Source organism: Poecile atricapillus, chromosome 2 (genome assembly GCF_030490865.1).
Source record: "Poecile atricapillus isolate bPoeAtr1 chromosome 2, bPoeAtr1.hap1, whole genome shotgun sequence".
Lineage (NCBI taxonomy): Eukaryota > Metazoa > Chordata > Aves > Passeriformes > Paridae > Poecile > Poecile atricapillus.
In genome coordinates this window covers 122375155-122519333 of record NC_081250.1, presented here as the reverse complement: position 1 = coordinate 122519333, position 144179 = coordinate 122375155, and the positions used below count along the sequence as shown (strand labels likewise).

The 144179-nt window shown below is 38.4% G+C and overlaps 2 protein-coding genes across 7 annotated transcripts; one reads left to right on the top strand and one right to left on the bottom strand.

Moving 5' to 3' along the window:
• Nucleotides 1-19313: 19313 nt before the first annotated feature.
• Nucleotides 19314-38289, bottom strand: GDAP1 (ganglioside induced differentiation associated protein 1). 2 transcript variants are annotated; one of them, XM_058833503.1, is made up of 7 exons: nt 37867-38289; nt 30656-31060; nt 30175-30367; nt 28768-28941; nt 26335-26429; nt 25726-25840; nt 19314-21665 (listed from the first exon to the last, which is right to left on the bottom strand). In XM_058833503.1, the coding sequence occupies exons 2-7, from the start codon at nt 30704-30706 to the stop codon at nt 21283-21285; spliced, it is 1011 nt and encodes a 336-aa protein (XP_058689486.1). In that variant the 5' UTR covers nt 30707-31060; nt 37867-38289; the 3' UTR covers nt 19314-21282. The 2 variants fall into 2 exon arrangements, with proteins under 2 accessions (XP_058689486.1, XP_058689487.1); XM_058833504.1 differs by lacking the exons at nt 30656-31060; nt 37867-38289 and adding an exon at nt 31119-32890.
• Nucleotides 38290-49376: 11087 nt separating this feature from the next.
• Nucleotides 49377-134850, top strand: JPH1 (junctophilin 1). 5 transcript variants are annotated; one of them, XM_058830734.1, is made up of 6 exons: nt 49377-49937; nt 56297-57053; nt 104941-105059; nt 121869-122530; nt 130033-130128; nt 134701-134850. In XM_058830734.1, the coding sequence occupies exons 1-5, from the start codon at nt 49559-49561 to the stop codon at nt 130111-130113; spliced, it is 1998 nt and encodes a 665-aa protein (XP_058686717.1). In that variant the 5' UTR covers nt 49377-49558; the 3' UTR covers nt 130114-130128; nt 134701-134850. The 5 variants fall into 5 exon arrangements, with proteins under 5 accessions (XP_058686717.1, XP_058686715.1, XP_058686716.1 ...); XM_058830732.1 differs by lacking the exon at nt 134701-134850 and adding an exon at nt 131995-132178; XM_058830733.1 differs by lacking the exon at nt 134701-134850 and adding an exon at nt 130684-132178.
• The last annotated feature ends 9329 nt before the right edge of the window (nt 134851-144179 follow it).

The following is a 144179-nucleotide window of genomic DNA, read 5'->3' as shown; positions in this document are numbered from 1 at the left end:
TGACAACCATTTTGCTTAATAACATAATACCTTATCTAAACCTACCTGGCACAACTTTACACCATTTCGTCCCATCCTCTCACTTCTTACCTGGGATCCCCACCTGGCTAAAACCTCCTTTCAGGTAGTTGTAGAGAGTGATAGGCCTCCTTTTCTCCAGACTAAACAATCCCAGCTTTCTCAACCACCCCTTGTAAGACTTGTGCTCCAGACCCTCCACCAGCATTGTTTCCCTTCTCTGGACACTCTCCAGGGCCTCAAAGTCTTTTTTTTTTGTAGTGAGGGACCCAGAACTGAGCATAGTTCTTGAGGAGTAGCCTCACTGTGCTGACACAGGCCAGGATGCCATGGGCCTTCTTGTCCACCTGGGCACAGCTGGGTCATGTTCATCTGCTGTTGACCAGCAACACCAGGTCTTTTTCTTCTTGGCAGCTTTTCAGCCACTCTGTCCCCAGCCTGTAGTGCCGCCTTGGGTTGTTGTGACACAGCACTTAACCTTGTTGACCCTCTTACAATTTGCCTTGGCCCATTGATCTAGCCCATCTAGACCCTTCTCACCCTCCAGCAGATACACATTCTCATCAAAATTCAAGTGGATATTAACTCCATTCACCACCACCCTCTGGACCCAGATATCCAGCCAGATTTTTAATCCAGAAAACAGTGTACCTTTCCAAGCCATGAGCTGCCATTTTTTCTAGGAAAATGTTCTGGAAGATGATGTCAAACGCTTTCCTAAAGTCCATGTGACAACACCCACAGCCTTTCCTTCACTCACTTGTCATAGAAGCAGATCAGGTTGGTCAAGTAGGACCTGCCCTTCAGAAGCCTTCATAAACCCAGGCTGACTGATCCCAACCCCCTTGTCCTGTGTGTGTTGTGTGACGACACTCACTACAATTTGCTCTTTCATCTTCCTTAGCACTAAGGTCAGACTGCCCTGGATCTTCATTCCAGCTCTTATAGATGAGCTTTACATTAGCTAACTTTCTGTCACCTGGGATCTCACCACTTAGCCAAGACTGATGACAAATGATTGCTTTTTATGAAAATTTTTCCTCAGTAGAGGGACATTAAACAAATCAATTTACAGCAGACTGATTTTGAGGGAAGGATTAAATTTTTTCACAGGTTTTTAACTTCCTTAAATATTCTACCTAAGCAAGCCAAGACATCTCACAACAAAACAGCTAAATGTCAGATTTCAGGCTATTGTGTATCACCTGTACTACGCAAACCTTTAACTGCCTGCTCAGGGCCACATCCAAGATTTCAGGGATAAGGTTTAAAGGATGTGTACAGGGCCAAAAAAAAGGTTTTATTGTTCACAGTTGTATTGTTCACAACAGTACGAATGTGGGGCCTACCTGGGATTCTCATACTCTTATGTAACACTGGATAGAAGGTATACTTGTATTGCCCTTCCTTCTTCATCAAATTAAAAATTCCAGCCTCTACCACTCCATGAAGTCACTTTACTAATTTTTCAGGTAATGAAATCATGCATTACATCCATTGTATCCATATTCATGTTCCCTTTGATCTTAGGATACAAAATTAACAGGTTTATCAGAGAATAGGCAACAACTTGAATTAACCACCAACATACAACAGAATGAAATTCAAAGCTGTTACAAATAAGCCAAATAATATAAAATATAAAATATCACACAACAAGTTAACATCATGCACAAGTAAATAAGGAACCATCTTCAACTGTCCACAAGTGTGATCATCAGAAAAAGGACAACAGCCATGTTATGGGTGAGTTCAAATGAATGTTTATATGTGTCCTGTAAAACAATGTTCTTTAGGAGAATTCACACGCATGAACCACAAAAAGATTGATCTAAGTGCAGTGATGGTACATCCAAATTGCATTTCCTCCTGGGAGACTGCAGTCTGACCATCTATTGAGAAAATCTGCCATCGTCAGCATGGTAGTTTCATCAAAGGACAGGACACAAAGGGACATGCAGTACTGCAGAACATTTCATTAAATGAAATAATAACAGAAGTCTTAAGGCATTCTGAAAAGGAAAAATAAGTGGGAATTCTGATGAAAACACTGTGTGGATTGACAAATGCACTAGTCAAAGACATCCTCAGCTCACCCCTCATCATATTAGGTACTATGGTTTGACAAGTAAGAAAGTCTGTTGGGGAAACAGCTGGACTGTTTTTACTCCATGTGATTCTCACTTTCTTTATCATAAGACTCCAACACCAGGTTCAGTTACCACATTTCAGTGAAATAAAGTGCCTCAAATGAGCTGTAGGAACAGGCCAGGAACAACTTTCAAACTCTATCTTAATTGTGTTCATTTGAACATCTTTTACAGAGCATTCTGAGTTGAAAGGGACCCACAAGGACCATCTCTTAAGTAAATGGCCTATACAAGAATTGAGCCCACAGCCTTGGCACTATTAGCACATTAGCACCATGCTCTGACCAACTGAGCAGATTTTCATCACAGTTTGGGGGAATTTTTCAGTTTGCTTTTGAGATGGGCTGAGAACATTCCCCCAAATGGCTACTGCCTTTCAGCTGATGCGATAAACAAGCACTGTAATTCATCTTGAGTCCTGGAAGGTCTAGGACATGACCATCACTTAGGTGGTTGCAAAAACTCCAGCAAACAGTGATTACTGAACTCAAAGATTTTAGGAAAAGAAGAGTATTAATGAAAAGCAAAAACAGAGGAAATCTCAATGTGTATGTAAAGCAAGAGTACTACAAGCAAAAAAAAACCAGTGTATTTAGACCATTTATTTTTTGTACAGCAGCATCCCAAGGACATTCCCACTTCCACATCTCAGATTAAGGATGCTCAACTACTTGCAACACTGGGAAAATAGAGAATAAAAAGACTACTTTTCTCAGGGGTAAAGTAAGCCTTCTGTGCAGTAGATGCATATTTTAAACTAAACAATGAGGCCTTAGACAGGATTATAATGACCTAGGTGCAAAAAAGGCTGAGTTACACATTAGCCCTTCTAGAGAGAGATTTTAAGAAACTGAAACCTCCAGCACACAGTCCCTTAGTCAGTATGTATGTAGGTATGAACTAAAAACATGTCAACAATGAATTAAGAAATTGACTAAGAAAATCCCCCATCTGTTGTTTCTTTTTTTCTTCACCGTTGTTTCCTTACATGCTGCAAGATTATAAAGTTGCAAGTCCTTTGCTGTAAGGAATTTAATTAAAATGCTGGTTTGAAATCATTCAGCTGCATTATCATCATCTTGGAATTACTCTCTTTAATCCTTACTATGTTAACTAACCACAGATGTTTCCCTTGGCTCATCAGTGATTCTTGCTGAACTTATGTTCCTTTTCAGAGGAGTTGAACCCTTCCTGGAAGACAGTGCAGGATTTTCATTTATCATTTTTCTCTCCAAGAAAGTGTTGCTGTTGATAAGTATCAGAGAACTTGACTGCTTTCAAACACCACATGTTCCTGCTCTTTGCTCTGAAATTATGGTTTTCCAAACCAAAGCTTGGTTTCATTGATGATAACTTCAATTCAAAAAGATGATCTAAACTGGAAAAGATTGTATGGCAAAGATAAGTATTTTATAGTTTTTTGTGGCATTTTTCAGGTCAGGATCTAAGACCTCAGAACATTTACGCTTACTTAAACTTTACCCTTCTGTAAGGGAACATCTTTAAGATGAATGAGTCCTTTAGATGAATAAGACATTTACTGTCCATGGGATATGTGCAGATTGAAAAGAGAAACAGTGAGATCGTGACAATTTGAGGGAAAAATATATCTTTTTAAATGTGTAATCCTGACCTTGCAGCATTTAGGAAGACTATTTAATTTCTAACATGATATTTTCTTTTAATCACACACTGGTGTCAACCCATAAATAGTCAACACCCATCTTGAGAAAAGGATTTCTTAAAAAGCATTCTTGAAATGCACCACTTGCAGTCTCACTTGTTTGCCTCATTCTTTGGTTTATCAGAGGAAGACAGCATTCTTCAGACTAAAAAGGGAAAAAATGGAAGAAAAAAGGTTGAAGAATTCTTTGCATTCACCTACATCAATTCTAAACTGGCTTTTTCCCATGTCACCTTAGATTTTTGATATATTGATATATTGCATATAAATTTGCATATCCCCACAAAAGGTACAGAAAGTACAAGTGAAGTAATTTTTCAATTTAACAGCAAGATGCAATCATTAATGAGCCTTATCCTTATGAGCAGTCAAGTCTATCAATAACTATCTCCAAGGATATAAAAGTACTTAGTTTGTTGCCAGCTGTTGGTGTTACTTGCTATCAAGTTGACTAATGAGAATCAAGTACAAATAAATTTACCCCAGCATTGGAAGAGAACAAGAACTATATTTTTCTTTTTCCTTTAAATAAGATATATCAATGAGAAAAAGAAAACAAAATATTCGTATCTTCCATTTGAGAAAGGGAGAAAAGTTTGAAGTATAAACCAGTGTTATTCTCACATACCATGGCAGAAATAATTACTACAGCACTACAATTATATTTTCTTATACCAGGGTACAGTGGGAGAGCATGTTGACAGTTAGTGACAGGGTATACATTTTTAAATTTCTGCTTAAAATCCAAATTTCACTCCATTCATAAACACTAGCAGAAAATGGGATAAAGGAAATACATGCTGACAAAACAACATCATACCACACTAGTGTATTTTCCAAAGCAGGGAGGGAGTTGTACCTTATAATAAAGCATATCTTGGCTTTTGTTAGTTATTTTTTAGTTATAATGTTAACATTCAGGCATGGAGAAATATAATACAGTGAAATTATTATAGGTTACATTAACTTCAATTTAACTCAAGCTGTCATGGGAAAATAGAACATGTATGGGTTTGTTTGCAAGGACTTAAGGGATCACCCACAAAATAAAGAAGGAACCATTTCCTTATAAACAGCATAGGACTTGATTGCTTCAGCTAGTAGCTGCAGGTGGGAGAGAGAATTAGAGAGAGTTAGAGAGAATTTAGTCCCAAACTAGTGTAAAGGAATGTCAGATCTTAACTGAGAAGTTGTAGCCACTGTTGGAACACCTGCTAGTCAGCCTTTTAAATGATTCTGTCATTTGCAAAGAGCTCTTAGAAAATCCTGTCTCTGGTGAAAGAGTAAGATGAGGTGATGCCTTGACACTAGATTAAAAGAATGTGAGTGAATTCAACTGGCCATATCAATTCAGTTTTCCTAGTGAAAATCTGGGCTAACTTCACTGAGTTTTGGAAAGTTATACTCACATACTTCATTGCTAATATTAATGTGAATTTTGTTTTTATCTACAAGTGATGATCTAATAATAAGGGTTCATTAAAGAACCCATTTTCAACTTTCTCCAGTCCAAATGCTTCTTAGAAGAATGGTCCTCAAAGCTTCTGTCTCTTCAGGGTCTCTCAAGGGGTATATCTTTATGTACCATGTACCAGGTTTTACTGCTCCTGAAAAAGGAATTTGCAGTTTTGTGATGAGTAGCCCAAATTCCAGGTATATATATATATAAAGGCCTACCTATAAATAGGACTCACTTGATACAAAACTTGCAATTCTGTCTTTTGGCTGAGTATCTGCTTAGAGCCTGAAGGCCCTCAAAATGACAGAAATTCTTCTTTGAAGTAATTTTCAGTGTTTGAAGTTGCTGTCAACAGATGTTGAAGTATTTTTTCACTGCTTTTTCCCTAGCAAGTGTGAAGGGCCTTTAAGCCATCAAGTGGAAGACCCAAAACAAACAAAAAGAGTTTATGCATAAAATGTGTAAGTTACAAAACTCCTTGACACAGGATAGTGACAGTCAGAAGCGTACATAGGTGTAGTAAGACACTGACACGTACATTGACAAGAAATTTCTGCCTCAGGAAGTCCCTGTGCCACAAGCCATTGTCAGCTGTGACTTTTCTCAGAGCAATTTTCATTGTATCATTCCTCTAACCTTTTTTTCCTAGACATTTGCTTGAGACAATTCTTCAAGACAAGTGACCTAATACAGCCTCTGTTCTCTGATGTTCATTGGCTTGTTTTCATATGCAAAGCATAAAATGGGCTTTAAAACAACAAATACTGGAACAGATGCTATGTCATGGCCTGGTTCTCTTCTCTTCACAAGACTTATCTGTTCTGTAGATCAAGTGAGATACCTTCTAAGCCCAGATTATTTTCAGTTCCTGAGCTTTCTTTCCATAGAAGGAGTTAAGAGGGAGCTCAAGCCCTGCCTCTCTTGGTTGTGTAAGTGTCTTTAAATGTTTACCAAGACATAGCTTATCTCTGGCAGTTTTTTTCTTCATTTGCTTTTCTTACAGCCCAGTGTTTAACTAAACAAACAGCCCAACAGTCATCCCAACGGTCATGTCAACACAGTGTATTCATTAACTATTTTTGCAGCTCCTCATCCATCACTGTGGATGTTAGAGCTTGACCTGGACATGGAAGTCATTGTTTTAAGGACAAGCATCTGTGTGGTTTCATGCTCATTCAGCTGAGTGGGTTTGAAGTGATTTTAAGCACAGCTAGGCTTATTTAAATGTGGAAGATTATAATCTAAAACACTTCAAATACATAGATTCAGATCTTCATTTTCAAGAAGTGCAATTAACTACTGGAAATGAGCTAGCCAAGGAAGTAAGGGATGGTCTGTTTCCTGGAAAATTTATGGCTAGTTAGATGAGAATGGTTTAGTTAAACATGTGAGATACAAATGTCATATGTATCACAAGAGGAAAGGGATGAAGGAGTAAGAAGATTTATGCTTTAGAACAGGTGACATTAAAATGATTAAAATGATCCATTCTGGCTTATAAAAGATATCTCAATTTCAAAATCATGTTCTAGTGGAGCAGCCATCCCTCTAGTGTTCCCATTTTAAGCCTGATGACTTGGATTATTCACACACCTTGTTAAATCTTCCATCAGATTACATAAATTGGTAAGACTAAATATGAAGTAAGAGAGAAGGTAGGGTAGTCTTTCCATTTTGCTTTTACTTATTTCTTTTGTAGTTATTTTTATGTCCTGTTAAATCACTGACCTGATAATAAATTTATCATTTAAAAAGTAGTGTCTGGTCTACCTTTTATACATGAGTCCAAAGATTTTTCTTTTTGAGCTGTCACAATCATGTTTTAAAATATTTCCTAATGATTTGTTATTTACTTACACTACAGTTCTTCACTCAAATACTGCAGTGTTTAGAAATTTTCAAGCAGCGGCTGTAGCCATACTTGATATCAGAAACAATACATGTAATTATAGATGTATTTTTACAAAAAAAAATCCCTCTTCACTACCTGTCAAGTTCAATAAAAAAACTGCAATTCTGCAGATAATTCAGCATGTGAAAATGTGAGGTTTCTAACTGTATTTTTCTTGCATTGTGAGTTGTGCATGATGGAGCAGAATGAAAAAAAGCACTTTTTTTTTTTTTAATTTTACTTAAGTGGAAACAGTGTTTGCATCTGCAACACTGCTCAATACATGATCTTTAAACTTTCCCATGGGGAGGGAGATCATCCTTCCTCAGCTAAGGGAGTGCCCCAGGTATAACCCAACTAGAACTAACTGCACTGGAGTGGGCAGGAGCGGGAACACAGCTCCATATCCCAATGTCTGGTGTCTTCCAGACACCTAGGACTGGACTGGGGAAGTGGCAAGTCATGTGCTGATTCACAGGAAAATTTGATGAGAAAGAGTTAGAAATCCACAGGGAGTAAAAAACTGAAAATGGCACCATGTACATAATAAATAAGGCATCGTGGAAATAGAGGCATAAGTTGGGTTTTAAAAGCAGGTTGTGAGATTCATTTATATGTCACTAAAATGAAATACTTTTTCCTTTTGAAGAGAAGGATTATGCATACGTTTTTTCCACAAAACAAAGAGAAAACAAAATTCACTCGTCAAAGCACAATATCCAAAGGAATCTGAACCCAGTGACTATTTTCTCACTTTCTACTGTTAAATATATTGTATTTTTTCTAAAACTCTGAAAAAACAAATATTTCACAATGTCCATAGTGGAAAATACTTAATGAGAATAGGTCCTTGAAGTGCAATCTAATTCAACGGCAGATATTCCAAAACAGTCACATATTGAAAAATATATTTATACCTACTCTGTAATGATGTACAGATAACAAATGTGTTTTACTTCTGTATTTTATTAAATCTTAAGTATTCATAGATGAAGCCATGCTGTGCAGATTTCTCATTACAAAAATACCTTTTAGGGAAAAGCATTTTTCCTTTGTACAGCCAAGAGGGAACAGCTTGGCACAGCAAAAGAACTGGAGAAGCAGTAATTTTCTATTCATCCATACACTTAACAGTGATAATTGTTTTCTGACAACGTGCTCCTTGCCAGACATGCCTCTTCTTGTGAGTCTGACCTGTGCTTCTCAACCCACTGCACTAAATTCAAACCTGAGCAAAGCTCATGGGCCCGTGAATAGACATGCTGGGGTTTGATTTGCTGACCCCCAGAATTTCTGACCCATTGGCCCAAACAACATTGGCTCTCCATCAAAGGGAGACACACAGCCCTGTGCTCTCTGGCCAGTTCCCAGCCAGCACAGGGACACCAGGGCAGTGGAGACTGGCACAAAGTGCTTGATCCTCAGCTGGTGTGTGACTGCAGCTGCTGTGCCCCTGGCATCAGAGATTCAGCATATGCATCACTGGGGACAGTGTCTGCAAGGCTGCAGAAAGAGAAACCCTGGCCAGAAACACATCTGGAGCCTTCTCCTGTAGAGCTCTGTTGTCACTCAGGAGTGTCCCTGCCCCAGTGTAGGTGGCCTGCTGCCTCAGTCCCTTAGGGGTGGGATATGCTCTATTCTGATTCCAAAACGCACCTGCTGAGGGGCCATGGGCTCCTCCAGCTGCACAGAGCTGTGGCATACAGCAGGGTGTTCATGTCCCAGAACCATCAGTGGCTGTTCACAGCCCCACAGCCTCCTACTGCCCACACCCTGCCACTCATGGCCAGCAAAGCATCTGTGAAATGGCCAAATTGAAGGGCAAAAGAAAAATGACATTTTCTGAACGCCGGGATCAAGCAAAGGAATGTGGTTGTCCCATGATCACCCAGCCCAGGGACATGGTTCTCCCATGGTCACCCAGCTCCTGCTGTGGTTTTGGAGGGACTCTCCACAGCCTGTGCTTCAAGACTCCTGAGCAGTTCAGGCTTATTCAGTGGTCCCAGCTGATGCCCCATGGCCTCAGAAAGGGTTACTGAGAAGAAGTATTAATGGTTTCTGATAATCTAGAAATTAATTACATAGTAATATAATTTATTGCTAAACTAGGACTGAAACCATTTTGTCATGGCTGGTGTACAGTACTCCAAAGCTGCCAATGTCACTGACACATGATGTCATCTTCTGGGCCAGAGAGAAGCTTTCAAAAGTAGACTCTGAAATTACAATTTTTATTTTAATAATTCATCACAGTTTTCCTCATGGTCAAGAATGCCTTTTGTGAATGATCACATTGTGGGGATAATTAGAACAATATGAAATAAATGGGATGAGTAAATGTGTTTTTCTAACAAAAATCAGAACTGAACAAGGAGAACTCTTTTGTGACTGAGTTTCTACATACAGCAAGGGTGTTTATAGCACTACGGATGGCTTGTGATTCAACCTTAATTTAAGTTTCTGGCTGGATTATACTCTGTATCAACAAGAATTATAATTTTAATACCAGTCCTGTATTTAATTCCAAAACTGGTGCAGTTGTGTGTTTGTTTACGTATTTTGATCCAAGATAAAATCCTAATGACAGTAAATAAACAGTGTCATGAAATCACTATTTATTTATCATTGCTAAGAGAATTCATTTGTGCTGAACTGTTTTTCTAAAAGGGTTTTTAAGGCTTTTGTGGGTTGGTTTTATTTTGTTTTCTGTTGGTTTCTTTTTTTTTTTCACAAGTATTTTAACTTTATTTTTTTATTTTAACCATGTTACTGAAAATGCTGGCTTTGCACTGAATACTGCTCTCACTTGTATCCTCCTGTATAACAGACTTTTAGTTAGTAAACACACTTTGAAAGTAAGGGTTCCAAGTACTGGTATTTGCTTACAATCTCACCTTTGGGGAAAATATTTATTGAGGTAGGGCATCCTGTGGAAATTTTCTTTTCTCCTGTAAAATAGATCAGTTTACTATTTTGTTCTGCTATTTTTATAGAGTAATTATTGCATATAGATACATAATGGGAATGTACACCAGGAAGGAGGAAAGCTTGCTTAAACTGTAACAACATTAGTGATACCCAAGGATAACTGGGTAGATTTGGTACAACTGAGCTATGAAATTTGGAAATAACTTAGTTTCAACAATTTAATCATCAGAAAACCAAGGTTATGCTTATTTTTGCAATAAATGATGGGGGGCAAAAAGCCAAACTTATTTTAAGACACAAACTGGCAGAAAATTTTGACAACAGATGAGTTTTATTCGAGGGGGAGGAGATATGATTTTATGTGATAAATGAAATGGGTTTCTTCCATGGTAACAGGTTTCAAACTAACCTGTGCAAAGAGCCAAGACTTTTCTGAGTATAAACTAGGAGGCCATGTTTCCAAAACCTTATATTTTCTGTCTCCACAACTAAACAAGGACTTGGGTATGGCCTTGAAATGGACTTTACAAAGGCTTGTGAAAAGGAGGGTGGAAGACATAAGTTCAATAAAGACACAAAGATGGGAATTTAAGGAAACACATTTCAGTACTTTCATAGTCCATGCTATGTTTTCCCTGGATATCAATATAGGAAAAAGAGGAGTTCAAAAGACCTGACAATGTCTTAAACATTGTGTTTACACTGCCAAATACTATGGATGTCAACTGTTGTACCGGGGAAGAAGAAAAAATGTATCAAGATCACTCCATGAAGATTAAAAGCTCTCTAATGTCTTCAAAATACAAGGAAGCATACAAATAAGGCCAAAGTGCAACCAGCATTAACTAGTAGCTTAAGGATTTAGGCCCAATTCATGGAATAAAATTTCTCTTGCTATTGTTAGTTATGTCAAAGGTTATCAGAAGATAGTTTTAGTTGAAATTATGGAGCAGAGGCTATTCATTCATCCTTCTCTGTTGTGCTGTTTCTGTTAAAGGTCTGGAAAAAATATTTTTCAGGAACCATACCTTCTCTTCCTCTGTATACACCAAATCATTCAGACTCCAGAGATTAAAGGAAAAATAGTTTATCATATATAAAAACTCCCTGTTTTAAACATGGCCATTAAGGTTCATACTCAAACAGAGGGACTACCATTTGGAAAATCACCTAGTGTTTTCTTAAAGCAACTTAGTCAAACAGTGTGGAGTCACTGACACTTGAGAAAATTATGCAAATGTCTTACCCAAACACTGTTGACCATAAGCCATGTACTTGTACTGAGCTCCTGTCGATGAAGCACAGTGACTACAGTTCATTAGCAAAAATTGAAGTGTAGACAAGTAAACTCCCTAAGCATTTGGCAGGTCTGAGCTAGAAAGGAAAATTCCACCACTTGTATTCATCTGAAATTTAGCCGTCTCACATGTAACACAAAGAAAAATAAATAGTACATGTAGGAGCTTACTGACCTTTCCTCCAGCTTGAGAAAGGAGTCACTTTATGTTGACCAAACAGCTAAATAGCTCTTCTGATGCTTTGGGTTTCTTTTTTTAATCTAGCCTTTGTTCAATATTTCTTTGCAAGTGCAGAATTGAAAATTTTTAAGATACAAACTAGAGAAGTAAGCATTTGCATTTCTGTAGAGCCTTCTACCAGGTGATGTTCTGGAACAATGGCAGAATGATTGAAATACTATTGCCAAGTACTTTAAAATACTTCCTAACCAGACCACTTGAATTAGTTGAGTAAGATCTGTGGATAAAAATATTTAGTTGATACCCAGTGAATTACCTGGCAAAGGTTTAATATTATGTTTAGATTGTCTGAACATGAGAACCGAAAGATAAATCACAAAAAACGTCAGTGCAACTTTAAAATAAATTAAATTTCCCACAAATTTTTTTTAAAGTGAAACATCTGCTTTTAGGTAAATCGTCAATCTACCGATCACTGCCATACTGTGCTCTCTCAGATATGCCCATATAGGCAATTGGTTTAAGGAATTTTACATTTGAAAATGACCTGATTCTAGACCTCACCTGCCTACATGGAGTACATTATATATCATAATGTGGGCATCAACTGTGGACTTGATCCAGATGTCCTAACTGCCCACAGTCTTACTGAGTCAGGTGAGAGCTGTAAGTTCTCACAGGTTTTGACAAGTAAACTGATTAATTCTATCAAGCATTCTCACACAGATCATTATATTACAGATGAAGTATTCATGATGTTAAATGTATCTCTGTCATTTAATGTCTGAAAAATCATCTTTTTCTTATGCAGATTGCCACAAAAAAATTTCAGTTATATTTATAAGTGGTAGAATTGGAGCCCAAAGTGTTGAAATAAGTTGAAAATATGCATATGTTTTCCTCATGGAAAGCAAGTCAGTACCAAAAGTGTCTGTTGTATCAATTACAGCTGATGCCAAGCAGCTACTATTACCAGGAACCATGCTCCAGAGCATATAAAGCTTGATAAATTCTCTGCTTTCTTGAGTTCAACAAGCAAGGTGGCCACAAAAACCAATGGCACCCTGTCCTGTATCAAAAATAGTGATGCCAGCAGGACTAGGGCAGTGATCATCCCCCTGTACCTGGCACTGGTGAGGCCACACCTTAAATACCATGAGCAGTTTGGGGTCCCTCACTACAAGAAAGGTATTGAAGTGCTAGAAGGTGTTCAGAGAAGGGCAATGAAGCTGGTGGAGGGTTTGGAGCACAAGTTATGAGGAGCAGCTGTAGTTGTTTAACCTGGAGAAAAAGAGTCTCAGGGAGGACCTGCAACTACCTGAGAGCAGGTGGTAGCAATGCAAAGTGGGGTTCAGTCTCTTCTCCCAAGTAACAAGTGATAGGACAAGAGAAAACAGCCTCAAGTTGTAGCAGGGGAGCTTCTTGGGCTATTGCAACAAACTTGAACAGACTGCCCAGGGAAGCAGCTGAGTCACCATCCCTGGGAGTATTTAAAGATGTGTAGGTGTTAAACTCGGGGACATGGCCTAGTGGTGGACTTGGCAGTTCTGGCTTAACAGTTGGACTCAATGATCTTAAAGGTCCTTTCCAACCTAAATGATTCCACGGTTCTAAGATGAAACATTACACAAAGTGCCCACAGCCAGCAGGAGCCTGGGGAACTGCAGGTTATACAACAAACAGCCCAGATTAGAACCAGTCCTGTACAAACAAACATGAGATGAAGGACTGCAGTGTAGGAGAACAAAACTACTTTTGAGGCAAGGTCGTGTGGTGAGATTAATTATGATACATGCAAAACCATAAAATTTTGTAATACCTAATAAATTGTTAATGAAGGCAAGCAGGGAAATTACTGCTATCTTGAATTAGTGTTTTCAGCTGTGACAAAAGTACAGAATCTCTCGTTAAACAGACTTATTACTGAAAGAGTCAACGAGCATGTAATAATAATGCTTGCCCCCTCACATATTTCATCCTCAGCAGAGGTGTTCAGGTAAACTCTCATGCTCAGAAAGCAAGGGCTCTACTCTTTCATCAACAGACAACATCTTGTGATTGCATTTCCCTCTCAACAGCAACACACACATCACAGTGTAGCACTTTAACAGATGTAGGTTTATTTGTTATTAAAAAGCCAGCAAACTACAAAACCAAATGAAGCATAAACCTTAGGGTATCAGCCTGTTAATATAACTTACCTTTTCAGGTCCTCTTTCTCAGTCTCCATTACTGTCTTCCCTGTCCCTTTTCTCTCCCATAACATCATGGTGCTGAAGCATGTCAATGTGAAGTGTGAGGCTAAAGACCACATTTCAGAACAAATCCTTGCTGAGAACAGGGTATGAATATGCTTGTCTTCACAAATACACCTTCAATTAATTTTCAACACAAATTTAAGCAAAACTTTTTCCTGATTACAGAACTCCGTACGTAAGTTTTCTCCAATACATTACCCCTGGACTGACAACTGGTACAGCCATTGATAATGTGTAAACACCAAGGTGTTCTCTCATTCCAAGTTAGACAAAGATGCTATGAACATATTTGGCATCTATCTGCAACCAACTTGAGGGACTTCTGACTTCAAGCACAGTCATTTCTTGCACTGGGTTTGAAGCTTGGTTTGCTTCTCCTCCCACTTGTCACAGAAGGCTGTTGGATGCCAATGAGCCTCTTTCAGTTGCTGCTGGACGTCCACTTTTTTGGGCTGCTATGGGTGTGGAACTGCAGTCTCAGCCAATGCTGCCAATCTTCTTGTTCTGCCAGCCACTTTGGGAATATTTCCATCTCTTACTTTGCATGAAAAGAGCACTGTTAATTTCTTATAACACAAGAGGCAGAACTCTTATGCAATATGCTTTACCTAAGAAAATTAAGTAAGTGCTGTTGTTTTTTGTATGTTATACATATATGTACATAAAAGAGAAATGTGTTATCTTTTTATTTGCTCGAGCTTCTTTGTCTCACAGTTACAACTGGCAGTTAACAACAGAAAAATTTAGTCAGTTATAGATTTTTGGTTCTCTTTCAAATCGAAAGAATAAAAAATTTATGATGCTGTTCTGGAATCAGTCCTAAACATACATTCTTGGACTTGTTTTAAAAGAATTCTTTATTCCAAAAATTTTGACTCAGTATATACTGCCCATCCAAAGCTTACACAGCTTTTAAAATATTAAGTTATGCATATTTCCTTTGTTTCAGAAAGGTACTGTACAGTTTTCATTGTCTCTGTAACAAATAGGTTGATTAAAACAAAACTTGTCAAGGCAAAGTTGTAAATGTGATTCATGGCATAATGACTTTAAAATTAGATTCAGATCCCATGTAAGTAGATGCACCACTGCATTTTTCATAGCAATGACTCATACCAGATCTGAATTTGGCTCTCTGTTAGAAACTGAAATCTTGATACCTCCATTACTGCAACATCAGCCAATTTTGTTTCCTCTGTAAATTTTAGTGGATTCTGTGTTTTAGAGCTGTCTTTAATTCAGTACAATAGAAGGGTGCACAAATTCTTAAGGCACAAGATTTGGACAAAAAGCATCTGTAACAGACTTCCTGTGAGATCTTTGTCCCTGGAAGTATTTCTGTTTGAAGACCTAAAAATTCAAACAATAGGTCTCTCTATTTTTACTGCCTCTGAATCTGGGGTGTAATCCAGACCTCAAATTTGAATTTTTCTAGTTTGATGTCTAGGCTTGTGTAAAGGTGTTTGAGGAGAGTTAAATGGTTCAAAACATATGCTTTCACAGTACCTGTCTGAACAGTGATCCAACTTAAATATCTGTATCAGGAAGCTGGCTTCACCATGTATTCAACAGAGACAGATATTTCTTCTTCCTTTCATTGATTTCAGTTAAATAGTTAAAGTGGGTTACAACAATATGTCCTCAGAAGCAGCAATCCAAAAGCCTCTCTCCACCTGCAGAAAAGCCACACGGAGCTGGACCACAAGTTACAGTGATGGAACTTCTCTGGACAAATTTTCTTTGGTTTCACTTAGGCTCCAGAGTCTGGAATTCCCTCCCTTCCTCCAAACCTGTGTTATGTACCTGAAGACATCCTTATCAAGAGCTTGGCATTAGCCAGCTGCTGCTGGCTTTAAAAATAGCTGGAAGAGGAAGGTGTATGGCAGGCCCTGCTCTCCATCAAGTTGCTGAGTGACTGACAGCCAGCCTCCACATGTCCAAACTACTTTCTGCCTCTGATTTCTGTAAAGACAAATATGTTTTGTGCTAAGAGGAAGCCTGACCCTACTGCATAGGGCCTGAATCTATGAGGGAGGAGTTTTTGTCTCTAGCGCTGAGTTTTACCTATTTCAATACAAAGTGGGGGAGAAGGACTCCACTTTCTGTAAGGTGAATGCCTCAGCCAGCAGGTGACAGAACCAGTGGTCCCCTCACATCTCATCTGGCCCTATGAATGCTCTGTTTTCTGCTGCTTACAGAAACACAGGCACCATCTGCTTGAACACTTGAAGTTAGAACCTTTCTGAAACAAGCCTTAAATGAGCAATTTTCAGGATGGCATCTGTTTCTCAACAGCTAAAGCTTTCTATTCAGTCCAAATGCAGTAGCATTCAGATTCTGATCCGGATGATCAGCTAACATGAAGCACCAAATATGTTTGTGTATATTCTCAAGTCCCTACAGTCATGAGGTAACCAATGTTTTCAAATACTGTTATAATGCTACCAGAGTAAATAAGGAAAGGGGAACACTGTCGCCCTGAGAATCAGGCCTTTTGATATTGTTTTCATAATTTCTAGCCACTTTCCCAGGAAAGTAATTATAACCATAAATGTTTATACATTCCATATACATTTGATAGACATGTCTCATGGCCAGTGTGGTTGGGAAGGTGGTAACCTAACTATCCAATCCCTGCTCATTGTCGAAAATCTATAAATACTGAAAAGACAGAATAAACTTTCTTCTTCTTTCATCACACTTCAAACTGTGTCTGTGTGAATCATTTCATGTCTGACAGTGACAGAACACATCTCCTCATGGCAGGGGAGTTGGAACTAGATGCTCTTTTAAGTCTCTTCCAACCCAAAACTTTGTACGATTTAATAATTATATGAAATTTTCATAATTTTTACATTTATAAATGCAAATTTATTTTATGAAGACAAGTAATACAGTAAAATACATAATTGTCAATTAGCCATTTTTAGGAAATTAAATATGAAAGGGAGAAATAGGGATGCTATTGTGTATATGTATAAAGAATATCAATATATTAGTATATATAAGGTTTACTTTTTACTTTATATTGATTTATGCAACTATGTGTTAGTTTATACAATACACTTTTGTAAAATTATTTATGAAATGAGTTCTTAAAACTGTAGTAAATACTAATGCTGATGTAAAGCACAGAAATATTCAGGCCTTCAGCTCTGCAAATTCCAACAGATTCTTCCCACAACACTAAGCTTATCCACTGCCTATTTTATGGTGAAACATTTTTAACTTCACATTAAATTAAGCACCATGATTGTAACTTAGAAAGAAAAACAGAAATAAAAAGGCTATTGAAGTATTGCATGAGTGAGTTAACAGTATTGTAAGAACTCTGGCTTCTGGAATTTCCTGAGTTTTGAGTGCCTGACTTTATGACTTGGTACTGCACCAAAACTAAAAATTTCTTTATAAAGAGGGAACAAAACCCAGCATATTTTCTTTGGGATTTTTCTACATGCTTTTGACTTCCTCAGTACATCTTATAAATAGCCTAAGCCAAACCTTACACCTCTTTGTCTAACATTGGCTAAACAGAGAGATAAGAAGGAGGCCTCAGCAAACAATGTCATACACCATAGTGCAGAGCGGTGTGCTCCAGCTAGCTAGACCCTCTACTTTTCACCTACTTCCCATCTGCTGCTCTCTCTAATCCTCATGCATTAGGGCATGCCAATCTGCTCTCTAAATCTTAGTACCTCCTTGCCCCTATAAAATTCAGACTTAAGTAAAAGATGCCTTTAAAAATGTGACATGCAAAAGTGGATGTATGTCTTTATGAATCTGGACAAGGAATTTATACTTGCTGCACTTATCTTTGTATTCTCTTTTGCCTCTTTTTTGTTTAGACATAAGCTTTCCACTGCAAGAGCTCTGTGCACACTTCTTATTAACGCTAAGGCATCAAGGCTACTTTAAAGTTGGTGCACAGACTACAGGTGTCATAATCTCCTGAAACTCAAACCCTGCCAGCTGTCTACCTGATCCTAGCAGCTTCTCTGACTTTCAAGGTCCTGAGAGACAATGCACGCAAGCCTCGTGTACTGTTATTTATTCCTCTGCTTAACAAGGAAGGAGGCCCAACACGGACTCCTACAGTGCAAGAAAAAAAAAGGGGGGCCATTTATGGGGCACACCATTTTGTCTCACCAAGGACAATGTCAGTGTGGACACAGATTATGTGCTTGTCATGCACCTTACAGAAAGCAGCCCCAGCTGCTGCAGCTCAGTGATGAGTCAGGGACACACCAGAAGCAAAGTGGGGTTGGATTTTGTTTGTTTGGTTGGTTGTTTTTATGGATTAATTAAAAGTACAAAACCTCCTTGCCCTCCTTAATTTTTTACCTTTTTTTTTTTTTTTTTACTTTATCAAATCACTTCCCTTGGACATCATACATATATATCTCAGACAACCAAAGAAAAGATCATTTTTACTGCTATTTCCATATACATGCTATTTCCATATACATATACCTTTTAAACTGGTTTAAAAGGTGTTCAAGGGCTTCTCTCCTTGAATAGCATCAGAGTCCTTGCAGCAATACAGTGTAATCCTCAAATGTGCTTTGTTTTACTGACACAGAAGACATAAATCAGACTATGAAGTGCTCTTAGAATAGATGTTTATTGTGCAGGTCACACATGAAGATATGAATTATATCTGATTCATGATATGAGAGCAAATAGGAAATGAAAACTAGAAGATTGCTTCTGTACCCAATTCAAATAGTATACAGAGCTACCAGAAAGAAAATAAGCCAGGCTGAAAAGAAACTTTACAGGCACAAAAGCTATCCTGCACAAAGAGCCAAATGCAGCATATGTGCTTCTAAATCTCATCCTATTTTGAGGAATTTAATCATGGATAAGCCTTTTGCTGCCACCTGTACAGAAATCAATGTACAGAGTACTTCAGGGCAGTGAAAATAAGAAGGATACCAAATAGTTGAACTAACGGACATGAATCAAAGCAGGGATCCAAACTTTTCCGCAGTAGAAGTTTTATCTATGCTCATTCTTGCAGATGGCATGTTTAATTGCAGTTTAATTGCTGTTCAGTAACATTCATTTTCATGTGAAATACTATTTCAACTTTGGCTTCTCGTTTACCCAGTATAAAAACAACACAAGCATTAAGTGGCAGATGTTAGAGAACAAACCTGTGGTAGAACCATGCAGTTGTTTCCAGAGCTCTGGAGAGACCGTTAGTGTGACAAGAGTGCTCACAACCCTCTTGTGCTGAGATCACAAACTTTTTCTCTGTGAAAAGTAGTGTTTTCCTGCCTTAGAGGCACGCCAGAGCAGAGTCCTGGAGAACCACTGACATCTGGTGGTCACTTCATTCTAAAGAAGGCTAAGCCATATATATTTAATTTTACTGTGACTTGGTCAAATTACATTTTACAGGTGGGCTGACAGAAATATGTGCCAAGGAAGCATTAAGTTACAGGTCTTACTTTGTGTTTATTAACTTAGTGGAATTTGATAGCTACAAGTAAATGCAGATGAACTGCAACACACTAACAACAAAATCAGTTAAAGCTGCCAGTATATTAATAGTATTGTTGGATTAAACCCACTCTAGAGATAATAAAGCTTTTCTAAATAGAGCACATTTAATTCAACAAGTTCTTGAAACCACTGGATCATAAATAGAATTATATAAAACTGTCTTTTAGACAAATAAAAAAGCACTTTTTTTCCTAGGTTAGATGTTTCTTATTACTGAAAAGGAGTAATGAGATTTGGTCTACTTTTGCTAGACAACCAGTACAATATTAAATAATAAGCAGGAGTATCCAATAATTTTATATTAATATGTGTTAGATGGTGAGAGTGCCCAGACAGAAACTGCCTTAGTTCTCTCCAACAAACTTGAGATGACATTCTTGACACTTAAATGCAATTGTACAGAGAGACAACAGCCACCAGCCCTGGACCTAAAACGTACTTGGGCCTGTTAGCACTGATTGTTGACAGGCAAACACTTAAAGTTATGCCTTATTCTTGGCAGCTATGTAAAACTTGTAAAGAAAATTCTGAGGCTTCCAAACATTCATCAAGCATACAAAAGTCTTACTAAACTGTCATGAGAATTTTCAGCCCTTCCCAAATGCTTTTCTTTGCTGAAAAATTATTCAAATTCTATCTTCAGGTAAATGTACATTTCTTGTTGAAATGGGAGCTCAGTTCAAAACTAATAAAATTCACAGCATCTGTTGAGTAGTAGGAAGTAATCAAAATATTTTATACACCTTTCTTCCATGCTACAAGACTGCAGTTTTACAAAAGATCATCAGTACAAATCGTTTCCAAACTTACTGTATTTTTCACTTACCATCAACACGACCCCTATCCATAAGTAAACAGATTGCTAAATTACAGCTTGACTTACCTTCAGTCTAGGCTACCTAACCAGACTGATAGATAGTGAACTATTTTTAATTACTTATACAAAAAGGCTCTGCATGTGTTTTCTAGTTGGCTGTGGCACATTGTGGGCAAGCATTTTGTAGAGACATGTGCAATTGCTAATGTTGCCAAGAAGTGTGCAAAAAATAGCCAGTGCTCAGAGTGAAACACAAAAGGGTACACAGGACATTCATATGGAGGCAACTGTATCAAGCCACCCCAAAGAAAGCAGCAAATGTGCACCAAGATAGTTTGATTTTATTCTGCCGGAGTTTGAGGCTGGGCACAAAAGGCTGTCAAAAGAGAAGTGTCAGGTGTTTAGCTCCCACCTGTATTTCAGCAAAATTCTAATATCTGTTGTCCAGTGATGCTTCTGGAGAACTTCCCTTGTGTGGAACACAAATGACTGATGTTCTTACCTGTTTCAGGTCTTTTCCTGTACTGCTGCATGAACATATAATGACAAAAGTGGCTTCACAAGATTACTTTTTAACACATTCTTAAAGGTCCAACTGCAAGCCAACAGACAATAATCAGTACGGAGAAACTTGCTCCTGTACACAACAGGCACAATGTTCCAATTAAATCTTACTCTGAGCATTTAAAGTAAGAGCTATTTTCAGTATTTTAACAATGCTGGTTTCTACCCAATAATGCATTTCATCTACAGTGAAAAGCTGTCACATTGCTGCGTAGCTATTAAATAAAAGCATTTAATTATGTCAGCTATTGGGTAAAGGAGACCATAATCACTTCAACAAAGCACTCTCACAGTTATAGGCCCTTGGCTGAAAAGAAAGTCTCTTCTTTCCTTTGTCATTCCCCCAACACATATTTTTGAAAAATATCTCAGAATTGCCAGCCCAATTATACAGCAGCAGGAGATGATTACTCTGTGACAATGTTCTAATTCACAGACATAACTGTTCTTCTACATTTATATTTTATTGGAGATATTTTCCTGGGGGGTAAAGATGCCCTCCACTCACCACCAGGGACAGACAAGGTCTAAAAATAACTTTGCCTGGTTCTAATCGATAGCACCATGCTGGCAAATCTCTTCCGAAGACACAGGAAAGCAAGATAACCCACCCCTGCCAGCATGCCGACCAGCAGGGTGCTGCCAAGAACCCTGGGAGCCCTTTTCTTGGCCACACGGAATGCTGTTGGCAGGACAGCCGAGATTAATATATTGTTGACGTGTCCCAAAACTTTGTGAAATGCTTTTCTCTTCACGACACGCTCATAGTAAGCTTCCAAGTTGGGCCGCTTTCCATTTCCCCAGTTTCTTCTTGCTAATCCCAGAAACTTCAGGCGATGTAATGTGACAGCAAGTGACACATCTGCCAGACTGAAGAAATCACCACAGAGCCAAGGCTGATTTCCATCTTCTAAGCAGAGATAAAACATAAAGCATTAGGAACTAATGGAATATAAGCACATTTAATTTAGTGCTACTTCAAAGTACCATCTAATAAAGACCAACAACACTTCAGCTAAAATATGACTTAAATCAATAAACATTTTACTAATCCCTGTCCACTCTTTGCACAATATTGCAAAGTCTTAGACTCAGCAGCTGGCCTACATTTTTGAAGGAAAAAAGATCCACATTCCAGGTTCATAAATTAAAACCCACGGTAAACACTTATTTTCCTGTTACATTTCTCAAATCTGGATTAAATTAAAACAGGATTGGAAAGGAGGAAGGCAGTTTAGCTTTACTGAAAAGCTACCACTTGTCTGAAGAATTTATCATCTTGCCTGTGTCACTCAGCTCTATGGCATTCACTCAAGAACTAACTCCAGCTGACTTGTTGGAGGCTTTCAAGTCAAAAAGAAATTAATCAGGTGACTGACTTGCACCAAACATATCAGCCCAGTGAGATGACAGAATTTGTCTATCTGTCCCTCTTTTGTGTCTCTTAGACCCCAAATCATGGGGGTTTTACACTGGAATGTTTGAGAAGTGACATATTCACACTGCTCACCACTAGTCAGGAGCACAGATGGAGACCCCAGGTACCCTCTCCAGTCAAAGGAAAGAGATGAATGCTCCTGGGGTGGCTCAGAGCAGGCACTGCCCAGCAGCGTCACACGTCGCTGTCAGTGATCTGAACCACCACCACCTGAAAGGGCTGACATGTACTGACTATACCAAGAGCTTTTAAAAACCAGGATATGAAACTTGATAGCCAGCACAGCTATCACAGCTGCCAGCATAAGTGCTCTGTTCTAGCCTAGATCTCAAATAGGGAGGACTATGCTGTTTCCCAGAAGGCAAAATGCTGGCACGAGCACTCAGCAGCACCCCTCTGGAACCAGAGAAATTTTGCTATCTCCTTTCCAACAAATTTTCCACCAGAGAAAAGCAACAGCTTGGCATAAAGCTGGTACCAGTCCATTTCGACTGGTTTCTCAGGTCTGGAAGAAAGGTCTCTGTATCCTAGGTTGCTGAAAGAATACCTGGGAATTCATTCAGTGTATTAAACAAGATGATGGAAAAGACCAAATAATCTATCCTGTGTGAAAGAAAGATGCCTGCAGTGGCAGCAGTAGTAGATCAGGGATTCAAGCAGTTGCAAGAGAAGCAGGAGCTCTGAGTTTGACCAGGACCTGGAGAAGTACAGATCACAAACCTCCAATATATGGGGGAATGTGGGAATACCACAGAAAAAATTCCGAGAGGCAATAGCCCAATGTTTTACAAAATCCTGTGATCCCAGCAGTTTTCATAAGCTCATCAATACTGTATCAGTTGACTCCTTGAACAGGCTACTTAGCAGAGAAAGGAAAGGGGCTGCTGGAAATGGCGGCAGATGTAGTTTGCTGAACAAAATTCTTCCATCCTTTATGAGGTAAAATATTTCCTGTGCCTCTTTCACTGTTGAGTGAAATTTAATCTAGATTTTCAACTGTTGGTTCAAACTTTTGTGATAGTAACATCAAACAGTTGTGATAGTAACCAGTAATTATTACAACAGCTATTTATAGTGCTAAATGCAAAAAGTTATTGATTTGAGCAGATGCAGTTGATATTGACTGATGCTTCACACAGTTCCCAGTGAAGTCAGGGGAAGGACTCCGATTAGCACCACTGGAAGCTGAACCATGCTGTGAATAAGCAGAAGGCTTATCCCATTTAAACAGAATTTGGGATGCTGACATGGTTAAGTGCCTGTGGCTATAGATCAGGGGGAAGGTCAGCACTGCAGATATCATTGTAGGAGCGTATTACAAACCTGCTGGCCACCATGAAGAGGCAGATGATGCATTCTACAGGAGGCTGGCAGAAGTTTCTCAATTTCCAGCCCTTGTATTTGTGGGGGACTTCAGCTTGCCAGATGCCTGCTGAAAACACAACACAGTGGAGAGGAGGCAGTCTAGGAGATTCCTGGAGTGTGTGGAAGGAAACTTACTCTCAACTGGAGAAGGACTCATGGGTGATGTGGTGGTCAGTGGCCAAGTTGGGCACAGCAAACATGAAAGGGTGGAATTTTCAGTTCTGGGTGAAGTAAGGAGAGGCACAAGCAGAATTGCCACCTTGAAACTCTGCCAGGCAGACTTTGGACTGCTTAGGAGATTGACTGACAGAGTTCCCTGGGAGTCAGTCCTAATAGGCAAAATAGTACAGGAAGGATGGGCAAGATTTAACTAGGAATTCTCAAAGGTACAGGAACAGGTTGTCCCCATATGCTGTCAGGGAAAAAGACCAGCCTGGTTAAACAGGGAATTTAGGCTGGAACTCAGGGTAAAAAGGACTGTGTCTCGCCTCTAGAAGGAGAGGGGGTAACTACAAGGATGTCATGAGGTTATGCAGGAGAAAATTAGAAAGAAAGCCAAACTGGAACTTAATTTGGGCACTGCAGTTAAAGAAAAGAAAAACAGTTTCAGTAAATACATTGGCATCAAAAGGAGGGCTAAGGAGTCTCAATCCTTTGCTGGATGAAGGGGGAAGAGGAAAAGTCTGAAGTACTTAATGCCTTCTTTGCCTCAGTCTTTAACACCAAAACCCGTGGCCCTCAGGATATCCAGTTCCTGGAGCTGGAAGTTGGTGATAGGGAGCTGAGAGAAGCCTCTGCAACCCAGAAGAAAATGATTAGTGACCTGTCATACCAGTTAGACACCCACAAGTCTATGGGTCAAGATGGGATGTGCCCAAGAGTAAGAAGGGAGCTGCCAAAAACTTGCCAGTTATTTCAATCATTTACCAGCAGTCCTGGTTAACCACAGAAGTCTCTATTGCCTGGAAATTAGCAAATGTAATACCCATCTACAAGGGTCAGAAGGAGGATCCAGGAAACTACAGACCAGTTATCCTGACCTTGGTACTGGGAAACACCATGGATCAGATCATCCTGAGTGTCACTAAATGGCATGTGCAGGACAACCAGGGCAACAGGCCCAGCCAGCATGAGTTTACAAAGGCAGGTCTTGTTTGGCCAACCTGACCTCCGTCCATGACCAGTGACCCGCTCACTGGATGAGGGAAAGGCTGTGGATATTATCTAGACATCGGTAAAGCTTTTGACCTGTCTCCCAGAGCATTCTCCTGGGTAAACTGGCTTGGGTGCATACATTCTTCACTGAGTAAAAAACTGAGTAAAAAAATGTCCAGGCCCAGGGAGTGGTGATAAATGGAGCTACATCCAGCTAGCTGGTGGCTGGTTACTAGTGGAGTTCCCCAGGGCTCAGTGTTTGGGCCCTTTCTAACAGCATGAGAGGAAATTGTGCCAGATGAGGTTCAGATTAGATATTAGAAATGTTTTTCACTGAAGGAGTGGTCAGGCAGTGGGAAAAGTTGCCCAGGGCAGCAGACAGCAGGACATAATTTAGGCGTGGTTATGACAGTGCTGGATTGACAGTCAGACTAGATCATCTTGAAAGTCTCTTTCAACATTAATGATTCTGTGATTCTGTAAAAAATTTGACTTTCATTGGGGTGGAGGCAGGTAAACAGGACTGATTTCCAAGAGGGTGAGGGAAGGGGGTTGCCTAATGATTAGAGCAAATTTTCAGATTGCTTATTCTGCATATACCACAAATATCAACACAGTATCTGCACAAGATTAAAATAAACCTGTGTTAAACATTAAGGTTGTGATCATTATAGTGAACTGAAGCCTACACCTATAACATCAGCATTCTGTAGTTATTTTTTTTCTGATTTTATTGATAAAAATACTACAACATTGTGCAGCTAATTATACTCATTTTGCTGAAAATTTGATCAAGCACTTTCATGAGACACTGAGAACTCACTGACTGGAAGAGTAAAAGTAAGTTAGTATTTAAAACAGTATCGATCCCTTCTGTGATGTATAGATCAACATATACTAAAAGTATTAAATCTGACACATTAAAAATTGTTTTATAATGGTGCTCTCAACAAGTTTACTCAATATCTTCAAACAGAAATATTAACAGGATTTAGCAAGAAAAAATCCTTACCTGGTGTTTCCTCATTTCGCCGCTGTAATTCAGTCTCAACCTGATCCAAAACTTTTTCTAGTTCATCCAGTATTTTCTTTAGGTATTTTATATTATCATGATCCAGCAGTTTAGACTAAATAGACATACAGTTTATTAAATAAATATACAGTTTATTATTGAAACATATTCAGTGTTTAAATCATCATACAGAGTTTATACTTTTATCAGAGAAGCTTATAGTTAGGATACTAGAGTGTTTATTCATAAAATGTGATTATTTTCTCCACATACTCAGCTGGATACTACAGGGATACTGGTGACAATTCAGAAAACAGAAGAAACTTTTAGAGATGCCAGATATTAAGGTTTACCTACCCCTGCAGGGTGCTCAACAGTCCAACATCCACACTGATGTGCACTTAGAAGTCAGTGGGACCTGTCCAGTACTTCAGCACACACTTGAAGTGTGTAGCTGATCTGAAGACAGACTGTTTTATAACTTGAAAGGTTAAATCACTGCATGACATTAGTGGTAATGACAGGTGAAACAAATGTTTATATTGTGACCAAAAAAATCTAACACTAACAAGATCATAATAAAGGGGCCCATGTAAAGGGGTTTCTTACCTTAAGGCGCTTCTGTTTTGCTATATAGGCATCTTGAAGGTCTGGATTTTCTTCTGCAAGTTTCTTCAACTCTGATTCTGTGTTACTTATTTGGCCTGATTAAAAAAAAAAAAAAATTAAAAGGAATGACAAATATTAGATATTCAAACATACTCATAATGCAATCCACAGGAACTGATCAATCACCTGTGTACAAATATCATACCAAAGAAATTGGAAGTGCTGCTTCAATACAGCATCTGCACCAGGTTAGGATTTAAATACATCACATTTTGGAAAACTTAAATGCTTTTTAAATTGACCCATCACACCTTCAGCTCATCAGCTTGCAATGTGAAAGTGCTGGTAGGCCCACACTGGGATTTTTTTGTCACTGTATGTCATAAGCATCGCTTTACAGCAAAAGCCTAAATGCCACTGAATATGGAGCCAAGGTGCTTTAATTTAGCTAAAATGTGATGCTAAAATCTGTGATTCTTTTAGAAATTCTCTTTAAGATCTGTGTGCATGTCCTAGAAAAACATTCATTACATGATTTAAAGAAATAATTATGTGAAAAGTTTATTTTACTGATTTTTACTACACGTGTATAGCCTTTTCCTTAAAAAGGGGCTTTGCTTGAAAATGCCATACTTATAAACCTAGAATACTAAAAGACTGTGATTTATAAATCTTCTAAAAATAAGTATTTATAATCACAAACTGAGAACAAAAGAATAATTATAGAGTATGAATCATCTCTCACTTGTACTTGATAATAAAGTTTAGTTACAATTAAGTCTGGCAAATTAAACTGATAAAAGTTCTTTCTAGAGAAAATAAAACTCACTTTTTTACATATTCATTTCAACATGACTGTAGAAGTCATCCTTCAATATGAAGAAATTGAAGAATATACTCATATAACAAAAATCTTATATATGCAATTAATTACTTACTTAGATTTGGTATGCATAAATATAATACACAACTGGCTCATGCCTTATTATATCTAGCAGGCTGAAAAAGAAAAGTATTTCAAGCTGAAAACAAAACCATCCAGGAGAAGTTTGAACATGCAAAAGAATTGTTAAGGAACATCCACAGGCTTTTCAAAGCTTCAAATAAAAAAAATGTAGGCTATGCTTTAAGCCTAAAAAGATAATAAAACATCCCAGTTTAGATGAGCAATAATGTCAGCTCTACCAGTATGAACATGTGCAAACAATGTTTTAAATGAACAATTTATACCAACTAGAAGCTAGAGCAGAAGAATGCATACAGCAAGAAAAGCAGGAGACAATGTTGTAAACTGAACTGTAATAAAAGCACTGATTACTACCATGTGAAAACAGAAAAACTATCCATAATGCCTATGAGTAAAGCACAATTGTTCAATAAACAGTTAGCATCCACATTTGGGAAAACTAAAAGCAACAAAACCACCAACCTAGACAACGCACTAATGAAACAGAGTAATTTGTGCTCTTGGACAAAGGGGAGTGGCTTTAAACTGAAGGATGTAGATTTAGGTTAGCTATGAAGAAGAAATGCTTTCTTGTCAGGGAGGTGAGGCACTGGAACAGATTTCCCAGAGAAGCTGTGGACTCCCTATCCCTGGAAGTGTCCAAGGCCAGGCTGGATGGGACTTGGAACAGCCTGGTCTAGTGGAAAGTGTTCCTGCTGTAGGTAGGGACATTGAAACTAGATGATCTTTAAGGTCCCTTCTAACCTAGGCCATCCTATGGTCTATGATCCAACAATTCTCTGTTACTTCAGTAACATCAGTCATGCAACTATATGGAAAATTAACTGCCTGCCTTCACTTCTGACAACATAAGAGTGTGACTAGTAAGAGCACTCACCAAAAATTCTACGGAGAAGAATAAGACATTTTGTTGGAAATTTGATTTCTCAAACTAACACAATATCACCTTTTATGATATCATAGACTTGCTAATAGTATAGTTGTATCACATTTCAAAGACTCTGTAGTATTTGACTTCATTCTACAGAGCACTCTAAAACATCATACAAAAAAAATTCAACGCAATATAAACCACTGATATTGAGAAAAAAATCAGAGATCTCAGAATGTAACTGTAAATAGGAAATCATCATCCAGCTGTGCTGTCAGGAGCTGATACTTGTCCTAGCACTACTTAGTTCTTTTGTAACACATAGAAGGAAACATAAAGGAATCAATTAAAAGATTGCCATGGTACAAAAATTATCTCCAAAGACACCTCAGAAACAATACTTCCTTTTTCCCATTTTCAAATCACAACAGAATACATAATCAATAAAAAGTATATACACAAATCATCAAGCACTGCAACTAAAATTCAAAAACTGTGCTCAGTATTTTGTGTTTAAGGTGGACTTGAGAAAGAAGATGAATGTAATGCAGCAACCTACTAAGTTACAGACATTCAGAGCTACACCAGTACATACTACGGATTCTGCTGGTAGCATAGGCTGGAATCATGGAGTCCACTGTTAACTCAGGGTGCAGGATGCAGCCATGTGTGTAGGCATCCATAGGCAAGGAGTCTAAAAGCTCTCTGTAGTGTTGCACCCTTGGATAATACATGCTCCCTTCTTCTGGCATTAATCTTGGTACTTCCTCTGCAAAACAAAGTTAAAAATAAAGCTAAGAGAAGAAGAATCATCTAATTGACCTAAGTTCATTCAGCTACATCCATCTGGGACAGGTGACACAGCCACAGGCAAGAAAGCTTCCCTTGTTCCCCAGCATAACTCAAAGGTATGATTGCAGATCAGAGAAATGCATATTTTTAGTTAATTTTAAGATATTTTATAATTCCTATGCAGCAACCCAAAAAACCACATATTTAAGAGGCTTTCAAATCAGAAAACCACACTCAGCTCTGTTAACATGCATCTAGGAATGGGTGACTATGACTATATAACCCTAAAATGCTTTCGCAGTTGGGCCCAGCTGAGATTCCAGGGAATGATTATGGCTGAAACGTTACTGCTCCTGCAATGATATAAACATTACAGTATAGGAATCCTATGCATCATTGGAAGTACTCCTGCACATCAATGAGTTTTACCCTGCCCTTGATCTACCTACCTACCCAACTCATTTTTTGATTAAAAGACAGCACAAATTATGTTCATTCAACAATGAAGTTTTCTTCATGCCTCAGAAATCACATCACGAAATCTCTGAAATACAAAATGCTGTCATCTTCACACCTATACAAAATGCAGCTCTGCATTTCCTTCACAAATTGAGGCAGGCTTTTTTTTTATTATTTTTTTGTTTGTTTGTTTTAGACAGTACAGGCACAAAGGACTTTAAAACCATGCACGTGATCACTTCTAAGGCTTCTCTTCCGGCTCATTTACCTCTTCCTTCTATTTTGGCTCCAAAAATAATTTGCTTATTCTACTTCCATTGTTGTACAGAAAATTATTCTGAAAATAAGCATGCTTCTTATCTCACAGACAACCTGGACCTGTTCTACAAAGGCAGTCATGCAGCACTGTTCAGCATGCTATTTTTCATGGCAGTGTCACACCAGGGTCAGTGCAGCACAGTGCTGCTGCCATTCCTGGCCTCTCCATCTTTCCTGAAGGGCTGAGGAGGATGGTGGTAGGTTTTACTTACAAAGGTTTACTCATGAAGGTGCCAGAAAGCCTTCAGTTCATTTTAGAGGGATAGGTTTTCAACCCAAACTGTTAACTATTAGGAGAGCATGCTTACTTGTAAGACTATAAACATTTTCTGCCCTGAACGAAGAGTCCTGCAGCAACACAGAGATGCCCCCAGCACTGCTGTGGCTACAGGATAAGGGGAAGAACCACATTCTGAAATGCCTGTGGGATTACCATCTACAAACGTCGCCTCAAGGTAGTCAATAATCTGCGTTGCCTCACAAATGATGTTTTCCCCATGGATCAGGACGGGTACCTCTCCAGAGGAGCTCAGGCGCATGAACCACGGCTCGTTGTGCTCGCTCAGCGGCAGGTTCACATCGTGCTCCTCGCACTTCAGCGCCTTCTCGGCTATTGCCAGCCGCACCTGGAACGGCACCGCCAGGGTCACCCGGGCAGCATCCCTGCCTGGCCGCTCTGCCCGCCCCGCCTCGGCTCACCCACGGCCGCGCCCCTCCATCCTCCATCCTCCATCCCTCCATCCTCCATCCTTCCATCCCTCCATCCTCCATCCCTCCTTCCTCCATCCCTCCATCCTTCCATCCTCTATCCCTCCTTCCTCCATCCTCCATCCCTCCCGCCCCGATGCCGCCGCGGGTGCGCAGGGGCTGTGGGCACTGCGATCCGGGGCCCCGCGTCCCCGCCCACCCCTCACCTTCTGCGAGGAGAAGGACTGCGTCCAGTGGTACAGCACCAGCGGCGCCATGCCCGGCCCGGCCCGGCCCGCGGCGCCGGGCGGGGCAGGAGGCAGCGCGGAGCGCCGATCCGCTCTTGGAAATTACCCGAAGGGGATGCCCGGGGGATGCGGGGGACACCCCCGCCTTCCCCCCACCCTCACTGCTCGGAGGACAGCCCTTCCGAAAGGGAAACCGCCGGCAAAGCCGTCTGCAGCATCCCCTAAGGAAGCGCAGGAAGATGGATGCGCCAGTAGAGAAGGTCACATGGCAGGATTTCGCCTTATATATTTATTTGTTTCGTTGTTTTTTTTTTTTTTGTTGTTGTTGGTTTTTTTTTTAAGCAGTGCTTCCAGTATGGATTCCAGAGACATCGGCAACACGAGCTTGGGACAAAAAAAAAAAGAAATTTAAAAAAAAAATAAAAAAAATAAATAAAATTACCATAAGTCGTCCTGATTTGGACCCTGTGGGCATAGATCTTCTATAGCAAAACGATCCTATATTGCATAGCAAAAAGGAACAAAGCTTTTGATTAACTTCTTTTGCCTCCAGATGTGTTCTTTCAATCTCAAGAGAGAAAGTTTCTTAATTATTATTTTTTTCTAGACAAAATTAGAAAATCTAACAGTTTTGCAGGGTTTTTTTCATTTTCCCCATGTGAAGCAAGGTCCTTTCTGAAAAGCATTTGATAACTAACAATGGCTTACATCATCAGGAAATGCCTCCTCTGTATCTTACACCGGACATAGCTTAGAAGATGTGATTGCTGATAGAACATTAGATGCTATCAGCAACATCAGGCAGATTCTAGCAAAGTAAAAAAAAATCAGTGAGATTACAGAGTATTCTCTTCATTCTGAATGCTCAATTCCCAGTAAAGGTGACTGCCTCAGGTAAGCCTGTTAACTGAGTCCCACATGCCATTTCTATATAACAGATGAACCCCAGGATCAGTATCTTGAAGACCTGAACCTAGTACGTTGAGAGCTGTATCCCAATAACAAGAACATTTAAGGGAAATTTTGACTAATGTTAAGCAAGGGAATGGATTTAAGTCACTGAGACAAGGTAATGGACAAACCTTATAAATAAAAAGGAAAGAAACAAAAAGCCAGCTTCCAGCCCTGTATTGGTCATGAGAGTGGGCACAAGAGCAGCCCCACGCCTTCCTCAGAGACCACCCCCTGCTAGAGTAACAAACCAAAATAATCTCTTCAGAAGGTCATGCATGATGAGAGGCTTCTCACAAATCCCAGCTGATAGCAATCAGGGTTACTGATGGAAAATCCCACATTTGGGAGAACTTAATTTAATTGTTATTCTTCAAAAAGCTGGAGAATGTGCTTAGAACTGACAAGAAGAATTCACTTGATGGCATTATGGCTGGATTTACTTCTCTTTAAGAAACATGTCTAAGGTAGGAGTGCTGGAATATCCTCTCATGCACAAGGGCTTTAACCTGTGACTCACCAATACATTGATATTCTCGAAATTCCCTGCATAGGCTGTTGTACAGCTGTTCCTCACAGCTAGATCTTACAGTAACTCAACTGTATTTTTAAATTTACATGAACTAGCCACTCTTTCAGGTTTCTGTTTCGCATTTTTCCCTTAATTTTGCCTTTAAATCAAAATGTTGTCATTTTGTCAATTACCACATAGACCACTACTCCGTTTCTCTTGGTACAGCTAATGAATCTAATATCACACATGGACTTCTGTGTTTGAATTACATTTTGTTGCCTGGTTTTGATACCCAGAAAGGCAAGGAAATGTATCTATCTTATAACACAATAAAGAAAGAAGGACCGGTGAGAACAGTATTTCCTTCTTCAGACTTGTTCAGACAGACCAAGCGCAACCATATACACGTGTTTCTTTCTTTCTCCCTAACCTAGTCATCCATATTGTTATGAAATACAGGACGGACACTGACTTGCTGGAGCAGGTCCAGAGGACCAGATGATTAGTGGGATGGAGCACTTCTCCTGTGAGGAAAGGCTAGGAGGATTGGCATTGCTCACCCTGGAGAAAAGAAGGTTTACAGGTTAGCATATTGTGGCCTTCAGTACCTGAAGGGAGCCTACAGGAAAGACTAAGAGAGTCTTTCTACAAGGGCATGTAGTGACAGGACAAAGGGGAATGGCTTCAGACTGAAAGACAGATGGTTTAGATTAGATACGAGGACGAGATTCTTTACTGTGACGGTAGTGAGGCACTGGAACAGGTTTGCCTAGAGAAGCTGTGGACTCCCCATCCCGAGAAATGTTTAAGGCCAGGCTGGAAGTGGCTCTGAGCAGCCTGGTCTAGTGGAAGGTGTCCCTGCCCATGGCATGGGGTGTCGGAAGGGGATGATCTTTAATGTCCCTTCCACCCTATGCCATTCCATGATCCTGTGACAAATACACCCCGGTGGCCACGTTTATAGTCCTGGTTCAGCTGAAGAAGGGAGCGCCTGCGGCTGCGATCCCTCCAGCCCGACTGGGCTGTTCCCAGCCCTGACCACACGAGGCCTCCCTTTTCCAGAACACGGTGCATAGGACCTGTCTTCTTCCAGAGAAGGGACGATTCCTCTCTCCAGGACGAGCACCTACCCATCCACCCGTGTTTGCCCCTCTACCTTCTCATACCCACAGAAAAGCAAGCGAAAGGGCCAGATTATGAAAAAGCTCATCACATCCTGGAACACCTTGATCCACAAGCATTTTCACGAGGCTTTACACAACTGAAATAAAAGTCTCTTTAAAGGCGTGTTGAATGTGTAAGTGCCATGAATACACAAGCGGCACAAATGCAAATCTGACCGGCATCTTGTGGCTTCAAGCTGACCCCTAGCTCTGTGTGATAAATCGCTTTTTTCTACCACACTGATGTTTTTGCCCTGTTTCTCTACAGGGCCTCCCTTGGGCTATTTTTAGCATCCTATACACGTTTACAAAAATATATATAAATATGCACGCCCCTCTACAAGTTTTTTTAATGCACATGTTTTTACATCATGGAAAAAAAATAACATTTACAGCTAATGCCAAAAATAACGTTTTGATAAACAGTTAATAAACTGGGTCAAAGACCGAGAAATCAGTATTCTGGTAATCAGTTTTCTTCTGTACTTCACCTTTCACTCCATATTACTAATAAGAAACACATAGGTCAGATGTGTCATTAAACTAATTGATGCAAGTTTAAAATACTATTTAAAAACTTATTTTTATTAAACTATTTATTTATTATGTATTATTATTAAACTTTTTAATAAACTATTTAAAAATATTTTTTTCTTATCATATCAATTCATTGTGAATACTGAAACCCACATTTATTAGACTAGAGGGACAAAAAAAAAAAAAAATATCTGTTCTTTCTCTTTTTTTCTATGCAGCCAGGGCTATTATAGCTGAAAATTAGCTGGATTCTGTGTACGAATCATTAACAGATGCATTGGTTCAGTTCCAAGTGCAGAACTGGCTTAACTGACAGTGTTGCAGGAGTTAATACTCAGGAAAGTAAGACAAGTTCTGTTCTGGACCTTCTGTCATCAATGGTTATTGACTAAATTCCACTGGCAGATGCTGCTTTACTGTTGATGATATGAGTCAAAACAACACAGCATTGAACTCAGGTACACAGCTGAGACAATACAGACACAAGAACTCACAAGAGCTCTCTTTAGCATGACTGAAAAAATAGATATGTAGAAAGAGTGAGAGCAGCATTATGTGTTGATAGTCACAGCTGAGGCTATCTGTGCCCTAATTTAACTGCATATAAAACCATGGAGCGATGGCAATTCTAAGATAGCTGATTCATGTTCTCAGGAAATATAATTAGTCAGTTACCATTTTACATCCAACAAAATCAACTTAGAATAGAATTTATCTAGTCACTTTCAAAGTTAGTTAACATATCATACCAGGTTTTCTTAAGGGATTTCACCACAAAATTTTGCTAAATTTTCCTTAAATGCTATAGTATTCCTGTTCCATGCAGGTGTTTCATATGTAGATACTTCAGAAATACTGATTAATAAATAATCTTTATATAAAAATCTTAGAAGTTTTCTAGTAAGCCTATTTCAAAATAGTTATTAATAATTCTGATGTAACAAAAATATTACTTCTAATGATATATAAATCTCAACAGTTTCAATGATTGGAATGAATTTTCCTGAAATATATAGGCTTTTAATATCACTTAAATATATTTTATATAAATTTATAATTTAAATATAGGCTTTTAATGCACACACAGAAAGAGATTTAATATATTTTCATAAGGGGAAAAAAGTGCAGTTACTTAGCTGTAAACCTTAAAATCCAGATATTAACATTAAAGCTTTATTCAGTCTATCCCTCCTCAAGCTTTTATATAAACAGCATCTTTACTATAAAATCTAACATATCAGCCAAATTCAAAATATTTAAAACTTTTTTTGTACTCGCCCATGTTTGTTGTCTCTGTGCACATATATAATATGCTGGCTCACAAACCTGGATCATTACCAAGCTTTTAGGAACAATTCTGTATCATCACTTCACATGCTTCATCTTCCCTCACATTAACTTAGACAAGTAACCCACAACAGTGAAAACGCTGTACCTCTGCATAATAACATCCAGGTGTTGATTTTTGTACTGGTTTTAATCTAACAGTGATGACATTTTGTTTTCACAGCATTATCTGGCACACTGGCTTTTGGTTGCCCATTAAAATTCACATATTACCACAACACAAACAATGAATGTAGGAAATAATACCTTCCAGCTACTGCCTGTGGCCAAAGCCAGAGTGCACAACTTTGACCTTGTAAAATAGATTGGACAGATGCTGAAACAAATCCACCAAAGTTAGAGGGGTGATTTGTACTGACTTCAGTGGGTCCTGTACCAGCTCTTAGGCCAGTGCAAATTCTATTACAATCACACTGCAAAATATAAATATCCAGTTGACACCTGAACAGAGAAAGCCTTAAGAAAATCTAAGGAGTTAAATACAGTTTCATAAAATGTCCTTTGAAGTCTCATGTGCTGTTTTCTTTGACTGGAAAACAGTTTTAAAAATCTTTCCTGGAAAAGTATAGAATTCCTGTGCTTTCCATCCCTGAAACAAATCCAAAGTTTAGTAATTTCCAAAAATTTCTAAAGTAATTGTTACTCTCTCTTGGAAACATGAACACTTTGACATCTTAATTTGTAAATAAGTTTAAACATTTAATCTTTTTCCAGCAAACTGCTCTGAAAAATAGCTTTAAGATGCTTTAAAGCATAATCATGTACTTCCACACCTTGTTATGGACAAAAAAATAGGGGCCACTAAGGAAGATCCATTTGTTTTAACAACATTAATCACTGGAACAACATAGAAATACAGCACTTATTTAAATAAGGAAATTCTTGTTTCTTCAGCCTTAGTTCTTGCTGTTTGCTCATTACGTTTGTGCAAGCTGGACTAAAACTAAAACAGTAACAGGCCAAATGTTTCAATTAGACTCCTTGAAATCTCACTTCATGAGATAGTCAGCCATCTGTGACAGATAGAAGTAAAAAAAAAAAAGGTGTTTTGAGAAGCTTAGGTCATCATCTGTCCCAGAGCACCCTGCACCAGCAGAGTAGCAGGGATGGAGGCTGTGCTGTCCTGGGCCACCACGGGCTCAACACCACCACAGGAAAATCATGATTCCCATCTGGGCAACCCAGCTCACAAGTGCTCATGGTGGGGTGGGAACTATGGGTGTGGGTACAATATTTGCTCTTGCTAAGACTTTTTTGCCCCCAATCTAAAGCACATAATTTATGCATCACTATTGCATTGTCTTTTAAAATTATAGTATGGCAGAAACAACAAGGAAATTGTAGTGGTCAATTATGATACATCAATTTACTGTGTATTTACTGAATTTTGAAAACAAATTAATTCTTATTGCTTGAAATCAAAGAACAGCAGACTATAAAACAGCTGATTAAATTCACTATCAAATATATGCAAACATAACATCCACCTAACTCCTCTCAATAAGCAAGACCCTGATTTGTGAAAGTGAAAATAGGACAAGATACAGTTTTGGGCAGCAATAGATCTGGGCACTGAATCACTGTCTATGTTCTTTTGGCACTGACTGAAACATGCTGGCATGATTTTTTCTCAACTGCATAACGTCACTCACAAATAGAGAACAAATACCAGAGCTACTGCTCTGAAAACACACTTCCCCTATCACATTTAAAGAAATCCCAATGAGATTTTCTTAAGAGAAACAGAGGTAGGATAGCAGTGCCTGCTGAAGGCAGGAACACTTGCTATTTAGCATTTACTGAGTTATCTGGGGGGAAGGAAAAAAAAAAAAAAGCACTATATAGAGAGAGGGGATGAATTTAAATCCCGTGTGTGTAACTGATACAAATGAAAGTATGAAGTTGTCTCTGTGCCCTGTGCGAGCTCAGGGGAGAAGTGAGGGCAGCAGGCGATGGTATGTGTCTGAAATAACAAACCCTCTCCACTAACACCCGAGCTAATGCACCGGTGCGGGGGCAAAGCCAGAGGAGAGAAGCTGCAGAAGCTGAAACGAGCTTTTCAAATTTTACAGAGACGTGCAAAGTGGTGGGGGGTGGAGGAAGACGCAGTGCCTTGGCTTAATTCCTGTAGGTCCTGTCAAGTCCATCGGGCAGAGCACAGAGGCAGAAGTTGAACCTGTATGTTACGGCCCTCAGAGCAAAATACAAACATTATAAAAGCACAGAAGTTATATTGAGTCAATAGGAACAGAGCTTTGGCACAAGGAAGTAAGAATATTCTTCTGGCCCAGGAGGATAATCTATTTTTTCAAGATGACGAAATTGACAGGGTTTAATTCTCGGCCTTGAATAATTAAAATTTCTCCTCTAACGTGCTAGATAGGCCACTGTCACAGACCTTCAGGGCTATCTTAGCTCATTTCAATATATTGCACAAAGTGAGGAATAACTGAAACTGGAAAAAAAAAAAATAATCTCAGCTTCTCTCTAATTTCACTTTCTTTTAATTCCAGTTTTGACTTTGTGTGTGACCCAAGACAGTCGAACAAAGAGCTATTTTTGAGTTTACCTTTCCTCCTCTACGAAAGCTTCATGCTTTAGCAGTTCTAAGTCACTGGAAAACATTAAACAGGAGTCTAGTAAGTATGGGTTCATATCTTAGAGCAGTGTTTTAATACCATGATTAAATTTGTATTCCCCCTAAACTGTGTTTTGTTTGAACTCCGTGGCTTGTGATCCCGTTTCCTCCCGTTCTCTTGATGTCAGCTACTTGGGCGCTGGCAGAAGATGCCTCTGAACCGCAGCTGCATTTGTAAATGTTTCATCAAAGGCCTGAACGTCTGGTAAGCAGCAGAGCCGGTGGGTGCTACGAATGTGATCTGGGTCTATCTCGGGGAGGAACAGCATGACCGTATTTACTGCCGATGCTATTCTGGGGGCTGGATGACGTGCTTCTCCCCTCTGGCTGAGCAACACTTGCCCGTTCGTCTTTCAACACTCACTCCCAGTGTGACAGGATGAAATAAAACAAAATTTACTGGTAGCAAGCGTACTTGCATATTGAAGACTTCCATTCTAACAATGTCATGCACACACATAGTCTTATTTCAATAATCATGTTAAACATTTTTTACTCTAGCTAGGTATGATTTTAGGTTCCATTTAAAAAAAAAATAAAACCATAAGAAGATAAACTATTACCTCATAAAATAATTCAAATTATTATGGGGGCACAAGCTTACTTGTCCCCATAAATGAACTCTTAACTCAGGACAGTGGCAACACAGTAGTTCCAGCTCTGCGCAACACTTCCAAATGTGGACAGCAGCTGTGTCTCCCAAAAACTGTGAAAGCAGGGGGAAAATACTGTATTTGTTAAAGCAATTGTGCATGTAGGATCACCTTGTCCAAAATCAGGAAAGTATGAACTGAAACTCGCTCAATATACAGCAGAATGAGCCAGGCACTTCCAGGCATTGATAAAACCCAACCTAGTGCAGGATCTGTGCTAGACTTAGTAAAAGAAAGGACAAAAAAGTTTTAAAAACTCAAATAAATGAAAAATCCAACAAAATTTCAGATTAAAATAACATGCACATTTTTCACACTTCAAGGGTTATAATTCTGCCAAAATTTATTTTTTTTTTAATCTAGAAATAAACCACGGATAACAAGTGGCACAGAGAAGATCACCATTTTTTTTTCATCTCTTAAGGCTATACAAATGATTTTCAGCACCAGAACTGGAGAACCACAGCGTTGCATAATGCCAGATTCATTCCCTTTCTGGTTACTGAAATTTAAGGTAGGAACATCCTTTCATCATAAATTTTCAAAGTTGGTTGACATTTTTTAAATATTCAGTTTGGCTTAGTTTTGCAAATATGCAACCAGCTGGTAAAAATAAAATCTGATTTAAAGGTTCGTTAGACAAAAACTGCAGTCTCAAACTTCCATAAAACCATATCACTTTACAAGTGAAGACAAAACTTCTAACTTTAACTTGTTAACTTAAACTTGTTAAAGTTAACAGCTTCTAACTTTAGCATGTTGTATCACAGAAACAGTCCTCCAACTCTGTTAAATTTTTGTTTTCGTGGCAGAACTTCTTATAAGCAAAAACATCAGATTGATATTGGGTGAATTAACAAAACTTTTTGTAATGTTATCACACAAAATAAGGGAATTTCAAAATCAATTTTACCTCTCAAGTCAACTGAAAAAAACCCTTTGTACATAACATAACCAAATAGCATGCAGGTTAACGACAAATTTTAAAATTAACAACCTAAAACTAAAGTGATCTCCACAATGGACTTAATAGCACAGATGATTTTAGGCCTACCTACAAGTGAACGATTCAGTGATGAATACATGCCTAACTAAACACAAATTATTATTCTGTAAGTCAATTATATTTATTATGCATTCAGACATAAGAGAACATCATATAATTGTTTTTCAAATTCAATGTATTATTAGGAAGACATACATTCCATGATTAGAGCAGACATTATCAGGGAAGAGATAGTTTTATATTCTTCAGAAAACTTACCTTAAATTCTACCATTACATACTTAATACAAAGTATAGGTGGTTTACAAAAGTTCAAATAATGGACAATTTTTCATAATGGACCTTTTGTACAAGATTATAAACTTCTACATAAACAGAATTTATTTACTATGACAACTGCAGTTTCTAAAGGAAGATACGTTGATAAAAAACACTACAAAACTTGCTTCAGACTCTACACCTAAGAAGAAAAAGAATAAAAAATTACTTTTACACATAATTTAAGGCTTAAAACTCTCCAAATCATAGTGTTTGTTTTTAGGAAAAAAATACTGCAAATACTAATTTATTCAATGTCTATCATGTACTTGCCAGAAGTACATAACACATACATTATTTATTCACATTCAGACCTGCAAACACAAATTCATGTGAATTCACCAAAACAAGAGCATAAACACTGTTCTGCACCTGCACAACACAGGGACAGACATTCAAAATTCTGCATTGTTGGTTGTGTCCTTCAAAGTGCAGAATCTAATCTTTAAGTGACGTTTCAGTGGACAAATAAAAAGCCATTTTGCAGCAATGTGGTATTACAGTAAGTGCATTTCCTAAGAAAGCCAGTTTTCAAGATGCAGAGGGGGCTGATACTGTAATCCACACAGCAAACGGGTATCTTCACCATATAAAAATATCATGACAGTGTGCTACGAGCACTGAAAAGACCAACAGAAGAGAAGCAAAAGAAGAATAAATGAAATCTCATACCAGCTGGGAGGTTTAATTCATTGGTTAGGCTGATTATGATGCACTAACCCTTGCTATGTTCTTTGATATAAACTTAAATATCAAAATACATTAAGGCGTTTGACTTGCATGGTAGCTGTGGTGAGAAAGATTTTCTTCCCCAGAACAAATATTCCTGAAGAAGCAGAAGCAACTTTTCAATAGGGTGTACTTCTCAACTCAGGCATAACAAGCATCTGTTTGTCTTTTACTGTTTTATCAAAAATCAGTTAGAGTAAGCCGCATTATCCTCACCAAAGTTTAAGCAGATTGAGGGAGTGGCTTTCTATTAATGGTCTTTGCAGCACTGCCTGCTTACTCCTATGGTAATGTCCTCTAAAGCTCAATTCCTCTATTGTAGAGTTTATTAATGGAAACATAGTCAAAAGTGACTATACTGTGCATAAAATAGTCACATTACATTCAGTATCAAACAGCAAAACTCTTAGCTTTTGCTCCTCTGGTAGCATTTGTCTTGTTTTCTCCATCATAAACTGAAAAAAAAAAAACAACCAAACCACCAAAAAACTCCAAACACTGTCATATTTAGAATGACAGTGATTTTCAATTAATTTCACAAATGGATTAACTCAGAAAAACTAATTATCTGAGGTATGAGAAGCACCAACACTAATTCACTGGTAAAATGCAACAGTTGTTAGTTCTGATCCAGTACAAGAAAACAGAAGTGTGACATCAGCCAAGGCCCTAAAAATGTCTTTTAAAATTAGAAATATCATATCTAATTGCTATTTTAACATTAATTTATCACCACTCACTAAAAAAAAAAAATAACAAACCCATTTTTATATGAAATAAAGCAAAGAAATTCACAAAACATCCCATGTTAAGATAAAATTAGGTATGAATGCAGACATATGGCCTCATGCCTATGTCTGATAAAATCAAGGCAGATCAAGGAACTGCAAGCTCCAGGGAGTAGCTGGAGAACTGTGATCCCTACAGAAGCTGGGATGGGTGCCTTCTTTGAGGTGCACTCACCACTGCAAACCTGACCTGCAGAGCTCTGGTCTCCTTTACAGGAGTCACTGAGACAGAAACACTTCAGACCTGACTGTCTGATGAAGGAATTCTCTTTACCAAAGCTCTGTGAAGGCCTGTAATCACTGGTGATGAAAATGCTAGCTAATAAAGGAGGATTTTCAATTAATAAGTGGCCTAAAGCATGGCAAAAAGCCTAGATTTCTGGGAAGATATAAGTAATATATACCTCTCAATAGAGATATTCAGAAAAATAGCACCATGGTGAGCCACTGAACTTTTTTCTCCTATGGTATTAAAGCAGCATGTATGAAAATTACTTAATTCACTAGCTAATTTACATAAAATTTACCAGAGAAAATAAGATCTCAAAAAAATGTTATTCCTACAACTTAAAAATAGCAAAGCCACAAAGTACACATCCAGGCAGAAGAGAAATGCTTTGCACATCACTGACAAATAAATATTAAACAACCCCAATTCTTACCTGATGTGAGAATTAATACAAATCCTCCAAACAATTAGAAAAGCTTCAATCAGGTTTTGGTCCTCCTCAGGCACCTAGAAAATCTGCAGGACATGTCAATGCAGGACTCAAGAGCATTGGGTGCTGCTGCTCATTCTTCAAAGCACAGAACAGGGTGAACATGGGGGACTTCAACAACCAAGGGACCAGTTGGGAAGGCACTGCAGGATCATTACAGTACAGAATCATAGAATGGCTTGGGTTGGAGGGGTCCTTAAAAGACCATCCACTTCCAACACCCCATGCCATGGGCAGGGACACCTTCCCAGCTAGACCAAGCTGCTCAGAGCTTCTTCCAGCCTGGCCTTGAACATTTCTCAGGATGGGGAGTCCACAGCTTCTCTGGGCAACCTGTTCCAGTGCCTCACCACCCTCACAGTAAAGAATTTCTTCCTGTACCTAATTCTAAACCCACTTTCTTCCAGTTTGAAGCCATTCCCTCTTTTCCTGTCACTACATACTCTCTTAGATAGTCTTCCTGTTTCTTATAGTCTTCCCTCAGGTACTGGAAGACAGTTGTGCAGGGAAAAGTTTTGTTATTGAGTAGATAAGTGAATACATCAAATCTGGAATATCTCTTCTTTTTTAATCAACAGCAGGCAAACTGACTGAAAGTGCAAGACTGAGGGCAACATGAGTGAAAGATTATGGGGGAAATGTTATTTGTAATTCCTAGAAAAAGAGAATGGAATTACAAACAAACAAGGTGAACAGTAAAGCTGCCAGCTTTTCTGTATGTTTTCAATTGCATTAGGGCAATTGTTTTCATAGGTGTTCTGCAAACAGAGCAAAGGATTCAGCTTTAAGAGCAAAATAAAAATAAATCTTTTTGCTGGATTATTTTTAAGCTGGATTGGTTTCCTGATCCAAATCACAGCTCACTGAAGAAACAGTTGTTCTGGCAGCACAGAGGGTTGGGGGCATGAGAATATCTCAAGCCAGTGTCTGCCAAGACTGCCCTGTAAAAACCACAAACTTAAGATCTGCTCTCTACTAGGTTTTATTTTATTATAAAGTCCGAAGAGAGACATCTGTAAATATAATGTGAATATAATGTGAAAATAGTGTGAAGGGCATACACACAAACTACTTCAATGAAAAGGGAAAATAAGTATCATGAGATAAACTTGACTAAATTGAGAGCTCTTCAAGGACCCTGAAACACTAGAAGGAAGCATACGCAAGTAAAATGTAGGTCAGATTACTAAAGGATGAATTTTAAGGAAGAGTGCAAGTATGTAGGGGCAAAATCAGAAAGGCCAAATCACAGAATGAGTCCACAGAATGAGGAATAGAAAAGGAAACTGAGACAGCCCTAGAGGAGGATGAGGACCGCAAAGGGAAGGGCTGTGCTGCTGCTCAGTGGGGAGAAAAAGCTTTCAGCCACACCAGAGATAAACCAAAGTGCTAAAAGCTTTTCTGTTTCAGCCTTTACTAAAAGAGATATGTATTTTGACTTCCACAAAGCTACTGACGTTTGTTAAACCCGCTCTAAATAAAGCTGTAAGAGACTACATGTTGTTTATAGTTATTAAGTAATGGTTATTAATTATTAAGTCCCAAGCCTGAAGGATGTATGAAATGCTAAATCTGTACCAAATGCTTTAATATTCAATACCTTCATAAATAACTTTGATCTTGGAAGAGTTCAGTTATCATGCAAGTGTGCAAACTGTTAAAAACCTGTGAGGAACAGCAATGTGGAATTAAAATTGAAAATCAACTTAACTTGGGAGCATAATCCCAAAGGGGGGAAAAGAGAGTGTGCTAGTGAAAGCCTGCTAAAAGAAACTCAACTTCACTAATACAAAGCAGGAAGCAACTAGTTAAACAGAATTCTATGGGAAAGGACTAGGTCTACAGCAAATCACAAACTGAAGATGTTTTTACATGTCATCTTGTTGTGTGGAGGAGAACATAATTACCATACTGCCGATTCCTGGCACCACTGTAAAAAATAATAATGTCATTTGGGAGTCACACAGAATCATGCTACTTTAATATGACACAATATTAGCCAAATAGTGTGGTTTGTATTTGAAATCAGACTTTAGAAACTAACAACATAATAAAATTAGATAAAGTCCAGACAACAGCAACTGTGACAATCATGAGGTCTACAAGAAAATAATGCATCACAGAGCTTCCTCAGGCTAAAGGAAAATGCTCAAGCAAGACTAGACAAGCCATCTTCAGAATGGGAATTTGCTCCAAAGAGGAAATCCATAAACCTTTCCCATCTTCCCCAAGGAAACAAGACTTGAACTACAGCAGTTGCACAATTCCTATCACCATGTAGGAAAAATTTACTGGGGATAAATCTGATTTTCTAGGTATCTTCCACCTATATAATCTGAATGCTAATTTAGGGTAGTCACTGATATGACACTTTTCTTCAAATCAAGAAGAAAATAAAACACATTTGGAGTTAGGTTTTTTTCTTTGTAAATGGATTATAGTGATCCACTTTTTTTTTTTTTTTTTTTATAGATATGTATTAAAAAAACCCCAAAACAACCAACAACACAACTCCAAATGTTGACAGCATACAGAAACAATATATATTTTTTCCACTATAATAAAATATTGTAATATCTTCATGCATTAAAAAAAATAATTCCAACACACTGTATAGAGAGTTCTCTTACTGTTAAAATCACTTCAGAGACAAAGGTGTTCAACATAAATGCTGCATTTCCTTAAAAAAAATAAACTGCATTTTTATTTCAAATCTAATTCAGTTGCTTGGAACAAGGCTGAAAATAGAAGCCTGGGTACAGAACATACTCGTCTTGTTTTCAAGTTAGAAGAGGATCTGTATTTTTGTTTTTTATAAGCTTTATCAGCACTTTTGCAAGGAAAATAATAACTGTATTCACTGAATAAGCACAATATCTCTGGAATTAAATACGCTGTCTTACTGGCTAAGTCCCAGCTTCAGCTGTGAGGTAGAACTGACACTGATACACCTAGGAGAGGAGATTCATAACACAGCGTTGCTCAAATATTATAGCAGAGTTTTTGAAAAAAAAATCCTCTAGAATTACTGTTTCAGTAATTGCACTAACTTATGTGGATTTACAGTGTATAAGGAAAAAGCATTATGTTCCTGTTCTAGAAGTCAGACAAAATTATTTGTGTTAAAGTTATATAGAACTATGTTTAAAAACTTTAACATAGACTCCAGACACAAAAAATAACCTGACATAAAAATTGTGGCTGTTCCTACAGAGCCAGAAAAGACCTATTTGCCTTTGACATTCTACACTGTGTGTTTTGTGCTACCTTTACTTCTGTATGTCTGCCTCCCACACAGCAGTCCTGTGTGTGAACTCCTCCAATACAACGTGTGAGGCGTGGAGCTCATCAGTGAAACATCCTGCCTCCATTCTGAAAAACACTTGCGAACAGTCTTCGGAGCTTTGCTTTATTTGAGCACAGATATCTTGCAGATGTTTAATTTAAAGCTCATGTGTAGTCCCACTGAAGTAAATGGGATTACTAAAGTACTTAAAGTAATTCCCTACTGAATCAGGCTTTTAAGAGTAAGAATAAATGTGCCTAATTTTTATTCATGCTATAGAGTGATAGTTTAAACTCAGCAGTTTTGTATTCAGTTAATATTAAATGTCTGGAGTTAGTGTATCTTCACCTGCTGCATCTACCATCCCTATAGCAAGGACCTTTTTAAATATAACCCTGCAGCACAGTTTTGCATACATACTGTGTCATCAGGCACTCATGTTTTGCATACATATAGTGTCATCAGACCTAGTGCTGTGATGACTTTCTTGTAAATAATAAAGAAACTGCACTTGCCCCTTGTATTTTTTGAGTGTTACATGCATGAAATATTTCAGAAAATAACTCTTGTGATGTAGATTAAAAAAAAAAAATAGTGGAAGTAATTCCATTTACTTTGGACAAAAGAGATATTCATATACCTGTAATTGCTTACTTCCTGCATCTATGGGGTTGTAGAATAATTTTTAACTTAATTCTGGGAAGAAGGAAAGGAAACAAAATCTGTGCATCTAAGCTATTTATCATATTTAACACATACATGCTAAAGGCTGAATATGATCATTACTTACACTGTGGCGAGAAGCAAATATGATGTGGCTTGAACTAAAGTTGAGACTTGTCAATGCAAAAATCTGTCAGAAAAAAAAAAAAGAAAGCCTAACCAAAAAACCAAATAACAAACCTACAGCCTCATCAGCAATGAGACACCTGTGGCTTCTTACATCATCAAGACCTGGCTAAACGATGCTGGGAGTTCTTTGCAAAGCACTTCTATTCTCACATCTATTAAAATTTATCCCCTGCTGACAATATAATAGGAGAAGGCTAGCAGTGATGAATTCATCTTGTCATCAAGAATCAAGTGCATTTAAATTGATTACCTTATTTGAATGAGTACACCTGGAAATATCAACCATATGCAAAATTACCACTGATTTTAGCATCATTTGCAGGTCACTAAAAAAGGAGCCATTGACACACATGTGATAACAAAAGAAAAATAATATGATCCTTCCTGAAATTTTCACAGTTCATCTCTGGCCCACGTGATCTTGTTGGTTCAGCTAATCTAGCATCAAAACCTGGAAACTTTTAATCAAGGGGGTAAAACAAAGGACTAATAGGTAGATGCCTATGTAATGTTTGCAATGGTACAAGATCTACTGTACAGATGTAAGAACTTAAGCAGCCCCAATTAGCTATAGGTTTGGGATACTGTAAGAGGCAATACATCAACAGCTTTAGGGATAAACAATTCATCACTAAGTAACAATACCAAAACACATCAGGGGTGCAATTACCCAAGCCTTTATAACAGCAAATCCAGTTATTCACCGATGCTGAAGCAAAAGTGATACCAAGCTTGGCAAAGGACTTGCACAACCATGATTATTGTCTAGGCCAGTGGGCAGAGGGACACAGCAGGTCCCTCAAAGAAGCAGCTCAGATCCACAGAGGAGCTGTGAATGGAGGAGGGTGAATCTCCCAGTCCCTCATCAGACCCACCTCTTCCACTGCTGAGCTGCAGCAGCACTGTCTGGATTTTCTAACCCTTTTTCACACCCCACCTCCGCTCTCCTCTGTGCTGGTTGTGTACTGGCTGTGCACAGGGCACAGAAGTGGTGTCTAAGGCAATTCTGGCTTTACACTTCATTTCTGCACACAGCACCCAGAAACACTATGCAAAGCAATGGTAGCCCCATAACAGACACACCCAATGCTCAGCAGCTCCAGTTCAATCATGAAAACTTAAAAAAAGTCTGCCCACAAGTCAGAATAACATACAGTTATGAACAGACAACATCAATGACTAGCTCATTGTACACCAGTATCAGCTATTATGCAAGCTGACTTCCAAGAGATAGTTCCCCACAACCATATAAAGTGTTTCAATCTTCTGTAATTCTGATCAAACATGACAGGGCTTTATCTTCTGTCAGAAGAAAAAAAATAAAAAAAAAAAAAACAGGAAAAAAATATAATAGAGTGAAAATAGTAAACTCCTCAAAGCACATGTGTTATCACCACTACTGTTTCCAGCCTTTCTTGAGGAAGATATGCAAGACATGTAGGGCATAAAATCCAGTGAGCTCAAACAACATTCAGAGAATACTGCACTGTATCTTCTTCAGCAATCCCACCCACTGCAATATTTTCAAACTTCCCCTCCATTCTCAATAACAACTTTCTAAAAATACCATATTGCAGTGAAGGTCTCAGTCCTTAACATCAGCACACTTCATAGCCTTGTCCAATGATGCATGAAATACATGTCTGTGCTACAGAAACAACATTTTTGCCTCGTTTTCTACACTCCAAAACTATGGAACAAAATTTTCTGGGCTAAAAGGGGTATCAAAAGCTTCTCCATCTTCTCATGAAAAGGCACAAGTCAAAGACTGTGTCTTTTTCTCTTTGTATGTATGTGTCCAAATGTGGGTGCTGTCTTCTCCCTCCACATGTTCAAGCAGAACTAGAAATCCTTACTGGCACAGAAAGGCGGCTTTGAAGCACACACTTCTTTTGATGACAGGAGACAACAGTACCAGTTATGATGTCCAACTAGAAAGAGCAGAAATACTTTGGCACTAAACTGTGTTAAACACGGCATAAAAATGTACACAGAAGAGTGAGTTGTGAAGCACAAAGTTTGAAAATTTATTCAAGTTACATGGGTGTGTTTAATTTGTGCAATACTTTCATTTAGGTTTAAGTCAAAACTGCTTACATTTGGGCTGAATTTGGCAGATTTCTGAAGCTTAACTGTTTCAATTTGTAATGTTTTGAATTCAAATCTTCCACTTGTAATTATATTTCTGCTTTCATTCACAAATAATGAATAATATAGCCATTGTTATTTCTCTGCTTTTCCAAATCATCTGTGTCCAGACAGTACCACGACCCATGATTAACAAATATGAATTATGCTTCTAACAAAACTCCCATCAAAGAGGAACGTTTTCTTTCATATTTTTTTCCAGTCCTGGTCTGTAACTGCGAAAGAACAAAAAGCTAGGATACTGTGACAGCAGCTTTCAATCCCTTCCCTGCTATTCTCTCTACAGTTTCTATGCTTATGTGTTTCTCCTGTCATTTGCCCTTATAATTTTTTATCTGATTATCAAATATCTGGCAAAGAAGTACTTGGCAGGATTTAGAGCTCTTCAGTCGCCTGATGCCCGCGGAGCTGATAGCATAATGAGAGGCTCCTAATGAAGTTCCCAGCAATGCTGCTCGTGAAAAGCGTCGATATCACCCACGTTCTTTTCGCCCCGTTATTTCCCCACCCGTGGAACTTGGTGGGCTCCACAGAAGATCTGGAAAAGGGACAAAACACAACTCGGCTGTGTTCTTCACTAACAATTTCGGCTTAAGCCTCGTCGTCAAGCAAGTAAGAAATAAAAAACAAAACCAAAACTAAGAATCACAAGTAGCACTCGGAAATCCTCTCTTTTTGCCCACTTGTTGCAGGCGCTAGCAGGTGTAGCAGCACCTAGGGGACCCGAGGGGCGGCGAGCACGGAACCACCTCCACCCCCCGGGCACGGCGGGGGCCGCGGCCCGGATGCGCGCTCCCGGCTCGCCCCGCCCCCGGCCAGCGGGGGGAACCTTTTCCCGGGAGCGGAGGGCACACGGAGACCTCCCCGGGGGCGAGCGGCCGAAGGCGGCTGCTCCCGGGGCACGAGCCCGCCCAGGCGCGGCGGCCGCAGCCCCAGCCCGGCCCCGGGGCGCGCACCTGCCCCGCGGCAGCGGCGCGGCCACACCGGGGGCGGGCCCGGGCGGGAGCGGAGGGGCGGGCGGGGAGGAGCGGGGGGCGGGCGCCGCTCGCCGCCGCGGGGCTGCGGCTGGGCTGGGCGCGGGCGGCCGGCCGGCGGAGCGCTCGCAGTCGCGGGGAGCGCCGGGGCTGTCGGTCGGGCGGCGGGCGGGAAGGCAGGGCGAGGCAGGCGGAGCGGGGAAGGGAGCGGAAGGCGGGCGGGAGGCGGCGGCGGCGCCGCGCTCGCCCCGCTGCCCTGGATGACGGGCGGCCGGTTCGACTTCGACGATGGCGGCACCTACTGCGGCGGCTGGGAGGACGGGAAAGCCCACGGGCACGGCATTTGCACCGGGCCCAAGGGGCAGGGCGAGTATGCCGGCTCCTGGTCCCACGGCTTCGAGGTGGCGGGCGGCTACACCTGGCCCAGCGGCAACACCTACCTGGGCTACTGGGCTCAGGGCAAGCGCCACGGGCTGGGCGTGGAGACGAAGGGCAGGTGGATGTACCGCGGCGAGTGGTCCCACGGTTTCAAGGGGCGCTACGGGGTGCGGCAGAGCCTCAGCACGCCGGCCCGCTACGAGGGCACCTGGAGCAACGGGCTGCAGGACGGATACGGCGTGGAGACCTACGGGGACGGAGGTGGGCGCCGGCGGGGGGCGCCCCGCGCGCGGCCGCGCCGGGGGGCGGGCGGGAACGGGGTGGGGGGCGCGCGTGCGTGGGCGCGCCGCGGGGAGGGCCCCTCCTTCCAGCACCCGCGCCCGTCGCCGCCCTCGCACCGGGGTCTCGCCTCCTTCCCCTGCCCGCGGCCGAGCGCCTTTCCCGGCGCCGTTCGCTCGGCGCCCCCGAGGCCCCGCTGGCGGCCGGGGAGCGCCACAGGTGCCTGGCGCCCGCCCCGCCCCACTCCGTGAGGAGCCGCCTGGCCCCTGCTGCGCTCCGAGCGCGCTGAGCTGTCCGGGCTCAGCGCTTTCTCCCGGCCAGCTGGTAGAAATCCGCATTACGGCCGCCTGCAGACGGCTTTCCTTTCTCCCCGCCGAGGCGGCTTATGGGCTCCCTGCCCGAGGTAGCGATGGCCGGGTGGCCGCGCCCGGCCCCGGGAGCCAGCGAGGCGGGCGAGCCCCGGCACCTCGCCCCCTGCGCACCGCGGTCGTGCGGGAACGGCAAGAACTTGTTATAATAGAGCCCTTGTGCCGCGCTGATGTGCAGGCAGGGGTGGCTTTGTGCGCTCGATGCGCTCGGCTTGTAAACAGGAGGCTGGAGCTGATGGAGTGGGGACGCAGCTTGCGTAAAATCAATGAAACTTGGGTCCACCCTCATATATAATAACTCCTGTTTTTACCAAAATTGTAAATGGGGATAAATAGGGATAGTTTCAAACGTCGTGCTCAGAGCACGACGTGTGCAGTGCGGTCGTACAGACGTGCCTCTCACAGCCTTCCCCACGACAAAGCCGGGGTCCCAGGGCTGAGCTCGCCGTGGGCGTGCGGAGGGGCCGCGGCCATCGCCCTCTGCTTGAAGTCGGGAGCGGTCAAGAAGTCAGGGTTCGGTGAGGTCAGTGAGGACTGGAGCTTACTTGAGTGCTCACTTGCAGTTCTTGTGCCTCTGTCACTCCATGCTCTGAGCGGTAAATACGCCTGATACTCTAATTCAGCCTTTGCTGCTGAAATGTTACTGGCCTCGGTGGAAGTGCCACCTGCAACTTCTGCAGAGTTGCTCTTCAGCTAGGAACAAGGGAGCAGGTTTGTTCTGGTGTAACAGGAGGAAAAAGGGGTCTCAGTTTTAGGACTAGAGAGTTCTGGGATTTTAAACAAATGGTGCTTGCCTCGGCGTTCAGCAGCTTGTTCAGTTACCAGGCAAGTAATAGAATTTACCGAATTCAGAGTTCACATGATATGACTAAAGGACTAACCCATGTATCAGCTCTTAACTGATAGTTTTCCTGGTTTCTTCAAGGAATTTTGTCAAGACAAACCTTCAGGAGAATGGGCATTTTTGTATTAAGCAGAACATGAGATAGTTGTAGCTGGGCTCCTCTTTTTTCTTTTTGGAAATATAAATTGTAGCAACTTGGTAAGATTCAGTTCCTTCAGACAATGAAATGCGCAGTGGGTTTTGTACCTTTCTATCCCCTTGTTTAGAGATATTTGTAGCTGTCCAAAAATTGTTTCTTGGTATGGAAAGCTCTGATATTCAAAGGCAGCTATGTGTTTGTGGATTCAACAGGAAAAAAAAAAAAAAGACAACACTACCAAAATCAAAGTATGAAAGAGATCAAAATTTCAGTTTCACTATTTCACTTTCATCATACAATGTACTTTTCAATTTTTATTATATTTGTTTTGGCTAATTACAGGCAGTAGCTTTTTTTTTCCCCTTTCCTCCCCTTCTGGAAAAGTAAATTACCATTCCAGAAAATCTTCCAGAAATTATTTTCTCTAAGTTGTTTTTATCCTTTTCTCTTTAGGCTTCTTGGGGCTTTTTTAAAACTCTAAATATAGTACTGGTTATTGGAGGTAAATTCTCTCAGTATTTAGACTTGGAACAGCGTATGAAGGTTACAGTTCACACTGTCAGCTGAAATCTGTTGTCATGACTCCAGTCTTTTGCATGTTGCAGTTCATACGAACAGAGGCTGTGAAGTCCCATTGATTTTAATGAAAGTACTCATGAATGAAGCAGAGCAGTACGTCATAGATATTTGCAGATGTGTTTTTGTTTTCATGCTCTGGGAACAATAGATGTATTTGCACACCAGAACAACATCTGAAATGGGTTTATAAGGAAACCAGATTTTCACATGTATCTTTAACATAATTTAAAACAGTTGCAGTAAAGCTCTCTCTTCATGAATATTGGAGAATACCAGTGTAGAGAAATAACTCTTTAGGCTATGTCAATTGCCAGTTTATTTTCAAACTCACTATAATCCAGGCCTCTTTGCTGCTAGCTTTTTGTTTGTTTGTTTTTAGTATATCCCCATACATTGCTTTAAAGTGTATTTGTGGTATTACGAGATATCATTGAAGGAGGGAAAAGGAAAATAAGCATTGACAGTGTTCCTCAGCTTTTGCACACAAAACTCTTCATGATATGAGTAATGTATGTCATGCTGTGTTTAGATGCTTAAAATTGTCACTCAGTCAAATCTCTGAGGAAAACACTGAATTATAAACCGTGATACTTCATTCGTTGTGTGTGATTACAGTGGGCCTTCAAGTGGCCCATCAATCTTGTCCCCTGCAGCAATCTGGATTTTTGTTCCTCCTTTAAACTCCCTATGTTTTGTTAATCTGTGTGAAGATGCAAAACCTACTGGAGGAAGTACTGTGGCACAATATGAAACTTCAGTATGTCTGAATTGGTTATTTATGGTCCTTCCAACAACTGCAAAAACCAATTGCATTTTGTCATTTCACAGAGGGAGATCAGGGGCAAAAGCACCCTGAGCAAAGGGCACATATGTTCATTGATTTCTGAGAGGTCTTCTTCCTAGGTCTGCGCTTATTTAACATTTGAGTCAGTGATGTAACAACAAATTTTTTTAAGCCACAGAATGTCCAAGTAAAGGATAAGAGTAAGTGGAGTAGTTAAATGGGTCCTTGGCCTCTCCGTTTTTTTTCACAGTGTAGTTTTAAATTTTAGCTGCAAGTGGGCAATGACATTTACAGCTGTAAGATGCAGCAAGGGTGTTTTAGAAGGAATGGAACACTGTAACTAAGGAAACAGATTATGAAATTATATCTTACAGCAACTTGCCAACAAAAAGAAAAGGAAAAAAAATATACTTTGTAATAGCTCTTGGGCTCAAAATATGAACACCTTTTCATGAGAGCAAATTAAACACCAGATGGATGGTCAGTAGTGTGGCTGAATGCTTCTTCAATTGCAAATGACAGCAAGCCTAGCTTTTGAAAACTTAGTGTGAAACAATGTTACTATTTTATGGTCAAATACAATTTTAAATTAGGTTGGCTATCACAGTGTTAATTAAAACTTTAATAAACCCTTAGAGCAACTGATTTGAGCAGTCAGCTGTGGTATAAGGTGAAACAGAATGTGGTGTGTTTGTTGATGTATCGTTCATATTCATCTCTATCTAAAGAGATGGGTAAATGCTGCATATGTTTTCATCTTCATATATGAGAAAAGCTTTTTCACCATGTCTTATACGTTGTTGTATTTAATTATATTGCAATATTAACATACCTTGTCTTGTTTAAGGATTTCTAAAATTTATTGAGTAAGGTGATGCAGTTAAAGTCTGATCTAGTCAGTCAAACTACTATACAAGGTTCTTGTATCTACATTCTGGACACTGCTCTCCATATGTTACTAAAATTCTTCTCCTTTAATATGTGAGTTGAAAAACCAAGGAAAATGAGATGGCTTTTTAGCATTTAGCATCAGAAGCCTTTCCACTGATGGATTTGTAATGATAGAAGTGATAATAGTTACCTGCTACACTGCATAAAATTCAACCTAAATATCTCATACTTTTTAAGGACAAAATGAGTATGAATCTTCCATTTTCTTTTTTACTATTTTCTCTTTAGAAGAAGGTGACGTTGATTTTTTTTTTTACCCAACAGAAAGGAAAATTGGACTAGTGGATAGCAGCACATTAATTGTTCTTTTTTTAATGCCCTTATGGGCAGCAGCAACCACTTCCCTTCTTTCTAGAGTAGTGAAAAGCACAAGTCCCACATCAATTAAGTATTTTTTAGCTTTCCATTAAAAGCATTTATTAATAAAAATATTAGTAAGAAAAAAAGGTTGGTCCTTTTTACTACTTTAAAATTCTGTACTGAAGTAAGTTGATTGTGCTTAAAGTCTGACATTGTAAGCAGCATGGAGAGCCATAATTATGAGATGCTGCTCTAATGTAATATTGTGGTATAATCAAAATTAGACTTAGATTTATTATTTTAAAATTAAATTAACTAGTGCAGAACATTAAGGGAGTTACAATATGTAGCAATAAGTGTATGTAGCCAGATTCTTAGTTCCACCATATCATTACAGATCCCAGAAATAATTAGGGACAAAATGAAGTAATTTATGCTCATAAAATATTAATGTGTTTCCGGGAATTTTCTGTTTAATGAAACAAACAAAAAAAAAGATTAGAATGTGCCTGTGTATTTGCAGTATTTACAGAACATGTCATACCAGTGCTTTGTGCTCCTGTTTCTATTTGTTCTTCCCCATATGCTGAGTTTTTTAAAATAATCATGTTCCTAGATTCGGCACCCTTACAACCAGTACAGCAGTAGGTATCCAGGATACAGAGAATGAGAAAGAAACTAAGAAAGTTGTTTGTTTGTGTCAGCAGCCATCTGTTAAAACAAAAACCTTCCACTTGGTAAAATTCTCTACCAACACACAACAGTTACGTTTTGGAACCTATCTAGTATTATATAATAAAAAAAACAGATTTAGCAAATTTAATTGTGTGTTAACACTGAAATAAATGTTAGCAGAAGCAGTAAAGAGTAAGGCAGTACTTGATAGATGGTGGACACGTACAAAGCCAAAACAATATGTATATATGGAAGAGATTGAATCTCAAAGCAAATGAATCTTGGTTCTACATCTTCAACTGCAGATACTTCACAAATATTTTCACAAAAACTTTATCAATCACTGAATTTGACATTTGATACTAAGTTCTCTAAATAGTTAATAGGTGTTCCAATTGTAGTAGATCAAAATTTTTTTAAAAAATTAAAGATTGCTTATTCATCCTTCCATTATTAAAATACTCAAAAGTAGCTTAAAAAAAAAACGAAAACAAAACAACAAAAAAACAGCACTAGGTAGGTGAGCTATTTCATTTTGAGGAGCTTAAAGTAGTTTAATAGGAATTAGAGTGAAATTAAACCAGAAAACAAGTTCTCTTCTATTTGCTAGTTATGGCGTTCATGCCACCTTCCTTTGGAGCCTCTGGTAGAAAAGGCCTTCAGAGAGCAGACACTGGCAAGTACCAGAATTATAATGCCTTTTGAGAATACAAGAAAAAAAAATTGCTATAATAATCTGATGAAGGTGGGGTTTGGCTCCAGCGCAGCTTTGCATGGACACCCATGACTTTTCATCTTCTATCCCTTACTTCCTCCTTACATTGCTGTTTAAAATTTTTACAAGAGTAGTTGTGATTAAGTGTTTGCTAGAATGCTGTGCAATATTGTGTTAGTGCCTTGCCTTTCCTATGTACTGCAGAACAAATGAAAAAAAGGGCTAAAGAATTCATGCTTTTGATCCCTCTGTGACAACATAACGCAGAATACAGTGCAAGTTTATGTACTGGGGATACCAGAAAGTGTTAGTGTGAAGAGGAAGAGAAAGAGAAAAGAGTCCTAAAGTTTTGTTCTTTCATTCAAATCCACACAAAAAATTTAAAAGATTTAATTTTACAATAGAGGTTTATGACAGTGGATCCAAAAGCCCGTCTGAAGACAGTCGAGGGCATTTTCAAATAGCTCCTGAGGAGGAGGCTGTAGTCACCCTAAACCCACAATAACAAAATGGTTACTTCTCCTATTTGCTCTTTCTGTGAGCAGCTTGGCACAAGAGCTGTAGGTGTCCTACTCTCTCCCTTCTCTCCAGCCCTCTCTCCCTCCTCAGCTGACTGTATATAATGTGTCCCTGTTTCTGCTGGCCACCTTCCTGTCGGTCCACCCTAAAAACATGTTGAGGGAGTCCTGCTTTAGAAATTTCTATCAATTTTTTTTGTGGACAGATCCATTAAAAAAATGCTTATGTGTTTATAGTTACTGTGCCTCAGTTGCCAAAATAAATCAGCTGTGAAAGTGAAGGATTTGCTAAGTGGAAAAATAATTTATAAGAAAAACAAGTAACGAAAGTAGTTTATCTGTCTGTGCCATGTGCATCTCTTCTTACTGAAATCAGAGCTGACAATGTAGTGTTGCCTGTAGCATGTTGGATGGAGAGAGCTAGGTCTTCTACAGCTTCCTAAATTTAACTTCTTATTACTTTAAAAGGTACCTACCAGGGGCAGTGGACAGGAGGGATGAGACATGGATACGGTGTACGTCAGAGTGTACCCTATGGCATGGCCACCGTGATCCGTTCACCTCTGCGAACATCTCTGGCGTCACTTCGAAGTGAGCAGAGCAATGGCACTGTTCTGCATGACGTCACTTCAGACAGTCCGGCTGGAACAAGAGGAGGATTTGTGCTCAATTTTCACAGTGATGCAGAAGCCATGGGCATTAAGAAAAAAGGAGGCTTATTCAGAAGAGGATCCCTTCTTGGTAGTATAAAACTTAGAAAATCGGAATCTAGGTCATCGATATCTAGCAAACGGAGCTCTGTCAGGAGCGATGCTGCTATGAGCAGAATTAGTTCTAGTGATGCCAACTCTACGATTAGTTTTGGAGATGGTGACTGTGATTATAGCCCTCTGGAAGACCATGTTGATGCTACCACTACGGAAGCCTATATGGGTGAATGGAAGAATGATAAGCGCAGCGGTTTTGGTATCAGTGAGCGTTCAAATGGTATGAAATACGAAGGAGAGTGGCTGAATAACAGGAGGCATGGATATGGATGTACCATGTTTCCAGATGGCACCAAAGAAGAGGGAAAGTACAAAAATAACATTTTGGTCCGTGGAATAAGAAAGCAACTTATACCAATACGAAACACAAAAACTAGAGAAAAGGTGGATAGAGCAATAGAGGGTGCACAGCGAGCAGCTGCCATGGCAAGAACCAAAGTGGAAATTGCAACCTCAAGGTAAGTCATCAAGTGGAAGGTTGTAAACCTTTGTGTTAATGAGCACTTGCTCACATTTCAGTTTCATATGTGTGGTCCATTGACTTTAGTGGCATTTTGCATGTGAAACTTAGAACTTCAACTCATCTGAGTAAAGAGTTTGTGTTTGTTCCATAATATACTGGAAAAGTACATTTCCATTCTTGATACAGTTCTGCTTTCTCTCAAGAGCTGCTGCATTATGCCTTTAAACCTGTTTGGAAAATAAAACTGGTGAGGAAAGAAGTGAATGATTTGGGGGATATGAGGTAAAATTTGAATGTTTTCCCATAAGCATGCTCCAGTTATGCTTATTGTATTGCTGATTTTTTTTTTTTTAGCAGCATCTGAAACTCACTGAAGTTTCCCGTTTGACAATAGGCATCTTAAGATGCATCTCTTTTTCTGAGAAACTCTGGTATGAACAGCATAGGAATAATAGTCAAGGATGTTGTGCTTAGAGGCTTGGTTGCCAGGGCAGTTATCTGCCAAAAGAGTTCTTTATGAGGGCTCTTCCATTTTGGAGCACATTTCTCCTCAACTCACCTCATCATACAACCACCACATCAAATAGGGGTGGTCAGCTTCTCCCTGTGCCTCTGCCAAGTGTTTGAGGTGGGAGAAGTGTATATTGGTAGAGGAGAAAAGTGTCATTTTCACTTTGAGCGCGTAACCAGCAACCAAACATGGTTTGTTTGAAATGGAATTGTTACAAATTAAATCAGTGTAGACAATTTTAATTGGCTTTTATTGTTAAGTTTGAGAGCTCTTTAAAAAGCTATTTAATTTTTATTGCCCTCCAATAAGTTTCTGTGGTGGTTTTTCTATTGATGGCTTTAGTTTGTTTCCTCAGGCAGGCTTTTCTTGAAATACGCTTTGAATAGAAAAAGAGACCAGAATGTGCATGAAAGAAAATCTTCATGCTATTTTAGAAAGAGGATGTCACATTACTCTTAAGAGCTGAACAACTGATTCCTAATTTAGTGTGGTCACTAGTGTGTCCCCAGTGACTACCCTTTTCCTGACAGTCATAAGAAATACAGAAAATACCAAAAACTGCATAAGTGGGAGAGCTTGAATATATAAAATGCTCATAGCAAGAAGTAGTTGGAGACACTACGATGAAGAATGTACCATGCTGTTAAAGGACCTTTCTGAGAACTGGTCATGTAAGTAAAGGGTAGCATATACTCGGTTACTTCTATAAATATATGTAAGGCATTATATGACAGCATACCATATTAGCAAAGCAGATCAGTAATGCCACACTTTAAGCAAGTACTGGATCCCATTCATTTTCTGTCAGTACATAATAAGCCCTAGTTTTAAAAAGAAATGGGGTGGTGGGATGTATGGAAAGGGGGAGTCACCACTTGGGGTCCATATAAACCTATTAAGAAGCTGTCATCTGAGACCATTACGTTCCAAGTCACAGTGTATGCATTTCCTCTTCAAGAAGTGTCTCTGCAGTGTTTTGTTTGCTTTTCCTTCCACCCTTTTTAGGTGGCGGACAGAGTTCAAATTGCTTATTTTGGAACAATTCATAAAAACAATGTTTATTTCTTGAAAATGTGTTTTTGAAAGTGCAGCAGAAGGACTCAGTTGTAGTGCAGCTGTGACCAGGGGCAATCTCTCCCTTTGGTTTCTCAGCTAAAAATCTCTCTGAAACACTCCCATGACTACCAGGATAGACAGCAGGATCGCAGATTCAGGTTTTCTTTCTTTTTAGTAGCCACTGCACCAACTGTACTGGCACTGATTCAAAGGCCAAGAGACCTGACACCAAGCTGGGCAACATCAGGCATGAAGATAATATTAACTTCACTTCTGAGGGCATGTTGGACTCCACTAATAAGAATCGCAAGACCTTTCCTATCTCTAAAGATTTCAGAGTTGTTTTGAGTATCAATCAGTAGGAGCAAGGCCATGGGCATTGGTGAACTAAGGAACTGTCATGCTGGCAGGGTCAGTAGCCATATCATCTGGAATAGATTCCAGAGCAGTACTGAGTTAAAAAACTATACTTCAAATAGTTCTTAAAATCTAGGCTGACCAGATTGGTATGGTTTCAAGATAAAAGTACTTCTGTCTCACTGAAACCTGACAGCCAGTATTGGTTTCTGACTTTATTTTTTACTGAACTGATACATTAATATTATAATAATTCTTTAGACAGTAGCATTCTTGCAACATCTTCCTAGATGGATATGAGGATGGTGGTCTTGTCTGTTTCCTGACAATTACTACTGCACAAAAAAGTCTAGGAAAAGTGCATTTTATAACTTATCTAATGTGTAATACAAAGGTGGTTCTGCCCATATGGCATAACCTCACTGCACAGTGGCCTTTATGTTTCAGATTGGACAAATGTCACTATCACTGTGTGCTTGCTGTAGATTTCCATTCCTTTAATTGAAGAACTCGCTAGATAGACCTTTCCTCACCCCAGAAACCATCGAACCAAAGGGCTAGAAATCCTTACTCTCATCCAGATACCTTCCTTTTCAATGCAGCTTGGACTTGCATGCTATTCTTCCTGCATTGTTTATTCCCAAGATGTTTGTTCAGCCAAATGGAAACAGACCATACTCCTCTTCATAGCTCCCTGCTGGTCATGACAGGTTTGGCTGGTAGTTTGACCTGTGACAGATGTCCACACAGTCTTCAACGAGACCAACCACTGTTTTTTGCTTTATATTCCTGGTGTCTTTTTATGTCTAAAAGCCCTCTTTAGTAAACTGTGTAGTCATCTTCCTTTGTCTGAAGTGGCAGTTCTGTACACACAGAAAAATATAAAAGTTGGGATAAGTGGTGCTTCTCTGAATCTGAATTTACATTAGCTCTCCTGACTTAGCTTTTGTGTTTTGGAGGCATTTGTACTGAGGTGTTTTGAAAATGACAGCAGCACTTCTCAAAAGATAGCAGATTGCAACATTGTGTGATGTATAAAAAGCTGCTGTATCAGGGAAATAATTACTAGCTTCTGCTACACAGATGTGTATTCAAAACAGATTAGAAATTAGAAATTAATAAAAATTCTTTTAAAATTACAGTGCAGCTTAATAGATTTGATTGTGTATTAGAGTTTTACTAGCTGTATTTAAGGAAAAATATTTTGGCATAAATAGAAAAATCCCAGAATTTGAGAAACTTCAAAACTATGTTAAATACTTTCCCTTTTCAAAACTTTATAAGGTGCCTTTTTAAAAATATTATTATTATGGGGAGGATTAATTAAAATTCATCTTTAATGCATTATGCTAAAAGCAATCAAGGTTATATGCTTTATTTGGGGTCCTTTTGTCTAAAAGGAGAAGCTGCTTTCCAGAAATGTTTGATTCTTTTCTAAACATGTGAACTGCTTTAAATGCTGGAAGATGTACCTTTGGAAGAGCCTTTTGGAAGATACTAAAAAGCCGCAAGTGTTGACTCAGCCAAGAGTCAAATGGAAACTCATTTTGAGGATATCATGTAATTCTCACTGTAGGGATTTTGAACTCCTTTTCATCGCTGTCATGTCTTATTCAAAGGAGATATCCCTCTGCAGTTCAATATAAACTGTAATGACATTAGAGCACTTCTTTCCTAGTATGAAAATTACTTAAGTTCTTATTACAATGTATTAATTAACTTTGCCTTCATCAATACTTATGTACAGCATGAAACTGTAATGTCTCTGGAATTCATTTTCAGAGTTTGAACTTAAATTTACCTTATAATACTCTTTGTCACTGGGTATTTTTAAAATACGTCAGTCCTGTAAATAAACATGAAGCAGTGGAAGCAGAAGGAATGATGTTTGTTTACTAACAACCCTTCACAGTCTTTTAGAAAAGGCAATTTTATACATTCAGGATTGAGTATTCAGAGTCAGGCCTTTTTCTTTTTTTTCTCCCTTCAAATATTTTCTAGCTAATTCTCCCCTTGAAAGGTGTTCTTATTAAAGTGTTGACTCTCTGAGGAAAAACAAACTTTGCAAGGACACAGAGGGACATGATAAAAACAGAGTAAGGGTAAGAAATATGAACCAAAAAATAGTGTATGAAGGAAAAGGGGGAAAGGAATCAAAAGAGAAAAATATCTCATTTTTGATATTTTCTGTACATTTCATTGATCTTTCAGGTCATAAAATCTTTCAGATTTAAGAAAGAAAAAGAGTTTTAAACCTCTTTTTTATTCTCTTTTTCACAGAAGCTAAATACTTTTAATTACTTTAAAATTCTGAGTGAGTTTTAAGTGAAGTGTATGTACTGTCATAATATGCCATGAGAACTTGTGACCACCTTAAAAGCAATATTATAATGGGCTCTCATTACATGAACACCTGAGATTTGGTGAAGCATAATGGTTCCTTTGTGTTAGGCACTGCACAAACAAATTATGCTGTCTGGAGACCTTGCAGTCTGGGAAAATGGCAGTGCCCAACAGATGAAAAGAAGCTGGCAAAAGACTGGATCAGAGAACAAGATAACAGTAAAATCAATATCTTGCTACTCATAATATGGAGCAGTTCCTCCTTGTTAATTAGCTGTCTGTGCTCAGACAGCAGTGATAGCAAGCCTCTAGTCAGGAAGACCTTTTTAAGTGGAGCAGTGAAAGGGGATTAACTGACATCTTCTTCAGTGATTTCTTTTTCAGAGCAGCTTTTATAGACAGCTCAATTTTATATTTAACATGTTTGTGTCCAAGTCCACAGATGCTAGAGCTAAATTTTAGTTTTCATTTTTTTAATAGAAACTACTGAAACTCTGTTTGTGATCCTGTCTTACAAGCAGGCTGCCTTGTTCTGTGTGGCTCTGAAGGAGCCTTGAGCTGTTAGAAGTGGATGCAGGAGGAAGGTGCAGCAGGATTGACTTGGTAGTGAAGACCCGGGATAATAATTTCCTTTGGGAGTGGACCCACCTTCACAACACAGACTTTCTTGGGTCCCTGCTCTCCCTTGCAGTCATTGTGCCCTGGAGCCAGTAGCTGACTTGTGTAATGTTCAGTGCTGAGGATGAGTCCGAGAATTCCAGTTTACCTTGAGTCCTGGCCTGGTGCTGCCCCAGCCTGGGCTTGGGCATTTAGCATTGGCTTCAAGTTGCTGGGCAGCGCCTCTAGCTCAGCTGTCCACCCCAGAGCACCCATGTCCACAGTACAGCAGTTACTTGAGAACCCACTGCTTATATTTTTCAGAACCTTAATTCAGAGTAAGCTGCGGTGTGCTGTGATGATGGGGTCATATGAAGCGTGTGGAAGTCTCAGGAAGCAGTACTAGATGGTTTATTAGGCAGCTCCTTTGTTGCCTTGTGTGACCAGTATGCTCAGCCTGACCTGAGCAACCTGTGATTTTCAGGGAAGCTGAAATTACATGCATGCGATGGTACAGTTTGTGTCCACACTAGAAGGCAGCTGCTAATCATTCCAAACAGTATTGAATTATTTGTGCCACACACAGCTTTCCATAATGGATTTAGCTGACTCTAGCACTCTCACTTTACTCAAGAAACTAAACTGGACACTTGTAAGCCTGGTGCCTCACACGCCTTGGAGATGCTTTACTTATTATAGCTGAAATATGAACATTGTGTTTAGGAATAGGATCCAACAAATACCAAAGGTATTTATATAAGACTGCTTGCTTCAGTACAGAAAGCTGCCTGAGGTTCAAAACAAAATCACTTCTAATCAATTAGCTACATAGTTTGTTTGAAGATAACAAATTAAATGCTGTGGTAAGACTTAAAATAGTTCTTGAGCTACTATAGATAGTAATTTTGAAGCTAATTCTGCATGCTTTATAGCAAACCATATGTTCTTTGAATCCTGTGGGAGTTACACCACTTCATTGGGGCACATCTTCCCTCAGACTTCACAAACAACTTGTTGGTAAAAGAATATAATCTTGGACTACTCCTCAGTTATTTGCTGGGGAATGAATATTACACCTGTTTGAAATATACAAACCATATAAACATCTTTACACAGATATTTTTACTCTCTTAGTATTTAATGCACCAAGATTACGTGGCTGAAAATATACAAAATTGTATGTCCTGTACCATCCCTCAGCTTGAGATTTTAAAAAGTCTCAAGTATTTAATTTTTTATCAAATTACCTATATCCAAATATACCTACCTATAGCCATAAGCTTGATTAAGGATTTTGGGGTTTTTTAAGCAGTTATGGTGTGTATCCAGTCCTACCTTGTGTTACTTGGTACTATATTATATATATTAATACTATACTTACTTGTATTACCTGGGTACTATATATTAGACACAGAATTGTTACTTGAGACTTCCTTTTCTAAATTGTTTAAAATCAGGAGATTGCTAGTACAAGACTGGATATATTCAATGCTTTCAGAAAATAAATTAAACAATTCTGCCCCAGTGCTTCTAAAATAACCTTCTAAGAAAGCCTTTTTCTACTGTACAAATGTTCTTGAAATAGTTCTTTATTCAGATGATAAGATTTTTTTTTTTCCAATTTCCAGAACACTTAATTCAGAAGAAGAGGGGACTTTTGCAGTAGTAGCCCAGCAGATAGATGTATGTGACAACATTAAGGCTTTTTTTTAATGATACTGGGATACACAAAGAGACTAATACTTTTTTGTAGCCACAGAAGATGAGCTGTTATGCAGATTCTCCCCTTATTTTTTTACACAGCATGTCAGTTTTGATCTGTATTACAACAATTGTTCAAAAGCTAAGCTGCAAATAGCATCTGTCTCTACTGACTTGCAGAAGAGTTTCTGTGATGGAAATAAATACCCATTTAAAAAACAAAATCTGGATCGTTTGTACTGGTTAGTCATGTATGAATTGTAGAGTCAAGTCATTAGATTTATGTTATTGATTGCTATAAAAATACTCTCAAAACAAAAAAGATATTCAGTATTTCCACTATATCTAGTACAACGGCATACATATGTCTATCAGTACTAGTTGGAGCTTGAGTAATTTACTTGATGTTTTGCTCAAAGACTAAATCAGCTCTTACAGAGCATTCCCAGCTTATTTCTTTCAAGAGATAAAAAAACTTGCTATCATCTAACTGTAGCATTGTCAATCAGTATTATGTAGAGTAGGATATTTCTCACAGAACAACTACAGCAGAAAAATACTCATTAAAATTATTAATTCATGCCCCCTACATTGATCTAATTCTATATTTCCCAAATAATAATTGATTCATTTTCTCAAAACTGGTGTAGTTCAATGAGTAGTACTGTTTGTTTAAATATTAATGGATCAGTCAGATATTACGACTTCTCTTCATGTTTCTGGTGATTAATACATTTTTCTGCTTTATTTATTTAAAAGATTTTAGTACATACTTGCGTACACTGACCTGCATTCTTTTGCCTATCTCACTATGATTTTCCTCTTTCAGTACCCCTCTGTTTGCACTGTTTTCTGCTTTTTCATTCTTCTGCAGTTCTTTGCTCTCATTGTCTGTAGAGGCACAATCTCTTTGTGGGTGGTGTCCAGGAGTAAATTTCTCCATAAAAGTTTGCCTCCCTCAAGTCTATGTAAGTGTTTAATGTCTGAAACAGGCTATTGATTATTCCTATTGTCCTCTCAAGATTTAGTATTCCCTGATCTGCTGAATAGAGGTAGTCTCCCAAGAGCTCATTCCCAAGGTCACCTTAAAGCCATTTATACATAAAGTTGGGGTTGTTCTGCTTTGCACATCACCTACAATTAAGTTGAACTTCATTCGCCATTAAGAGTGATCAGTGAGTTTTGTGCAGCCCTTCACTGCAGTTCTGCCTCAGACTCCTCTGATGCTGCCACTCATGAATTCAGTCACTTAGCTTTTCCCTGGCATTTAAGAGTGACATGGGTTCTCAACCCTGAGCCCACTGGGTATCCAGCGTTAAACCACGGTTGGGAGAACCAGTCATTTAGTCTGTCCCATTGTGTTCTGTTTCTGAATTAATTTTTTATTCACTTAAGCACTCCTTATTTCTCTTTTTTTAAAAAAAATCTTTATTTCCAGACTTTGTGGAATAAGGAATAAGGAATGCTATACTTCGGTCCTACTACATTAAAAGTAGGAACTGATGAGAAATTATGGTATTACTGTTGCATTTAAAAGCCATAAATTTCCTTCTAGTATCTGACTAAAATGAAATCAGTTAAATGTGAATTTTCAGTTCTTTTGTTCTAGGAGATTAAGAAGACAGGTATCTACATCTCTTTTCTTTTACCACTCTGAATCAGGTGGGTAAGGTTTGTTTAGTTCTTACTGCTATAATGCAGCACCTCTACTTCATGCTTGCCTCAGATGTTACTGGCATATATAAGAAGGAGAGGTAATTTTGCTGCTGCTTTAGCTTTCCTTTCTTGCTTTGGGGTGAATAATTTCGAAGATAGTTCTTTGAATTTTTAGACTACTTCATAAATAAAGGTATTGGATCACATCACTCTTAGTTTTGCCAACAAACTTAAAATCCACTTTTAACGTGGAAACAAGCAAGACTCAAAAGTCTCACTGTTGAGGTGGCCTGTGGGCAGATGCAGGCATGCATCACAGCCCTGGTGTGTTCTTATCTGGAGCTAGGATTTTATACATGTTGCTGGTTAAAAACTTGACTTCCATAGGGAAAAGATAGACCAAGAAATCTTGGTGATCACTAAACTGAAGTTACTTCCTAGGATCTGGTTGTGTGTGCATGATTGTGTGCGTGTGTTCAGCCCAAGTTCCCTTTTTAAGCTCCTTCACTTGCAGGAATTTGTGATGTCAGTTGCATAAGTATTATAGGAATATCCTAAAAACAAAGAATATTATGCCAAGCACTAAGATACAACATGTCTTTCAGGAAAAATAAGGGAACCATCCCTGAAGGTGCTTAAAAGACGTGTAGATGTGGTACTTAGGGACTTGGTTCAGTGCTGGACTTGGCAATGATGGATTAACTGTTCGGGCTGATGATCTTAAAGGTCTTTTGCCACCTAAACAATTCTGTGGTTCTGTAAGGCTAAAAGACTGTAACCGGACAGGTGCCAGTTGTCAGAATGCTTTGTGAAGATGCAGTGCTGAACCCCATTAAGCATTTGGGTGTCTTTTCCGTATGTCTGTGTTAGGAGTCCTGTCTTAACCCTAATGTATCTTGACAAAGGATTTATTTTCAGTTTCACTGAAAATCTAATGATTTTTCATGTTGTAAATGATTCTAAATTTATTACCATTCATAACATCATTTTCTGCTTCAGGGAAGAGTTCAGTTTTGGAAATTGCAAGTTAACAGTTAAGGTGGGAATGGCATTTAAAATTCCCATTAAAATCAACAGAACAAATAAGTTGGTAACTTACTGCGATATTCAGATATGTTTAATTTGTACAGATCTGTAGTACTGTCAGTGGTTTCTGGTGAAGAGGCTTTCTCTTTCTTCCAGTGGTGGCTAGATTCCTTGTGCAGAACTTAATTAATTCATCTTAGGAAGTCTAAGCATTCGCAATTTCTTAATGGGGCAATGCACAGGTAGAAATACTGTTTTATATTCTCAGTGGATAATGAAATATAAAAAAAAACATAATGATGTATTACAATCCCAAGCACTATTTGACAGTATATGCCATATTGGTGAAGGGTGTAGCATAAACTAGTGCAAAGTTTATGCCAGTTCCAGAAATGGGACAGATAAAAATTAGTGTGTATTTTTTATGCTTAAAATTTAGACGATTTGAAAGAGATGTAGTTACATTACTTGCTCATAATTGCACTTTATGCAACTACTTATTATCAGGAAAAGACACTAAAGATTTTCACCTCAAAGGCTGTGTCTGTGACATGCACAGATACAAAGCATTTCTCATGGAAAAATTGTTGATGGAGCTCTGAGGGTGAACCTTTTTTAGCAGAAGGAATAAAGTACATAGCATTTAGCTTTTAGCTTTCCTGGGTTGGTGAACAATAAATGCAGAGAGCAATTAGTCAAAATTATATATCTGAATAAATTTGCCAAGGAGTTTGGGCTAAATCTAATTTGATGTTTTCTTCAAATTTTAGTTGATCAGGATATGCTTTAAATGGCTTTTAACAGTTCACTCATTAGCTCCACCTTTGTAATGTAACAGATACTTGATTTGAATTCACTTGCTCCTTACACTTGTGGTTAGATCATTATAAAAGTGATCATGAAGTCTGTATAGGAGTTAAGATGTGAGTTATGTGAGAGATGGCATGCTGCATTACATGATGAACTTTGGCTGTGGACCTTCATGGTGAGTGAGCAAGCAATGTGAAGGAGCTGGTGTCTCTTTCAGGAAGGTCTCCATACAGTACAGGTAGATCATTAGAAGCCTCACACACTTGTTTGCACACCGAGATTTTTGCTGTTCCAAGCAAGGGAGAATTCCAGGCTGGAATCCTTTCAGTATAGAATACTATTAAATTTTGGACCATTATTGAAAGTCCTCAGAAATGTTGGATTGCGCCCTGGTATTTGAGTAGGGGTTGCACAAGACTTGGGTCTGTGAAATGTGTGAGCTCATTTCCTCATAACGAAAGTTCTCCCGTTTATTTGCTATTTCACAACATATTTAATCTCTTTGTAATAATGAAGGCATTTTTGGTTGATGGTTGAAAGAACATACTGACTGTATCTTCATAGGTCAGTCTGAGAAAACTCAGTTTAAACTATCTTCAGAAACCCTGCCTGCTTGTTCAAGGTCCCTGAAAATTTCAGAAATGTTGTTCTGCTTTTAGTGTATCTAATGTGATACTTAAAAAGATACTTTTATTTGAAAAAGAAGACTAATCTCCCTGGAATTTGCTGGTACATGAAAATGTGGTTTTGGATAGATGTATAACCTAGCACTGCTTAATCCATTCAAGAAAATAGTTCTGGTTTTGCACAGAAATTCGCTTTGCAGAATTAGAGTGACGGTTTCCTCTTGGATTTTCTGCTTTTATATGCTCACTGTTAAACTTAAAACCATTTTCTGTCTGTCTGACTCTGAAACCATTTATTGTCTTTTCATTAGTAAAACTAATTCACACCTATGAATCTTTGTTCTTTGACACTGAGTTGTCTCATTTTGCAAGTAGAAATTTCAAGGGAGGTAGAAATTTGGCTTGATGAGGTGCAAGTCAGCTGAGGAAACATTTTGTGCACTACTTTGACACTTCCATCTATTAATAAATTAAACTTTAAAGTGGATTGAAGCATTTTAACATGAAGTCCACTGCAGTTTGTTTCAGATTACACTACAGAGTGCTTTAGCTCATCTTTTTTCAAGAATATCTACTGTTTATAAAAAAACTTTTTCATCTTAAAACAAGAACAACATTTTGTTGTCCCTTGGTTGTCCTATTCCCATACTTTCAGTTTAAATATGCTTTGTTCCTCTCAAGATTAATATGAAATAGAATGTAAGGGAAAATGGTTTCTTCACTGTAATTTTTGAAAAAAAATACTCTTTCAGAAAAAGTAAAAGTTGCTTCAGGCTTCCCAAATAGCATAAACTATATGCCACTCAGAAATTGCCTACACATTTAATTTTCTGTTTGTTTGATTCACTTGAGGTGTCACCAGCTTATTTTGCATTATAAAATTCCTCTTTGAAGTGTTTCTGTGAAGGTTTTCCTTCTTTGTTTTGGTTCTTCTCTTCAATTACTTACGGGTAAGTGTCACCCATTCCCAATCCTTGATAAACCTTCCTTAGGAATGGATGCTGTTAAAAATAATTTGAGATATTTCTTTATTTTCTAGAAGACGTAAATTCTTTGTCAATATCCTCATGTTTTGACCCTGTTATTGCTATCAGTGTAATGCATTTTCTTCTCTTGGAAAGAAATGCATTAGATGGATTAGCAAAGCACTAAAAATATCTTTGCTTAACCACCAAATTATATAACCATCCGATTTCTGCTGTCTGCTGGTCTCATGCTCTGGTACAGTTTAGAAATCTACATTTTAAAATCTACATCAAGTGAAAAAAGTTTTTGATTAACATCAGATCTTCTTTCAGAGTATCAAATATATCTTTTTTTAGACATCATTTGTTATTCAAAAGGTTAAAAGTAGGGTTTACTGAAAACATTTGATAACTCTGCTCACTTCAAATTTTGACAAGAATGCTACTTTTATACAAAACATTTCTTCTATTTTTTTATTACTCTGGGGTGGTATGTCTAATACTTGCTTTTGGGTCTGTTGCTTGTTTTGGTGGAGGGATTTATTTTTTTTTATCTTTGTTTTAATGAATAGTAATTTAGATTAGATACTCTCCTGAGGGCCATGGTACTCTGAAACAGGATGAGTAGCTTTTCTAGAAAGTTCTTCATGTATGTGAGAGAAGATTTGATCGCCATGACCCGGTTTAAAACTAAATGTCACCTTTTTATGCACTTGCTGTATTATGTGTAATAAAGGGTTTTCCAGAGCTAATCTATCCCAGAGACCCCTGTAAGGAGAGAACAAGAGTAAAATTATTAATCTTCCCTTACATGAATTAAATTCTTTTTAGTATTTCCAGTATTTTTCTCTAAATTTACTGTGAAGATCTAAAGTGATTTATCTTTTCGTTTGCTACTGCAGTATTGGACTGTACAAGTAGGACTAGTAGTAAGTTGATGCTGTAACTCAGTTTACAGCAGTGATTAAGAAAAAAGAGGCTCAATTTAAACATGTAGATAACTGACTGAAATGCTCATCGTAAATGTTTGTGATGAGATAGCTTTGTTTGATGGCAGTATTTTATTTCTCTATGTCCAAAAGATCATGTACCATTGCAGTGGAGATGTTGCCTGAGGTTGGGTTCCCTGCAAAAGGGCTGAAAGGTTTTGTTCCTTGTGAATGTGACAAGACAAATCTGCTTGTATCCTAAGGTCAACCAAGTGTCACCTTAGTCTGCAGTTACATCCTTTCCTGCTGTTTGTTTTTCTATTGTGTAGCTTAATTGAAAAGAAAAAATCTTGAATGCATGAAAAAAGGAAATGATGCCATCAGAGAAATCACTTTGCATCTAAGGGAAAAGGCTCCACATGTAATCAGCTGGCTAAAGGGCATGAGAACATCCTGAAAGGTAATTGGGCACCTTTTGTTGAAATACTCTGATATAGCCTATTAATTTGTTCAGTGTTGCTCAGAAATAATGCCTATAGACAGAGGCACATTACTGGGCCCTTGTTCAGTGCCAAAAACTGCAGTCACCACAGTACACAGCATCATCTTAAAGCTGGTACTGTTCATGTACTCCTTCTGGAAGAGTACGTACACAAGACGTTCAAACTTTTCATGACCTCCTATTTTGTGCTCTCACCCATTATGTTCTTTACAAGTGGGAGAAATATATGGCTTTTTCAGATCCTTCTCTGAATGACTTCAAACCTGAAGTAATTTTTCTTGCAGAGTATGAGTAGGGACCTGAAGATGATACCAGTTATTTCTGATGAGACATCTTAATATCGCTTTTCTATTGGTTTTTACTCCATTCTCTCTGGAATATTTGTCTCCATTTGTTCTCTCTCATCTTTTAAGTTGCATAGACTCTAGGGCCTTTTTATCATACGTGTTTTAAATCACTGAAATGGTGGAACTTAGTCTACTTGTGATCATGAAATTATTAGCAAAATATATTCTCTAGTAATAAGAGGAGCAATGAAAAGATGATTTCCTGTAGAGTTTTTTTGGAACGCTGTTGATCTGTTTTACTTCAGTAATGCCATCTTCATAAGCATTGTGCTAATAAGAATAAACAGGTTTTTTGGGGATTTTTTTCTCACACTTTTCCCCATGACTTACCAGGAAAGAAATAACAGATTTCTGGTCTTTGAGTCTCTAGTTTCTTCTCAAAATAAAATAATTAGCCACGGCTCATGGATGTTGTGATGTATGCAGTTGCTTCTAGCCACTAGAGAGAATGGTATGGAGACCTTGTTTTGGTCTCTTCTGTCTTTCTGCTGCTGAAATATGGCTTAATATGTATGCCAAAGAAAATGGGCGCAGATCTTATAACAAAAACCCCCAAACTTGGATAATAGTGTTATGTTGGATCTAATGAATAAAGCAGGGACTTCAAGAGTAAGCGTATTACAGTGAAAGCCGTACATTATTCAGTAGCAAGAGCAAGGAAAGATTGGCATGATTCAGGTTATGGTATTTTTGAGTGAAAGCAGGAAGGTTTTAATAGGGGGGATCCTTGCATACATAGGAGTGCATTTGTAACATTAATATGAAAAAACTATTGTCTTATTAAATTGATCTGAAATAGACAATCAGAAGGGCGATTATATTGTGGGATTTTAATATGAAAATATGCAAATGCTTTCATATTATAATTTGAAATTACCTCACCTTTCATGACCCTGAAGGATACTTCAAAGTGTATTTTATTAACCCTAGATGATAGTTAAGAAATAAAATTCTAGTGTGACTATAGTAGTAATGTAAGGTGTTTGTTTTTTATTGCACCTGTCATTTTGAAGGAATGAGGTGACATTTCGTGCACTGATCAGCAACTCCTCATAGCTGTTGCTTGGCAAATTCTGAAATGAAGAGAAGCTGTAAAAGAGCATGCAGCTTGCTGTTCAGTAGAAGGAGAAAATTGGTCAAGACTTGACAATATTCACCTTACTACTAAAATACTTCCAGTGATGTTGCGTTCTTTAGGAGCAGAGAAAGCATCTCTTTCTAATCAAAGAGCAGACAAATGGCTTGTAGTCCATTTGCTTTGGACTTGACTTACGCCTGTTGCTTTGGAGGATAAAAGTGAGAACTGATTGTAGCTTTTAATTTATCTTTTGCATAGGCTGCTGGTGAAGTAGGAAATGTTGGCTGTGCTGACATCAACAGCAGAACTCCCACTGGTTCCAGTGATAGCAGGATATCACTGATGGAACAGTGCTCTTTGTGAGCTGCATGTTTTGTGGGAGTCGCAGGCAGTTGAAAGGCCAAAGTCAAGATACTAGAACTTCCCAGCTGGACCAAGAAGGAATAATCAAATACAGAGAGAGTTCAGTTACCACTGAAGGAAACTTTTAGGTTCTCAGTATGATGTCCATTTCTCCTAATTTCCAGAAAAACTGAAATTCAAATTATTTTAGGAATTCCAGAGGAACTAATGGTACCTTCTGAGAGTCAGTCTTTTTCCTTTGCAAATAATGAAGCTTCTGTAATGAATCCATATGTCACACACATTCTGTGTGCTGTTAATCATGCTGAATGCTATTCTGTTCTGCATACTGTCTTCAAAACCTGAGATCTGAGTATGATACAGCTCAATATGAATAGCAGTGACAGAATTTATTCTAGAAAGAAGTGTAAGCTCACTTGCTGAGGAAATCCATATTTCTGGAAATCAGGTGAGGGTTACTCTGAAAAGTAACTGGGAATATAGCTTTGTGCTTTATTGCTCTACGAGTGAATCTGATTTCTGCATTTACATACATGTCAGAAATAGTGCAAACAGGTTACATGGTTTGTAGTGGAAATAGCTGATTGTAGAGGTTACTGCTTCTTTATTCTTCTTTCAGTACAGCTTCTTCTGTGTTGCAAAGATCCTCAGTGTACTAGCTAACCAGAAAAAAGCATCTTCTGTGAGTGAGTTTTAACAGAGTTTTAATCATTATTTGTTTTCCTCAGCTTTACTTGTTCAGTCCCTTTTCCGAAAGGTCATCTAGGCAGTGGTGCCAGACTTCCCTGGCTCGGTGCACGTGTCATTTACCTCATGGCAGGGAAAGCTAGGTGGCTTATTGCATGTGCAGTACATCAGAGGCTTCCAAGGAGAAGAGGGTGTTGAAGTCATTCAGACAGCTGGCTCCCGGCTGTGCTTTTCCCCAAAGGATCTTTAGAAGCAGGTGTGGAATGTGCTGTGAAATTCTGGTAGAGGCAGCCAGACAGCCTTGTGGTAGAGGCAGCAGCTCTGGGAAGGATAATGATCAGGAGTGGGCTGCTATTACTTCCAGAGTAATTTAGTTGGCAATCCACCTGTGCTGCTTCTCCGCAGGTATTTGTCCAGTCCAAAGCCAGCCCTGGGTTTGGTGAATTGGCCTAGTGAGCTGCATATGCTCCCAGGCCACAGGCAGGGTGTTCATCCAACAGATGTGATGCATGACAGAACATGGTTATGTGCGTTTCTTTGGAAGCGTGACATAAACTTTAGTGTGACCTTTCAGCAAGGTTAGAAATACCTGACCTGGGAACAATCCTTTAAATTTGTGTGAAAGAGAGCCAGAGGGGTGTGGTGAATGTATAAGCACAGGTTTTTGTTGTGTGTCGAGCTTGTGTGCCAGCTCTTGTGTACCAAGAAAAGTGCATTCTAGTCTAGATGACCTGCTCTAAGGATAAAATCTGATGAGGACTGGTGTCCATCTGAAGCATTGAAAGCCATAGTGCCTTGTCTAAAAAAAGCAGAATATTAACTGAGTGCTTTAGCTAACACCATTAATGACATTGTACAATGCAGAGTGAGTTTTAGTAGAATATATTGTCATATATATTCTCTATACTTCCAAAGGAAGTTAAATATGTGACATTGAGTGGATCTCGTGTATTCAAGATCTGACCTTTTGGCAGTAGCAGTGAAATAATATACAGCAGAATAGTGTTAATTCATGCTAATGACTTAAAAGGCCAATCACAGATTACTTGATTTTACAACTTAGCAAGTAAGTGAAACATGATGACAAAACTTCAGGGATGCACACTTTAACAGTATAAACTGTTAAATTTACCTCTATAATCTGCTAATTTACCTCTATAGTAGCAGTTGTGCTGTAAATATATTTATAATAGATGAATTAATGGACAGTAGTACTATTAATCAAAGCAGTGATGATTTTCTGAAATGACACTGTAGTACAGCAACCCGTTATTAAATAGTTTCAGTGAAGCAGGACTAAGTTCTGTGAGTGTGTGGCCACTGAAATGGTTCTGAAAGTAACAGATGTTGGCTTCTAATATTAATAAAAATATTCTCTCCTTATATGTGTCATGTCATTTAGAATAAATGTAGCTAGAGTTACTTGGGAAAAGAGTTATCCTATCACAGTAATAGTATGCAGGTATATATGTAAATAAAAAATTCATAAAATCTTTTTATCTTCAGGTTGAGTTACTTCTAGAGACCTAAGCCTATGCTAGCCTATTCTCATTCTTAAAATAGTAATTCCCAAACGACAGGCTCGTAGAACATCACATATGTTCCAGTAAAGTTCTTAGTCTTCAAAATACAGAGTAACTGTCTCCATTATGAAAAAATCTGCAATTTTTTTGACCATTCTATTTCAGTCTTTGTGTTCTGCATTAAGTGCTGTTAAGAGTGCAGTTTTGTTACTGGCAGTGTATCCTTAAATGAGAAAATAAGACTTTTCCAGTATGCCTTAGAAAATAACACTAAGCCATTTAAAATTTGTTATGCTTTGAGTAAAAGAAGGAGCTGAAGTCTGTACTGGGATCATCATAGGCACTTGTTACTGTGCATTGGTGTGTCAGCAGAGAAGTCTGACTAAATAAGGCAATGCATGAGTAGAGCTTATCAGCGTTTGACAGGAGTATAGTCCACTAACAGCTGATACAGTAGCCCATCTTTTCTGTGCTATCATCGTCTCTCTACATGGCACACAGATGTACATTTATCATCTGCTCCGTTGCTGATAGCGCTCAAAACAGCCCTCCACTTTTTCTTTTTCCTTAGTGAAAGTAATACAAGTGAGCTGAAACCCTTAGAAAGTCAAATATTTTTTTATTTATATAAAAACATGTGTGAAGTTGTCAGCTTTCAAAGTTCAGAGAAGTACAGTGTGCCTTCAGCTTCTTCTCTCCCCAGATCATGTATTGTGAATATTGTTTGATAATGTAAATAAAAAATAGGTTAACGTCGTGCATTTTTGTGCCCTTATGATACTATTCTGCGCTAAGCAATGTTTGTATAAAGTATCCATAACTTCATGAAAGCAAGTCCTGACTGATGGTGGGTGCCCTCTTCACTCTGAGGGTCTGATACTGCTCAGATGAGTGTCAGGAGTAGTGTTGCACCTTGAATGTTTGTAGTTGCTTTTAAAAAAATATCCAGAGTGAAACACCCTTAACACTGTTTCAGTATCATTTTTTCTGTTATGCTGAGATTGGTTGTCAGACTTTGTCCCTGTGTCACGCAAGAGTTAGGGATATGACAATTTTATCCATAAAGTTACCAGGCCAATAAATACATTTTAAGATTTGTTAGCACCTGGCCTGCTACAGAATGTCCCAAAGCAGTCAAACTGGTGATGTGCAAATGTGTTTTGATATTGGGAGTAAATGTGTTTGTATGTGTGGCCTTTTTCTAAGGGATTTCTGAAAAATATCAGACTTCAAATTCTTATTCCTTTCTATGAAGACAGATGAGTGATTTGAGAATTCCTCCTTTTCTTGCAAATTCAAGTCATTAAACTGCAAGGCCAAAGCTGTTGAATTTATGGCAAAAGTTTCTATTAAAAAGGCGATCAATACCTTTTTTATCAAGCATGAATTTAAGACAGTAGTGAAAAACCCACTTAATTTCTCTATAGCACACTTTTAATTTTGTGTTCCTACTGACTGTCATTCTGTTTTCTGCTATTTTCTCAAGTCAAGCAAAAAGGCAGAAGGGCAGGGATGGATGGATGGATGGATGGATGGATGGATGGATGGATGGATGGATGGATGGATGGATGGACGGACAGACTATTAGCTTTATTTGTGGCACTGATTTGAGTCTTTTCACATTGATCCTTTTACACCCACCTATCAAATGTGTACCCCAAATTGCTTTTTGTACATTCAGTTAAAAGTGGTGTTGATAAATTATAGTTACTCTGATTTTACTGTAGATACAAAACAGGATCTATAAACTTGTCTCTATAAAATCAGATCCAGTGTACTTCTACCTTCTTGCCATATATTTGTATGTACTTTCAGCCACCCAGTACTCTACTTTGGCAACTCAATATCTTGCCTATTTGTTCTTCTATATTCCTCCATTACTGTTCTCCTGTTTTCACCGGCATGATCAGTATTCACCCCCCGTCCTCTGCACAGGAAGCTTGCTGAGGAATGGAGAGTGTTTGGCATCGTTCTGAGAGCATTCTGAAGGTTCCAGGTTTGTTTTGTGGGAACCTCACATTCTGTTTAAGTGTTCAACATAGTTTTTGCAAACTGGTAAGAGAAAGACTAAAATTCCCATAACAGTTTAGGGAACAGTTTTCTGGTAGCAATCCTGGGAAAGCATAACAGATAAATCTAAAAAGAAAGACAGTGAGGCTTTTTGTTTTGGTTCTTCCTGCTATCTCTTCCCTAAGCTTGGAATGAAGAATCAGATTTCTTTCCTTCAAAATTTACATTCCAGTCAAAACAAAGTAGGGACTTGCAACTCTGCCATGGGGAGAACGCTTACCTCTTGTACTCTCTAGCAGGGTGTGTGCTCAAGGTATTAGTTTCTTGCACACAAATATACAATATACCATTCCCTTATCAGGAGCTGTGCTTGTAAATCCTATTGGAACAGCAAGCACTCTTCCAAAGTTAGTTGTTTTCAAAGTGTCTTTTCTTCTTACCCAATGCAGTGTTTTAAAAAACCAAACCTGCGGTTTTAGCTGAGATCCATCTCCTTCAGTTCAGTAAGCTGGCTTAGATGCCCTAATGTGAGTTCACACATCAGTGGCATTGTTGTATGCAATGTATGTAGCAGAGATGTCGTTCTGTGCTCTGAGTCCATCTCTGATAATGGTCCTGAGAGAATAAGCAGTTCATTGGGATCTTTGCCATTAGAGCACATTGGGAGGGTTCACAGGAGATGCACAGTGTAATGGACTGTTTGCCGTGTGCGTAATAGCTCCCCTCCAAAATAAGAGTGCTTCTGCAGTGCAAGTAAGGACACTTTGCCTTTTTGACACTTTCCTGCTGTGCCCAAAATACTCCAATCGTTTTCTGGAGTGTGTCTATCCTACACCTGTGTGATCTGCATGGAAAGAAATATGATGTATCCAGAGAAATAGAGAGGCTGCACAGCCCTGAATTAAGTGTCATGACTTTGCAGGCAAGTAAATTAAAATTCTTTAGTCATTCAAGGCTACTTTATTTTGAGGGATTTTATTAATTACTTTCATCTTTTTAATTTCTGAAAATACATTTTGAAAATACTTTAATTGTTGTAATCATACTAATTATGCAGACTTAAAATTTCATGTTTTCTGTTTTTTGTAAACATACAAAAAATATTTATAATTTTTTATAAATTATAAATATTTTATTATGTTTTCATACACACTTAATGAAGTTTGTATCAGTTAAAAAATGCTTGAAGCAGTCCAGGGCTCTATAAAATGGGCCTTGTAGCATCTGAATATGCTTCTGTATAAAAGCAAGTGTTTACCAAGGTATACTACTATATTATGGATTATTAATTATACATTATTGTGGAAAGTAAACATTGATAAATAATGAACTTGAACTTTTAAGGAATAACTCAATCAATAGCAGTCTTTTAAATTGCTAAATAAGACAACCTGATCAGCCTTTGTAGAAGTTTAGTTAATGTCTACACTGAAGTGAAGAAATGCATTGGCTTAGCCTGTGGGCTGGTTACAAATTTTTAGCCTCTGTTGACTTCCCATACATTTCATGGTAGGTGTAACTCATAAAGAGCTCAAATTTAGTGTATTTTACAGTTGTATTCTCTCTAGTTATATGCTGAACAGTAACTCAAAAAACAAATACCCTTGAGAAGGGAGTTTAAGTCATCAGAGATGGTCAACGTGACCCCACCCACACTATCATGTTTTCTTTGTAATAATTACGTCAGGTTTAAATTTAAATATTTTGACTAAAAAGACAAATGCATATATTGGAAAATATCCATTAACTGTTTAATCTTAAAAAAAAACAACCCAAAAAAAACAACTTTCAGGCCTTCTGCTGGGAAGTTTAGAATTTGAACATTAGTGGAAGAGAAGGATGCCCATAAAATTACAGTTTTTAACTGTGGAAAGACATTTTTATGCTGAGATGAAACACTTTGCTATGATGAGACTATATTTTCAACATCTCATTATAGTTTATTCTGGTTATGTTGTATGGTTACTCTATAACTGTGTAACTTCCAGTGAGCTATAAATTTCAGCTTTTCTTAGGAGATTCTAACTTTATTGTTCATAAATATTCATAAATAAATTCATTGTTCATTTACTATGATATATCTTTTGGATCACATTATATGCTAATGAAATGAAGTCCCACATGTGTAACAGATAATCCATTCAGCATTTCCTTCATTGCATTGCAGTGTTTACTGCTCATCGTGCAGCTCCAGAAGCAGAGAGTCTGTGATGCACAGATGTGGCTTCATCTTCTTAAAATGAGTGTTTTGAAGGCTTTCATTCTGCAATCTATTTTAAAAAATTGATTTATACTTTTGAAACATTAGTTCACATTTATTTATGGTTTTGGAAAGAACAAATAATGAAGTTTTATGGGAAATAAATCTTTCAATACATTTTACCAGCTGCTCGTGGACAGTATTAGAATCACAGAATGGTTTGGGTTGGAATGGACCTTAAAAATCATGTAGTTCCAACCCATCTGCCATGGGCAGGGAGACCTTACAGTAGACCAGGTTGCTCAGAGCTCCCTTCAGCCTGGCCTTGAACACTTTTGAGGATGGGGCATCCACAACTTCTCTGGACAACCTGTTCCAGTGCTTCACCACCCTCTGAGTAGACAGTTTCTTCTTGAGATCTAATCTAAATCTGCCCTCTTTCAGTTTAAAGACATTCCCTGCTGTACTATCTGCCAGTATATAAAGCCCCTCCTTCTCCTTTTTATAAACCTCCTTTGCTGGGAGGCCACAATGAGGTGTCCTCCAAACCTTCTCTTCTCCAGGTTGAACAGCCACAGCTCTCTCAGCCTGTCTTTGTAGGAAAGGTGCTTCAGCCCTCTGATGTTCTTCGTGGGCCATTATTGCCTCTAACGAAACTTCTCAGCTTTTGACGGATGCAGTTTTCAGGCTGTAAGCACAAATTCTGGTTTGGGGCACCAAAGGATTTCTCATAAGTGCCCAAGTGCTACTTTGTCTAACTCACCTGGGACCTGACATAGGCTGCTGTATGGAAAGCTGCAGTAAAGGAGAGGGACAGGTCCTGAGTGTATAGTCTGTGTAATAGAGGCTGAGGTCTGTTTTCTCTTTGTAAATGTGTAGTTCTCTAAACATGAAATTACTCCAAATGCATGGTGACTTGTTAGTATTTTCTCCTAGAAACTGACTTAATTTGAAATATTTTGTCTGTTTCTGCTAAAGCTAAAATTACCAGAAGAAATCCCATTGCTTTTGTGATAAAAATATCAAACTTCTATAATTGTCTTCCTTTGTATAGTTTATACTGAGAGGTAAGCGTTCCAGTATTTTCTGTAAGGATTTTAAAGGAAGATTATTTAGAAACTTGGTTACTTCTTTGAAATGTATGTGGGAGAGGTAATCTCTGTGAAAAAACCTATTCCTCCTAAGAGAAGGAGCAATCTTCTCCTTTGCTACGAAAAGTATGTGAGGTTTGTAAGGGTTGTCTGTAGCGTGCTAATATGAAGGGGTACTTTTTCTCTCCTGTGCTCAAGTTACAGTATGCTAAGCAAATATTTATTAACAGACCTTTCAGAGACTGTGCAGTGTCAGCAACTGCACTCGACACATCCTGGGTAGCTAGGAAGTTTAGTTGCTTCCTGCCTCTCTCACAAATACCACCTTAGTTGCCTTATTGTATTCTAACGCCATACATTAGCTCTTTGCTTCCACCCAACAAATAAACAGTAATTATAGATACTGATATTCATAATCTGCTCCTTGTCATTAATTCTTTCCCTGAGTCTCTGGGATTTTTTTTTAGCACTTAAACAGCCACAGCACCATCCTGTAGTTAGGCTTCACGGTAGCACAGAGCACACTGGGTTGGAAGGGACCCAGAAAGATCATTGAGGCCAACTCCTGTCCCTGCACAGGACAGCCCCAAGAGTCCTGACAGCATTTTCCAAACACTTCTTGAACTCTTGTTGAGCTTAGTGCTTGACCACTTCCTTGGGGAGCCTGTTCCAGTGCCCAGCCACACTCTGGGGCAAGAACATTTTGCTAACATCCAACCTAAACCTCCCCTTACACAACTTCAGGCCATTCCCTTGGGTCCTGTCACTGTCACCAGAGAGCAGAGATTAGTGTCTGCCTCTCCTCTTCCCTTCATGAGGAGTTTGTACACTGCAGTGAGGTCTCCCCTCAGTCTCCTTTTAGCAAGGACCACGTGACTTGTGGCTGTGTTAATTGCTGCTGGGTTTTGGCTAATCATATAACAAATTATTGTAGGTTTTTTTGCTTCTCTGCCCTGGCATTTCACACAAATGCAACAGTTTATTTATAATTATTTCTTTACCATGATTTTATCTAGTACTTTATATAGCATGTTTGAGAATGACCTTTCCTTTATGGAGTCTTACTGCCTTACCTGTCCTTTGTAGTCCCTTCCAGTCTTGGTGTGTGGTGGTTGGCTATTTTTTAAGCTGTCTCTGTTTTAGAGGTTTTAAATAACCGGCGTAACTGGGGAAAGGCTTGCTTTTGTTTTCCTGAATTTTTTTTTAATTTTTAGGGATTCATTGCATTGTCATTCTATGTTTCTGTCACTATTTCTGTTGGCTTATTTGTAGACCCTGGTAAGATGGGTACTGCAATGTGCACCTGTTCCTCTAAATCTTTCTCCTCTTTTGCATCTTGTCCTTTCTTGAAAATGCAGGGTGAGAAGGGGTGAGGGAAAGAAGATCTGCCAAAGGAATTTCTCTTTCAGTGTTGTATTTCACTTTCAAGTTTTTACCTTTGTCGCTGTAAGATCATGTGCCGAAGTCCTGGCGATGCAAAAGTTAGAAGTTGTTAAGAATATACATGGGAGTGGGGGTGACCATTCAGCCTGTCTGCAGCTGCCTCCTCAGTGTCCTTGAACAAGAGGGCTTAGGAGTAGGCTGAAGGGATTGTCTTGCTGATAGCAGCCCACTCCTGACTTCTAAGGGTTCTCAAACACAGCTGAGAGTGGGTAGGGATTTACTGGGTGGAAATAATGCGGATGGGAAACGTCAGACTGGATGATAAATACATTTTGCAGTGATTGTCTATCTAGCACTGTAGTGCAGTGAGGAAGCACTACGGCCAGGTGCCTTGGTGACGTGGTCCCTGCCCCGCCACAGTGGGGCATTTAGACACCCTTACTCCATGGCAGATACAGTTATTTAGCAGCAGTAGGAGAGCAGGGAAAGCATTTTTCTCCACTTTTCCATTCTCTGATTTCCGGAGTCTCAAGTGATGGGCAGCAGGTTGTTGCCAAGCAGGAAGGAGCTTGCATCTGCACACACAGAGGAGGGAGGCCCTGCTGTGTCCTTAGGCCAGTGCCATGGCTCAGCTGCACTGGTGCTGATCTGCCCAAAACCAAGAACTGGCTTCAGGCATAAGTAATATGGCTGTGTTTATTCTGGAAGATCTCAGATATTATGCTGCAGCCATATCTACATCTCCAGTTCTGGATATATGAGTGCTGTGGCAGATAATGACTTATTTGCATGCGGTTTTTGTGTGACAGCGTGAGCACCGTTGATCCCTTTTCCCTGGGGGTGCTTTTATGCAGCCATGCTACTGACACTCATGGGAGCTTTATGTTGGCTCTTTTATGTAGTGGTTTTTGTAGTGTTTTCTTTAGCTTTTGAAAGTGATTAAACCCTTTGTACATTAATATCTCCTTTATGTTTCTGACATAGTACTGCTAGCTAGCTTCTTTTTTCTGCTTTCTCTTAAGGCACTTTGATCATCAGGACTAGTCTGGCACCTCCTTCTTGTAAGGAGAGTGCTTTCAGAAATCTTTTATCATTTTTGCTGTTCTTGGCTGCATCATTCCTGACGACTCTGAGCTGTCTTCAGAATAATTAACTGACTGCACAGATTTGCATTCTCCTGTAACTGACTTCAGACTTTTACATCCTGTTTGTTGTAGGTAAAGTTTAAAGACTTGTTTTTCCACTTCTGGATCATTTCTAGGTAAAGCTTTTTCTGTTAAAAGCTTTACTGTTCTGCACACACCCTCTGGTATGTAGGTAGTAAAGATTCGAACTGGAAGCAGGCACCCACAATTCATGTTTCACACTTCCTGAGTTGGTGTCCTAATTATCAGCAGAGACACAAAGGATGTGCAGGACTACAAAATCAGCCCTTGGCAGTGTTTTCTGAATGCTGACCATAAGCCACTCATCTGTACTGAAATGCATGAATTTAGAGCTTAAATTCTTGAAAATTTTTGTGGCCTGAAACTCATCATCACAGAGCTGCATAAGTACAGATGAGAGAATGTATTTTGAAAATGTCTCTGAGAATTTCCTTTAGGCAGGTTGAGTATTCCTAGTGTTTAAAGTGCTGCCCAGTACCTAATCTGTACATTGGATTCTCCTCCATTCACTGTGAGAGGATATAAGTATTACTTCTAAGCATTAGGATTTTTACTCCTCATATTTAAACACAGCATTGTTGAGCTTCATAATTGCTTTGCTTCTGATCCCTGTGCAATGTAAAATGAGAGCAGTTCAATTATCCATTTTGCCAAGGCACTTTCCGATTAAAGTGTGCATGCTGCAGAGATGGGGTAAAAGTACCCAGTTAAAATAATAAGTGGGTGAATGAACATAGCCTCAAAGGCTGAGTACCCAACACAGCTAAGGAAGACTCCAGTGTCATTCACTTTGCTTCAGTGGCTGCGAAACAATTCATTGCTCGCTGTGCTGTTTTCGTCTTAATGTATATGAACAGTATGGACAATACTGAAGATGGCTGAGGTAAACTTCAAGGTGATGCAAGTTACAGGTGTTGAGGGATTCTTGTGTGCATGGAAAGGAGTGGTGGAACAGACACAGGAAAAACAGTTAAAGTGTATTTTATTTACACACGTTTGTTCTATATCACATGACAAATAGCTCCAAAGAAGGGTAGAAAAGCACATTTAAATAATATTTTTGAAATTATCCAGAGCAGTAATAGATAATGTTATGTTAGTATGTATGTAGTCTGTATTTCTTTTAACCAAAAAATTTATTTTAAAATAAGTCGATATTATCATTCAAGTTTTCTTTCAGTACATGAATGACATTGCTAAAATCAAGGAATTTATATTTTTGATTTGCTGCTTCACTGGAATGTTTTGTTCCTCAGTGAGACAAGCTTTTCTGTGACAGCTTATGTTACTAAGGAGAATTTTTAATTAAAACCGTCATTATATTTTTTACTGGTACTGAATTTCTTGTCTTTGCCAATAGGACTGACATATGATGCTGAATATAATGCTGTAGTACTATATAATGCAATTTTCACTGCATTTTTTATTGAAAGAACAGAATAAGTCACTGAACTTCAGAATTTTTGAACCAATCCTGTTTACATGTGCAAGTAGGAAGAAATGATGCACCCTTCCCCCTTCATTGTTAAGTGGTAAATTGTTGCTATGGTGATCATTCTTTCCATCTCATCAGCTATAACCTGGTTTTCCACATCAACTGAATAGCTTCAAGCAAGGCATGATCTTTATTTTTTTATATATATATGTATCAGTTAATATTGTTTTGCTACATACTTAATGTGTTGGGACTTAATGTCAGCATCAAGATGCAGTGAATGTAAGCAAGATAGTTCTAATTTTGTTGTATATAAATCTTAGTACTCATTAAAATTATCTTTGTGTAGCTGCCAAGAACTTTTAAGTAGATTTATTAAAGGAAGCTTATTTTTTATGTGTACAGTTGATTATTTTACTTTCATTATTTCACAGTCGATAAGCTTCTGTATTAAATATGTGGAAAATTTGGTAAGTCTCTGAATAATGTTTCAGTTAAGCAATATGTTGTTTGCTGTCTAAGGTGATGGAAACAGGATAGTTGTAGTAAAATTTCACAGAGCAGTTTTATTTTCTGGCAGTGAGAGTCGGTATATATGGGTTAAATGCAGAGAGATACCTGCACTGTGGTGAGAGTAAGCCAGGTGAGCTGTTGCAGAGTCACCAGAGGTGAAAACAGATTAATATGGTCTACATGGGGTCCTGTGCATATACACAATAGATTTGTGTCAAGAGAAAGGGCAGAATGAGCATGTGGGCCATCACAATATTGCCTTGAAGCCAGATGTGCCTTCCCTTATCACCAGCACCGGGTTCTTCAGGAAATGGGCAAGCTTTATGTTATGGCAAGCTTTGGAGCCATAAGTAGGACACTGGTGTATAGAATGATAAATGTGGATCTTAGAATAACCTCTTTGAACTTAAGTAAATGCTTTTAAAAGACTGTTTGTCAAAACTTATTAGTGTATTGTTCATTATAGTCAGTCTTTTCTTCTAAGATGCCAAACTCCTAAAAACGTAACTGTATTGTGTCTACCTTGCTGGACAGCATATTAACAAGTCTTGTGTTTCTGACTTTACTCATGTTCCAGTTTTTGGTGGGGTTTTTTGGTTGTTTTTTTTTTTGTTGTTTTGGGGTTTGTTTTTGGTGCAGACTTTTTCCTCTATTTTTCATCTGCATCACTTGCACATGTTTTGTGTGTCACAATCAACAAAGCAGCAAGATGATATCTTGTCTCAAATGAAATTTTACATTTATTACTGGGTTTAAGGTCCACTAGAGGACCTGAACAGCAGAGAAGTATTTGAGTATGTAGTATCATGCAAAATGATTCTTAATTACCTTATACAAAAATGTAAGTGAAATCTTGGTTTCTCTCCTAGTGGTCTTTTTGGGTACTCTGTAGGAAAGAGTGTTTTTCATGTCTCAAAATATTGTGTTGCCATAGGCAAACTTCTATTAGATGTTCCTGACCTATATTTACAGTGAGGGATGTTTTGCTAAAGAATGTCAAAGATCATCTTTCAGTAGATCAGTCTCAAAGGATATGGTGAGAATTATAATATAAACATAAATGTACTACCTACGGAGGCAAACAATGAACTGGATTGATATTTCAAGTAAGCAGGGTGTCTGTGCACACTGCAAGTCTAGAGGACACTGTCTTGAATTACTGAACTGCTTAGATTTTTTGCAAGTATTTACTGCATGGCTCCCAAAGTATTAATCCTTTTGGCCAAAACATAGTTCACTAAGTAGCCTGAGAGAAAGTGTGCCATGGAAGTGAGGAATGCCATGTTTCCTTCCAGCTGCAGAGGATGAGAAGTTACTGAGAAAACATATTGTGTACAGTTGCCTGAGCCAAAACAGCCATTACAGGGTTCTTGCAGTTGTTTTGCTTACCCTGATTTCATTAAGTAGTATCATATTTTAGTTTGTGAATCTGTTCATCTTCATTTCATGAGCTACTGCACTCCTTAATTTCCTTAATTTCCCCTCACATATATCCGTATAATAGTACAGACTAGGCACCTGCAAAAGAATATACCCTGTGATGTGCAAAGTCCTTTCACATATTTCACAAGCACACAGGTACACCAGAGAAAGACTTTGTTGTTGTGTACTGATCCTTTTGTTCTTGTTGACAGAGAGGTACAAACAAATCCAGCATTTGGAGCAAAAACTGGTGAAAGAGAGAAGCTGCTTCATGTTTTGTTGTTGCATTTTCTGGGGTAGTGTTTCCTACAAAACCAGAAATAATTCTTTGAATAGGATCTGAATGACCCAGGAGTCAGTAGCCCCCAGCGCTGAAAAAATAGCTGAGTATTCTTTATACCAATCCCTTTTATTTGCTTAAGCTTCTCACTTCCTTATTTCTTTCTTGAAGCCTGTGGTTTCAGGTATGTTTTAAACTGCAGTACCAGGAGCCAGTACCAGCAATCAGCTGCAAACATGAGACACAGATTGATCCGAGTTCAGGAATGGCTGTCTGAGACTGGGGCAAGAGAAGGTGGTTCCTTTCAGCTGTGCTTTTCCTTAGATTAAAGCATACATGCAACTAAAGCCTTGTTTTACCTGATTTTTTTTTTTCCTACGCAGTCCCTTAAAGGGATCTAGTGTGTTCCTTTGTTGTATGAGTGTAATCTGGAATTTGATGACCTGGAAAAAATGTATTCGGGCAAAATGCCAGCCAGAGAAGAGAATCCTCTGAACAGTAGGACCATGCACATGGGACCTAGTATTTCTTTCTATATTATTTCCCTTTAAAGCAGTAGCAAGGGGTGTTTTAATGCTTCAGTTGCTCTGGTTTCTGAAACCATGTGCACCTTTTTATACTATAAGATTAGTTCAATAAAAGACAAATATAATTTAAAATCAAAACAAACTCATATTTGCCACATCAAAGGCCATGTACGTCATTCCACTCAAATTGTGAAAGTAAACACAGTTTGCCCTGCTTAATCTTGGTAAATTCTATTTGTTTTCTGTAGTCAATATTCTGTTCATTTTGCCATTTATTAATTCAAATTATGATTCTCATGGATATAGTGGTAAATAGACTTTGTGGCTATAATATGTAAAGATTATTTTTAAAACCTGTTTCTTGGCGGTATTGAAATAGATTGGAGAATGCAGCTACAATCGTAAACAAGTTCCATATATTAATTTATCTATATAATTATATAATATGTGTAATCCATATAGTAATTTAATATCTCTGTAAATAAAAGTACAAATTTAAAAAATTACCAATTTGATCATCTTAAGGATAAATGTGCTCACAAGGGGACAGTTCTCTCATTGCCACTCATGTAAGTGAAGATAGAGAAGCTATTGATGCCTGACAGAGAAGTCTGTTTCTATAGGTTGAAATGTATAGCTTCAAACAGTTTAAGTTAGAAATTTTGGTGTTTAAAAAAATAAAAGAAAGGCAAACACCAACACAAAAAACAACCATCACCACCACCGTCCAAAAAATCCGCAGACATATGCAAAAACCTCTTTCCCTCTGGACCCTTGTCAAGAATTGAATTTTTTCTTCTACCCTGAGTGTCAAGGATGCAGGGTTCTGTTTGAGCGGATGCAGCTCAACTCCAGAATTCAGAGATTGTCCTTAATGCTTCTCTTGCCTCCCTAATTTACAAGGATAAAGACAAAAATTTCCCATATCAAAGATCATATGGGTACCATATTAGAATTTCCATTAATTTACCATTAATTTTCATAATTTACCATTAGAATTTTCTAAGCTCTTATTATTTATTTTTGAGATTTATTGGTAAAATTTAGCTAAAGGCTACACTTTTCTGATCTGCAGTTTTTATTTGCTTTACATTGACTCAGTTTCACTCTCAAATACTTTAATTTCTGCTGTTTGTCCCCATGTGTAGCAGTTAGCTGCTTTCACAGTTTAATTGTTGCTGAGCATGTTTTGTTTCCTTACTAACCTGTTTGTCTTCTTGTCTTTTAACATTTCTGATCTCTGACACAAGCCTGACACTGTTAAGAGGCAATACCATTGTTCAGGGAACTTGCTTAAACAACATATGCTTTGTTCCTTTTAAGCACTCTAAAAAAATGTTGTCTGAAGGATAACAGAAAAATTGTCAGATCTTTCATAAACATTTTTGTCTGAAATGAGTGGTACTGCTTCTGTGTTCCACAGCCTTTCATCACAGCAAATTATGAGAGAGAAACATTGCTTTCTCCATAGAAATAGCATTATAGTAAGGGAAAGAAAAAAAGTGTTTTCATTTAAAAAAAAAATGTGATTTGGAGTTGGTGAATCAGCAAACACCAGTGCAGAGATTTTATTTTATTTTTTATTATTTTTAAATTTTTATTATATATATAATATAGATAATACTATTTACTTTATTGTATTTTAATATTTAATAATTAGTAATTTATTTAATATTTAATTATTTATTTTATTATATTAAATTATTTTATGGCTGTGTAAAATTTCCTTTATATAAAATATTCTGGATTAATTATCTGTAGTTCATGCACTTTCAGAAAAATGGTGCCTTTTCCTAGTGTGCTTTGAAAGTGCTTGATGCAGAGAAGACAGTTGGCTCATGATTTACTCAAACTAATTGTTACATTTTACAATAAAAATAAACATTATTCTGAAATAATTTTCAGATGTAGGAAAGAAGACCACCAAAGAGAATAGACAGCATTAGTACTGATTATTAGGCATTATGCCATGTTAGTTGACCCAAATAACATACCTTTTTACTTCAGCTTAATTCAAGGACAGATGGACACCAAATATCTCTTAAAAAAAAAAATTAAAAAGTAAGGGTATTTAAGTTTCTGGATTCCAACATTTGCTTTTGTCAGGCTTTCTAAAGCTTGTGTTAGATGTAATTCATACTCTTTAATTCAGATATATTGTAGGAGGAAAAGTAATTAGCTGGAGGTGGACTCTTCTTTGCTTAATTATCCCATCTCCAGTGGGGCTAAATTCAGCTCTGACATACGCTGGCAAAAATCTCATTCACACAGCAGCAACACTGCAGTACATCATGCTCCAGTCTCACCAGATGGCACTTCTTCAGGTGTGTGTCACTGTAGGCACATATACACCTCAGACAGGTTAGACAATGAGAGCTTGTTCCCTTTCTTTTCATAGCAGCGTGTTTTCTGGACCTACACCCAGCTTATCCCTTTCATACTTCCCTATAGAATATCAAAGTACAAAACGTGTAAAGCTTCCAGGTAGAATAGCATAGAAGGGCCTTATTTCCCTCTCACTGTGAGAGATTGTGGTGGATATTGAAAATACTTGCTATCAACCCAAACATTCCCAAAACCTCCTGGAACATACAGAATCACGACTCTGCTCTGATCCCCGGTTTAGATGCCCCCAGCTAGATAATCATAAACTTTAAATTTAATCCACCTTCAGTTAACATAACTTCCTGCACAAGATAAAAAAAAAACAAAAAAACCCCAACAATTTTGCTAGGGAAATGAAGAAACAATTCTGCATGTTCAAATGTTCTGTATGTCTGTCCTTATCTGCTGTAATTTACAGAATGTGAGGTTGATGACTGAAACTGTCTTCTGCAGAAGCTCATGGCCTCATCAAACCTTAAGCAAACTCCAGCATTTGGATTGCAAGTAATTACTGTCCATTAAATACACCACTGAGAGGACTAATACCCAACTGCCAGAGCAAAATGTCACAGAATAATAAAGAGTTAGCAACACACTGATGCTCTTACACCCTGCTGAGGTATAAAAATTTCAGAATGACAGCACCACTGATGCTTCCAACATGGACATCAGTAGCCATAGTTACTGCAGCATGGGTCTCATCACTGATCCCAGTTGCAGGGGGATAGATCCACTTCATCTGCTCCATCACTGAATTTGAGATAGCAGCTAGCCCAAGTAAAAATTGTAGTATCTAGTGCACTTTATATCTATAGAATGTTCCTGGAAGAGGTTTGGTTCCCTGGCCTTTGCCCTCCCCATTGAATAGGGAGCTGTTCCTCTGTACTGAGTTTTCTACCCAGCCCCAGTTTATTTGGCATTTTATGAGAGTGCCTTGTGAGTGTTTCTCAGGATTGATGGAAAGTGGGTAATTCAGCTGTCAACTGCTGTTTCACTCTTTTTAGGCACTGTCTTTTTAGAACTGGTCTACACCAATGAGAGAAAATGGCCTTACCCTGTCATCCTCTGCGGGCTGTACCATCGAGGAATGGGTGTGTAGAAGAATTGGGTCTCGTGGCACATCATTAATGAGTGTGGAGATTCAGGAGACTGGGGCATATATGGATGGTTAACATCAGGGAAGTCACATCAACTTCTTATTCATGCAGGGTTGTCTTCCATGTTAATGGGTGACTGCTAGATTCAGCGAAAACAGTGTAGTAAGCATGAGCTAAAGAGATGAGATTTGTAGAGCATGGCAATAAAAAGAGCTTGAATAGTTTTAGAGTGACTCCAGTTGAGCCTCCTAAGTGGTGTTAGAGGCATTCTGACAAGCAGAAGCATGTAAGGACAAGGACCCCAAATAACTTGACCTTTCTGTGTGGAAACTGTACTTCAGCTTTGCTACAACTCTTTGGCTGACTGCTAAGTCCTACAGGCAAGAAATCATCATTTCATTTAGGGTGGGAAGACACCTTGTTCACATGACAGCAAAGAGCTCCGTTTTGGTGAAACAAAAGGGTCCAGCAGTAGCCACGTAGCTTTGCAGGAAGAAATGGACACATTGGATATCCTGACCATTTATCATGTAACTGTGTAGCTTCAGGTGCTGTGGAGGAAGTGGGACCTTTTTAGAGCATGGAGATTTGGTAGCATAGACTCACTAAAAGAACTGGGATCTGTCATCCTGGGCAGTGGGGTAGAAACACACGTGCTCCCCTAACATAGACTGTATGATTACCAAAACAATTGTCCCAGCATTGCAAACAGTCTTAACTACAAATGTTTCCGCATTGCTGCTGTGGGAGTCAGCCTTCCTTGTTCTTTGGCACTACTCTTGTTTCTGGGGTAACCTGATAGATTTAATAAAAAAGCAGGTAACTCTTTTTAACCAACTAGAAAATACAGTCTCTCAGACCCCATCTTGCCCTGTTCCCTCAAGATTAATTGTTAGGATCTCAGATGGCTGGGTCTTCAAATGCCATTTCTCCTGACAAATCCATTCATTTTCAGTTTTCTGTTTCAGAGACAAATTATCTCTTCTTTCTCCAAGGACTTTTTTTTTTTTTTTCTCTGTGAAGTCTTTGTAAAACAAAATTGACCCTCTTGTTTTATATAAGATCTTTAGATGAGGGTCCTGCTTTTGTGGCACTGGAATCTCTGTATTTTCTCAAGGTAGATAAGAATGACAATTTATTTCCTCTCAAAAAACAAAATAAAAAATCTAAAGTTCTCCCCATGCTGTCACACTTGTAGACTGGTAATACTTGATTTTATCATACCATGTTTAAAGTGTAAGATTAATGCATTGTTTCTGGCATTTTTACAGAGATAGTGCAGGATGTATCTGAAATTATCGATAAAGGATGCTGCATCTGGAACTTTTCCATGATGCTGTCACTCTCTATAAAACATATGTTTAAAATAAGGAACTCACTTCTAGTTTTGCCCAGTCAGCTATGTGATAAGAGAGAAATAGAGTGCAGTGATATACGATATAGTGTGACCTGTATGTTTTCTGTCCAGTTATTACAGAGTTGAACAGCACTGAATTGTTATTCAAATCTATTAAACATGAATAAAAGATACTGGTTTTCTCTCCAGAGGGGGCTCTCCTAAAAAACTTAGAGAGGCTGAGTTTCTGCACATATAAACTCTGATCAAAGTACATGAAGATCCTACACCTGAGAACTCCTGAAAGCTTTCTTCATATGTCTGTCCATTCTGTGGAATGCCAAGCTTGATTGTCAGGTGGAAATCCAGCTCCATACTTGCTCTTCAAAAAGAGGTCATTTGTATCTTATTTTTTCAGTATTTGAGTACTCAAAACAGGGCTTTGCTACTAAACAGGTCGATCATTAAAGCAAAAGTAGTTTGTAAGTGCAAGATTTTGTAGCCAGACTCTTGTGTAAGAGATAGAAAAAGAAACTGCCAAAAGCAAATATCAACCTCTGCTGAAGGATCTCTTCATAATTGCTGGCAAACTACCCCATTGCAGTAGTTCAGCAAGTCTTGTAAGCACCGGAGTTTGTAGCAAAAGTTTGGTTCATTTCAGGAGGACTTCCACTGCACATCGATCTCACAGAGATGAAAATGTTATTTATTTAATGAGATTGCAGAGTAAGTCTCTACTTGTTACAAAATTATTTCACATTTCCACTGAGAAATATTCCATGTGCATCCGCTTGCTGCTGGAGCACACTCGTGCCAGAGCAGCAAGACTGCTACATGGAAAAAACCCCCTCGCATTTTGTTAAAGAGCATCAGCTAAGAATAATATGAGGTCATATTCCATGTTCAGTAGACATGCACTGCATCAACAGATCTAGCTGGAATTCTGTCATTTGTTGAGAGAGAAATTTTTATTGCTGTTATTATTTTGCTAATTACATAAAACGGGTTAATCTTCGAATTACCTTGCACTGATAATACAGAATTATCAAATTCACCAAGAAAGCATGTGTTCATTTTCCCTACCCTTCAAGTATGTCCTCCATTCCTCCTGTAAGGCCCCAACAATGCAGGCTTCAGCAGAAGAACTGTGGCATGACTGAACCCTTCCTAGTTGATGACCTTCATATTTCCCCATGGGATTCATGAAGTAAGATACATATTCGGGGGAAGGTGGATCCCTAGGAAGGACCACCGTGGTATACAACCTGACCAAGTAAGTTGTTATTTGGGTGATTTAGCCCAGGGAAAACAAGGGTCCAAGAAAGTCTTAAAGCAGCTTTCCAGTACCCAAAAGGGGCATACAGGAAAGGTGGGGAAGAACTCTTTTCTCAGTGAGTATAGTGATAAGACAGAGAGTTTTAGACAGAAGATTTATGTAGGGTATTTTTAGGGTAGATTTAGATTACATATTAAAAAGAAATTATTTATTGTGAGGGTGGTCAGATGATGGAACAGGTGGCTCAGAGAAGTTATGGATGCCCCATCCCTGGAAGTGTCCAAGGCCAGGCTGAATGGGGCTTTCAGCAACCTGGTCTGGTGGAAGGTGACCCTGGCCATGGCAGGGGGTTGAAGCTGGATTATTTTTAAGATCTCTTCCTTAAAAATCTTCATTGTCTTCCAACACAAACCACTCTATGATTTTGTGATCCTAGGATAATTCATCCAGCCCACAGGGTTATTCCAGGACACTGGTTTCCCAGGGTTTATCAGCCCTTTCCCTGCCAAGATGCATGCCCTTGACATGTTGAGGCTCCTATAATGTCCTCAAGAAAAGTAGCAGGTGCAAATATTTTCCTGTCACTCCCTGGTGTTCAGACCCTTGCAGTTACCACTGGCTGTCAGCAACATGAATTGCTGTAGTAGCAGCACTTACTCCTGTAGTGTTATTTATTGAAGACATGACGAGTGCAGGACTCAGATGGGTGTGTATTTAGTCCTGCCCAGCACTTCTGGAAAACACTGCCGTGTGCGTGCAGCGCCGCTATTCAGTGCAGACAGAGCAGATCCAGTGCTTCTGGCAAGCGCTGGTAGCCCTCCTATGCAAAAGGGAGCAACGTGTGGCCCTTCTCTGATACTCTTAAAAGCTCAGATACCTGCAGTTTAGAAAGGTAACTTTACTAGGAGGCTCATTTCTGAGGCTCAGGAATTGGTTGTCAATCCTGATCTCAAGCACCAGATCTCAAGACTGGGCCTCAGTAGGAGCAGCGTTTTGGTGGGAGAGGAAGCGCATGGTATTGCCTAATAGAAGATTCTTGTCTTAACAGCTGTTCCAGTGTCACAGTTGTGTCAGTAAAACCCATCAACCTTTAGATAGTCTTGGAAAGTCTGTTAAATCCGTGTTTGTGTGAAGGGAGGGCAAGGAGACATTAGGACTGATTATTTTGGGATTTGCTTTCTTTTTCATGGCATGCAGTAGTGTTTACACTAAAATTCTGCTCTTACTGAATCAGAAAAGAAAGCGCTATTTAGAGGAGACTGGGGGAGAATGTCAGAGCTCCAGACAAGGCCTGTGGTAAGAAAAAAAAAAAAAAAAAATAGCAAATAGACCATGACCAGCTCTGTTCAGAGGGTCTAAAACAGTAGACTTCCATGAGTCTGCAGTAGTAGTTACTGCTAAATATGTAATACAACAAGTCCTCAACTTTACTGTGCAGATCTGCATGACTTCAGCTGAACAAAGCAGTCAATGACTGCTCAAAGCAGGAACAAATAAGCTGCTGTGACCTCTCAGCAGTCTCTGGATGCCACAAAAGCCTTCTGGGCATCTAGGCAAGATCATCAGCCCTATGTGAACCAGAACAGAGCAACATTCCTGGGTTTTCAATTTTTCTGGTAGCTGATAGGACATGGTGGTTGTTTATTCAAAGCTATATTGGCAGCATTATAGATAACTACAGAGGGTAAATATATGCGTAGATGTTTATTAGACAGGGGTATGTATACGAGAGAAGATTATTTTAAAGCTGTTAACTGCTGTCATAAACTCAGGTTTTGCATTTCCTTCATGCTGGAGATACCAAAACCTGTGAAATAGCTGTCAGCTGCCCTATGTTTGAAATAATCTGGTGTTATTTTCGATCTGCAGTGCTCTTTAGTTAAGAGGAATTGCATGTTTACAGATGGAAGGGTCATCAAAGTCTTTCCTCTGCTTGTTTAACCCGTTTGGTTTCTTGATGTTTAATATATAATACGAACAGCCTGATTCGTATCTGTCAGCCTGGAGAAAAGGCAAATTACTTACAACCATCCCTACACTTGATTACTTGTCTTTCATGGAGAGCTTAGGCCCTTTTTAATTAAGCTGCTCAATTTTAATATATGAGTGTTTTCTGTTACTCACATATTCCTGTGAATTTTGTAACAGTTACCTTTAAATAACCAAAAAAAGGAAAAACTTATTCCAGAGTGGTTTGCTAGACATTTTCCTATCAATACTTTTTTTCTGGACGTCTGGCACCTAATCAGGGAACAGAAATGAACCATGTGAAGAAAGATAAGCCCAATTTAGTTTTGGCTCTTAGATTGCTAAGGACACAAAAAGTAAATTTAAACACAGTTAATGCCTTTAAAAGGCTGAGAGTGTTGCACTAGAAATTAATGCCCAAATATTTTAAAAGTCTGTTAAAAAAAACCTCATAACATTTCCACAGATTAATTGAATTCACGGTAATATGTTTGTAATTTAAATAGTTTAATTACACCACTTTTTTTAGTTACAAGTGCAGAAATTCCACTATTATATCTTATAAAAATTTGTTTTGTTCGTCACTATGTTCTAGGCAGTATTTTCATTTTGTATTGTTTTCTAGACAATTTTGCATCATGCATGAAGCTCTTCTATGTTTATTCTGTGGTTGTTGTATCCTTTCTCTTCTCATTTGTTATGAAGATTTTAATTTTGTAATAGTACTTTATTTTGAGAAAATGTAATCAAATGTTTGTGCTCAAGCTTTTGTAATAGAGAAAACCAAATAAGCACCACAAAGACACTAAGCTTCTACTCAGACTTCAGTAGAGTAAGTACAGACTGCCAAAGTCACTTAGAACAAGCATGAAGTGTGCTCCTACAAGTACTCATGATTGGGGAGTTTATCTTGCACTTTTTGAAGCCAGTAAAACCCACAGAATTTTAACTAATTTTTCACATTTTCTGGGAATGTAGTTTTCCTGCAGCAAGCATGCTGCAAGTTACATATATTTTGATGTTCAGGGAGATGAGATGTTGGTCTTATATTACATATATTACTCCCCAAAAGCTTTGGTATTCTTTGCTAAAATACATCTGACACTGTGGACTTCTTTTTCCTTGAAATTTAAAACAAATGTTAAACCACATCTACTCTGTGTAAGGGAAAGCTTAAGGAATGCAGACATTGTCATGAATGACATTTGACATAGTTTTTCTGAATAAATTTACTGATTAATGGAGCTTCCAAAAGTTTTCTAACGAGAATTATTGTAACAAAAAAAAAAAAAAAAAAAAAAAATCTAAATAATGACATTTGATTTCATATTTTCAGGGTTTTTTTAAAGTAATTTAATGTGGAAATATCAGTAGAACACTGAAAAAGATAATGGAAAAAACATTGAATGGAAAAAACAGTCCATTTGCATACAAAAAAAAATTCATAATCTCCTCTTGGAAGCTTTTATTTTTCATCTACCTGTATCCCTGGAACTATGATATTGCTTTTTTACACTTACAAGTGTAGAATAGCTTCCAGATATTGGTGCTGATCATAGCAGTCATCATACCTACCATTTTATTTTATTTGTCCCAGATGGAGAATAGTTTTTTTTAAAACAAATCAGTGGTGGGGGGAAGTGCAATGCACTAAACATACCTTAAAAATTATCTAAGCAAATTATCACAGTGGTCCATGCATTCCTGTTTCCTTGAGTAGGATTGCCTTCACTGTGCAGAATCATTATTGCAATAAGTTCTTCTTTTCATGAAGTTTATATGCTGTGATGAAGGGAGGAGAAACGTATTTATCTCCTTTTTGTTTTTCTTCACTTAACCATGTCATCAGGAGCAGCTGAAGCTCAAGTGCGTATCTTTTTTCATGCTTCCAGCTAGATTCAGAAGCTCTCTTCAGCCAAACAATGTAATTTGCTTTAGTGATTGGAAACAACAAATTGTTTGCAGCTATTCCCTTATCCCTTTCAAAAAAACCTCCCTTCCTGTCTGCAGGAATTAATATTATGGGGTCAGGGAACTGGAAGAAAATACTGCTCACTAAGGAGGCTTGGTAATAAAATAGAATAGAATACAATCTGTCCTATAAAGTAGGATAGAGAAATAGCAAGATTTATGTGACAGAAAAAAATACTGTCAGTGACTCACCATTGGCAAAAATGGGGGCAAACTCCCAATGAGCGTGGTATACAAAAGTGTATTTTGTCCAGAGTGTAAATTTTCCCACAGGAAAACTTGCATTCTGCTTGAAGTGATGGTGCTGATCTTCAAATTGAAGACTGTGCCATCTTTACCTATAGCAAGGTGGGTGTTGATCTTTTCTCACAGGTAGCAAGCAGTAAGACAAGAGGAAACAACCTCAGTCTGTGACAGGGGCGGTTTGGATTGGATATTAGGAAAAACTCTTTCATCTAAAGGTTGCCAACCATTGGAACAGGCTGCTCAGGAACTGGTTGAGTCACCATCCCTGGTGGTATTTAAAAGTCTTGTGGATGTGTGGCACTCAGAGATGTGGTTTAGTGGCAGACTTAGAAGTCCTTGGTTAATGGTTGATGATCTTAAATGTATTTTCCAGCCTAAATGATTCTGTGATTTCTGTGCCAGTGCTGTAGTCAAGTAAATCAATATGAAAGCAAAACTCATTCATTCAAACTACTGACAGCGTGGTAGTTAAAACTGAGTATCATCACATGAAGAGCCAGCTCCTTTATACAGGGGCAGAGCATCTGGTGTGTATATAAATAATGCTAGGCTAGTGGGGCACCTAAAGTTAAGGAGAGTGCCATCAAGTAAAGCAGCCTCCCTAGTGATGCTAACAGCAATTCAAAAAAACTTTGTAAATTCAGACATCTGCATATGAGTCTTTTTCCAACCAAGTGTGCAGGAGTGAGGGTCTGAAAGACAGACCAGGGAGATTGAACTAATGTATGTCAATTGTTGAAAGTGTATTTTCAGAAATACATTCTTTTGAGGATGTGGTCCTTCATTCTCCTAAAATCTTTCTGAACTCCTGTGTATATGTGACTGGTCTTACAGAAATAAATACCTTGGCACTCCTGAGCTGCTGAGCTGTTCTGGGTTTATTGATATGCACCCTAGAGGTCTAAAGGAGAATACAAACATGTTCTAAATTTGGCATAAAAAGGCAGCTGGTTTCTCAACAAGTACATATATTGGTGTTTGGCATATTTGTAGGCACAGCAGGGCACATTCACACTGACCACTGCAGGAGTCTGATATTTGTACAGTTCAGAGCTCCAAACTGAAAAAAGTTTCTTACTTTAATGGAGTAAGATGGGTGTCTCCAATGAGATGATCTGAGCCTTTATGTCAGCTGTCTGAAATACTTAAAGTAACCAGTCCCAAAATTAACCAATCTTGCTTCCTGCAAACAAAAGACTGTATAATTCTTTTCTCAGAAAATGAATTAAAGAGCTCTTCTTTTACAGTGCCTAATATCATTGCTTAGAAATATCCATCTTTTTATCTCTAGAATACACCCATAAGATATCAAAATTGACAACAGAATTTCAGCAGAATGACTAGGTTGGAAGAGACCTCCAAGATCGTTGAGTCCAACTCATGCCCTAACAGCACAACTAGACTATGGCGCCAAGTGCCACATCCAGTCTTTATTTAAACACATTCTGAAAGAGAAAGTACTTTATCACTCTCTTCTTTATTCTGTTGAAATTCTGTTGAAATTCTATTGAAAGACCGACTGGAAGATTCTAATTGTTGGAGCAGTTACGTCTTTATCTGAAACACTTCTCTTGCCTGCTTTTGCCTGTCCACTGTCAGATACCTGTGTGTGTACCTTGATAAGTGGCTTCTCAGTGTTTTTTTCTATAATGAGTAGATAGAAGGCTCAAGAAGTGTAGGTCGAAAAGCTTGTCTTTTTAGATCTACAGTTATTCTGTGGTCCTGACATTACTTTTTCTTTCTTGGGATGTGGATGAGCTGGGCATTGTTCCCTTAGCAATTTTATGGATGCTGGATTATGTAGTACAGCAAAAACAAATTCCTTCATTTATACTTGATTTTTGTCTCCAAATGTATCAAGAGCACATTAACTCTTCCTTTTGCGGCCGCGTGTGGGACTGGCCAGCAGGGTGTCATCCGCCTCTGTGCTGCTTTCCATGACCATCTCCAATACTGGCTAGATTTTTGTTTTCCAGTGTTTTGTTTTGGTACACTTAAACACAGTGGGGTTTGGATCTGCTACGATTGAGTTTCATGTTGCAGTAAACTGTAGATTACAGTAACTTTAGGTTACAGTAAATTGTCCTTGGGGTTTTTCAGAATTCAGAAGTTGTGTAACTTGCCAGCTCTACAACAGTATGTTTTAACTTGTATTGAGACATTATAAAAGTGAGATATTAAACAGCTCTGGAACAAAAAACTAACTCCTAATGTAAAATACATGTCAGCCGTTTTCTTTGATGTCTTCTGCATTAATCTTTGAAATGTGTCACAGTTAGCTTTTAATCCATTTAGATGTACTTTATTAATTCCATGTAATTTATGCTATTGTTTAAATACATTGCCTTAGGGTACAAAATCAGAAACCTTAAAAAAAATAGTCCAAGTATGTTAAATCAAGGCAAACAAGATAAGGTACAGGACCTATAATCTTTACATGTGTGTGAAGTGTTTGGCAAAATGCTTTGTTAAAGTATGATATCTGGCACAATACACTGTTAGCCTATAAATCTCTGTGGAAGTAGACCAAATTAATTGATGCTGTTATTTATGCCTAAAACTGACATCTGGTTTACAAGTCATTAGCCCCAGGTTATGTTTTCAGGTACTGAAACCAGGTCGGCTGTTTGCCAAGTGTAAGGAGTTTTTCAGGCATTGTTAACTAAAGTTAGTATTTTTTAAATTCCTCTAATATGAGTAAGGACTGAAAAATACAAGAAATTAATTTAGGCTGGGAAGGAGAAGTTTTTAGAAGAAAAATCCATTAGGTAAGATGATACAGATTGATGTGCCAGCAGTGTTTGTATAATAGACCTGCTCATGCTTTACTACATCAGACTTCACTGGTAGTACCAAGCTAGTCCATTTACTGAGTGAGGTCAGTTCATAAAGGAGTGGCTGGTTGAGATTAAATTTTAGTAAAGTACAAAGGAGATTGATAAAGTAAAGTTTATCTGAAGGCATATATCTCACTTTTATTCAGATTCTCACATTTATTCAATCTGGAGTTTAGGATCACTTTAAGTTTCTTACTGACGTGAAGCTCTTATATTGCATTATCTATTAGTCAGTCTTTTTCCTCTTTCTATTTCTCTCAGAGACCCCCATTTCTTACTGGTATTCAGTGACCACCCTCTACCTACACTTCTAAGCTATTACAACAATGAGTTGCTGAGAGTTATGAAGGCAAGAATTCTTAGGTAGCTTTACAGTCATGCAAGTATGTATTTTTAATTCTACCGTAGCAGAATATTTGTTTTCACCCATTATTATCACTGAAAGAAGAAGAGAAGGATGACTAGCACACTTGATAAATGCCAGTCTCTCACTTGCAGTGTTTAAAAATGCATAGATGTTCTATATATATTAAGCATTCATCACTGATATATAATATCAGGAGAATATAGAAATAAAATGGGGGCAAGGAAAAAAAATTGTCTACCAAAGAATTTCCCTTAAAGTCTTTCTCTCCAGCACATTTTACCTGGAAATGGTATGGATCTCTGTACCAATTTTACCAGAACTTGGCTTTGCAGATTGTAAAGTTTTTCTCTGGCAGATAGAAACAAATGTGAAAATGCTGGAAAGTTTTATACCTGGGAAAAAAACTCAACACAATACTCTCTGCTTCCTAGAACAATCACAACATTTTAGAATTTAGGAAGGTAGGATTGTTTTTGGAGAATTCGAGTTTCAAGAAGGATGGTTATGAGTTATACACAATATGTAATGCTACACAGATAAACTTGATAGCTGTCATTAATAAAAAGTCTCTAGATAACTTAATGTAGGTTTGGCCATTACTGATATTTTTGTTCTTACAATATGGAAATCTGTTAATTTAATATTGTAAATATTATTAGTTTAGGATAATGTAATAGGAGCATAATTCTGTGTCATATATTTGGCAAATGTAAAGCAAAATTGTTTTTATAATTTTAAGAAATAGAAAGCAAGCTCCTGGAAAGCTTTATGTTGGATTCAATGTGTTTAATAAAATCTGAAAAATGAAACAAAGTAAACATATGCTGCTTACATTTTTAGTTGACTGTAAGTGAGGCAGCATTACAAGTGCGTTGAAGGATACCATAGAAATACAAAATAATCTGGAGGGTAATGAACAGTTCTAAATGGGTTTTAAATTTAGATGAACGTTGCATAATGCATTCCAGGCACATGGCATTATATATAAGCATTGTTGCTGCAGAAAAGGAGATAATATTGTTTAAGCTCTTCAAGCCTCAGCACTCCTCCTTCAAGTTATTTTTCATACAGAAATAGATAGAAATCTGACCACAGTATTGCTGAAAGAGGAGCTGCTTGTTAGAAGCCTCTGGCTCTGTGTTTATAGTTTTTGTGTGTAGTTAATATGTGTTCCTGTTTACCTACCTGGAGAAACACAGAAAAGAAAGATATCACTAGTAATACTAGTTGTCCCACAGTCTAGAAAACTTAGACTGCTCTGAAAACCAGACCCTGGTATACAGTTTCTCAGGTTTTCAGTGAGGCCTTGGTCCCCCAGCCCTCACTCGCTGGTCACAGAGACTGGTATCTGCCAGGTATCTGCAGGGACTCCACACGCTGCCATGTGGTACTGGGACTCCCTATGAGCTTTAGCTACAAATTCCTTTTTAATGTAAGTACAATTTGATTCCTGCCAGAGGTACAACTTAATTTGAAGCCCCAGTCTTCACTTAATTTTACCTCTGTGCATTCATTAGTGAAGTGGTAGATTGTCCCTCTAAATATGAGTTGATTTTGGTAAATACTTTAATTTTTATATTCATTTGAAAGCATTCAAGTGTGGAATAGTAATAATAGTCGTGATACTTTCCAGGAGAAATACACATATAACCACACAGTAATTCAAAAGTTACTAGCGTGTATTAGATATTACAGTTGCTGAGAAATAATTTTTACCAAGAACTGCCTATTCACTTTAAAAAATCGTTAAAGGTCCTTTGCTATGGATTAGAATCTGAATGCAGCATTGCAAAACAGGTTACTTATCTTTCTGTACTGTTTTGCAATCTGTGGATTGCTGCCTTCTTTCCTGCATAATTTCTATTTTGCTGCTGAAACATGAGATCAATCCTTCCTGGAAAAAACCTACCACAGTCTTTTTCTTGGTTGGGGAGAGGAAAGGAGACTTTTTTTTTTTTCCAAATTTTGCTTTCAAGAGTTCTCATAAAGATCTCTTGTCATAGCAAAGGACACGGAGTTCCCTGGAGAAAAAAACGGCTCTCAAGTAGATGGTGGTCATTCAGATTCAGTTATGGGTCATTTTGACGTGATATATCATAGACTTCAAATTTATATGAATAATTGCTGATAGCAAACAAAACTTGGAGACCTTACAGTGACAAAATTACCCCTGAAATGAAAGGTAAAGAAAGCTTTCCAAAACTGTGTCAAGTGTTAATGGAGCAAGTGGATTCTATTTCTGCTTGGATTCTGCTTTATAAACATCATCATTCAAAACTAAAATATTTCTCCATAATTTCTGGTAGTACTAGTCTGATAGCGTGCGGTTCACTTCAAGGCAGAATAAAACAAGTACAGACAAAATGTAGTATCAAGCAGCAGTAATTGTAAGCAAGTCATCGGGAAAACATACAGGCAGATCAAACGTGGAAGTCAGAATAATAAAAAGAAACAGGAAAAGAAACAGCAACAGAAAAAATATTTGAGTCTGACACTTAGAATTAAGTGTGCAAGAAAATAAAAAATTATCTAAGTATGCAGTTGCAAATGGAGATTATAAAATAGACATTGCTGAAGTTCTCCAGTAGAGCATCCAGATGCCAAGGCGATACGTAGCAAACAATTGCACGTAGCGAAGAGCCTGCGTTCCCCGGCAGGGCACAGAGCTGCTGTTCTGTGCAGAAGGATCAGCTCTGCCACTTCCTCCCGTTCTTGTCACTTCTGTCGCCGCTCGTCAGCGGTGAAGAGGCTGTCAGGAAAGTGTCTCAGCACAGGCATCTGCACACGCTTCAGTGTGGCTGTCCAAGGCCTGCTCGGGAGCACAAACATGTTTTTGTGCCTTGCCCTGCAGAGCTGGTTAGTTCCTCTGGCAGCATCGTCTCTCGGCACTGAGGCTCTGCTCCTGCGCCTCGCTGCTAGGACAGGCCTTGGCAGTGCTCGCTCCTGTTCTGCTCTGCTGGGACTCCTCACTGAGAGTACAGAAACAGGCAGAATAGCAGGAAGTGTGAGCTGAAAAAAGAGGTGTGAGATAAGGCAGCCAAGGAAAGCTGTGCTCATTTACCTTCTGTTCCTTTGGCTTCTTCCTGTTGTGACCTGCTCTGCCCAGCTTCTTGTGACAAAGTTACACTGCCTTCTTACTCGTGTCACCATTTAATTCCTTAACTAATTGATACTGTACTTTTCAACAGAATGTCTGGTTTGCTTCTTGTATATAATAATATAGAAAATTCATAGGCATCAACAAATAAATGGATGTATTATCCTGGCAGTATGTTTTCCTGGTCCTGGTTATTTAGTATATCAGCTTTTAAAATGTCTGTCTTAGCAGTAGCAATAGTATTAGACTATTTTTATATGGGAGTAGTCTGGTTGTTCTTTCATCACAAAAAGATGACCAGTGTCTAGTTTATCTATGAGCAGACTACATTATTGTCTCACAAAACAATGTCCCAGTGCTAGGATTGCTTCATTAAGTTTATGCTACATAGACATAATTATGCAGGAGCTAAGAATAGCTCATCTAATTGAAAATAATGATTATAGAGAAAGAACGGGTTTGATTACTGTTACTAGGCAAGCACATACCGCGCACCCATTCATGAACTGCACAGAACACATATGGGATTATACAGTGTATTTTTTTTATTAACAATTTCTTTCTCCCGTCCTGAGTACAAAGCCAAGGTGTTACAACTCATTTGCTCATTATCTTTTTTTCTCACAGACCTGGGTGGACCTGCAAGAAGGCAGCATAAGCTAATATTTATCCAGCAAATTATGACCAGCTAAGCTTTGAAAGAACATTCAACATTTATCCCCACACACATTTTAGGGAGGATGTAACTTAAATAAATCTTCTCCAGGCACCACAGATGAAACCGTCTATGCAGTTTTTTTATGTCTGTGTTTATACTAGTACCCTACGGGATTAAACATCCTTTTAGAAATGCAAAGTCTGCCATACTGTTAATCTCTTGATGCTCATTCTGGTTAATGCTAACATTTAATTCTTCTTTTGTCTAAAATACATCAAACCCTTCTTTATGTCTTGAAAATAAAACTGAATTTTTACAGTGAAGTTGTTAGAAATTTTCATTTATTTAATTGCTATTCATTGCTATTACCAGGCACACGGGATAAAATTTGGTGCTATTGTTAACTAATTCTTTTCTTACTTCTGTGTCAGTTTTCTACTAGAATGTTATGAGAAAAGTGATGAGCATGAAGTTTAACATATTTGTTATAGAAACTTTGGTGATATCTTTAGTCTCAAAATATTCTGCTGGTTTGCCATGTTTAGCTTGCCTCTGTTCTAATGAGCCATTTCATAGCTCTAGGCTGTGTGCCTATGTTGTGAAGGCACAGAGAGATCACTGCCATCAGGAATTTTTAAACAGATGACTGTTTGGAAAATGAAGTGGTGAGGGAAGATGGGACAAGCAGTGATGGAAACCTGCAGTAACACAGCTATCAGTCTGCAGTCTGGAATCAGAGGCCTTTGCACAAGCTGTTCTTGGGGGTTTTTGAGAAATAGCAAGAGGGAAAAAGTAGGAGTGGAGTGTAGATTACTTTACCGAAGTATTCCTTACTGTTGTGTTGATTACAGAAAAGCTGCCTTTTCGGATTGTTTTTGGATTTGAAATTGAGTTACAAGAATTTAGGACAATTAAGTCCCCATTTCTACAAATGCCTATTGAAGTGTTAAACACATTTTCCAAGTGTTAAACACATTTTCCAAGCTATTCCTTACCAACATGATCTGATTGTGGAAGACATTTCCTATTTTTTGGGCCAGTGTACTTGAATTTTGTCCTTCAGAAATTTTTACATGGCACCCAGCATTGACCCAGCATTAACTTTTAAATGTGGTAAAGGTAGTAGCTTTCCTCAGTCTCTTTGAACACCATGTGTCCTGAAATCCCAGAACCCTGTTTAGGAGTCACTGTGGTGGCCCAGTCTGACCTTCTGTACACATTCTGGTAACATGTAAATAAATCTTAATCCCATGCTTCTGTCAGATACTACTCTTTCCTTCTATGTAGAAATTTTAATTACAAGCTTGGGCTGTAAATTGTGTTCCTGAAAGTAAATATGATCCAAGGATGAACAGCACTGACGAGCTGAGAGGAATAGTGATTTGGTCCTGAAATACTTCACTGATTTGCAATTCCTCACAACAATTTGTCGTAAGACTATATAGGATAGTGTATGATAGCTGAGGTCCTTTGCTCTCACATGCTTGATGCAACTGATAAAAGACTCCTCTGCATATAAACTGTTTTCTGCTTTGTACAGAACCGCACATGCAAGAGCTAAAGCTGATGCTGCGGATCAGGCTGCTCAGGCTGCTCGCCAGGAATGTGATATTGCAAGAGCAGTTGCCAGAGAACTTTCACCAAATTTCTACCAACCAGGTAATTGTAGACTGGGGTTTTATGTGGCTACTTGTTTTATTGCAGTGAAAAGATTTTTATGTAGTTAAAGTGTAGTTAAAGATTCCATCTTGAATGTTATCTTTTATACAGAAATAAGTCATGTGTATGTCATGAAGAGTGTACATTACTCTCAAGGAGATTTTATTTTCCATTTTTAATAATTTGGTGACTTTTTCTTTGTATGAAAAGAGTTTTGTGTTGAAAAGTCAGTATCAAGCATATAACTTCACCTCAGATTAATAATTTATTCAGGACAGTATCAAAGACAGACTTCAGCAATCATAAATCAACAGAAAATTTGATTAATTCTGTAATGTGTTTATTAGTGGGAAGATCTATAGCTTTTTTACTGTCCAGTGAAATTCCTGACAGTCTTAGTTAGCTAAGGTCTGAATTTTGGACAGTGCTTTACCATTAGATATACATAACCTGTAAGGGAATCTTCCTCTGTTGTGCCTGGGGTGCTCTGTAGAACATTAGTCCTATATTCATGATGGCATAGAATTAAGTCTGTCTCACTTACATCAGCATTGCAGTTCATTTTCATCTGTCACAGGGTTTGGAAAGCTGCTATAGGAGTAAGGAAAGCTGGTTTTGCTTTGTTTTTCTGCTCTCTTTCCATGAGGTTCATATTTCTGTGTACTGCTCTTTAGCTTAAAATTGGATAGATAAAATGAGATTCCATTTACCATTTCTTCTTTTCATGCCTGCCCTTTCTTTCACCTGTCAAATTGAGTTGAGTCATATCTTGTAATTACTTTTCGAGGATCTGCCTGTACTCGCATGCTATTACAGATTATAGCCCTGAGATTCATTTTCACTTTCTGTCATTTTCTGCTTATCCTTGTTTCAGAAACAAACTTAACTTACCTTAATTACACCCATATAGTGATCGCAGGCTATAATGACCCACCAAAGCAAAGAACAACATTCTGCAGCATTTTCTAAAAACACAACTATTTACTTCAATTTTTAGTTCAAGTGGTCACTATACACAACTTGTTACTAAACCTTTACTGTCAGTTACCTTATAGAATACTTTGGTTTTTTTTCTTTATTCATAAGTATTTAGTTGTAGAGAGAGAATGTGTATTGCCACTGGGGGGATTGGGAACCTCTTTTTGTATTCATTTAGTGCCTAAGTCAAGGATTGTTCACCTGATTGGAATTCCCATTCACTTTACCAGTCTTGCAGATTTTCTTCGCACACATCCTTGATACAAATTCATCTTTTTTGAACATGGCAGTCCATGAACTTGTTGGCAAAACTCAACAGAACTATTTCCAGTAGTAAGACTTTACCAGCTTTTAAACAGTATAAATATGTAATTTCCGCTGTTGGGAATTAATCTCAGTACTACCTCTCCTGTGGATTTATATTATTGGCCCATACATACTCCAGTCTTTTACATTTTTCATTATTTTATTCTCCACCAGATGAAGAAATCCCAGTTTACAGCACCAGGCCATCAGATTTGCCATTCATAACTTAAGAAGTGATAACCTTAACCATGCAAAGAATTGAAGCATTTGTAAAGAAACTATTTGAAGGCTGCCAAACCCTTCAAATAAATAAATTACTAGAGTACTTGAGTAAAAATGCCAACATCTGACAGTGTAAAAATTGCCACCAAGGAATCACTCAGATCAGGAATTTCTCAGGTGTCTTTTTACTCCCTGCCACAGGAATTGAGGTAGCATTTCTGACAAATCAGCTGAGATATGGGAGAGAAGGTGTGGGGTCTTATTTTCCTCTCATTTTAAACTTTTATTCTATTTACAGAAGAGGGGAGTTTGTATCCCTTCCCCAAGTGCAGCTGAATATGTGTGGAATGACACAGCAAAGCATTTCTCACAGTCTACTTACTCTGTTCTCTGCATAGAAACATCTCTCAGCTAGTTCCTATCAAAAGATAAATACCTTTTCTGGACTCTGAATTTTGAATTCTCTAATTGTTTCCAAGATAGTCAAATATAGCATATTTGTATACATTTGAAAAAAATCTATTTTCATTAAGTAAACAACTTTTAAATGCCAAGATTTTAACTAAATCTCAGTTACCCCAAATAAACTCCTGCTAACCATCAGGTTCATCTTTGTGATGTCTAAGATGTTTTCCAGGCTTGGTGTACGTGATGCCTTTTTCAGATACACTTTTTCTGTGTGGTACCATTTAACCCACTCACTTACACACATACTTGTTTGTTTAAGCATTTCCCAAGAGTAACTGGACAGTGTTACTGTTAACTTTTGTCATTTATGGTAATAAAACAGATAAATATTTCTAAGTATTTACATTCACTCACACTAACAGAAGTAAATATCTGCTTTTTCAAATAGCATTTTTCATGTATTTGAATGAAAAGAAGGTAAGTGCTATTGTTTCCTAAAAGCAACTTCTTGGTTTTCTTCTGTTGCTGGAGCTTTTTATTTTTACAGTATCTGTAAGTGCTGCTAAAAGGTATCAGTAAGTGTTCTGTCTCATTCTCTGAAACTATAGTTTAGTGAAAGCTTTCCATTGTACTAAATTGTCTTGAAAATAGGTTATGATGAGAAAGTGTAATTTTTCTCTTATTTCTTTAACTGCTTAGTATGGTAGGCAAGCATGGTGTCAGCAGTAAATGTATGTCACATATCAACAAGCCTCTTGAAACAGAGGCAAAAAGAAGTGAAATACAAATACCTCTCTCTAAATAACAAAAGCATTCTTTTCTGTCTTAATGAGTGCTCTCTGAATTACTTGTAGCCTAAAACCATTTCAATATTTTAAAACCTTTTGATAAAGCTCTTAAATTTCAGGTTCTTAAAAAGCAGCTTTCTGGGCCATATAGCCTATTATTACACATAAATTATAATTACAGTGAATATTCATCATTCATTGTACCATAGCAGTGCATACTTCCCAAATACTTTCTCTCATGTTTCACCTTTATGTTCATTAAAGCATTCATCAGAAGCTGCCAAGAGGCTCTACCTTTGTAACATAGTTTAAAAGGACAAGAAAGCAGTAGGAAGTAAAGTAGCATCCAGCAGGTAAGAATAATAATGAGGTACCGTAGAAATCTTGAGATTCAGCTCTGCCAGTGATTGATTGCCTTAGTATTTGCATATAAGGAAAGGCAAGTATGATTGAAAAGATCCATCACAGAGCCGTGGTGTAAGGACTTCCAAGGTTGCAGACAGCTGTTTTCCCTGAGTTTGTTCACGCTCTTCTCAGGCAAGACCCTGCTTCAACTCTTGCTGTAGCAGATATTTGGCTACTGATGAATAATTATGATGAATAATTATGAGGATGCATGTCTTTGCAGGGCTCTACCCACAAGGCTCTACATTTTGTAGATTTAACAAATGTTGTACTCCCTATAGTGGCCATACTTTAATGGCCTTTTTATCAACAAATAAAACAAATTTTGAGAAATCCCAGCTCTGACCTGTTTGTTTCCTCCAGGCATCACTAAACTTGTGGATGTGTCAAAAGAGAGCACACCAGGACAGGAAACAAATGAAACCTGAGTCATAGCCTCATTCGAAGGAGTCATCCAGGGACAGTTTGAGATTTGTCTTTGCTTAGAGAAAAAAATAAGTGCTGTTTTGTGCCTCTTGTTAAAACCTAGAGAACAAATGACTGATGGGAATACTGTATCAAAGGTGTAGCAGAAAAGAAAGATTTTTGACACTCAGTAAAAAGGGGGAATATTGTTCTACTCTTTCACAAGGTTAGTGGATGCTTTGACTGACACATTCATTCTAAATTCACAGACCATCTTTAGGATGTGGTCTTGTAAACACACTATCAGGAGGTAAACTGATGTATGGACTTGCACAGACTGGAGAGCCAAGCCATAATTGTCTGTGTGCATATATATCCTGCAGCAAATGGATGCTGCTCTTTCATTCAGTTTGAATTAATAACATTTAATTAAATGAAAAAGGGTACAACTACTTTGCTGCAGGGTAGGAGCAGTCTGGGCACTTCACCATACAGCAGTTAAGGTCTGGAAATTCAGATGTGAATTGTTTTCTGGCAGATTATTTTTCAGGCCAACCAGCTGCCATATGAACATACGTGGATCACCAAAACAATACATCCAGCCTTTGATGCGGCTAAACAAGGCATGAGAGCAGTCAAGGAGCAGTTCATAAATAAAAGCTGCCTAAGTTTAGAGATGGACAGAATTTCTTTATCTTAAATATATGAGCAAAGACTTTCTAATGATAAGAATAGGAATTTGTCAGGGTTTACTAGTATTTTTTACTGTAAGATTTGGTTACTATTAAAGCTTCAATATTAACATGCTGAACATTACTAGTTTCAGAAATAAGCATTTTAAGTTTATTACAAAGCAATTTGTAATGGCCTCTAAAGAGGCCTTAAAGAGGAACTGTGGTTTACATTCTCTTTTGGCCAGTGGTAGATGTCTGTAGCTTAAGAAAAAAACATCCTTCCCATCTTCCTCTTCTCTGCCATCACCACCTCCTCGAGTTCTCAAAATGCAAACTCCATATGGACAGGAAAGAGAGATTTCTGGCTGATGCTAATTAACTGGAATGTCCTGGCTAAATGCATGTGGGCCAGACCAGATAGTTTTATTTAAAAAGCCAATTACAATGAGCATTTCGCCTGATTAAAGTTACCAGCCATGCCATCAGTTTGTGCCTTAAAGCATACGGAAGCTCGCTCGTTATTCTTAGTCATACAAGAGCCTGTTCATTTTCTGAATTTATTCTACATATGACTTCATCATCCTCACAGATCTGTTATTGGGTTTCTTGCTATGCCATTTTTTGTCTACAGTTTCTTGCTTCTATCCTCTTTCTACAGAACTCTGGAGAAGCCAGAGCCTATAGATATATCCTAATGCACTTCTGTGTGCTTTATTTTGTATCCACTAGTCAAAGAGAGAAGGTGCATTAAAAGAAAAGGTGCCAGTTTCAAGCTTTATTCTTGTTTTTGCCTTTCTTTGTATCAGTCATGTCATACCAGTCTTCGCAACATGACTTCCAGATTTATCACCTGTCTCACCAAGCCCTAGGTACATGTGCCCCCACCCTTCCACGTCTTCCTTCTTGCCCAGTGTGAGGGTCATCCAGCTTGCTGGGAGTCTGCATCCATCCTGCTGCACTGCCTAACACTCAACCCACTCCTCAGTGTTCCTGCAGTGCATCTGGAGCAAGAGAGCATGCTTGGGAGAAGGCGAAGAAAAGAGAGTTCACAAAAGCGTAGCCTTAATTCTTCAGGATGCTCTCTCAGTCTCTCCAAGAAACTTTTGAGTCACATAATAAAATTATTTGCTTAGGAAAAATATGCCTAATTAGTTTTGAGCAAATTAACTTTTAAAACTAATAACAGAGAACCAGTTTCCTGTAGAGAGATAAAGCTGTTACAATCACTGTAATTTTCACAGACTTGCATAAGTAGTGAGCTAGTTAATTTGCATCCAGATGAAATTTGTGATTGCTTAGTAAAGGCTGCAGGATCTGACTATGAAACTAGTTAGAAGCCTAGACTAACTTCAGTGCTGTCTCAGCTGTGTTACTACCTTGAACTAACTCTTCAAATTCTAGCCTAGCTGTACATATCTAATCTGTCACTATGGGAGTGTTAATTACAGGTATAATCTGAGAGAAAGAGGTCAGTTCTTCCTTTCTCCTGTAAAAAATCATTCATTTGCTCTGAAAAAGAACCATTCCTTCCAGGACCCTGTTGGCCTGCTCCAGTGAATTTCTATATTGGTCTGTCATGGTGTCCAGCCAAGGACAAGATGAAGTAGGGTCTATCACATGGGAGTATTATCACAGTGTCAAAATTTCCATTATAAATCCTATTTATAACCGCGTCATAAATATTTGTTCCATGTTGAAATTCAGCTAACAAAGAACTGAGAACTTTCCTTACAGTGCTAATTTTCAGCCGAGTATGGTGATCTATTTTGAAAGGATTTTATCATACTAGTGGAGATTTATATTATGTTTAAAAGCTTGAGTTTCTCCTGTTACACTTTTAACATGTGATGTGTGGACCATTGGAGAAAAATAATCTTTGTAGCTGCAATCTGTTTTTGTCAAGGCCACAGAAACAGATGGCTAATATACATGACCTTTTATTCCAAGAAAGTGTGCAAAATTTAAGGCTTACTTTAAATTAGAGAGACTCTAGGGAAATAACCAAAAAAGAAAAATCTAATTCATATTATAGACCTGAGTAATGTAATGTTCAGTATGATGTGGAAGACCATGCTGAGAATTTGGAGAAGATGAAGATTTCTGCGTATTAGTTCAGTAATAGTTATTCATTCAGATCATTGTCTGATCAGGAGTAAATCCTGGAACTGCAACACATCCAGCATGGAATTGGTAGTTTTTGTATGGTTAAATTAAACAGGATGAAGATTGTAAAAGCAAGGTGGAGAGCCCAAGAACAGAATAATCGAAGGTTATTTTCCTTGAAAGTATGGTTTAAAAATGAAAGAAAAATATGGGTGAATTAAAATGATGAATCATAGACGTTAACAGATGAAAATTGTTCCAGAAGAGGAGAATGGTCACTTGTGTCAAAGGAGGGTAAGAGTGGAGTACTGATACTGAAATGTGACTAAGAAAATCACAGAAGCTCCTCAAGAAGTATCAGATGAAGAGCAGAAAGTGTTTTGTCAGAGGTAGTTGCCAAACCGAAGAGTATGGGATAGATTTGGAGGAGAGGAACAGTAAATGGATATTGCAAACTTAGACTTTAGAAATGAGAACTTAGAGCACTAGTGTGAAAGGGAAGAAATTACACCGTGTGAGGTCAGAATGGTAAGTGGCGCGATGAGTGGGGTTTCTATTAAAATAAAAAAGAGCAAGAACATACTGGAAAGAAGCCAGATTTGGATGCAAGACTAAGCAGCTCACATACCCTAGTTTTATCAGAATTAAATTGATTGTTGTATTTCTCCAGTTCTGGCATTTGCAGTGCAGCAGTCACTTCAGGCTCATACACTTTATAATTAATTTCAATACTAGATACAAGAAATTAATTTTGCTGGAAATGTGGTACAGCTTAGTGAGTACTGTTTTTGAAAAATACTGGATTAACTCTCAACTCTCCAAGAAAATTCATAGAGACATTTATTTCAAAAGCAGTAAATTTTGAGTCCCTTTATTTTAATCCTGATTTTGCATCTTTCAAGTTCATAATTTCAGGTGTTTTTTCTATAAACACAAGGCAATAAAGGAGATTTCTAAAAAAATTAAGTCTGGCATCATATCACATAAGCATGAATCCCTTAGAAATATCTGGAGTTTTAATTAAAAGCAGTAGTGCATCTCTAGATCTGTAGAATCAGTGAAGTCTGAAACTGTCTAGTTATTTTCATGTTGTTTTCCCTATCTTTATCTACATCTGTATATTCAAAAGTAACATTGGTTGTTTGCTGATATATGTGTATTTACTGTCTTCCCAGTTTTGAGCCTTTTTGGAACATATTCCACAGGCATAAGAAGTGCTGATATCTAAAGCCCAAGTCCTGAGTGCATATAAAGGCTCTGCTTTTTTCTGTAGTGTGAGAACAGAAGGGTGTTTGCAGAAAAACAGGGACTGTCTCTTTATGAAATAAGGATTTTAAAAGAGGCAAAAGTTAGAAGGGCTTTGTCAAAAAATTCACTTGTTTATTGAATTTACTAAAAACCATGTCTTAAGACAGGCTGACAGACTTGGCCAGTTGGAGAGCAAACATGAACCTGCTCCTGCTGAGGTTGGTTGCCAAACTCCCATGGAGCAGGATGATAGCCATGCACTTGAAATGTGATAAGAGAAGTAGCTAATACCCTTCCAGGCTGTATATACAGAAGCACGTCATGGAGAATGGTCCCTTCTCTGCATCCCAGTGACACAGAGTCGGAAATACTGTGTAGAAATTTGAGGATCATCATGTCAGAAAGATCTGGACACCCTGGGAGAAATGTAAAGAAGTGAGAGTTCTACTGAGTAAAGACAGCTATTATGCCACATTAACAGTCTCTCTCTATATTTAAAATTCATCTTCTCAGAGAATATTGCAGTTGCAATGAGCATAGGATTACAGCCTTTCACTTCTGCCCATCCTTTAGGAGCTTAAAAAACACTAGTTTTGCAGTTAACAGCTGCCCTAGTGCAGTTTGGATGAAGTAAAGTACTCTCTAGGTTTTCTGTGAAAAAGCTAAAATTTACCTTCTGTTATCGCCTGTTAAGCAGCCTGCAGGCTTAGAAGCATTCAAGTAGATTATAGTGCATGTGTTATTTAGCTGGGATAATTCACATTAAATACAATGTGTGTATTTTATCTGTCCTGGAAAAGTGAAGCCTGTCCTAGATACAGCAGTCATATGCATCGCCATGTAATCTTGACAGATATTTCTTTGAAGTTCTGTCAGTATTCATCAACAGAAAGGTAGGATGAGTAAAGCAAGTTGTAATTAAGATATCTGGTCACGAGCAGTTTCTGTGTCCAAAAGCCGAAGTGCCAGTGAGGTGTTAGAGGTGGTCATGCAGCACTCATAGTGCCTTCTACCAGGTGAGATAAATTTGTTACGTTTTTCTGATGATCTTGATTCCAGAAGTATAAAGGCTCACACACTGCTATGGAGTTAGGAAATGTTGCCCTGTTTTGGAAATACCACATCTACTTCAGTCACCTGCTAAAGCAGTTACAGGAATGGCAGAGATTGGATACATAGTCTGAATAAATTAATTTCTCTTGGTGCTGTCTTCAGGCAGTTTCTGAAATTCATTAGTGTAGTCTTTCTTAACTTCAGATCATTCAGTGTGTATATATCTGCACTTCAGTGATGCATTTATAAACCTTTAGAGGAAGAAAATCTTATTTTTAGGGATTCTTTTATCCTTAACGACTCTTTAGTTATTGGATAATACAAAAATGAAAGTGACAAAAGCACTGTTTATGCAGGTGTGTTAATGGTGTGTTAATAATTTGAGTTATTAATGTAATAATTCAAATTAATTTCAGATTTGGAGGAACTGACAGGGAGAGAAGAGGCAGTCTGGCTTTCGTACCGGTAGAAATCACATTAATATCTGTTTCATCATCCTACTGCTAGACTCACAAGTTTGTGATGTTACCTATGACGTGAATTGTTTGGCTGAAGTCCATTTCCTTTTCTATTGCTGGCAGCTCAAGTGTGCTTGAGTAGACGTTTTGATATTTTCCAAAAGCATTGTGAGATAACATGGTGTCATATGCTTTTCAACAAATACCTGTGTGAAATGCAGAGACACTAACAGTAAAGTAGTCAGGTCATACCAAGAACTGTAATTGTGCTGTGTCGATATCACAGCTGAGTAAACACAGAGGCATAAAAACCAGCCTTGAATTTGGTCACAGTGTGTGTGTCTCTCTGTATGTGGGGTTAGTAAATAAGTAACTCAAGGCTTTTGATCTCAGTCGAGTCTGTGTCAGGAAGCATTTGATATGAGTTTTGAGAAGACTGTGTCACTTTCATTTTTGTCTAAGTCAGGAAAATAAAAACATTGGTAGATATTTTAAATACAGTAGATACCTATTCTATCAAAAGTATGCATAAGTTGCTTAGGATACTGCACAAAACCATTTCCTGAGCAAGTATAAAGTAGCAACCTTGATATGCAAGAATTTTTGTGTTTGGGGTTCTTCTGAACAAGACACTTGCAATTTCTACCAGTGAATACTTTCTGTAGGTCCTTATCTTTACTTAGCAAGAAGGGAAGGTTGCATTTCAAGTGGCTTTGAAGCCTGCTTGTATTCAGAGATGCTACCTTTTAAAGTTAGTCCTGGGTGGACTAGGACTCCTCGGGGAGATATGTGTATTCTGACTTTCACATTGCTGAATGATGACATGGCTTTGTCAGGTTGTGGCAATAGTATATCCCCTTATATTCTATCCCTTTGTCATATTTTTCGGTCATGTTGGTAGGACATGGTTTCAAAGACAGCGGGCTGCCAGATCAAATCAGAACAGTTCCATAAACTAAACACATGTAGGCATCAATCTCCACAATGCTCATGGGTTTAGTGAGTAGCTGCTGGCACGTGCTAGCTTCAGTCTTGCCTCCAGTCCAACCTGAGAAGGAAGACTACCAGGAATACTGCTTAAGGAAGCAGCAATGCTAACAAGAAATTCAGAAGTCCTGAAAGTGCAAGCTGGAAAAAATTTCAGCAAAGGGAAGAGGTCTTCAAAGAGGGATGAGTAGGAAATGAGGATTTGCAATTAAGAGTGAATTAAGAAAGATTCTAAATAATAAACATTATATTTTGGAGTATTTTTTGGATTGTACAAAAAAAAATAGACTCCTTTATGTCTTGTTTACATTGTAGTTTGTTTTCCTAAGCAGCCATGGTATTTCCATGCTGGTGGTACTAAGTCCAAGAAAAAAAAAGCATTTTAAGGCAGCCAAATGTAATTTTAAAATTGATCCAGGAAATATTTTTTGTTTTTCCTTAGCTAGGGAAACTGCTTAATAGCATTTAGAATGCTGACCATACCTCGCCAAAATGCAGTTGCCATCAGAGGCTAAAAGTTAAATCAGCCATCCAGACTTGGGTTTCTTCTACATTTTACAAGACAGTGTCAACAATCCCTTCCATTTCAGGTTTGTTTTTGGTTTTTTTTTGTGACATCCTTGATTCTTAAGCCTTAGCTAATGTGTTTTTTTATGCTCCAAAGTGTTTTCAAGTACAGTTAAAGAAAGCCATTATTCCAGGTGGCATAACCAACTTCAGATGCAGCTGAAACAGGGCAGCCAGGCCTACATACATGTTTTGAATTAAGGAATTCTTAAATAACTTACCTATGCATCACTAGGAGTAAGACATTTCTAATGTTGCTGCGCATTGACCCAACCATGAAGGAGCTGTGCTATTCTGTGCCCTATTGCTGGATCACTGCATCCGTCAGAAGGGTACTGCAGACACCTGGGGTGATAACCTCTTAAAATACCATTAGGAAATCTTCCTCTACCAGGAGTGTGGTCAAACACTGGAACAGGCTTTCCTGGAGAGGTGATTGATGCCTCAGGATTGTCAGTGTTCTAGAGGCATTTGGACAATGCCCTTAATAACAGGCTTTAACTTTTGCTCAGCTCTGAATTAGGCAGGGACTTGGACAAGATGATTGTTCTAAGTCCCTTTCGATTGAAATGTCCTGTTCTATTCTACTCTATTCTACTCATACCTAAGTCAGCAGAAGTGTTCTTTCAGAGCTCTTTGGCTCTTTAGGCACCTTTCCTTACATCCTTTAATTTCTCTATGGCAATAATCTTTAGCCCCTAATTTCCAGACCTATTCAGTCCCAGATGAGTCTGTCAAACATTACTAAAACCATAACCATATCTCTGCTCCAGTGAGTTCATCAGCACATTTTGCACATGGCATTGCACAGCCCTCCATTCAGTTGGGCTGAATTCAAGCCAGCAGCCTAGCACTTAAGAGGCTTTTATACTCCCCGTTACCAGTATAACCGTCAGAAAATTAAGAACAAAACAGAGGAAGTACTAATGATATTAATTATAGTTCTTCCCCCACCCTTCATATCTCCACAATGAAGAAATAATAATAAACCCTGTCTTTCTAGAATTTACTGAATATAGTTATTTGCACTTCCATAATGACTCACTGAATGACTTCTTTTATGAGATTGATAATTGATTATTTATATTTCTTCACCTGCAGTTACCATCCTGATGAATTCTTCTGTACTGGATGTCTTATCCTGAAAAATCCTAACCTAAGGAAGAAAGATCATATATTAATTGATCCTCTGATCGATGACTTGGCTTTTCAAAGTGTTGTTAAACTCATCACGAATAGCAAATGAATCATACTGTGAAAGCATACATGTTGTTGCTGACAGTGACACATTAGAAAAACATCAGAAGATAAACCAAATTGTTTTCACTGGTTTATTTCATGAACAGTATATATCAACCTGCAGTACCAACACTGAAGTATACATTTTCCTTTTTTAGTACAGTTTGTTTAAATACAAAAGTCTTAAGCTTTTGCTTCAGGCATATGCTCTGGATTTGTATTAGGGTATAATCTGCAGTAAGAAACTTATTCATCATTTATTATTTCCTTCTCTCTTTGAATTTAGATTTGGTAGATCAGCTCTCAGCTTTTTCAGCAAGAAGACATTTATGGTAGGCAACAAACTTCTGGCCAAAGCACTGTGTGTAGTTTTGATTACTCAGGAGACTTTCACTCCATTCCTAGTTTTCAAAAAGACTTTCTCTGTGTCTTTAGGTTTGTCAAAAATTTAGCAAAGCTTTGAGCATGTTGGTACTTTATTCACAGCTGAGCACTACACTTAGAAAGGTTATTCAGATGAAACATGTGCTTTGGGTCATTATTTCCTTTTGGGTTAGCTTCCCCATCACTAAAATACGTTATTGGTATAAGCTTTAGCTTTGTACTTACAGATTGTGAACTTTTCAGATCAGGAATTCTCTCCTTTTTTTGTTGTAGTGTAGACTAGTTCAGTAAAAAGAGGCCTCTAATCTTTGCATATAGACTGCAGTGTTCTGGTTGAGTAAGTAACTTTGATTGTGTCACCATTACCCTACAGAAAGTTGTTAAACATTACAGTGAAATGGAGCATCCTTCCACTAACAGTTTATACATGATAACAAAATTAAGAAGTGAAGTATGTGCTTCACATTTGGAATTCATCTATAAGCACTACATAAATTTTTTCATAATGATGAAATTATAATATTGTTTCTTATTTGGGTTACTCTTTATAATCCTATTTGTTAACTCTCTATGTAGCACTAAAGACAGGTTACATCACATAACGTGTACTTTAGTTTAAAAAGCAGAAATAAGCATATGATTATCTAATAAGTACTTCTAATATATCTTAAAATTTAATCACATCACTTAGCATCAATAGTACTTTAAATATTATATTCTTAAAAGATTATATTCTGGAGCCTGCATTAGTGGCATTACAATACTTTTTTGCTTTCATTAGACAAAAAGAATTGTAATATGAAATACTTATTTTTCCTGAATTATAAGAATGTTAAGATGTTTATAAAATCACTGATGAAATTGCATGTATGTCTTTTCCTTCACTATCCTAGATGTATTCTGCCATCCCTCTCAAGCTTCAGATTTCATTCTAATCTGATGAGGCAGGAGGTGTCTTCTTAGCCTTTTTGGGAAACAGTGACTGCATTTACAGTGTCCTGCTAGATGACATTTTCAGATGTTCATTGAGCGGCAATCCTGCAACAGCTCTATGCTGCCAATACGTGTGCCTCTCTAGGCCATGGGGTAAAGCATGTGGCTGTCACCTTTTTAAAAATGGTGTGGCAGAACCAGGGCATCCTTCTCTTCTCATTTACAGGGCTGACCGTGCTGTCACATCGCTTACTGGAGCCCTTCCGGGGGAAAGACATATTACACAAGAACTTCACAAGAAATTCTAGATTTAGAGCAGCCATGAGTGTGCTTCAACCAAATCAAAGCTTCCCTCACCCCACAGCCATCAATGAAATGCTGCTCAAGGTGACCATCAGACTGTCTGGATGCCTTGCACACATCCACACAGTCCTTTGGCTTTTAGAGGCTATTATCCCCAAATACTGGCTAACTCAAGCTTTAATGGTGCCATGCATCACAACAGGTGTGTGAGCCAAAACCACCCCATGGCTGACCTTTATTGAGTAAAGGTGCATCACTTTTGATCCAGTGGTAGCACAGCCAGCATGTCATCATAAGAAAGCACACAGGTTCATCTTATCTTCACTTGGTTAGATAACATTTCTTGGTTCTGCATTCCAGACCAGGTTCTCCTGAGGCACTGAGATGTATCATGTCTAGATCTACTGCCTGCTTGAACTGCAAACTGAAGAACCAGAGCGCTGTGTTTATTTCCTGGTCAGATAATCCCACTTGACCTTTCTCCCACCCTCAAATTCTATTCTCTTCCTCATTAAGATCAGCCATCTAAGAAATGTTACAGGATAGGATGTTAGTGACTCTCTTTACAGATTCCCTTGGCCCTTGTTTCTTTAAACATGTGCTATAGATTGCTCTTGGATGAAGGACTGTAGAGTCATGTCTTTAACAAAGGGGACAAGGTAAATTCTGACAGCTCTTAGTCCTTAAAAGAGAGTGGGAGTTCTTGCTTGAGTTCTTGCTGCTTGGAGTCAGTGGTTTGCACAGGGGCATAATTCAATTGTATTGGATACAGTGAACAGATATTTAAAAAGTATTTGGACAATCTCCAGAGGTAATTTCAGCAGAGGGCCAAGAATTTCAGTGTTGGAAAGACTTGCCTGACAAGAGACAAGACTTGCCCTGGAGGCAAGGGATGTATCTCTAATATCCATATGTGATGTGGTGGGGGTGGAGAGAGGGCTGCTGTGCTCTGTTAAGGCAGTGGCTGAATGTCTGGTCAGACACCTTCAGATGTTACTTGGATGCACATTCTCTGGTGGAGCTCAGTGTCACATAGCATCAAATATTGCCCACTACCCAGTAAAAGTGTGGCATTGCTAGCCTTTGAAACTTAATTTCTTTGGGAAGCTCCAGATTACAGTTTTGTTTTGCTTTAAGGTTTTTTACTTTTCACTCCACAAGTCTCTGGGGAGACATGGAGAGCTGAGACCATGGTTTCCCTTCTATTTTCAGAAATTACAACAGCTTGGAGGTCTCTTGATGAGAGGGATTTTCCCTGGCCAACTTTGGGAGGCTTTTAGTTGATTGCAGGAAAGGGTGGAGAGGGATGACATTTCTGAGGTCAATTCTGATGTCATTTTCTGATGTTTTCCTTATGAAAGTGTCTTCAGTTTGTCAAGTGCTGTCAGATATTATTAAAAGTCAAATCTTTACGTATATGAGATAGTGCAGAGCTGTCACAGTATGTGAATTTTCAGAATTTAGGGAGCATTGTAAGACTGAAGAAATAGTATTCCAACTGTATGCTTTAACCACAGCAGTCATGAGCAAGAGCAAGCTAATGTAAATATGGATCTGTCCATAATAAATAATCATTGCAATTTGACAGCTCTGTGGATTTGGCTTAAAGATTAGTCAGAGCTCTTTTAGCTATCCTTTTCTCTTTACACCCCTAATTATATCTAATGTGAAAAGATATGAAAAATAAAGTTTATGCATGTTAAACCCTTCAGCATTACCTTGTGTATCTCAGCGAAGATGGAAGGAAATCCCTGACATGACAGAGAATTTTTTGAATGGCGATCATACCTGTAACTTTATATATGGAAACTCTTAATTTACTTTGTGCTGCCTTTCCTTTTTACCAGGAAGATTATAAAAAGCTGTGAATCAAGCCTCTAGTTCTCTCCCTCTGTGCAGGCTTAACTCCTCAAAACTTCCTCCTCAAATGTCATTTGAGAACAAATCCTGGCTTGTCTGTGTCTTGCCTTCTTTCTTAACAGCTCCCTGTTTCCACCCCTGGTTTTCAGAGATGCCAAAAATGTTGTGATTTTCCTGCTCAAAAGACTTTGCATGCCGAGTGATTCTTCTTCTCAGCAATGCTTACTTACCAGATGACTCAGTAACTTCCAAAAGCTTCATGCTGCTCTTCCTTCCTCTCATCTTCGCACTGCGCAGATATGCATATGCTTCTGGCATCTGTAAAAACACTGTATCTGCCTAGCACAGTTAGAGCCTCCTTTAAACTCAGAGGTAGAAAAATGTGTGCAGGCATGCTTTTCTGGGCACAGAATTTCTCTATGACTTTAAGCACAGATAAGTCTCACTTAGAGAAGGGTAAAAAGAATCAAAGGGAAGTTGTGGTGCTAGCAAGGATAGAAGTGGAGAAACAGTTGCAAAGTATTTTTCAGAAGTCATTTTTGAAAATACAGGAAGATTGTTGCCAGTTCTTTGTTCGCAGAGCTCCCCAACTTCTGACTTCTTAGGGAAACTGATCCTGGAATCTGAGATGTGACCTCTAGGAGGTAAAACATTACCTATAATGCATACAGATTTACAGCAATTTTGTTTCTTCAGCAATGTTTGCTCAAGTCTTACCATTAAACCATTAAATCTGAGCACCAAAACTTGGAGCAGAGCATGTCAGCCAGTTTCTGTTTATGTGAACAGTAGTGAATGTGCATGTGGGTGTTTAGCTGGAATTTGGGGAGAGGATGTTCTTCACACTTGCTGCTCTGTAAGTATTTTCCTGGTGAATGTAAGAGAATTTGTATTCCTGCCTTCTAAGCAGGAATTGTATTAGTGACTAGGATGGTTAACCTGGGTCTTCATATGGGAGTGATCGGTTCTGGGAGACAAAGCCGGCATGTGAGAGTTCAAGGCACACATATGTGTGTATAAGACAAGCTGACATTCACCCAAAGGAGAAAAAAAAGCAATTCAAGCCCTTTGTCCTGTAGCTTATAAGAACAGAAGAGACATTTCATTCTGATGGTTAACTATCTACATATCAAACAGGTGCTCTGATCATGAGAAGTTAAATCAGTTAGGGTAATCAAGCAAAACATATCTCAAAACTTGCCTCTCAGAGAAGGAATGATAGGTGATGTAAGGTTAGTCAGTCTTCAGTCACTCAGACTTCATTCAGGAGCAGTTTACATACTGTGGCTCTTTGAAAAGCTGAAGATACAGAGTGACTGAGCCGAGTTAACTAGTAGTTCCAACAATTATCAAAAAAGCTACAGTAACTCCAGTGCCTGAGGAATTTGGCGTAAAAAAAAATTGGGCAGTGCAGTCCAACATCCCAACACAATAGTTTTACTGTGAACTTTGTTTTAATCTTAATATTTCTATTACACTATTTTTCAGGCCCTGATTATATCAAACAAAAATTTCAAGAAGGAATGGATGCAAAAGAAAAATCTGAAGAAAAAAGTCAGGAGAAACCACCCACCCCAAAAGAGTCACCTCACTTTTATCGAAAAGGTACTACACCCCCTCGAACCCCAGAAGCAAGCCCGAGAAATAGTCCTCCTCTTTCTTCTGAGACTTCTCCTTCAAAACAACTGAAAAGGCAAAGCTCCACTTCTGGGGCAAGACTCAATCAAGACAAAAAGCTTTTAGCCACTGAGAATATAACACCCACAACTAACAAGCCTTTATATTCAAAAGCACCGGTGAAAGAGGAAGTAGCTGGGAAACACCAGCCGAAGTTTTCAGCCCAGCACAATCCCAGCAGCACAGAGAATGGGGAGCTGCATGGTCACTACCATGGCTATTATGTAAAAATGAATCCAACAGCGCTTCCACAGGAGCTCAGGGAAGAAGATGAATATGCCAACCCTTCACCATCAACGCTTGCACGGATACCACCCTCTCAGAAGCCAAGCCCTGCTAGATCTGGGGGTAAGCCAGATGCCAAAGAAAACAAGCCTGACATAAAAATTAAGAAAACAGAATTTGCTGCACCAAAGAACCCAGCTAATAATGAGTCACATTCAGCAATGGAGAAAGAAGTAGGAAACAGCTCGGTAAGTACTGCAAGAGACATTTTCACTTTCACTGCCCTTTTGCCTCTGAGTGCTGAGCTTTGCAACCTAAGCATAGGCAAAGCTCACTTCTGACAAATCTTAATCTGGATACAGTCTGCTAGCTAAAACCCACTTCACCTGGAGTGAGGAAGAAATGTTCCAGTCTGGAATGAGCAAAGGAGTTTTAAAACTACCCTTTCAGATCAGTGTGAATCTTTATTTCAGTATCAATTAAAAATAATAAAGTTATCAATAGTCATGCAGAAAAGGACTGATGACTTGCATTTCTATTTCGTGTTAGAAGAAAAAGCCAGGGTATGAAATTCGGAATCTCTGATGATGATTCTGTGATTCTTGGGCCAAGAGAAATTCAGGAAAGCACTTGTTTTGCATCCTAAAGTTAGCCTTTAGTGAATGAAGAGTTCTAGATAATTGTCATAAGGTTTTTCTTTTATAAGCATTGTTTCTTTGAGTCATTTTTGGTGGTACTCTACAAAACAGTGTGTCATTATTGATGGGATAATCAGAATGACCCATTTGAGGAGATCCAGATAGCCTAGTACTGATTGCAGGCAAAGCACTAGAATAATTAACACTAGACTTCATTAATAAAGAATTTAGAATTAAAGAGGGGGAGCAATTTCCAACCAACATGAATTGTAAATATTCTTGTCAAACAAGTTTGACAACTTCAGGTGTGAGAGAAGAATCTTAATCTCATCCAAGGAGGTCACTTGATTTGCTTTACATGGTCATGTATTCTGACAAGGAAACCAGAGTAATTCAAAGGCTAAATGTCACATTAAAATAATTGTTTAAAACTGACTGATAGTTCTCAAAAAGTAATTAGAAACCTATCAGTTATTTGATATTATGCTGGCGAGGTCATCCTTGCATTAATTCTGTTACTCTAATCATATTCTTGTTAATGACATACAAGTGGACATGAGAATATCATCCATGAAGTTTATAAAAGACACAGAGACCTGGAGACTGGTCTATAATGAAGGCAAATATAAGCTCATGCAAACCAACTGCTAAGAAGGCTGAAAGTATAATTATCCATGGCAGCACAGCAAAACATAATACTGTTTATGAAAGATAATTTATAGAGCCTGGCCATGAAGGATCAGAACTGGAAAAGGTTGATGGATCAGGAGCAATAGAGGCAACTGAACACAAGCTCCCAGTCTGCTGCTGTTGTTCAGAGATGTTAATATAATCCTTAGATTTATCAACAGAAAAGATTAAGCAAGAGTACATGGGAGTCCATTCTGTCTGCTTTTGGCACGGGTGCAACCACTTCTGGGATAAAACAGTGTTCATAAATCAGGGATTTAAAATGAAAAAAAAAAAATTGAGAGGAAGGCATACAAAGAGCAGCAAGAATGATTAAAACATACCTTACAATGGAAGATTCGAGGTACAAAAACCCCTGACGTACTAAATCACTTTCTGTAAGCGTGCTTTATTAAACAGTTTCCCAAGCCAACAAGCAAATGTGTAAGAAAATCCAACAGTTAGAAAGATTCAGATAAAAGTCTTGTTTTAAGTTGATTCTAATGATCTTGATTAAATGTGCCATCAATTTTCAGATGCCAGGGTTTCGGAGCCATCACTTAGCAGTTTGATAATGAGCATTTTGCCAAGATGATATTCTCTAGTTCTGCAGGAAGCTTTTATTCTGTTTTGTGCGGATCAAAGTAGATGTTGGCAGAGGTTTTGTAATCTGCAAATCTGTATTACAGCTGATATCAGCCCTTTAACCTTTCAGATCTCACAGATATTACTCCTGTGTAGGGTAACACAAAGCTGACAGGCTTGTAAATGTTGAGTGAGTATGTACAAATTTCAGGCTGAATTGGAATTGGTTTTTAGCTCTGGTGAAAATAAGTCACTAGAAATAGTCCTTATTTTTCCTTCATTCCAAATAATATTTTGGAGCTGAGGGACGCTTCATCTTAACAAGTAGGGTACCTGAACAGCAGTTTATTGACCTTCTAGAATATTCAGGATAAGGACCATGAACCTCCAGCCTGTTACCATGAAAGGTATAAAAATGACGAGATATTGTGTGTTAGCTACTGTTAGTTCACTGATACTGCAATGATATTTGGGAACTCTACTCTAGGTCCCTCTACTTCATTTGGAGCATCCTACTTGAATTATTACCAGCATTCCAATATGGAAGGAAGGTAGATTTTAGGAATTCATTTTTACTATAACAGTATCTTAAGATGTATGTAGATTTATGTGGGTGCTTTTCAAAGATTCTAGTCTTCTATATGTATCTGTGAATTTGCCCTTGTAGACTAAATTTCCTACATGCTTATTTCTTAGAAATGCTGAGAGTAAAAATGCTAAACCAATTAAAACAAAAAAGAGTAGCCTACTGGCCTAGCAGTCTGAGGGAGAAACAATACAGAATGACTGTTAACTTTGCTGGAGACTTTGAATTTTCAACATCACCTTTCAGCTTCAGAAAAGCAGTGGCCTGTTCTGCAGTGCTCCTGGACTGAGCTCAACAGTGTATTGGAATTAAGCAGTGGCTAAGCTAAGAGAGCACAGTTACTGAGGAGAAGCCAGATTTATAGAATCATAGAATAGTTTGGGTTGGAAGGGACCTTAAAAGATCATCTAGTTTCAACCCTTCTGCCATGGGTAGGGACACCTTCCACTAGACCAGGTTTCTCAGAGCCCCATCCAGGTCTTGAACATTTTCAGGGATGACTCATCCACAGCTTCTCAGGGCAACCTGTTCCAGTGTCTCACCACCCTCACAGTAAAGAATTTCTTCATGATATTTGATCTAAACTTAATCTCTTCCAGTTTTAATCCATTCTCCCTTTTCCTAATTAATGTACTTCTCCTTATCCCAGATGGTTCTGAATGCTGAGAGACTTCAGAATTCTGGAGTTACATTGGGGAATTATTTTATTTCAGTAAGAAACTGCAATTGCTTTTTAGTCATTCTGACAAATGACTTTGTAATGCTTTGAAAGTAAGTCTGCCTTAGATCCTCCATAAAAGTTCTAAAATATATTTGTTAAGCAGTGAAAAGAGAAAAGAACTTTCAACCTCATGAAAAGAGAATGATAAACATGGTTTTGGAAATGAATAAAAACAACTCTATTAACATTTATTGAGCACTTTTGTTAGATTATCTGGAAGTGCTGTACAGAATTGTGCTGTCCTTTCTCCCAATATCCTGTGATAACGCATTAACATAAAAAACATAATTAACATAAAATAAGATAAAGAGGGGAAGATTTTCAATTCTTCCTTCTATGTGTCTAAATCAAAGCCATTTTTCATACCTGAATGAAACATCAGCTTTAATTTGGATTAAGAACTTTATATGGCTTCATTTGCTGAAAAGCTTGTAGCAGCTGTTTTAGTTACCAAATTTATGTTTCATATTTTCTGTGAATGTTACATCCTTAAGAATGTCTTTGAGTATAATCTGTGGAATAAGTTAATTATAGGAATGGTCTTGATTCTCTAGATATCCCCATTTCTGGCATTATATTTGAAAAATATCAGTACATACTTCCTATGCCACACATATGTGTGTTTCTCTGTGTATTTACTCTCTGATGTTCAAAAATGAAAGTTTAAAATTATTCCAGAACTCATAAGAAAAGACTCACAGTTTTATGAAGGTAAAATCCTGCATGAAGCACAATGACAAAGTCACATGTCATTTATGAGAGATAAATCACCCTTTTTCACAGAGAATGAGTCTCCTTCACATTACCTTACATTTACCACAGTGTGAAGTGTTCACAGACACTTGACCACACACCAGTACTGCTGTTTCTAACTGATCATTAGCAGCCTCTAGACCCAGTTTCAGCTTGCATGCTCCTGTCCCACCTTGAATATGAGCTGATTGGAGATTCTCTTGGAGTGAGTGAAAAATAGGATTGAATTTCACAAAACACTATTGTAGTGTACATTCATGAATACAGTTGGGTTTTTTTGCCTGATAGGTGTCCATGTGCTGCCGTAGGACAGGTTACAAGCCCAGGCACAAGTGTTTTACTAAACTGTAATTTTTTTTTTTCTTTTGGCAGGTAAAGATTTTTAAACACACAGTATTTAGCTTGGTTTTTACCTGAATGCTACACAGTGATTCTACTCCCATCTTTTTGTTCAATTCTCATCTTTTTGTTCAACTAACATCCATTTAGTAAAGGCTGTAAATACCATGATGTTTGATAAATATGTGTGTATTTTATATGTAAAGATGTGTGCTTGCCTTATCCTAAAAAAATACCTCTGAGAAAGAACTTTAGCCTAAATTTAATGGAAATTCCTAATGCAATGGAATTACAAGCCTAGTCTTTTATTTCCTGGTACTACATTTTAGGAAAATAACTTTCTTTCTTCCCCAAATTGAAATTAATCATTTGGTTGTATTTTGAACTACATAAATGTTTAATTTACAAGAAGCTGAAAGGGTAAATTTAAGCAGGACTGAAGGTTTTCTGCTGGAGCTTCTTTAGTGCACCTGTTCTGGTCACTCTAGGACTGTTTATACTAATTTTGGCTTTTGCTATTTTGAGCCCTTGCGGGACACTAAAGTCTTACTTGTGGTATTTGTCTTAAAGCATTAAATGCTTATTTCAGAGGTGTCTACAAAACAGGTGGTAGTTCATTGCATAATACCTGTGTGCTCCGTGAATGTTGTTTGATCATTTTTTAGTGTACCAGGAAATCCTGCTTTGGGCTGAAAAGTACAGTTATCAGAAGCTGAAACACAATGTGCATAGCAGGCCAAAGAGTATGAGCTCTACTTCTTTGTATAAAGAAATATCTTTATGGTATTTCATTATCATAAAGAGATAACATATTTTTCTATGGTCTTCATGGGAATACAACAGCCCAGTTCTTAAGGTGTCACTTGCTTCTGTCTTTGTAGATGAGACTTCTTGATTCAGAGCATAGCCCCTGGGGTTTTTAGCCTAATTCATCTAATGTTACTGTGGTGAGATTGTTATACCTAACCTGACTGACAGATGCATCAAAAGGGAAGTCCCCTTCCCCTCCAACAGGCTTGATTCCCTGAGACTGTGCATTAATGATACCAAGGTGCCATTAGAGTTGTAGTACCAATTTGGCAATCAGCAAAAATCTGTCTGGCAGCTACCAGGATGCTGTTCCATGATGTATTTCAGGTAATGAACAAGTTCTTGGCTCCTGTGGAGACACTGTGGTTCCAATTTTTTTTTTCAGTTGCAATAAATCAGTGTGATTTTCACAGCTGTTATTTTCAAATATGCAAAGTACTAGATGGCCAAATCCCGAAAAATTGTAATGGTACTTGGCAATGATCTTCACAGTTCCTTGCAATTCCTGGTGCAGTATAACTGTAAAATCTTCAGGTGGGATTCCAGCCTATAAAGGAACCATTGACCTGATTTGAATCACATGGCCAGTCCCTATTAGAATCATAGGATTATAGAACCATAAAGTGTTTGAGTTGGAAGGGATGTTTAAAGACCATCTGTTTCCAACCCCTGTGCCGTGACAGAGACATCCTCCGCTAGACCAGGTTGCTCAGAACCCCACCCAACACTTCCAGTCATGGGCCATCCACAGATTTTCTGGGCAACCTGTTCAGTGCCTAACACCAGAAAGAACAATGTTGAACTCGTATCTTAGTGGAAATTAATAGTGTATTCAAATCACACGTCTGTGGAGAGCAAGGCGGCTCACAGTGCTGTGGTAACCGTATCTGGAGCTGTGCTTTCCTTTTATGCCTGTTCTCTGCCCCCAAGTGTCTTGTGTGCTTTGACACATGGTGAGTCACTTCCACAAAGGAGGAAGGAACATGGTTCTGCTTCTGTGACATGATGGTTGAAACATACCACTGGTAAGTGAGAGCTTGTTATTCAAAATCACTTGGCCTAAGGTGTCATTAAACCTGGTCTTCAATTTCCTAGTGAATATTTTAGACATTCTGCCATTAAGCAAAACATGGGTGCTACTAGCAATACCATTACCCCTATGTCATCATTGAATTGGCATTCTGATAATCTCAATCATTGTTTGAACTTGAGCATGTGCTTCTCAGCATGTGAACAGACACCTCTGAGTTGGTGCAAAGGGAACTTGATGGATGTTATGGACAGAGGTGTTGATGAGGTTTTGGCTCACCAAAGATTCTAAGCACTACCTGACATAATCTATTTTGTGACTTACTCAAAAACTTAGCAGCCCACATCTGGCCTGCCATCTGAACTACTGTGTAAAGGTGTGTTCCAATGGAAGGTGTTCCATGCCACTGTTTCAGGAGAGCATATGATACAATAATGACACAAGCACTTTTGCATAGCTTCCCAGTTACACTGTTGCAGCAAATTACTAATAGCAAGTTCTTACACCTCAGCGTTCCAGAAATTACATAGCTTATGTTAGCATTATGTTGTCATGAAGCATAATGAACTTCTCCAAGGCATGCCTCATGTGAAAAGTGAAAACAGTGTTTGATCTCTCATTCAATATATACCTTCTTGTGCAAGCCAGTGATTCGTGTGTAGCTCAGAAGATAGTTTTCTGCACAGATTTTCTGGTGGGCTTTGTGATTTGCGATTTAGGAAAGTATTGTCTAAATGAAAAGTTCCTCTGTTTCTGCGTACAGTGAAACTGTGAAATAAAAGAGTATAAAAATCTTTGTAAAATTATGTTGTAATAAACCAAATATGCTAATGGCAGAAGAGAACTGAGAATTTTCATCTGTTGGGACATTTTTCAAGTTGGTCATTAGAAAGCATCCATTTTTTAAAAAAAAATATCCAAAATTGCTAAAAATAATTAAAAACTGTTTTCTGGTTTCACAGAAATACTAAAATAACATAATGATTTAAATTTTCTAACCAATTTTAGCTCTAGCTAAGAATGGAAGGAGTTTTCTGATTTTTCATTTCTTCAGTACATAGGTCTTTAAGATAAGTCTGAATAAATCAAAACAAGTTTAATTTTGCAGTTGTAAAATAAACAGGTTTGTTAGTGCAGTGGTAAGTAAATTTTCTTTTCTATTTTGGTTATCAGAAAAGTGTATTCTTTTCATAAAGCATCTTTGTTATGTCTGTTTTGAAATGGGTTAGAACTGGAAAAGGAACCCTCTGTAAGGATGAAGAGCAACAGCCTCACTTCCCTAAAGTAGTTCACATTCTTTGTTTTGCTTTATTTTGAGATGACATTGGTTTTATGTTGATGGGTTTGTTTTCATTTGTTGATGCAGTTGTATTTATCAGGTGGCTTAATCTCAGTGTGATTAAGAACAGTGAAGTAATATACTCTCACCTGTATTTATCCAGCTCATTTTCACACAGGTATTTATCTCACCTGAATAGCACCTGGCTGTGTTTCGGCAGCAAGGTCTGTTTCCCTCAGAGCAAGGTCAAAACCTATAGAAATTGTGAAGTCAGGTCTTGTTTATTGCTGTGCATATGTTGGAGGTTGCATTAATTCTGATATCTTTGTTTTATTTTCAGGGCCCTAACTCAGTCATGATCGCCCTGGTAATGCTGTTGAATATTGGTTTAGCCATTCTTTTTGTCCATTTTCTAACTTGATTGGAATTAGGAAAGGTAAGAAAGGTCTTGCTTTCATAAAAAATCACCATATCCACCCCACCTTAAATGATAAAGATTTAATTTCTTCACATACTTTTAATGCTCCCCACTTTAATTTTTAGCTGTGCCTGAATGTGATTCAACATAGTTATTTAATATTGTAACTGTTTTGACCCTTCAGTGAAGTCATGACAACTAGTGGTGTTAGCCCACAGTTCTCTGCAGTTGTGTCATCAGCCTTTTAAATGGCACCTGTCATACTCAGACACAGGGAAGGAGGCTTGGAATTAGGATGGGACGCAAGAGAGATGAAACTTGGAAAATTCAGCCAGGGGCCCAGATCAGTTTCTCTGCTGGTGGCTCGTGGCTTTGGGGTCCTCTGAAAGCTGAAGCAAGCAGCCATGTTGGAAAACAAACAAAATAATCTGCTGAAGCAGCCCCGCCAGTGAAGTGTGTTGGCTTCTCCATCTGTTCCAGCAGAGTGTAACTAAACTGGAAATGTACGGAGCTGCACTTTTTGTTGATGGAAGTTAACAGCTGCCTTACTATTTTACCGTCTGATGTTTTTAGTGGGGAGATGGGAAAACGACTGCCAGAGGAATGTGGTCAGAGGATTCTGTTGCTGTGGAAGTGATTCCAGCGTTCACTCCTATCTCATTAGAAGAAATAGTTAGCAACATCAGTCACCAGTCTTATTCCATTACCTGCTGCTTTTAACATCTCCTTCAGTGTTCTGGGAGATCGAATTTCATTTGCCTGTGCATGATTCTGTTCATTTGTTGTTTATGAAATTTGATGTATAGCCATAAGTAGTGTTTAGTCCAACCTGAAGAAAGCTACCAGTTCTGCCTAGCAGCAGAAGCAGAAAATCAAATATATTTTCCTAGTCCAGGGATAAAATTCTTAAATTAATTTCCTTAAACCTTAAGAGTCATTTTGCATTAAGGTTCAGTAAATAATACACGATTACTGCAAAACTTAAAAGATACTACTATCTTCCTTAAAATGCTCAAATACTTATGCCAATACCAAGCAAAATTTTGCATAATAAAAAAATAGAATCTTACATTGGTATAAGCACATTCTAAACAGGAGATTAGAATAGCAAAATAAGCCAAGAAGGGTGAGGCACAGGGTTTGCATGTTGATAGTATTTTTTTTTTTTTAATTTTTTTTTTCTTCTGGTGCTGTGGTAATTGGTGATTTGAATTATTATGTTGCAACACTGAGGTATTTTGACAGCAGTTAAAATAAAGTCTTGTCTGGGTGCACATTACTGCCAATGACAGTTAATCTAGCTAATGCTCACAATAAATCACAACTTTAAAATGCTAGATGTGTGTTGAATACATTCAGGTAGAGCATTTAAAAATGTTAAGTTATTGTTTATCGATTTGATGCCTTCAGTGTCTTTAAAGTCCATTTATGATTTTACCTCAGCATTAAAAAAGCCTCAAAATTTTTCATTTGGGAAGTTTGTCTTAAGTAGTTTCATAGCCCTTTGTTCAAACAATGTGATCACATTTCTTTTTATGTGCCATTATACTGTAACTATTGTACCCTATATTAATCAAATGCATGCTTATTTATTGAAGACGTGGTGTGATCATTTGGCAAGCAAACATTTTAATTTAAAGCTGCAAAAAGCAAAGGGCTTGTATTACGGTTTATTTTATCTCTATTAGAAAATCTTTCATACAGCATAGTTTTTGAACCTGTTTGTAAACTTTCTAAGTTTTTGCGTGGTTTAATGGGCAACATTCTTACAAAATACATTAGCTACTTTTTGATGCAGCGTAGTAAAGTACTGTAGGTATGGACTGAATTTTGGGCAGCGAAGCAGCTCCGAGCAGGGCAGTAACACCATGGTGTTTTTTACAGAAGAATGTTGAGAATCCTGTGTTTTGACCAGTGTGGATAAAGAAGAAAGCAGAAAGAGAGCAAATGAAAATAAAACTTGTATATTTATTTTTAAAGAAAAAAAAAACCAAAAAATTTAAATTGTGTTTTGAATTTAGGAAAGTAATTTTTAAATACGAACAAAATTTTAAAAGTTACTGTGTAAGCCTTGAATTTATGGATGAAATGTTCCATCCCACTGTTAAATCACCCCCTGTCTCCTTACATGGAGAGGTAATTTTGTAACTGACATATTTAATTCCTATTAAATGTTTATTTAAAATACTTTATGCTCTGGAAATAATGGGTAACAAAGCTTATGAAAAATGTTTATAAATTTAAGTAAGCATGTTAGTACCATTTATAAATATGTATGATTTATAAGCTTTTTTAAAACAAAGCTCAAACAAATTGTTGGTATTTTTCTAAAACGTGCACAGTTGTATTTTACATGAAAGGCTATTTATAATTGGTTGTTATACTGTACACTACATTTTGGACAGCACAATGAAGCCTGCCAATGTACTTAAAAATGTCATTTTGTCTATTTAAAGTTTCTTGCTGTCAAAGAATGAACTCTTTATCTATGAGTTTCTCTGTTTATAATTCTTGACCCAAAATGTACAATGTACAGTTTTCACAACTGTATTTGCTCTAATAAAAATAAATTGGTTATTAATAGAGTTTCAGGCTACTTTTTCCTGTTTATGAATTATTTTGTTCACTCTTTGGAAGCAATTTTTTCTAACTAATCAGATAAACAGGAGTGAAGCAGGAAAATGGGTGAAATTCTAGTTCCTTCAAAATAATTGTGAGTTACTGTTTTCAACAAAAGTGATTCTGGGAAACAATTAAAAATAAATTAAAAAAAAAAAAAAAAAGTCAAGCTTCCCTTTGTGTCTTCTTTTATCTTCCACTACAGTATTTTGTGTCTTCATAAATTCAGGATCTTAAATTACACTCTCACTACAAGATGATTTGATCTATTTTGTTTTAATTGATGAGTTACTGGTCCATTAACAGCTGCTCTTGTAAGGGATTTAATTTATTTGGGCTTCACTTCTCCTCAGGATCTTCCATAGGTCCAAATTTAACATGAAGTTTGTGAGCCAATATTTACACATAGAAAATTTGCCATTAAAACTGTCTTGAAACCACCACTTTGGCTGAACTACTCAATCAGCTGAAAATTTTATTTTCCATGATTCCAGTTCATACTAGTAGCCAACTGTATTTAAATCCTAATGTTTAGTTGAAGAGGAGAGCAATTTTTATTAGTAGTTCCTTTTTAATGGAAATATATATTTTAGGAAGTAGTCATTACTGTCTTGTTCTTTAAAATAATTCTATGAGCAAGAAGCTTATCTTTAAGAATTTTTATTTTCTGCACAATACCTGCTCCTTAAGGAAAATCTTTGGCTCTTTAAGGAGAGAAAAATGCATTCTCAAGAAAAATAAACAGAAATAAATTTAGTGGCAAAAAAATTTAAAGTCAAATGATTCTTCTCTGACATTTGATCCCCACAGTGTTTATGTTCAGAAATGAAAGTGAAGTGTCCATGAAATACTTCTTAAGGTGTATGAATGTGATAATATACTGAGGCATATAAAAATCTGAATAGCAACAAGCAAAAGATGTGCACGGAAATAGAAGAAAAAAGTTCTCATAATTTTCAAGCTATTTCCCATCTGGGATGTTTTTCCCAGTGGTTTATATTACAAATGGTGTTACGTGGCCACGCATCTGCTGTGCCTAGAGGAAAAAAATCCCATGGACACACAGTACAACTTAATGCTTCCAAGAATTGCTCCAGCATGAAAAATGTCACCACATTTCCAGCAAGGAAAGCTTTTCTCAGGCAAAGGAGTTTCTCCTGGCACAAGTTGTGTGTTTGCCCACAGGTGCCAGTAAGCAGTGAGCTTTCTCACCCTTGAATCTGGGGCCTGCTTTCTTGGACAGCTCCATTTATCCGGTTAAGCCATATGTACAGTGTACACAGACAGCAAGGGAACAAGGGTGAGGTGCTGTAGGCTGAAGAAAAAAGAGTATCATCTTTCACAGCTTTTAAGGCCTTTCTTTACTTAGTGTATGTACATATATATATATTAGTTTGCCTTTCCATCAGAAAAGCAGTAAGGAACATGAAGAGTGAGGAATTGTTGGCATTTGCTTTCCAAAAGGAGGGGTTCACTTTGAAAGTAGAAATTTTGAGACATACGACTATGACTTGCCTTTCAGATACAGACATATGTTTTAAAAAAATCATAAATACAGCCTAGTGCTGGCTTTAAATAAACACCTCTTTGTTAGAGTTAAAAATCTTGAAATAGTTATTTACGTAACTTTTAATGAAGTTCTGTGATTACATTTCTATTAAATTCTCTGTTAAGATACACAATGTGAAAAGATTCTGACAATAACATAGATGCAAGGATAAAAGCCTGGAGAATTCAGCACATGCTGAGCCTCAGTAACATTCTTAGTTTTTATTAATAAAACATGGTTGTGAATTGTATCTGAATGGTTTTACTCATAGCTCATTTGAAATGTTTAGTCAGGGGAGACGGTTCTACAGGCCATTCTCCTATGGAAATATAATTCAGTAAACAAAGCAAATTAAGAGAAAGGAGATTAAATAAGCCTTTCAAATGAAGTAGTCTTCTCATTCTCTCATTTAATATTCACAGAAACAGCCAAAATTAGAAGTTATGTTAAGTCTGAGCAAGAAGCTGTGTATGCCAGCATGCTATAGCTGAGCCATCTATTGTATCCATCTCCGGTTTTTTCCTACTCCACACGGAAACTGCAAACTAAGAGGCATTACACCTCCCACCATTGTAGGAGGTAAATATAATTTCCATACTCAACATCTTTAATAAAAACAGTCTATAATGTCTGTGGCTATAAAGTAGAAGGAAAAAAGCCATTTCCTCTGTCTGAACAGTTTATGTTGTGACCATGACTGCAACAGCAGAACAAATCCCTCACCCCGCTAAAACTAATAGCAAAAATAAAGCTGATAGCAGAATTTGATAACAATCTCTCGTGTTTCTTCCTTTTGTTTGCTACAAAGAGGGGATGGGGAGGAGAACAGGGAACAGACAGGTTTTTTTAACCCAATAATCGAAATTTTATCATATGCTTTTATCATGTGCTTGCTTCAGCTAATGCTTTTCACAATCCATTGCGACTGGTTATCTGGGAGATTTTAGGTGCAAACTGGCAGTATATTGAATATCATTTCTTCAAGAGGGTTTGAATTTTTCTTTGTAATGAAAAAAAAAATAGGATTTCCCTTACTACCAGTGCGAATGGGTTTGGTGGTACTTTTGCTGTGCCATCACTGTTTTTCTAATTATCTTCTGTCCTTCACTGCCCATCCACCTCCCAGTTCTGACAAATTCAACTTAATCAGTTTTCCCCTGCATGTGGACATTGCCCCAGGATTTCAGCCACTCATTCCAGGAACTTGTGTTTTCTATGGGCCACTTGTTCAGTGTTTTTAGCTCTCTGTGGCTGTCGACCCCATCTCTCATGCAGTTTGCCCCACAGCAAACTGCACCTGTCATATCACAGTTTTCATTGGGTCCATTCTCTGCATACTGTTGATGCTGGTTTATGCAACTGTATTATAATTTCAAATCTACTCTCATTGTCTCCAGTGTCAGGGATTTAAATACAGTGTGTGGGAACTGAGAAGAAAAATACTGAAAGTGATGCTATACACAGAGATTTCTGATGGCTCTTCAGAATTCATAGAAACCAAGGTAATGCTGACATTATTAGGAAAAAATCTGATATCAGCTGGGTTAGTAATTCCTCTACAAATTCCCACACTAAGATTGGGAAAAAGATTGGTCATGCTGCTGAAGCTGATCCTCAGATCAGAAGAGCAAGGAGTCTGAGGGTTGTGATGTACTGGGATGGTGCAGTAGGATGATTTCTGGACCTGATATAGGTATGTGTGGATTGTTGGATAGAATAAAATACATCCTGTGTTGGAAATCCGGGGTTGCTCTCCTGCCTGAGCTTACACGTCTTCCTCCACATCTTATACTGATTAATCAGGCAGCTCTGTGGAAGTTGGGTCACATACATTTAGACAAGGACTGGATTTTACATTCATGTGTGCCTTCAATACTAATTAAGTAAAGAGCAGTAAATGATAGGTGAATCATGGGCTTTAAGCCATGGGTTTTGAACTCTGCTTTTTTTATGTTGATTTCTCCAAACTGGAAGAAAATATAGAATGCAGTCAAAGAGTAGAATTTCAGATGTTGTTCACAATAATAGGTATATTAATCCACAACACTACCTGAATTCCTTTAATACATTAATTTAAGAAAGAGATGCATCTTTCTCAACTTTACAGTCTGGTTTACTGAATAGCAGCTTGACAGAGACACTGTATTAAACCACAAAACAGAGATTCTGACCAAGAGTTTTGAGAATGTGGCTGCCTATATTTACATTTCTTCACCTACACCTAATGATCTAAATTTTTTAATTTCCCAACTTCTGAACACCCTATGGATAGTATTCAGAGACATTTTGGGAGGGGGAAAGGGGGAAGTCAGATATTACACTGAAAACCGCAGTCTATGAAAATGTTAAATCTGGCCTACAAAATGCGCCAAAGATTGAAAGCATTTAGATCTGGGTTTTGAATCAGCTGCAGGCTCTGATTTTGGGATTTCAGTCAGAATCCAAATCTGGATCTGATTTCAAAGGCATACAAGTGAAATACTTGAACCAGGAGTGCTGTTAAGGAAGGGACTGGAGAGAGAGGGAGTTACTTAAAATCAGGCTGCTGTAACTCTGGGTTAATTAAATCATTACATTCTGTACTTTTGGAACAGTGTCATTAACTTTATTTGACATAGCAATTTTACTGTATTCAGGACATGTTCCACTCAGAAAGTATCACCATTCAAGGTAATGGTGCTTAATTACTTACCCAGTTTTAGCTGCAAAGTACTTTCATCATGTAATACCACCAAGTCTTCAAAAATATTGTGAACTGCCTCCCATTTAATTATGACAGCTCAGTTCTAGATTTTGTTTAGGCCACTGATGAGAAAGTCACTAAAGGATGGGATCGGCTACCATGGAAACGGTGAAGACAGAAGAGCACCAGCAGCATTTCACAGGGGCTAGGACTAAAAAAGACATTCTGCATAGAGAAGGTAATTGAAAGACATTTACATCACAGCCGATAGCTTCCATGCATTCCTGCCATTCCAAGACAACACATTCCTGGCATAGGCTGCAACAAGCCTCCACATGCACCAGTGATACACAGCAGAACAGACATTGTCAGAAAGATTGGAAATTAATCTTTATGAACAAGGAGGTACAGACACGTTGAAATCTAAAGCAGAAGAAAGAGGAAAGCATGGGGGAAAGGAAGAAAGGGAAAAGGAGAAGCTGTGAGGAACCTATATGTGTTAATATGGAGGGGAAGAGATTGTTTATAGGAAAAAGCACTAAGGAAATGGACAACATTGGACCCAGGAGAAAGTGGCATTTGTTAGATAGGAATATGAATGAAATAGAAGACAGAGAAGTCACCATCCTCAGCACTCAAACAGCTGCTCTAGAAAGCTGCTTTCCAAGCCCACGGAGATTAAGAAAAAAACAGATGGACTTAAATTGCATGAAAATTGTGATCCAAGTTAGGCATAAAGAAGAATTCTCTAATTGTAAGAATATCTTTGAATTAGATTAGCACAGGAATGAGAATATTTAATGTTTACTCTGAAAAAGATTACAGATTGAATGATTGCTGAATGTTCATTAATAGCCTATTTTCTGTTATTCTATGATAATTATTATGGAATGTGAGAATTAGAGGTGTTGTGTGAAGGAACTGGGAAACAAGAGAATGAGTTCTTTACTTACAGGAGAAACTTAAATGAGAGTGCACTGCAGGAATGAAGTAGGAGGAAGTTTGGACAAGGCAGATGAGAGGAAAAAGAAAATGTGAGCCAGAGAGTGGAGAAGAGTGTCAGGGTTGACAGAAGGCACACAGGAGCAAAGGGAATAAATGGGCAAAGCCCACAAATGCAGGGTTGCAGGAAGGAATACAGATAAGCAGTGGGCTGGGAAGCCTTAGGCAGTCCCATAAAAACAACACACTAAAGCACAGCAAAGACAGCTCTGGAGACAAAGCAGCACTAAAGAACCATCACGTGTTCAGCAATACCACAGGTGTCCATCATTTTCTCAGCTGAAGATACTTAGTGGACTTCAATACAATCTTTAAATTACAGGAATAATTTAATTTATCAGGAGGCCTCCATTTAATAATTAAATGTTCAGGGAAACATCTGTGTCCAAAATCTGCAAAAAACAACAGTTTGCTGTTACAGCAGGCTGGCTTGAGTTCCACTGATAAGAGTTAGTTATGCAGAGATGGTAGCAGTGTATTTTATTAACTCCTTGTGTAAAATTTCTCAAAGAATACTTTATGCAATGGGGCTCTCCTATTGTTCATGAAGATGTGATAAACCAAAGAAACAAAACATTTAACTGCTGCATAATCACATTAGCTCCCTATTTGAAAAGAACCTTAATGCAAATTTTCAGGTTTATGTCTCTGAACATCTCAGACTACAGAAATGTTGTTGGTATTTACAGTGATTCGCTGCTGTACCAAATGTTGCATATGCTCTGTGGACTGTGGTGTTGTGAGTCACGCAAATTATGTAACATTTGGAAATACACTCAGTCATCTGCTTGCTACAGAAATATTGCTAACAGATTCTTCACTCTCTTTTATCTCTACAGTCTTTATCACCCTTGTTAAATGTTATTTTCATGCAACTTCCTCAAGGGGAGATGACTCAGCGAGAGAGTAAACCATAATGCTCCATTGACACCAGTGGCCATATGTGCTGGTAATCAGGTGCTGCCAACCCTCCTCCTTGACACAGCTAGCAGTTGCATGGGGGTTTAATTGTATCCAAAGTGCTATTCCACACTACATGCTAGTGCAAATGTCACCAGGAACAGGGTGAGAACATAACCAGTGAAAGGCACAATCAGTAATGCAGCCCTCGTTCCAAACAAATAACAGTTCTCCAAAGCATCAGCATTGCCTCCTGACCACACTCCTTTTGGCCTGTTTCCTGCCTGACCACACTGAGAGGAAAGATGGGCTTTTCCCTAAAGGTGAACAAATGTAGGATCAAGGGCACCTTTTAGCCACAGACCCATTCTAGTAAACCAGACTTCATTCATTCTCCTCTGATTTACCTGAGTGCTAATTATTTTATGCCAGGTCCTCAAAAGGCTCTGTGGGCATCTGCACACCTTTGAGGATGTAGGGCTTCATCCAAGACCCACTTCTTCCATGGGAGGTGAGGTCAGGTGGCAGAGGGATGGAATTTGTTGAGGTTTTTGTACATACACACGCGAATGCCCTTCTTGTTGTCCAGTGTCCATGCTTCTCAGGCAACAAGAAACAGCAGTTCTACTGTTTTCTGCCAGTAATTGGTCATTTCCCCCCATCAAGCAGCCTGAAGGCAGCAGAAACAGTTCAGAGAATCAGCATGGCCATGTGAACTTCATCCTTTACCCTGGAGACTGAGTACTTCTGTAGTCCACTGCTGCCAGATAGGTAAAAATACAGAATGCATAGAGCATATGGACAGCTGTAAAGTCTATCATTAATGCTTCTGGCCGCTAGTACAAACTTCTGTTTAAATTAAGCATCAGGGCAGGTTCTTTGGTTGCATAAATTGCGAGTCTTTAGTGATTGGCATAAAAAATGTCAATCACAAGCTTTGGCTGCCAGAAATAGGGACTGCTAAGTGTTCAGATAGGTGAGATGTCATCTTGTGAAGAAAAAAAAAAAGCAGAAAGAAAAATATTTTCAATTCACCTTATGACTAGTAGCTAATTGGCTGACATTTCAAAACCCTGTGTTCACACATCTCACATTCTTCACACTAAATGAGAGACTGAAAACACTGAAGAAAATGTATTTTTGGGCATAGGAAGAAGCATTGGATGGAAATGAAAAGTGCTTTTTGGTAATATTTATGAGTCAGAGAACCTCAAAGCCCATTTGTGTACAGTGGCATTGTGTACACAGGGGCCAGGCCTGCATCTCAAAGGCCGGCGAGACGGGCTGCACACAAACACCCTACTGAGGGCACCCTCTGTGTGGGCACAAGGCTTCTTTCAGTTCACTCTTTGGACAGCATTCCAGCTGCCAGCCAGCTGCAGGTACAAGCTTCAGGGCAGGGGAGTGGTGACGTGACCTAGCTGGAAAGCTGGAGCACGCTGGGCTGGGGCAGAGGCCTCCTGACGCCTCCGCTTTCCCCACCGGGTCTGGAGCACTCCCGGTGTCCTGGGGAGGGTGGTGGTGGATGATGGTGCCGACAGGAGACCTGCACACAGGCCTGGCTCCTACAGCCCCCCAGAGCTCCGTGCTTCCAGCATGCCATTAATGGTTTGAGTGTCACAGCGGGAACCAGTTGTTGCATCTAGGCACCTACCGGGTATTTTCAGTATTCCAGATATGCCTCTGTCAAAGCCCTGTCGAACCACTGTGAAAATGCTGGTGGCAGAGTAAAATAAATTGGAAGGAGGGCATAAAAAGTTGCCACTTGCAAGACAAAAACAGAAAGAAAAGGCGCTTCCGTCCTTACAGTTCGTGCACGTGACTCAGGAACAAGGCTGGCAGCCAAAACCGCCCGATTGTGCCTATCAAGTGTCCCTGTGTTGGGAGGGAATGTCCTGAGGAGCTGGCTGGCCACTGACATTTGGAAAATGAATGAATTGTGCTTGCCAGGTGCTTGAGAACAACATTTGGCATGAAATAGCTGGCATGACATGAGTGTGCAGGCAGTGTTTTAATTCCTATTCTTCTAGACCTTCCCATTGTATCAAGGGACTAAACAGGAACCCGTCTCAGAGGGCATCAAATATTCCAAGGGGATGGTTACAGATATATTTGCAATATATTAATTTCATTAAGATATTAACTAGAGTAGGATTGCATATGGGATATTATCCCAAATAATAACAGCAGTGGAGACCTGAAATGGACCTGAAATGCCTGCTGTGGAGACACTGGAAAATCTGGGAAAACTCAAGGTAAGAAGATGTGAAAATAACTGTTATTTCCAGAATTTATGAGAAAGGTGAACAAATTTTGCAGACCTGAGCTACCACTGTTATTTGTAGACCTGCTTTAAGTAGGAATAGGGTAAGCCCTGCTCCCTGCCACCCTTAATTTTTCCCTTTTGTGTTTCAGTGTGTTTTTTTTTAAATACCACTCCAACTAACTTTAATACTTACCATAGCAGAGGTAATCAAAATCAAGCATGGATCAGATCTGATAGAGCAGTCTGACACATGTTGCTCCAGAACAGCCTTTGAATCCTTAGTGATCTGTGTGTCTTAAAGAAGACACTTTGTTCCTGGAAGCCACAGGTGCTACTCATGGCACATCTGCACTAGAGAGACCATTTTAACCTACCTTTGTTGCATTACTCAGGTCACATAAGGTAGAAAATTAATATGCTAATTCAGTGGTGATGGTGATTAATCTGTGTCTTTTGTAAATTGTAGAAAATTCAATGGCAATCAACAAAGTTACTGTATAGCTGGAGAGGAGCTCTTATAAGCTGATTTGCTTTCTTACAAGAAAAATTGCTTGATCTTGAAAGAATCTTGACTGATGACTTTAGATGAGTAATGCAAGTAGAAAAGCCAGGCCAGAAAGACGAGCTACCTATTTCTTCCTGACGTGCTAAGGTCTGCCTGTCTCACCTGAGTTTTTACATATCCTTCAGAGATTCAGACAATTTTGCCCTTGGTCTTTAAAACAAAGGGGAATCAGCAATCCAAATTGTAAAATTTTATTAATGAATATGTAAGATTTTACACTGACTTTCCTTTTTAATACCGAGAAGAAAATTTCAGTCATGTATGCAAAATGTGCTGCACTGTCACAGCTCCAATGAGAGGCAGCAGAAGGGTTCAATAGTGAACATTCACACCATTCAGCCCAGGAGACTTCAAAGGTCTAAATTGTCATCCTGCTTTCAAATTAGTGATTTAAAATTTACAAATGGTAGTCTTAACCTTAGCCTTTCCTTCTTCTTTCTCTGGCTTACCAGTAAATCTCTGATATTTACTGAAATGCCTGTTTGTTTACTGTTTGTTTAAGGATAGAGAGGTGCTGCACGTTGTTTCTCTTTGGCTTCACATGCACGATTCTTATCAGGACTATATGACTTTGAAATGAATACTACCCACTGGAAAAGTTCAGGCAGACCAACACATTAGGTGATTTACCTTCTCCCACTGACAACTTTACTGTTTTCACCAGGAAGAACAGGAAATTTAGGAAGCTTTTATACCATGTAAACAAAATCAGAATATCACAAGCGCATAAATAATTACTTGGAATCTAATAAAAACATAGGTGATAATTTATTACGTTAATTTAATTGCATTAAGGATGTAATTAACATCTGCTTAATTATAGAGTTACTGTTATGAGAGAATAACTAAACATTCATCCAAATGCAGGAACACTTTCTTTTCAGGAGGAAAGGACATTTTCAGGACAATCTTCAGCTTCTCAGTCAAGATGAAACAATGAAATAAAATTCATCTATCTTGTATTTAATTTTTATTTACCTCTTTTGTACAATAAATTTTTAATAAATCTGTTTCTTAACATTCGTAAAAATTCAAGTAAAACTTTGCAGAACCCAAGATTTTGGGTATATCACAGAATTTTTAGGATTGGAAGGGATCTCTAAAGGTTACCTAGTCCAACCCCCCTGCCAAGGCAGGGTTACCTAGAGCAGGTGATACAGAAATGTGTCCAGGTGGGTTTTGAACATCTCCAGGCAGTCTCCCTAGACTCCACAACCTTTCTGAGCAGCCTGTTCCAGTACTCTGTCACCCTCAATGTAAAGAAGTTCTCCCTCACCCTGAGGTGGAATTTCTTTTTTTTTAGTTTATGGCCATTGCTCCTCATCCTGTCACTGGGCAGCACTGAAAAGAGTCTTGACACCATCCTCTTCTCACCCACCTTTGTGATATTTATATGTATTGATGAGATCCCCTCTCAGTCTTATCCAGATTAAGCAGGCCCAGCTCCTTCAGTCTCTCCTCATAAGAAAGATGCCCCAGTCTCCTTTTGGCCTTTGCTGGACTCCCTTCAGTAGCTCCTTGTCTTTTTTGTACTGAGGAGCCCATACGCTGTGGTAAATTTTGGGAAGTTCATCCTTGACATAGAAGCCGAAGCCTTTCTGCTAACAAATTTGAGACAGCATTTGCTGACCTGCACTTCACTGAAAGGAAAGAGGAATGAGCTTTTACGTGACCTGTGCCAGACCTGCAGAAATTGGTAGCCAAGGTGCAGTACTGTGCCAGCACCTCCAACACTGGAGTTTGTGCAGCATCTACCATGCTCAGGAGCACTCTCTGTTTGCAGCTTCCATCCCTGGCACTTTAAATCACTTTGTGAGCCCTGCCACCTGCCCTGAAGCTGAGCCAAGAGGCACCTGCTTCCAGCACTCAGAGCACAGGAACAGAACAAGCCCATCCAAGCAATGGAACCAAAGGGTTCCATAACCTCCATGGAGGGAAGGAGGCACAACGGGCAGCTTTGGCCAGCAATGTCAAAGGCCAGCTAAGATCAGCAGCTGTGACAGCAACCTAAACTGCATGAAATCCCTGCCCAAAAGGTCTCACCCCACAGCTACTCTGCCTCCATCCTACAAGGGGCTGTCCCTGCCATCTGTGGCAGTCAAAGGGGAGACCCCATCACACACACAACTGTGCTTCATCTTTCAAATGGAGACTTCATGCTGAGACTCCCTCCAGATGAGACAAGCTAAAGCTATCAAAACCAAACTTCAGGCCCTTCACTTTAGTCACTCATAGGACATCCTGACCAGAGCCAGCACGGCCAGAGGGCACTGGGCATGTCTGCTCCGTGGTTACATTCACAGATAGTTGTGCACTTCCATGGTCATGTCACTGAGACTTTCAACTTTATTTCATCTAGCCAGTGCTCATCTATTTTCCACAGTATTTTGAAACTGCCTGGCATCAGAATTCTTGCTATTTATAGTTTTACGTGCAACTTAATATTTACTTCAGCCTCCAATAGGGGTGCTTATTGTAAATGTCA

Bases quoted from the DNA above. Each gene is read 5' to 3' on its own strand.
- GDAP1 (XM_058833503.1), bottom strand. From the start codon at position 30,706: ATGGCGCCGCTGGTGCTGTACCACTGGACGCAGTCCTTCTCCTCGCAG. The intron at 30,368-30,655 runs GTGAGGGGTGGG...GTGCCGTTCCAG, and splicing joins AGTCCTTCTCCTCGCAGAAG to GTGCGGCTGGCAATAGCCGA. The intron at 28,942-30,174 runs GTAATCCCACAG...TTTGTTTTGCAG, and splicing joins TGAGGCGACGTTTGTAGATG to AGGAAGTACCAAGATTAATG.
- JPH1 (XM_058830734.1), top strand. From the start codon at position 49,559: ATGACGGGCGGCCGGTTCGACTTCGACGATGGCGGCACCTACTGCGGC. The intron at 57,054-104,940 runs GTAAGTCATCAA...TGCTTTGTACAG, and splicing joins GTGGAAATTGCAACCTCAAG to AACCGCACATGCAAGAGCTA. The intron at 122,531-130,032 runs GTAAGTACTGCA...TTTTATTTTCAG, and splicing joins AAGAAGTAGGAAACAGCTCG to GGCCCTAACTCAGTCATGAT.